This window comes from Cherax quadricarinatus, chromosome 93 (assembly GCF_038502225.1).
Source record: "Cherax quadricarinatus isolate ZL_2023a chromosome 93, ASM3850222v1, whole genome shotgun sequence".
Classification (NCBI taxonomy): Eukaryota; Metazoa; Arthropoda; class Malacostraca; order Decapoda; family Parastacidae; genus Cherax; species Cherax quadricarinatus.
Genome location: NC_091384.1, coordinates 3095086 through 3239264, shown reverse-complemented (window position 1 = coordinate 3239264; position 144179 = coordinate 3095086). Strand labels below are relative to the sequence as shown.

General features: G+C 41.1%; 4 protein-coding genes across 14 annotated transcripts in view; 2 read left to right on the top strand and 2 right to left on the bottom strand.

Annotated features, from left to right (window-relative positions):
* Positions 1 to 1097, bottom strand: part of LOC128703374 (uncharacterized) — a 42204-nt gene extending 41107 nt beyond the window's left edge. For all 5 annotated transcript variants that reach the window (XM_070104635.1, XM_070104631.1, XM_070104634.1 and 2 more), the window contains exon 1: positions 936 to 1097. The gene's annotated coding sequence lies outside the window, so the exon portion shown is untranslated. The remainder of the gene's footprint in view (positions 1 to 935) is intronic.
* Positions 1098 to 3467: 2370 nt separating this feature from the next.
* LOC128703375 (WD repeat domain phosphoinositide-interacting protein 4) lies at positions 3468 to 23567 on the top strand. 3 transcript variants are annotated; one of them, XR_011394649.1, is made up of 10 exons: positions 3468 to 3703; positions 5333 to 5407; positions 7671 to 7863; positions 9265 to 9445; positions 9840 to 10048; positions 11111 to 11212; positions 11841 to 11959; positions 15337 to 16280; positions 21243 to 21533; positions 23303 to 23567. XR_011394649.1 is itself a non-coding variant. In XM_053797997.2 (8 exons), the coding sequence occupies exons 1-8, from the start codon at positions 3637 to 3639 to the stop codon at positions 15444 to 15446; spliced, it is 1056 nt and encodes a 351-aa protein (XP_053653972.1). In that variant the 5' UTR covers positions 3468 to 3636; the 3' UTR covers positions 15447 to 20097. The 3 variants fall into 3 exon arrangements, 1 of the variants encoding a protein (XP_053653972.1); XR_008409239.2 differs by lacking the exon at positions 21243 to 21533; XM_053797997.2 differs by lacking the exons at positions 21243 to 21533; positions 23303 to 23567 and having other exon boundaries at positions 15337 to 20097.
* Positions 23568 to 38719: 15152 nt separating this feature from the next.
* LOC128703376 (alpha-1,6-mannosyl-glycoprotein 2-beta-N-acetylglucosaminyltransferase) lies at positions 38720 to 65000 on the bottom strand. 2 transcript variants are annotated; one of them, XM_053798000.2, is made up of 10 exons: positions 64927 to 65000; positions 58934 to 59142; positions 55483 to 55644; positions 52185 to 52328; positions 50268 to 50365; positions 48455 to 48556; positions 47212 to 47410; positions 45424 to 45638; positions 44055 to 44184; positions 38720 to 42671 (listed from the first exon to the last, which is right to left on the bottom strand). In XM_053798000.2, exons 2-10 carry the CDS (start codon positions 59126 to 59128, stop codon positions 42495 to 42497), a joined length of 1422 nt encoding a protein of 473 aa, XP_053653975.1. In that variant the 5' UTR covers positions 59129 to 59142; positions 64927 to 65000; the 3' UTR covers positions 38720 to 42494. The 2 variants fall into 2 exon arrangements, with proteins under 2 accessions (XP_053653975.1, XP_053653974.1); XM_053797999.2 differs by lacking the exon at positions 64927 to 65000 and adding an exon at positions 63519 to 63727.
* A 7445-nt stretch (positions 65001 to 72445) lies between these two features.
* On the top strand, positions 72446 to 128913 carry LOC128703378 (T-cell immunomodulatory protein). Of its 4 annotated transcripts, none has more exons than XM_070104627.1 (16): positions 72446 to 72755; positions 73556 to 73697; positions 79399 to 79440; positions 91724 to 91820; positions 92005 to 92218; positions 93172 to 93371; positions 96670 to 96870; positions 99917 to 100028; positions 101745 to 101908; positions 105637 to 105829; positions 111291 to 111437; positions 116367 to 116520; positions 118307 to 118480; positions 121851 to 121950; positions 124481 to 124576; positions 125516 to 128913. In XM_070104627.1, the coding sequence occupies exons 2-16, from the start codon at positions 73563 to 73565 to the stop codon at positions 125602 to 125604; spliced, it is 2118 nt and encodes a 705-aa protein (XP_069960728.1). In that variant the 5' UTR covers positions 72446 to 72755; positions 73556 to 73562; the 3' UTR covers positions 125605 to 128913. The 4 variants fall into 4 exon arrangements, with proteins under 4 accessions (XP_069960728.1, XP_069960727.1, XP_069960730.1 ...); XM_070104626.1 differs by having other exon boundaries at positions 72450 to 72764; XM_070104629.1 differs by lacking the exon at positions 79399 to 79440 and having other exon boundaries at positions 72453 to 72764.
* Positions 128914 to 144179: the final 15266 nt, after the last annotated feature.

The following is a 144179-nucleotide window of genomic DNA, read 5'->3' as shown; positions in this document are numbered from 1 at the left end:
AACCCACTTAGCTTACTAACCCACCTGGCTTACTAACCCACCTAGCTTACTAACCCACCTGCCTTACTAACCCACCTGGCTTACTAACCCACCTAGCTTACTAACCCTCCTGGCTTACTAACCCACCTAGCTTACTAACCCACCTGGCTTACTAACCCACCTGGCTTACTAACCCACCTAGCTTACTAACCCACCTAGCTTAGTAACCCACCTGGCTTACTAACCCACCTGGCTTACTAACCCACCTAGCTTACTAACCCTCCTGGCTTACTAACCCACCTAGCTTACTAACCCACCTAGCTTACTAACCCACCTAGCTTACTAACCCACCTAGCTTAGTAACCCACCTAGCTTACTAACCCACCTAGCTTACTAACCCACCTAGCTTAGTAACCCACCTAGCTTACTAACCCACCTAGCTTACTAACCCACCTAGCTTAGTAACCCACCTAGCTTACTAACCCGCCTGGCTTACTAAGCCCAATTAAGCTTAGATTATTGCAACAGAACAAACCACCATAGCACACGACATTTCGCTACTTTTAAGAGCTCTATATAGAGCGAAACATCAGCTATAATTAACGTTTCGCTCAGTTGTAAGTAACCATCTTCACGCTGTTAAGTCTTGATAGTCGATGGTAAGGTCTAAATCTGTCTAACTCGGTCTAATTCTGTCTAACACGGTTTAAATGTATCTAAATCGGTCTAACTCGTTCTAAATTGGTCTAAATCGGTCTAACTCGGTCTAAATCGGTCTAATTCGGTTTAGCTCAGTTTAAATCTGTCTAACTCGGTCTAACTCTATCTAAATCGGACTAACTCGTTTTAAATCGCTCAATATCGGTCTAATTAGGTTTAAAACAGTTTCACTCGTTCTAAATCGGTTTATATCGGTCCAACTCGCTTTAAATCGGTCTAAGACAAATATCACCAACCTTAGTGTAGGGCTGAAGGTCTTGAAGACCAGCCAGAAGACCACAGAGCCAAGCAGCCGAAAAATTCGGTCTAACTCGTTCTAAATCGGTCTAGTTTGTTCTTGGACCAAGGAGAGGGAGCTGGCACTACTAGTGGCACTCGCTGTCTCCCCATCAAGCCTGGCACTAAAGGTTATTCTTGATTTCTAAGCTTATTTAAGCTGCGTCGACAACATCCGCTCTTTACTCAGTTCGTTTTGGCCGGAAATTTGTGATATAGATATATTTACATGTATATATATATATATATATATATATATATATATATATATATATATATATATATATATATATATATATATATATATACCTGGAGAGGGTTTCGGGGGTCAACTCCCCCTTGGCCCGGTCTGAGACCAGGCTTCCTGGTGTATGGAAACACACCCAATGTTTGTGCCCTTGCCGGGTATCGAACCCGGACCTCAGCGTGTGAAGCGAGAGCTTTTCCTACCAGGCCACGGGCCACTGTTTATTCTACGTAATATATCATATAATCATTGTTTATAGGTTCTAAAAAATACTAATTATGACTATAATAAAAATTAATGACATATTTTTTTATGTATAATAGGAAACTGAGTATTTATGAATTATGCTCAATATATCACCCTAAATGCAGAAAATAAACAGCAGAATGTAAAAATAAATGTGTATTTAACTTAAATACAAATTTTTAATTGAATTAATTGATTTAAAGACCAATAATAAATTTTTTACGACATTTATGAATGCCATTTGTTTTGTCAACACAGCTTGTTCTATTCACTTGACCGATTTCTCTGAAGATATCTTTTAACATGATTAATAGTAGAATTAGTCTATAAATAATGAAATTTTATATTGCTTAAATATGAAAAATGAAAGTTACATTCACTTTTTGTCCAAATAATAAATTTAATTGTAAAATATTTGGAAACGAAATTCGAAGGTAGTCAAATTTATAGTAATCGGAGGAAACTTTCGTGACAATACGCCAGCACCTTATAGGCCACCATGAAGCCTGTTGCTGTTGACTCAGATAGAGACACATTATTCCACTTACTGATATTGATGTACCTCAGAGACACGTGGCAACACTAGGTTGCAACAGTACTCTCATCTAATTGTGGTTGCAGGAGTCATAGCTCCTGGCCCCTCCGATGCCCACCTTCTCACCTCCAAAAACTCACACATCTGCACCTGAAATTAGGAACACGTGGTTCCTAGAAATTAGGAACACGTGGTTCCTAGAATTTTTTTTTAAGTCAGTAACACTCAATATTTGATTGTGGAGTTTATATATATTTATCAGCATCAATTACTTGACCTGAGTAATTTGAGTGATTACGTATATTACCTGGAGTTTACCTGGAGAGAGTTCCGGGGGTCAACGCCCCCGAGGCTCGGTCTGTGACCAGGCCTCCTTTTGGATCAGAGCCTGATCAACGAGGCTGTTACTGCTGACTGCACGCAATCCAACGTACGAGCCACAGACCGACTGGTCAGGTACCGATATTAGGTGCTTGTCCAGTGCCTGCTTGAAGACAGCCAGGGGTCTATTGGTAATCCCAGACTGTCTGACTGACTGACTGACTGACTGACTGACTGACTGACTGACTGACTGACTGACTGACTGACTGACTGACTGACTAACTGACTGACTATTATTATTATAATCAAGGGGGAAGCACTAAACCCGTAGGATTATACAGCGCCTATGGGGGGATGGAAGGCATTCAGGCTTAATTCAGGGAACTGGAGCACAGATCCAACTGGAGCACAGATCCAATTCCCTAGATCAAGAGCCCCTCACCAGCGTCAAGGAGCCTTCCTTGAGGGGAACTGACTGACTAACTAACCAACTAACAAACAAACCAACTAACTAGTTAACCAACTAACTGACTAACTAAATAAGCAGCTAACTAAATAACCAACTAACTAAATACCCAACTAACAAACCAACTAACCAAATAAGCAACTAACTAACTAAATAACCAGCTAACTAACAAACCAACTAACTAAATAACAACTAACAAACCAACTAACTAAATAACCAACTAACAAACCAACTAACTAAATAACCATCTAACAAACCAACTAACTAAATAACCAGCTAACTAACTAAATAACTAACTACCAAACCAACTAACTAAATAACCAACTAACAAACCAACTAACTAAATAACCAACTAACAAACCAACTAACTAAATAACCAACTACTAAATAACCAGATAACTAACAAACCAACTAACTAAATAACTAACTAAATAACCAACTAATTAACTAAATAACCAACTAACAAACCAACTAAGTAACCAACTAACTAACAAACCAACTAACTAAATAACCAACTAACTAACAAACCAACTAACTAAATAACCAACTAACTAACAAAAATGAACTAACTAAATAACCAACTAACTAACTAAATAACCAACTAACCAGCTAACTAACTAACAAAATAACAAAGTTACTGGAATAAAGTTAAATAAGGTAAGTTTTAGCGACCCTTAACAACAACAACAACAACAACAAGAGATCATTGCGACGCAGAGAGAAGCTTCATTACACTATTTTAAACCACGGGTTTATTTACATAAACCAGGGCTGGTTTAAGGTTAAACCGGCTGTTTTAAGTTAAAGTGGATGTTATAAACCGGCACTGGAGTATTATATGAGCTGATGCAGTTGAAAAATAATATGGCGACGAGGGAGAAGGTTCACAGTCTGAGGTTCAACCAGGATCAAGGTGAGTCTTGATCCAAGGTATTGGAGCTGCTCTTTTTCATCCCCTCTTCCTTGGATCAAACCTGATTGTCCCCGTTAGCCCCTGGTCGGCATTCCCCCCTTGTGGGTTTAGCTTTCCCCGTGATTATTATTATTATGATTATGGATTGTGATGCTGGGGAAGGGCTCTTGATTCAAGGAATTGGAGCTATCCTCTTCCTCGGATCAAGCCTCATTGCTTCCCATTCCTGCTTTATTGCTTCTCCCTGAATAATAATAATAATAATAGTGATAATAATAATAATAATAATAATTAGTACTACATAATAGTAATAATAATTATAAATACATAAATAGTAAATAATAATAATAATAATGATAATAGATTTGTAGTAATAATATAATAATAAGAGATTTGTAATAATAATAATAATAATAATAATAATAATTATTATTATTATTTATAATATTCCTTTAATTATCTCACTTGTGTCAGTTTATATTCCCAAGGAATTGGAGCTATCCTCCCCTTCCTTGGATCAAACCTTATTAACCTTCTTCCATCCCCCAGGTGTCATATGACCCTTTGGGTTTAGAGTTTTTCTATGAATGCACAATACTAGGTGTAAAGTCGCACCATCAGTTCACTTATAAAAATAAGATCAGTATCTTTATTGTACATTTTTTTTGCTAATAAAATTGATAAAATGCATTAAAAAATAAATAGGTCTTTTAAAGCGGCATTCATCTTTTGATGTATTTTTTTAATTGTGTTGACGTGCAAATCGTGGTATGTAGAGGAGCTTTATAAGAGAGTTGACTGTATCTCCATATACCGCCTCTTGTAGGTCATTTTAACTCTCTTTGGCATACGGCAGATTCTCCTTGATTTTACCGACGTCAGTTTAGCAGACTTCAGAATTACAGGAGAAAATGGTTCAGAAACGGCAGAGTCCGTTGGTTGCAGATTTATCTGTTGTTACAATTGTGGCTAAGCAATTTCATCCTTATCAACCACCACAGTTGCTGTTGACTCACGAAATCGTAATGACACGATTGCAAACAAACCATAGTTGCTAACTAACTGTTGCTGTTACTGACCACTTGATCCCCCAATTACTTACATCGACAGTTTACTGTATTATGTAACCTGTGTTATACTGACCACTTGATTCTCTTATTAGTTAAAATGACAGTTTACTGCGTTATGTAACTTGTGTTATACTGACCACTTGATTCTCTTATTAGTTAAAACGACAGTTTACTGTATTGTGTAACCTGTGTTATACCGACCACTTGATTCTCTTATTAGTTAAAACGACAGTTTACTGTATTGTGTAACCTGTGTTATACCGACCACTTGATTCCCTTATTAGTTAAAACGACAGTTTACTGTATTGTGTAACCTGTGTTATACCGACCACTTGATTCTCTTATTAGTTAAAACGACAGTTTACTGTATTATGTAACTTGTGTTATACCGACCACTTGATTCCCTTATTAGTTAAAACGACAGTTTACTGTATTATGTAACCTGTGTTATACCGTCCACTTGATTCTCTTATTAGTTAAAACGGCAGTTTACTGTATTGTGTAACTTGTGGTCTCTAAGTGAAATCTGTTAATGATTTTTATTTACATTCATTTACAGATTGTTTTATATGCTGTATGGACTCGGGTGTTCGAATATACAATGTGGAACCTCTCGCCGAGAAGGCGCATTTACGTAAGTTAAGGCTGGAGTAAATTTTTCAGAAAAATTTTGTTAAATATTTACCATTCATAACAGTGGTAGAGCAACCCAAAAAAAGGATTAAAAGTTTTTATAAATACTGTTCAAATTGTACTATTTTTTAATTAATTACCTCTCTTTAGTGTGCATATAATTGTATATATAGGAGGACCCCACTTATACAGCAGGTGGGGTTGTAGGTGGCCCGGTGGCCTGGTGGCCCGGTGGCCTGGTGGTTAAAGCTCCCGCTTCACACACGGAGGTCCCGGGTTCGATTCCCGGCGGGTGGAAACATTTCGACACGTTTCCTTACACCTGTTGTCCTGTTCACCTAGCAGCAAATAGGTACCTGGGTGTTAGTCGACTGGTGTGGGTCGCATCCTGGGGGACAAGATTAAGGACCCCAATGGAAATAAGTTAGACAGTCCTCGATGACGCACTGACTTTCTTGGGTTATCCTGGGTGGCTAACCCTCCGGGGTTAAAAATCCGAACGAAATCTTATCTCTTATCTTATCTTAGGCTATTGCTAACCATACCATACCCCCGGCCGGGATTGAACCCGCGGTCATAGAGTCTCAAAACTCCAGCCCGTCGCGTTAGTTAGTTAGTTAGGTTATTGCTGTAAAGTGAAAATTGCTGTAAAGTGAAAATTGCTGTGAAGTGAAAATTGCTGTAAAGTGAAAATTGCTGTAAAGTGAAAATTGCTGTAAAGTGAAAATTGCTGTAAAGTGAAAATTGCTGTGAAGTGAAAATTGCTGTAAAGTGAAAATTGCTGTAAAGTGAAAATTGCTGTAAAGTGAAAATTGCTGTAAAGTGAAAATTGCTGTAAAATGAAAATTGCTGTAAAGTGAAAATTGCTGTAAAGTGAAACACATCCTTTTTTTATCACTTTCAGATACATATAAAAACCTGATAACATGTTTATAGTATCATATATTAAAGTCTACAATACAGCTAGGCCTACAAAATGCACCTACAATATATACATTACGTACCACAAAGTATTTTCAACCTCAGTTTATAGTGAATAGTGATTATATTTATTGTAGGAAGTCTGAAGAAATGAAGAATAGGTATAAACTGGATAAGAAATCCTATTTAATAGTCAGTGTCTAATTCTTAAGTAGTCTTCGAGCATTAGGACTAGTTTGCCCAATATAAACTGCATGTTATTGGCTTTATTTTGTGTCTAACAATGTTTTATTACAAGTAAACTACATTATTCTTGTACCACGTGAAAAGAAATAGAAATTTGACTTTGAATTTTGAAACTGAATTGTTATATTTATTGTCTTAAGGTTAATCTGCTTATAGAGTTCTCTCTCCGTGTTTTCCGCCGTTTTGTTTTTCCACTGTAAATTTTATGTTAGAGGCGCTATAAGTTAGTTTATGTAGACACAGGTACACATAAATACAGTTATGATATACAGTATAGAGTATCTAGGATAAACTATTGTAGTTTTCTTTAGAGGTAAAAATTTAGTGCATCCTCTTCGGGGCTGGATCACCTGCCATGGTGGCGGGGGACCAACAGCTGTATCTGGTTAAGAATCCAGCAGTCGCAGGTCGGTGCATCATGCCTCTCATATATTACAGTTTTTAAATTACAGCCTCTCCTCACTTAGCGACGTACTCGTTTTCCGGCGCCTCAGACTTACGACAGGCTCTCTGACCAGTATTCATACCTAAATAATGTATATTAGAGCTGATTTTCTCTATTCTGTTTATTCCAATATACAGTACACTACTGTATAAACATTTAAAAATGTACCAGAAATGTTACAAATGGTGCAAAAGTGACATTAAAATATCAAAGATTGTTGACACAAACCCACTACCAGTATAGTGTGCTCCTCGGTTACCGACCTACGCTTAGGAACGGAACCCCACTGTTAAGTGAGGAGAGGCTGTATACAGTGGACCCCCGCATAACGATTACCTCCAAATGCGACCAATTATGTAAGTGTATTTATGTAAGTGCGTTTGTACGTGTATGTTTGGGGGTCTGAAATGGACTAATCTACTTCACAATATTTCTTATGGGAACAAATTCGGTCAGTACTGGCACCTGAACATACTTCTGGAGTGAAAAAATATTGTTAACCGGGGGTCCACTGTATATTGTTTTCACTGATGTATCTGTTGAAGAGGATCCCAGAAGGGGTTCAAAATATACAGATCAGTTAATCTTCTGACTTTCTGTCTTCATGTTGGTTATTATTGAGTATTGATTTAAATGTTTTTTGTCATGATAGGTGAGAGTCTGTTTGGCAGCGTTGGACATGGAGAGATGCTACACCGAACCAATTTGCTGGCGCTGGTGGGCGGAGGGGCAGTGCCAAAGTACGCTGACAACACTGTTCTGATTTATGATGATTGCACGTCAAAGCTGGTCCTTGAGTTTACATTCTCGACCCCAGTATTAGCTGTCCGATTCAGGAAAGACAGGTGAGGTCCTCAGCGACGCGCTAATACTCTAGGGTTAGCCTGGGTGACTAACCCTCCAGGTTAAAAATCCAAACAAATATTATCTTATGCTGGATTTGAGTTTAATTAATTACCTGGACATACATAATAATATATTGTATTTCAAATTTATTATACAGTATGCTCTTTTAAAGCTCATTCATATACAGTAAGCTTTCCTATAGTCTCAAAAGTGCAATTTTTTGTAAATGCGACTGAAGAAGTACTTCCAAAATTAAAGTGTGGTGAAAGGCCTTCATTCTATGTTCTATTAAATTTTGGTTGAACATTTTCAATCTCATTTTACAAAAAAAACTTACAGTATATAGAAGCTTTATAACAGAGATGACTTTATTACTCTAATCTGAATGTTACCTGGTAATGTTACCTGGTAACAGTACCTGGTAATGTTACCTGGTAACAGTACCTGGTAATGTTACCTGGTAACAGTACCTGGTAATGCTACCTGGTAACAGTACCTAGTAATGTTACCTGGTAACAGTACCTGGTAATATTACCTGGTAACAGTACCTGGTAATATTACCTGGTAACAGTACCTGGTAATGTTACCTGGTAACAGTACCTGGTAATATTACCTGGTAACAGTACCTGGTAATGTTACCTGGTAACAGTACCTGGTAATGTTTCCTGGTAACATTACCTGGTAATATTACCTGGTAACATTGCCTGGTAATATTACCTGGTAACAGTACCTGGTAATGTTACCTGGTAACAGCACCTGGTAATGTTACACAAATAACCTGCACGTAGAAGAGAGGAGCATACGACGACGTTTCGGTCCGACTTGGACCATTTACAAAGTCACACTAACGAAAAGGAGAGGAGGGGTATACAGTATATAGGCAGGAGGTGGTAGTAGTAGTAGTGGAGGTAGAGGGTAGTAGTAGTGGGGAAGGTAGTAAGGAGGAGGAGGAGCCAGTCAAATACAGTGGACCCCCAGTTTACGATCAGCTCCCAATGCGACCAATTATGTAAGTGCGTTTGTATGTGTATGTTTGGGGGTCTGAAATGGACTAATCTAATTTACAATATTCCTTATGGGAACAAATTCGGTCAGTACTGGCACCTGAACATACTTCTGGAATGAAATAATATCGTAAACCGGGGGTCCACTGTACTAAGAAAGGGGAGTACTCCAATGGAGCTGAGGAAAATAGGAGAGATTTAATTTTTTTTTTTTTTTGAGTGAAATCATGTAAATACTAAAAAAAAATTCAAATGCTTGTGTAAATTTTTAAGTAATGTGTCAGCACCAGGAGTCTGTCAAAAATTCACTTCTTGTTGGTGGCTTTCTTTTGTCCTTAACAGTATTTTATAGACTGCAGAAAAGATATAAAATTGTATTGTATTGTATTCCGCCAGATTAGTGGTCGTTTGCCGGCAGCAGATACACGTCTTCTCGTTCCCACACTCGCCTCGGCGACTGTTTACCTGTGAGACACGGGATAATCCCTTGGGATTGTGTGAGGTGTCCCCACTCCCTTCCGCTGACAGACATATACTCTGCTTTCCCGCCCACAAGCTTGGTGCTGCGCAACTTGTGGTGAGTAGTGAAAGAGTGAAGGTGCTCTAAGGTGCTTGTCTGAGCTTATGTGAGTGGAGGCAGGTGGTTTTTATGATTTGATGTGCTGTTGGAGCGTGAGCAGGGTGATATTTATGAGGGGGTTCAGGGAAACTGGTTAGCTGGACTTGAGTCCTGGAGATGGGATGTACAGTGCCTGTACTCTGAAGGATGAGTGATGTTGCAGAACACAGGGTTATTTGAATGGCAGTATCTGTGTACTACTAATGGCAAGACAGCTATTGAATATTTTTTCTTTTTTTTGGAAACCCTAACTTGGCAGTAGTCATCCATTAAAAAAAAAAAAACAGCAGTATTAATAGTACATATACTTTTGACTAAACTTGTTGGCATTCATGTATCCATCATTTTTCAGGATCTTCTAACAACAGAATCAACGGTCTCACAAGCACCACTTACTGTACAAGCGCATCAGAGTGAACTAGCTTGCCTTAGTGTCAACAGCGAAGGCACGCTATTGGCCACAGCATCACACAAAGGTACACTTATTCGAGTGTGGGACACTGCTCGGAGGGTGCTGCTAGCCGAGCTTAGGAGAGGCTCCGACCCAGCTACAGTATACTGGTAAATCATACACAAATGCTCCTTGATTTATGATGGTTCAACTTATTTATTTAATTATTTATTTATTAATTTGAACATGATACAGAGAAGTACAAAAGAATACAGTTAAATGCAGCATGTGAAAGCCACTTATATGCATAGCATTACTGGCAGACTTAAAATTAACTTAAGATTAACTAAGCAATGAAGTATTCAGTGGTAAAACATTATTGTAAACAGATAACAATTAAGCACAAATGAGTATTACAAAAACAGGTCGTATGGTTGCTTGCATTGCTCTACAATCAGTATTTATTTATTTATTTATTTAATTTGAACATGATACAGAGATAAATAACAAAAAAGGCACAATACCGTGACTGGAACGATACACAAATAACCTGCACATAAAAGAGAGAAGCTTACGACGACGTTTCGGTCCGACTTGGACCATTGACAAAGTCACTGTAAGTGTGACTTTGTCAATGGTCCAAGTCGGACCGAAACGTCGTCGTAAGCTTCTCTCTTTTATGTGCGGGTTATTTGTGTATGATACAGAGAAGTACAAGGAATACAATTTTTGAAGTGCAACATTGCAAAAGCAATTACTTAGGAAGTGACACTCAAGATAATTACCCAGCATGCAGCCAGCATAACTTGAATTCAAGTCCTTTCTTGGTTAAATTGATTCTTATTTCAAAAGATGCCATACAGGATAGAGAATTATTATTATTATTACTACTATTAACATTCCTATTATTATTATTACTATTATTATATTATCATCATTATTATTATTATCACCATTAATATTATCATCATTATTATTATTATCACCATTAATATTATCACCATTACTATTGCTATTATTATTACTGTTACTAATACTTTTACTGATATTATTATTACATAATTATTATCACCGTTAATATTAATATTATTATATTATTATTATTATTATTATTATTGTTATTATTATATCATTATAAAGGGAGGTTAAACACACAATCTTGATAAAATACATGATAGGCCATAGAAGTGTGTGTAGAAATATTGAACATTGCTTTTGTTTCCTGGTTACAGCATCAACTTCAGTGGTGACAGCGAATTCTTGTGTTGCTCCAGTGACAAGGGAACCATCCATATCTTCGCCCTCAAGGACACGCGGTTGAATCGACGCTCAACGTAAGGCATTCCTCCGTGTCGTTTATGTTGATGAATAAGACACGTGTATGACACTTGGGTATACCTGGAGGGGATTTCGTGGGTCGGTGGCCCAGTCTATAACCAGGCCTCGGGTATCTTCATTGTTGAAATGTTTCACAAGCAAGGGTGTAGCGTAAGTGTCTTGTTCATCAGTAAAGATACTCCGGGTGTTACATATGTCTTGTTCATAAACTTGTTGGTATTGTATTATATTAATTATTACATGCAGCAGGCATGTGTGAGTGTATTAGAGAGGAGTGAGTGGATGCAAGTGGTTTTTATGACTTGCTGTGCTGTTGGAGTGCGAGCAAGATGACACTTATGAAGGGATTCAGGGAAACTGGTTGGCTGGACTTGAGTCCTGGAGATGGGAAGTACAGTGCCTCCACTCTGACGGATGGGTGAGGATGTTACAGTGCTGGAGGTGGGAAGTACAGTACCTGTACTCTGATGGATGAGTGGGAACATTACAGTTAGAGAATAATCTGTATTGTGATGTCAGCACACTTTGACAAGACAGCAACAGACTGAATGCTGGTAGATGTGTTTCCTTCCTTGGCTCACCTCATTGAGGTAAAGAAAATAATTCCTTGCTTTTCTTTTTCAGATTTTCCCGTATGGGCTTCCTGGGAGGGTACATGGAGTCACAGTGGGCACTGGCCAACTTTACAGTGCCACCGGAGTGTGCCTGTGTCTGCGCCTTTGGTGCCAACTCTACTGTCTATGGTAAACACTAATTCTTGGGATGTATATGGTTTTGAAAACCCCTAAGTTGAAGAATGAGACACTTGTTCAACATCTGGGAACCTTTATTGTGGAAATGTTTCTCCAGTCAGTGGCTTCTTCAGTCCAATACAGAGTAGAACTGTGGAAGATGAGGAGTGTGAGGTAATCAGTCCCTCAGTCTGGGATTGATGGACCGAACACATTGACTCCAGGCTGAGGAACCGATTACCTCAAACTCCTCCTCATTTTCTTCCGTTGTTCTCTATATTGGACTGAAGAAGCCACTGACTGGTAATCTGTATCCTCAGTTAAGATTCCAATATGTTGCACAAATCTCTCATTCTCCAAATTTAATTATTGTTAGAAATTCTCAAGGGGATTTAACCCTTAAACGGTCCAAATAGATCGACGTTCAAATCCGTAGTGCTCCAAAAGTAGATCTATGTTTTTTTTACATATTTTCAAATATAACAAAAAGAAAATGTAGATAAAAGTTTTTTTTACACATTTTCAAATGCAAAAAAAAAAAAAAGATGATGTACACTTTTTTACGTACTTTCAAATGTTGAAAAAACGTATATATACGTTTGGACCGTTTAAGGGTTAAAAGTCAATTTTCATTGATAATTTTTTATTCCCTATTTTGCCAACAATAGATTTTCAAAATGGGAACCATTTACTTGAGGAGAATTTGCAGTTCATCACACAAATAATCTGCTTGTAGGATAACAATGATTTTTGAGGAGGTGGAGGGGTAAGCCAGTGGAAGGCCTCGGTCAGATGACCAAAAGTTCCAGCTGTGGGTCACCATATATGAGTAAGACCCACATCAGGAAGCACTTGTCCTGTTTCCTGACAAACTTTATACCTACCTGCACTAACTTATGTTGACTCTATGTTCGAATTTGAACCATTAATCATCCACACTGTTAATTTCCGTGTTGATTATGTGTGTATTCTTCCTGTTGTGATATGTTGCCTTTTTGTTTACCTTGCAATTCATTGTTTTTAAATTATCTAGAATGTTTCCATCAAATCTTTGACTGGGCTGTTTGGATCCTGTGCTGGAACATATGATAGCTAACCCTTAAACTCTCCAAACGTAGATTTACGTTGATGTGCGCACAGCTCCGAACGTTGATATACAGTAGGGCCCCACTTATATGGCAGGTTAGATTCCAGGCTACCGCCGTAAAGCGGAAATCGCCGTAAAGTGGAAATTGCTGTAAAGTGGAACACCCTTTTTTTTCCCTTATAAATGCATATAAATACTAGATAACAAGACACTAACATATATTAAGTTAGCAATAGAACCAGGCATCAAAAAATATAAAAAGTGCAATACACACATAGTGCACTCATTACTTACCTTAAAATATTTATAGTCTTAATCTAGGGTGAGATGAGTAGTATTTACTGTAAAAAATCAGTGTGGTATGTATGGTAGTCAGCTGGGCTACCATACCAGGCCATTCCACCCACATATATATTCTATGATATTTAAGCATCCCAGGGCGATAAAATGCATATACAGTTCACTCATTACTTACCTTAAAATATTTGTAATCTTAATGCAGGGTCAGGAGTTATTAAACAAGATAAAACGAATAAATGAGAGAGAGAGAGAGAGAGAATGAGTACATGAGGGAGGACAGGCGCAGAGTTATGTAAACAAAACAGGCGAACACAAGTTTTGTAAACAAAGTGTACACGTCTGGTTTGTGTACAAGTTACATTGTGTACAAGTTGTCTCTACATTGATACGATAGAATAAATAAAGAAGAACACTCCCATTCTCATGTAACACCATTTTTAGAAGAAATGACGCTCTGAGTGAAGGCAATAGAAATAAGTCACTCTGACTTTTTTGGGTTATCCCAGGTTCTGTACACATATGCTGTTATGTATGATAATCTATGTAACTGTATTTGTGTATACCTGAATAAACTTATATACATATGAAAGGAATAATTTTCTACAGTTACCCCCAGTAACACATTTTCTCTTATGTTAAACTAGAGAAAATGTTATTCTTGGCATCACTTGTACAAGTTATCTAGCTACCACATCTCATATTTATGTTTATTTATTCTATTGTTGGGTGTATTTATCATCTTTATATTTATGTATCGTGTTTATTATATAATTTTGAAAAAAAGTATCATGAATGGATTAATGAAAATGTGTATATTAACATAATATACGACATTTAATGAGACTCGGTGATTATTATTATTATTATTATCATTTCTAATATGGCATCATTTGTACAAGTTATCTGGCTGCCACATCTCATATTTATGTTTATTTATTCTATTGTGGGGTGTATTTATCGTCTTTATATGTTATGTATTGTGTTTATTATATAATTTTGAAAAAATATCATAGATGGATTAATGAAAATGTGTATATTAACGTAATATACGACATTTATATGAGACTCGGTGATTATTATTATCATTACTAATATGACGTATCGAGACAAGACACTCTTACTGATTTTAATGTGTACCTGCATGCCAGCTCAGTATGTAAGTTTATTTAGGTACAGGTATACATAAGTATAATTATCAGAGTATATATAAAATATGAAATAACTTTTAAAAACACCTGAAATTTTGGAATTTCCAGACATAATGGAGAGACTTAGTGCTTACGGATCTCACACAGAATGTAAACAAACCAAGGTGGGGCATGGTGACCATATTAGAAAGTCAGGTGGGGGGAGCCGTATAGCGAGTTTTAGTCATAATTTGAAATGACCTTATTAGCGGAACGCCGTAAAGCAAAACGCCATAAAGCGGGGCCCTACTGTACGTCCAATTTTACATGCTTTCAAATGGTGAAAATCAAGGTTGGAGTGCTACGCACATCAACGTAGATCTACGTTTGGACAGCTAAAGGATTAAGAACAAATAACAAAATAACAAAAAAAGGCACAATACCGTGACTGGAACGATACACAAATAACCCGCACATAAAAGAGAGAAGCTTACGACGACGTTTTGGTCCGACTTGGACCGAACAAAGATTATTTATCTAACAAAACATTTCATTTACAAAATAAAACAAGCAGAATGATCATCTCAACCTCTAGTTGCACTACTAGTTTTAGAGAGGCTTAAGTTTGGCCAAAATGTTCTAAGAGGCTTTCTGCATGTTCTAAGAGGCTTTCTGCATGTTCTAAGAGGCTTTCTGCATGTTCTAAGAGGCTTTCTGCATGTTCTAAGGCTTTCTGCATGTTCTAAGAGGCTTTCTGCATGTTCTAAGAGGCTTTCTGCATGTTCTAAGAGGCTTTCTGCATGTACACCTAAATTTCACCCACCTCTGTACAAGCATTGTACCATGCTGAATAAAAAAATTATTCATCTTCTCAGCTATCTGCGTGGACGGCACATTCCACAAGTACGTCTTCAAGGCCGATGGCTGCTGCAACCGTGAGTCCTTTGACGTGTACCTGGACCTGGTCACTGATGAGGAGTTCTGAGTGCTGAGATACCTTGAGTTGCACAGCAGATACCAGCACTTTGCAGGGTTATTAGAGATATACCATGACACAGATATACACAGATATACCAAGACTTACAATACACAGCAAATATACCAAGACTTACTATACACTGCAGATACACAAAGACTTACTATACACAGCAGATATACCAAGACTTACTATACACAACAGATATACCAAGACTTACTATACACAACAGATATACCAAGATTTACTATACACAACAGATATACCAAGATTTACTAAACACAACAGATATACCAAGACTTACTATACACAGCAGATATACCAAGACTTACTATACACAGCAGATATACCAAGACTTACTATACACAACAGATATACCAAGACTTACTATACACAACAGATATACCAAGACTTACTATACACAGCAGATATAAACATTTTTGTGCAGAATTCAGCATTATTTACAGTTTATTATTTAGCATCTTATCACAAGTATATATCGCCATACAAATTGGTGCATGACCCCCAAGGTTTGGTGCTTTCCCGTAAATGTGTGTTATACACACATCATTCTTCGCCAAGAAACACTAAAGCCGTAGGGGTCGTCTAGCATGGCGTTAATGGGAGGTATTCTGGTTTGATCTGAGGAATGGGAAGGTGATCATTAACTAGACTGTTGTACGCTTTTTTTTTCATCCATATTTGAGATAATCACATCTGATCCAAGGAAGAGGAGGCAAGATCAGAGTCCTTGGAACCAGAGCTCTCTCACTGACATCAAGATGTCTCACTTGCAGGAAGCATCAAGTTTAAATTAATGTCTCTCAGACTTAAAACTTAAAGGTAATTAATGTCACTGACTTAAAACTCTTAAATTTAAGGGCAATTAATGTCATTGGCATTATTATTGATGTTATCATCATTGTTAATATTGTTAATAGTAATAATATTTTATTTCAGTTTTTGCATTAATCATCCTTGAAATTAAGGGTAATTAATATGTCTCTGCCTTAAAACTCTTAAAATTGAAAGTTCAACATAACTTTTTTTTTCAGTGAATATAAATTTTTTTCTCTTTTTGGCCATAAAAAGTATTGATCAATATACTGTGAAGTTTTATTGCTAACTTTCATAATACAACATAAACAACACTTACAATGTCTGTACAGTGGAACCCGGGTTTTCGTACGCCCTAGTTTGTATGTAAAACTACAGTGGACCCCCGGTTAACGATATTTTTTCACTCCAGAAGTATGTTCAGGTGCCAGTACTGACCGAATTTGTTCCCATAAGAAATATTGTGAAGTAGATTAGTCCATTTCAGACCCCCAAACATACACGTACAAACGCACTTACATAAATACACTTACATAATTGGTCGCATTCGGAGGTAATCGTTATGCGGGGGTCCACTGTATAGTTATTCTCTATAAAATGTATTTTTTTTTTTAATATTTTTGGGTGTCTGGAATGGATTAATTGGATTTACGTTATTTCTTATGGGAAATATTAACAAAAAATACATTTTATAGAGAATAACTATAGTTTTGCATACAAACTAGGGTGTACGAAAACCCAGGTTCCACTGTACAGACGTTGTAAGTGTTGTTTAGAGCAGAGGTCGGGGAACGGGGATAAATTACCTCAAATGGGGTAAAAATGAAAATCTGTGGGGTAACAAAGCTCAATAAACATAATTAAAACTGCACAAAAAATTATTATTTAACCCCTTCAGGGTCCAAGGCCCAAATCTGAAGTGGTGCCCCAGTGTCCAAGAATTTTCAAAAAAAAAAAATTTGTTATTTTTTCTTATGAAATGGTAGAGAATTTTTTTGTGAAGGTAATAAAACAAAAAGTACGAAATTTGATGGAAAATTGATGAAATTATGCTCTCGCGAATTTTGATGTGTCAGCGATATTTACGAATCGGCGATTTTGCCGACTTTGACTCCCATTTTAGGCCAATTACATTATTCCAGTCAACCAAATTCTTAGCTATTTCACTAGTATTACTTCTATTCTATCGATTGAGCACAAGAAATCGCCAAGTCAACTGTTTCAACTACAAATTAAAGTGATCGGAAATTGTTAATTTGGCCAATTTAACACAAAGTTCAAAATACATGTATTCCAATTTCAAAATAGGGTCCAGAATAAACAATGTAGGTATTCCTGGAACTAAACTAACATTTCCTCTGTTCATTAGTTATGTTTTGAGGCTTTACAAATAAATTCCATTTTGATTTTTTATTCACATAATGAATTTTTATTCACACCAAAAAATAGAAGATTTACTGTTATGCAATACTGTAATAATTGTATAGATATCATCACCATATTTGTGAATGCATATTAGACCCACCAGCTGGCGTGTATTAGACGTGTGAGGTCGTTTGTTTACTCTTGAATATCGGCAAAAATTTAACATTTCTGCTACTTTGAGCTCAGTTTCAAGCCATTTCCAGTGCTAAAACCAATCAAAATCATCTCTATTCCTGTAATATGTCTTCCATTCTATCAAATGAGACCAAGAAATCGCGAATAGAACTATAAAAAACATAGGAAAAACACTGCAAAGTCGCTCTTTTAATCGAAAAATCATGATTTCAGTTTTTTCTCTCATTATACACAGCGTGCTGCAGGATCTGTTTTATGTGGTGCACACATACCACATAGATGTATTCTCTCATATCTAGGCCCAAATGTACCACTCACAGTTTATCAGAGTGAGCTGAGCTCATGATGTAGATCTACGGTTTGGACCTTGAACGTAAAGCCGTAGATCTACGGGACGGACCCTCAAAGGGTTAATAAGCAAGGCAAATTATGGTGCTTTAAGGCAAGTGGCAGCTGGGCCACAGGAGCTGCAGTCCCCCACAGATGCTCACTGCCAGACGTTTGACTTCAACCTTATGCTAAAATAATTTGCAACTGACAGGCCGGACTCGAGTCCTGGAGATGGGAAGTACAGTGCCTGCACTCTGAAGGACGGGTGTTAATGTTGCAGTTTAAAAACTGTAGTGTAAAGCACCCTTCTGGCAAGACAGTGATGGAGTGAATGATGGTGAAAGTTTTTCTTTTTCGGGCCACCCTGCCTTGGTGGGAATCGGCCAGTGTGATAATAAAAAAAAATAAAAAATATTACAGAAAATATCTGTTGTATATTGTTTTCAATGTATTTATAAGCAAATTTTTAATTTTTCTGTTGAAATGAGATAATAATTAAAAATAGAATAAGTTTGTTGCTATACAATAGTATAGGTATTATTGGTACTACGAAACACCACTGTTTATGGTATACTATACACACTCTTCAGCTTGTATGGCTGTATTCTCCATACAGATAGATTCCATAAACTATTCCCACAAGCAGTGGTATTCATTGCGCGGCTCGCAAGCCGCCAATAACAAGATATGCAGGCTAATATTACCATATCTAATTTTTCTCATTTACTATATTGCACTAGCAGCTCAGTACTACTTAATTTAGTTGAGTTACGCTAACTTGCAGTAGCTGCGGCTCTCTCAATCAATGTGTTTAACCGAAGTGGCTCTCTTGCAAAAATTAGTGAATAACATGGCCCACAAGGAAGGTTCCTTGACGCTGGTGAGGGGCTCTTGCTCTAGGGAATTGGATCTGTGCTCCAGTTCCCTGAATTAAGCCTTAATACCTTCCATTCTTCCCCCCCAGGTGCTGTATAATCCTATGGGTTAAGCACTCCCCTTTCATTATATTATTATAATCAAGGGGTAGCACTAATCCCGTAGGATTATACAGCACCTGTGGGGGGATGGAAGGTCTCCAGGCTTAATTCAGGGAACTGGAGCACAGATCCAGTTCCCTAGATCAAGAGCCCCTCACCAGCATCAGGGAACCTTCCTTAAGTAATTGGCAAAGGTGAAGTATTTGAAGATCAGAGACCAGCGAGTGTCAGGAGCATCAGAGGCAGAGTCAGTAAGGCTGATGGGAAGACCAGCGAGTGTCAGGAGCATCAGAGGCAGAGTCAGTAAGGCTGATGGGAAGACCAGCGAGTGTCAGGAGCATCAGAGGCAGAGTCAGTAAGGCTGATGGGAAGACCAGCGAGTGTCAGGAGCATCAGAGGCAGAGTCAGTAAGGCTGATGGGAAGACCAGCGAGTGTCAGGAGCATCAGAGGCAGTCAGTAAGGCTGATGGGAAGACCAGCAAGTGTCAGGAGCATCAGAGGCAGTCAGTAAGGCTGATGGGAAGACCAGCGAGTATCAGGAGCATCAGAGGCAGTCAGTAAGGCTGATGGGAAGACCAGCAAGTGTCAGGAGCATCAGAGGCAGTCAGTAAGGCTGATGGGAAGACCAGCGAGTATCAGGAGTGTCAGAGGGAGGCAGAGTCAGTAAGGCTGATGGGAAGACCAGCGAGTATCAGGAGCATCAGAGGCAGAGTCAGTAAGGCTGATGGGAAGACCAGCGAGTGTCAGGAGCATCAGAGGCAGAGTCAGTAAGGCTGATGGGAAGACCAGCGAGTATCAGGAGCATCAGAGGCAGAGTCAGTAAGGCTGATGGGAAGACCAGCGAGTGTCAGGAGCATCAGAGGCAGTCAGTAAGGCTGATGGGAAGACCAGCGAGTGTCAGGAGCATCAGAGGCAGAGTCAGTAAGGCTGATGGGAAGACCAGCGAGTGTCAGGAGCGTCAGAGGCAGTCAGTAAGGCTGATGGGAAGACCAGCGAGTATCAGGAGCATCAGAGGCAGAGTCAGTAAGGCTGATGGGAAGACCAGCGAGTGTCAGGAGCGTCAGAGGCAGTCAGTAAGGCTGATGGGAAGACCAGCGAGTGTCAGGAGCATCAGAGGCAGTCAGTAAGGCTGATGGGAAGACCAGCGAGTGTCAGGAGCATCAGAGGCAGAGTCAGTAAGGTTGATGGGAAGTGCCCAAAGGAAAATATAAAAATTCGTAAGTGCTAAACCCACAGGGGTTATACAGCACCTTGGTGATAAGAGAGAAACAGGTTTGATCTGAGGTAGGGAAGGGTAGCTCCAATTCTTTAAATCAAGAGCCCTTCACTATCATAAATGTAATTGACAACATACATCCAAAATTAAATAGCACATATAAAGGCCTTCTTAGCATGAGAGTTATTTTTCAATACACTTTTTCATTCACATTTATGAAAAATTACATCATATAGAGAAGCTTTATAATAATAAAATACCGAGCACTAAGCCCACTAGGTCATAGAGTAGCGATCCTTGTAGGTTTAGCGCTTCATTTTTGATAATAGAGCAGCGAGGATAACAGAGGTAGAGTTAGAAAGCGCTGTGAGGAGTGCTAAGAGAAGTATTATCAGTCTGTAATAAATCAGTTACTGACAAAAAGTCGCAGAGGAGCTTTGTGAGATGACTAGTTTACCGAGGAATATTTTGCCACAAACATCAGCGCTGTATGACCCTTGAGGGTTTACCTCTTAGTTCTGATTGTGACAGTATTATTAGTATAGATAAGAGGACACAAGTGCAACTAATGCCACAATAAAATGTCTCGTTAGTTGGACTCGTGTCATTTTATCCAATACAGTGGACCCCCGCATAACGATTACCTCCGAATGCGACCAATTATGTAAGTGTATTTATGTAAGTGCGTTTGTACGTGTATGTTTGGGGGTCTGAAATGGACTAATCTACTTCACAATATTCCTTATGGGAACAAATTCGGTCAGTACTGGCACCTGAACATACTTCTGGAGTGAAAAAATATCGTTAACCGGGGGTCCACTGCATATTATTGGTAATTCTACCAACATTATTACAATAATAATTTGCCATAAATCTTTTCTTTAGTTCTACAGGAGTGAAGAAGAAATTCATAGTGAAACATTATTATTATAATGGGGGAGCGCTAAACCCATAGGGATTATACAGCGCCTGGGGGGGATGGAAGGTATTCACTCCATTCGGAGAACTGGAGCACAGATCCAATTCCCTAATCAAGAGCCCCTCACCAGCAACAAGGAACCTTCCCTGAGGGGTTATAGTGAAACATTACCTCAATGAATTATCCTGATACTGAGCACATGAGTTATCTTGCAGCTGTGTCCACGTCAGGTTTCATACAGCTGGACTACAACACTGGTAATGTTGTTGTGTACATTAACTAGTGTTGCTGTTTGTTAACCAGTATTGCTGTCTTTGGTAACCAGTGTTGCCATGTTTGTCTCCTAACACGGATCTTTGTCACCAGTTACTTTTATTTTTTTTATTAACACCGACCATTTCCCACCAAGGCAGAGTGGCCCAAAAGAGAAAAACTTTCACCATCATTCACTCCACTGTCTAGCCAGATGTGCACTTACACTACAGTTACAAAACTGCAACATTAACACCCCTCCTTCAGAGTGCAGACACTGTACTTCCCATCTCCAGGACTCGAGTCCGGCCTGCCGGTTTCCCTGAACCCCTTCATAAATGTTACCTTACTTACACTCCAACAGCACATCGAGTCCTAAAAACCATTCTTCTCCATTTGCTCCTGTCTAACACACTCGCCCATACTTGCTGAACTCCAAGCCCCTCACACAACAGTAGTCTTGGAAATTAAAAAACTATTACGTAGTTACCATTATTTTTATTATGACGATGATAACCTGTTCGATGGTTCAACATTCACTGGCCTACTGCACCAAAGTTTTCACCCCATTAAAAAACAAAACATTTATAATGCCCTAAGTTGGTTTGCTACACAGGAGCATAACTCTCAAAAAAAAAAATCCCAGACTACAGTAACTGCATTACCAAACATAAATGTGAAACAACCACACAACAAACTATTACATTTTAGGTGAATATGGCACAACAGAGATCACAATAGAGTGAGGCAGTCAAAACATACTGTGGGAGGGACAGCCTAAAAGAATGCTGTATAATGCAAACTGTTGCAGTGAAAAACATGGCATGTTTAACCCTTAAATGTTCCAAACGTATGTATACGTTTTTTCAACATCTGAAAGTATGTAAAAAAATGTAGATCTTTTTTGTTTTACATTTGAAAATGTGTAAAAAAAACTTTTATCTACTTTTTTTTTATATTTGGAAATATGTAAAAAAAAGTAGACCTACTTTTGTAGCTACGAATTTGAACGTTGATTTGTTTGGACCGTTTAAGGTTTAACACACAGGATGTAAAAAATAAAACTCCGCAGTGTCGTGGGGAAGTTTCCGACTTACAGAGGAGTTACATTCTGGGGTTCAAGATGCACGAGCAAACAGAAGTCTAGCAGGCAAACATTTTGAACCTGGGACCTTGTTCATTCCAGGAACAAAATGTTTGCTTACTAAAATAACCCAAATGTTTGCTCATGAGTCTGTAACCACAACTTGAGGTGTCTGATGTATCAACTTACAAAGTCGGTGTCTTGTATAAACAACAGTACAAACTATGGTCACACACACTGGTACTTCAACTCAGAGTTGTACTGGTTTGTGAGTGTGGACGTGTAACTGATCCTTTGTATGTTTAAAACCTCTATTGTATATTACAAGACATACACACACTTGAATTATGCTCTTTTCATACAGAAATCTTAACCAGCTGCACTGTAGTGATCAAAAGTGCTTTTAGAACAAACGCTACATAAACAAAATAACATATAATACCTAAAAGTTTGATCTCACCAGAAAACCTGTATTGTATACAAGACTATATATACTATGTAATACATGGATTAAGTGCTATATGTTTTCACTGATGAATCTTTGCCTTGGCTATACAGTATTTTAACTGGAGTTTATCTGGCGCCTTTATATACAATATTCAAACAGTATATTATTATTCATTACCAGTGAGCAGTTTGTAAAGCTTTCCTACTCTCTCAGAACTGACCTAAAGTCAAGCTTACTTGCAGGTACAAGTCAACCAGGTTATTACAAGCTGAAGGTCATAACACTGGCAGGCAAGTGGACAAAACACATTAAAACACTTTCACCAAAAACCTACACTTGTAAGAGGAACTTTATAATGATGTTCTGAACCATCCTGGACCGTTGTGGGGATTAAAGTGGCAATACACCTACCATCCGACTTACGACCTGCTCGACATACGGCTACTCGACTTACGACCATGTTTTATATGCCAAATTTCTGGGAAATAAACAAGTGTTTGTGTTGTACACAGTGTTTATCCTAAACCTTACAGTATAAAATACAGTATTAACAGCATAAAAAGTAAAGCAAAATATGAAATACCCAAATAAAATAATAAAATAAAATCATTACAAAAATATGATGTTGATATTCAGTAGTAATATTCGACTTACGTCCATTCTGACTTACGACCAGTTGGTCGGAACTGAGCTCGGTTGTAAGTCGGATGGTACCTTTACAAGGTTTCTCTTCTAAGTGCGGGTAATTGCTGAATTATTCTGGCCATGTTATTGTGACTAAGTCTTTACAGTAAACCCTTGATTTAACACTAAATGATGATTACAGTGGACAGAGGTGAGGTTGTGTTGTCGTAACTGCAGCAATAACAGACAATTTTAAAGCCAACGCACTTTGTTTATAGCTTCCAAATAGACCCATTGGATTCTGTCCCACATTGCCACACTCCATTTAATCAAAATCCTTCACATCAAAACTTACTGTATACACAACAAGCTGTCATCTTGAATATTTCACCAGTGAGTAAAATGTTCAAAATATGTGAAGACTTTGTGCAGGCAATTGTCTTTGTCTGCAGGTTAGTGCAGCTCACAGGCTGCAAATGACCCATTTTTTGAGATTATTCTTAAAGCCCAGCCTCCTGGAGCCACACTTCATCACTATCTGGTCAACCAGGCTGTTCCTGCCTGGTCAAGGTGCACACACTTCCCATACAACTTTCTGGAAATAGTAGCCCAGTAAGGTACGAAGTTATAAGCCACAATACTGAGCAACAGTGAGGAGGATACAGGCTGTTTGATCTCTTAGCTTTAAGCTTAATACGCTTGGCCTGTCAATTCATGAACCATAGTTTGAACCCCTCATCCTTCTGTTTATTCGTTGACACAGTCGCTTATTATGACTTAGTTCTATGATTTAGTGATGTATTGGTTCAGAAAACCGACAAGTTGAAGAACAACACACTCGTGCAACATTTAACAAACTTTATTGAGGAAATGTTTCTCAATAAACTTTCCCAAATACAGTGGTACCTCGGGATACGAGCTTAATTCATTCCAGAAGGCTGTTTGAGTGCCGATACCGAACGAATTTGTTCCCATAAGGAATAATGTAAATTAGATTAATCTGTTTCAGACCCCCAAAAATACACTTACAAAAGCACTTATATAAATACACTTACGTAACTTAGAGTTTTGAGCTGTTCGTATCCCGAGGTACCACTGTATTGCACAAGTGTCTCAGTCCTTGACTTTTACGATTTAATTGAGTGCATACGTGTCGCACGTACACCTCCAGTCAAGAATACTTTACTTAAAGTAAACTGTATGTATATAGACATACACATACCTCTGTGCAATAAGATCACAGTAAACAGGTGATTTCAGAATATGCAAAACAACCACTCTGAAAGAATAGAGAAATTCCAAGCGCTTTCGTGACTACTCACATTATCGTGAGTAGTCACAAAAGCGCTTGGAATTTCTCTATTCTTTCAGAGTGGTTGTTTTGCACATAGCTCTGTATATACATGTACACTATACACCCTTGTGAGGACACACGTATATAAATACCCATTTAAGTGAAGCAACAGCTACACTTAAATGGTAACCTCCAAATCATCTGAAAAATATTATATTAAGGAATGCTAACCGAAGACAGACACAATACCCAAACACATTAACAATTTAAGTAAAAAACATCATTGTATTCAAATCATAGTGAAGAAAATGGGGGGTAATTGTGATCCAAGGAGGAGAGCAGTTCCAATTGCTTGGATCAAGAGCCCTTCACTGGAATGAAGGTATCTCCTTTGAAGGCAAAAACTATAATATATTTGCCTGACTCAATACTTTAAAGCATACACTCTTAAATAATGCAATATATACAAATTTAATATATGGGGAGATCATAATACAATACAGCTATAACTTCCCATACTATATAATGATTCCTATGACTCGATAAATACCCAAAGAGATCCAATCTTTGTAATTAAAACCATGTGTGTTTGCGCACATGTGCGTGCCTGTGTGTGCGTGCCTGTGTGTGCATACCTGCGTGTGCGTGCCTGTGTGTACGTGCAAGTGAGACTGTCACACACTCAAAGAATTGTGCAAGACTGTGGGAAAAATTATTGTTATTATTATGTATGAGAGGGGGTAAAATCCAATTCCTTGGATCTAGAGCATTTCACGAGCTTCAAGAAAGCTTCCTTCAGGAACTATCAGTGTAAATGTAAATGGAAGTGCCAGTCACAGCCTGTGACCTGTAGTGTACTGTAGTGCCAGTCACAGCCTGTGACCTGTAGTGTACTGTAGTGCCAGTCACAGCCTGTGACCTGTAGTGTACTGTAGTGCCAGTCCCAGCCTGTAACCTGTAGTGTACTGTAGTGCCAGCCACAGCCTGTAACCTGTAGTGTACTGTAGTGCCAGCCACAGCCTGTAACCTGTAGTGTACTGTGATGCCAGCCACAGCCTGTAACCTGTAGTGTACTGTAGTGCCAGCCACAGCCTGTAACCTGTAGTGTACTGTAGTGCCAGCCACAGTCTGTAACCTGTAGTGTACTGTAGTGCCAGCCACAGCCTGTAACCTGTAGTGTACTATAGTGCCAGCCACAGCCTGTAACCTGTAGTGTACTGTAGTGCCAGCCACAGCCTGTAACCTGTAGGGTACTGTAGTGCCAGTCACAGCCTGTAACCTGTAGTGTACTGTAGTGCCAGCCACAGCCTGTAACCTGTAGGGTACTGTAGTGCCAGCCACAGCCTGTAACCTGTAGTGTACTGTAGTGCCAGCCACAGCCTGTAACCTGTAGTGTACTGAAGTGCCAGCCACTGCCTGTAACCTGTAGTGATCTGTAATGCTAGCCACAGCCTGTAACCTGTAGTGTACTGTAGTGCCAGTCACAGGCTGTAACCTGTAGTGTACTGTAGTGCCAGCCACAGCCTGTAACCTGTAGTGTACTGTAGTGCCAGCCACAGCCTGTAACCTGTAGTGTACTGTAGTGCCAGCCACAACCTGTAACCTGTAGTGTACTGTAGTGCCAGCCACAACCTGTAACCTGTAGTGTACTGTAATGCCAGCCACAGCCTGTAACCTGTAGTGAATTTATAATTAATTTGTAGGTGCAGTATACTGTAGGATAGATTATTATAATCATAACCAAGTGGTAAAAATATAAGAAACTGTAGGATAGAGGTGTTTTGGTTGTAACTCGTCATCGTGGATTACTTTGTAGTGTAGGTGCGTCTCTGGCAAGACAGTGATGGAGTGAGTGATGATGAAGGTGTTTCTTCTTTTTCGGGTCACCCGGCCTCAGTGGGAAACAGTTGATGTGTTAGTAAATAATAAAATAAAAAAGTGAGCTGTCATAACACTCCTCTAAGTACAGCGGGGGCGTTGACCCCCGAAACTCTCTCCAGGTAAACTCCAGGTAAACTCCAGGACCCCCGGTTAACGATATTTTTTCACTCCAGAAGTATGTTCAGGTGCCAGTACTGACCGAATTTGTTCCCATAAGGAATATTGTGAAGTAGATTAGTCCATTTCAGACCCCCAAACATACACGTACAAACGCACTTACATAAATACACTTACATAATTGGTCGCATTCGGAGGTGATCGTTATGCGGGGGTCCACTGTAATGTGATTTTTTTGTGGATGTAACTTTTCAGTTTGTCCCAAATTTAATAGCCCATACCATGAAGGCGTTTCCGAGTGCTATGTGAATTTGGATGTACCGTCTCAGTTACAAAAATAATATATAGCAAGAGCTTTATGAGAGAGATTACTTTAAAATCAATTTTATTAAATACTTGTATGATTTCATATGGGTTATCATGTCTCCATTTCTCCTATCAGTTAAAAAGGGTGTTTTCAAGAGTATACGTACGATGCAAACTTGGTCGTATAATCAGCATAAAATCATCTCATATCTAAGTGATGACAGGAGAGTAAAAAGAAATTTATAACCATCAAACCTTCCAACTACAGTGGACCCCCGGTTTACGATCAGCTCCCAATGCGACCAATTATATTTTTTTTATTTTTATTATCACACCGGCCGATTCCCACCAAGGCAGGGTGGCCCGAAAAAGAAAAACTTTCACCATCATTCACTCCATCACTGTCTTGCCAGAAGGGTGCTTTACACTACAGTTTTTAAACTGCAACATTAACACCCCTCCTTCAGAGTGCAGGCACTGTACTTCCCATCTCCAGGACTCAAGTCCGGCCTGCCGGTTTCCCTGAATCCCTTCATAAATGTTACTTTGCTCACACTCCAACAGCACGTCAAGTATTAAAAACCATTTGTCTCCATTCACTCCTATCAAACACGCTCACGCATGCCTGCTGGAAGTCCAAGCCCCTCGCACACAAAACCTCCTTTACCCCCTCCCTCCAACCCTTCCTAGGCCGACCCCTACCCCGCCTTCCTTCCACTACAGACTGATACACTCTTGAAGTCATTCTGTTTCGCTCCATTCTCTCTACATGTCCGAACCACCTCAACAACCCTTCCTCAGCCCTCTGGACAACAGTTTTGGTAATCCCGCACCTCCTCCTAACTTCCAAACTACGAATTCTCTGCATTATATTCACACCACACATTGCCCTCAGACATGACATCTCCACTGCCTCCAGCCTTCTCCTCGCTGCAACATTCATCACCCACGCTTCACACCCATATAAGAGCGTTGGTAAAACTATACTCTCATACATTCCCCTCTTTGCCTCCAAGGACAAAGTTCTTTGTCTCCACAGACTCCTAAGTGCACCACTCGCTCTTTTTCCCTCATCAATTCTATGATTCACCTCATCTTTCATAGACCCATCCGCTGACACGTCCACTCCCAAATATCTGAATACGTTCACCTCCTCCATACTCTCTCCCTCCAATCTGATATTCAATCTTTCATCACCTAATCTTTTTGTTATCCTCATAACCTTACTCTTTCCTGTATTCACCTTTAATTTTCTTCTTTTGCACACCCTACCAAATTCATCCACCAATCTCTATGTAAGTGCGTTTGTATGTGTATGTTTGGGGGTCTGAAATGGACTAATCTAATTCACAATATTCCTTATGGGAACAAATTCGTTCAGTACTGGCACCTGAACATACTTCTGGAATGAAATAATATCGTAAACCGGGGGTCCACTGTACTACAGTGGAATCTCGGTACTCTAACAAAGCTCAGTACTCGACCAAACAAACAAAACCTGCCAAAACTTCGCTGTTAACTATCTCATGTTTCTTCACATTTTTTGATGTTTTGTATATTATTTGTATAAACAAGTCACCATGGGGCCTACGAACATTAGTGATAACAGCTAACTAAAAATAAAATTGGTTGGGAAGAATTTGTTCAATACTCAAATGGATCAGCACTCGAACAGCTTTCTGGAATGAATTAAGTTCGAGTACCGAGATTCCACTGTGTATTCAACTCAAGTATAAAAAAATAAGTCTCCCAGTAGAAGGTAGACTACCAGAAATGTGACTCAGTGAGAGAACTTTTTGCGCAAATGTTCGTAGACTTTTGGAGGGAGGGAGTGGTGTTAGTACTGAAGTGACTAAGGTAGTAGAATTTCAAAGAGGCAAGAGATATACAGGGAACAGTTATCATCAATCTTCAGAATAAAGTGACTTACAGGACTGACGACACCATACAAATTGCAATATACCTGGAGGGTGTTACGGGGATCAACGCCCCCACGGCCCAGTCCATGACCAGGCTGCGTAGTACAGGCCAGGTAGTACACAAATCCATTTTACATAACTATTGGTTCCCAGATACAAAAAGTAAGTAAAAAATCGCTCAAGCAGACACTTTTTCTTCAATAAAAGTATAGTTTAAATTTATGACTTAAAAGAAAGTGGTGTGATAGAGAATTTTGTTCATAGCGAGTGTCTCATTCAACATGTGTTGCAACAGTTCCATTCCCAGTGCAGTACCGCATGTATTGGAACATTCTTACTCCTAGTATTGTGCGTACCGTGACAGTTTTGTTGTGAATGCTGTGTGCGTGGTGACCTTTTTACTCCCCGTATGTTCTGCAATCGTTTGGTTGAATTACTAGTAGAAATAGAGCACTGAACCAAAATGAACTCAAATATAGTGAACCTGCATGACGTGAGAGATTACTGGGATATATTACAAAGATGGATCAACAATTACAATTAATGGAATGTACAAAAACAACAAAACTATGAACTTATACCTAAGATAAAAGGAGAAATAAATCTATTCAAAGTTACAACAGTTATATAACAAAATTAAAATATATTAGAAATGTGACTTTGTAACAACATTGGCAGAATTACCGAAGTAGAAGTGCACATGCACGTAATGAGGTTTTTTACCGACATAATACACAAACTTCCCACACACAGATTGAAATTTATGACGACGTTTTGGTCCAACCTGGACCATTACTGGCTAATGACCAGTTACACTAATTGGTGACACTTGGACCATTAACTAGTAATGCTGGCTAACGGTACAAGTCGGACCGAGATGTTGCCTTAAGTCTCAGTCTATGTGCGGGTTGTGTGTTGTTCCAGTCATGGTATCGTGCCTTTTTTATTCTTTACTGCAACAATGTTTCACTCTCCAGGAGCCGGACAAAGCTCCTGGAGAGTGAAATGTTGCCACAATAAAATATCTCGTCACTTACACATGACCCCTTTTTACCTAACAAAGTGTTGCTTTATGAACATCTGACCAACTAATTAGAAAATCAAGAAAACGGTTTAGTATTAATGAATATATAGAATTATATACTGACCATAAGGGTAATCTGCAAGAATAATCCACATTAAGCAGTATGAAAACAAGTATTTGCAGCCTAGCTACAGACCCTCGTCACCTCTAGTTAGACCGGAAATACGTCTATTGTTTTTATATTGCTGAATGTTGCTTATCATTATAGATTACTGTACATTGGTATCATTTTCAAATACTGACTCTCATTTATAAATAATAAATTACATAATAGGTCAATACCCACATGTTCACGGAAATGAGTGATAGGTTGTCCGTATAGGTCGACTTTCAACTGAGGTCCTCTTAAGCAGATCTGCTGACGAGGACCTCAGGTGGGGGTCAAAATATTCAAACCTAAAACTGTTTTTTCCGTCTCACTGACACGTGTTCATTACACTTTGATGCACCAAAAATAAATTACATGATAAAGCACAAGTAACATGAAGACAGACGTAAGGCGTAGAACAAACTGTTACTGGGAGAACATTTTCCTCTGCGGAGAACTTCATTTTTTCACGACAAATTGCTTGCAAATAGTACGGTGATAATGACAAACTTTGTAAAAGAACAACTGTGTACAGTCGAGGTCATTTATTACAGGCAACATTTCACCACAAGTAGCTTCACTGGTCCTAGTTACTTGGACTTTACACAAGTATTCTTTTCCACAAAGTAAAATGCTGTCCCAAGAAGAGTATGCATTACAATCTACACCTCTTCCTCCATACACATCGAACCTATGCCATTTTATTCATCAAAAAAACAAAGGATGTTTAATATGGGATGCACCAAGAATATTTTGATACAAATTACTGAGAGGCCTATGTTAAATACACCTACCATCCAACTTACGACCTGCTCGACTTTTGACCACTCGACTTTTGACCACTCGACTTATGACCACTCGACTTATGACCGTGTTTTTTATTCCAAATTTCTGGGAAATAAACAAGTATTTGTGTTGTACACAGTGTTTATCCTAAACCTTACAGTATAAAATACAGTACTAACAACATAAAAAGTAAAGTAAAACATGAAATACCAAAATAAAACAATAAAATAAAGTCATTACAAAAATGTTTTGTTGATATTCAGTAGTAAAGTTCGACTTACGACCATTTTCTCGGAACCGGACTTGGTCGTAAGTCAGATGGTACGTGTATTCCATGAGGATAATATAATGTTGGGTGGCAAGACTTCTTAATAAATATGGTAGGAAGAGCAAACATTTCTCTGACTCAGTGTACAGCTGTATCAAATGAAGACAAGGAGTAACTTATAATAAATGATATATAACACTAAGCCTCCATGGGGAAGCGGAACAGAATTCTTCCTCCATAAGCCATGCGTATTGTAAGAGGCGACTAAAATGCTGGGATTAAGGGGATAGTAACCCCTTTTCGTTTACAATTACTTAATTTAAAGAGAAACGCAGGGGTCGCCCTGCCTTGGTGGGATATGGCCGGTTCGTCGAAGAAAAAAAACTGGTTCAGAGAACCGACAAGTTGATGACCGAGACTCTTGTGCAACACTTGGGTATCTTTACTGTGGAAATGGTTTGCCAATAAGCGGCTTCCTCAGTCTGGTGCCAAGATGAATGGTGGAAGATGAGGAGTTTGGGGTAATCATTCCCTCAGCCTGAACACATCGGCTCAAGGCTGAAGGACTGATTACCTCAAACTCCTTCTCATCTTCCATCATTCATCTCTGTGCCAGACTGAGGAAGCCACTTGTTGAAATGTTTCCACAACAAAGGTACCCAAGTGTTGAACAAGTATCTCAATCATCAGTATCTTCATTGGTGAAATAGGTACCTACTGTTGTACATGTGTCTTACTCATCGCATGGAGTGGCACTACCTGACATTATGTACAGAAACAGGTGAGGTAACAAAAGAGGTTAGCTTTCATGTGTAGCTGTCAGGTGTGTGGAGACCAGTGCCACCTGTATGGCACTCCACTCCACACACCCCACAACTACAGATGGTGCAATCTATCCTCTCCTCTTGTCAGCCCACCAATGTTTGTATACAGATGTTCTTCATTTTATGCTGGTTTGACTTACACTATATTTCGAATTTACAATGATACAATAGCGACACACATTCAGTGGCACTACTCCCATGTATTAAGGAGATAAAGCTCTACACTGAGCAAAACAATGTTATCAATAAATAAGGATCTGCTCTAAATGATGTCTTTTTAAGCTCATATAATATAATGACAACAGGCGATGGTTTACCACCATATCATTGTGTACTGGCACTCGGTATTTGCCTTATAATTAAATTGGTTTCAAGTGTATCAATATGTTTTTTCACTTCACACTTTAAATAACAAAAAAAGGCACAATACCGTGACTGGAACGATACACAAATAACCCGCACATAAAAGAGAGAAGCTTACGACGACGTTTTGGTCCAACTTGGACCATTTACAAAGTCGGACCGAAACGTCGTCGTAAGCTTCTCTCTTTTATGTGAGGGTTATTTGTGTTTCACACTTTAAAACATCACAGCTTCAAACATTATCATATTCCAGGAAGGTTAAAGCCCATAAGGGTCATAAAGAGCTTGGGGAATAGGTGGTAATCAGGTTTAATCCGAGGGAAGGGAGGGTAGTTCTGATTCTCTAAATCAAGAACTCTTCATTAGCATCAAGGCATTCTGCCCTTGAAGGGACAGCTTAAAAGAGCATGAACAAAGCTATATTATTTAACAAAGGTTCAGCTATGTTAATTTTCAAGAGCTACAGTGTGAGCACCCATCAATGCATTTTGTGTGTCATAGGACCTAGTGCTGTTATCACAAAGTTACTAAGTACAGGAGGCCTCAAAATTACAAGAACATGTAGCCCCTGGTTTGTGACAGCCCCTACATTATGACAGCCCCTGTTTTATGCTAGCCCTCTGTATTTATGGCTATTTTATACTGGCAAACAGCCCCCAAAATTAAATTCTATGGTAGGAATTGGGTCTTACCATAACTTGTGAGAGAACAGATGGCGATGGCTCTCTCAGAATCAATTAAGTTGCAAGCACATGGAGTTGCATGTAAGCTGCAGTCCTGATTTTGCAACTTGCTAACGAATTGCATTCCTGCTGTTTCAAGTTACAAAACAAAGTTGTTTACATAGAAAACAACAATACAAACAATGGTTGTGTATCAAACATGTTCCTATCAGCAGCTCAGAGGTTGTACAACTAACCAGTTCCTAAACGAGTCGTTTTTAAGTAAAAATACGTGTAAAATAGTTGCCAGGAATAAGGTGCTAGTAACCCCTTCCCCTTTTTACTAAATGTAAAAAGAGAAAAACTATTTTTTCTTTTTTTGGGGGGACACTTGGTCTCGGTGGGAGACGACCGGCATGCAGGAAAAAAAAAAAAGTGTAAATTAGAGCTTTTGTAAATTGAAGACCTCCTGTATTAGCACTTTCATAAATGTATTTATCAAATTCTATAAGATACATACAAATTTTACCATACACATGTATTCTTTGGAGAAGATTTTAAATGCTATTTGTGATTGCATCGTCATGTTTATAAATTCAAGCAGCAGACATTAAAAAAGTTTGTGCATGAGATACACCCGACAATAAATAGAAATATACACATCACAACTCATCCACAATTTCGGAGAAACCTTACAAGACGCTTTAAAATGCCGAAGACAGCTCCCAGTCGAAACTGTGGGTTGTGAATGGTTCCAGCCACGGCACTGTGACTTTTATTCTCCATAAATATACATATTTCTGATACACTTTCTGAAGCATAAACAACAAATAATAATACAATATATGCAAAATAATTCCAAAATATGCACACATGAATTAATACACATTATAAAAATAAAATCAACTAACTTATTTTTGGTGCTCTCAGGCAAAGAATTATTTATAATCTGTATATAAACTCTAGGTTACAAGCCTCACAAAAATACCATAAAGATTGGACCTTACAGTAGATCAGAGTAGGATATCTTAAGGATAACCGGATATCACAAGATGAGCTTTCTATTGCTGCGGTGTCAACTCATTCCAAGGTCTTCAGAAAACTGAGGTATTTTGGCAGCCATTGATATTTTATACTGATCATAATCGACTAGCTTTGTGAACCCCCATGCGAGCTTATGTAAAAGTGTCTACATGACAACATAAGATAACGAGCCATCGAGGGGTGGAGGATAATAGCGTGTTCGGTGAAACAGCAGTACCCAAGTCGATTGTCAAGAATATCTAGTACCACTTCTCTATCACTCGCAACTAATACATTTTAATATGGCAATGTTTCACTCTCCAGGAGCTTTGTCAAGCCATTACAAGGCTCCTGGAGAGTGAAACGTCGCCATATTAAAATACCATATTAGCTGCACATGTCTGCCTTTACCTAACATATTTTTGATAATTCCACTAACATTATTACACTTCTCTATCATTTCTTTAAGGGGATCGTCGATGGGTATTGCAAATTTCAACAGTTATCTGCTAATTTTGCCAACTTTTGTTTTATGTCTCACACAGCACTGAGAGTTAATTTTAAAAACAAAATTTCATTCAAACCTGAGAAATAGTTTAGGCCTTTTTCTCTTATTTTTTAATTTTAGCTTTGTTAAGCGTGTATTTACTTAACCCTCGAATATTTAGGTATGAAAGAAATACTCAACTCACACAGCTCAATGCAAAATATTACTGTAGTAAATAATACTTTAATATATATATAATATATTATAGGTAGTAGGTTGGTAGACAGCAACCGCCCAGGGAGGTACTACCGTCCTGCCAAGTGAGTGTAAAACGAAAGCCTGTAATTGTTTTACATGATGGTAGGATTGCTGGTGTCCTTTTTTCTGTCTCATGAACATGCAAGATTTCAGGTACGTCTTGCTACTTCTACTTACACTTAGGTCACACTACACATACATGTACAAGCACATATATACACACCCCTCTGGGTTTTCTTCTATTTTCTTTCTAGTTCTTATTCTTGTTTATTTCCTCTTATCTCCATGGGGAAGTGGAACAGAATTCTTCCTCCGTAAGCCATGCGTGTTGTAAGAGGCGACTAAAATGCCGGGAGCAAGGGGCTAGTAACCTCTTCTCCTGTATATATTACTAAATGTAAAAGGAGAAACTTTCGTTTTTCCTTTTGGGCCACCCCGCCTTGGTGGGATACAGCCGGTGTGTTGAAAGAAAGAATATATAATATATATATATATACTACCGTCCTGCCAGATGACTGTGAAACAAAAACCTGTAACTGTTTTGCATGATGGTAGGATTGCTGGTTTCTTTTTCTGTCTCATAAACACGCTAAGATAACAGGGATATCTTGCTACTCCTACTTACACTTTGGTCACACTTCACAGACACGCACATGCATATATATATATACATACATCTAGGTTTTTCTCCTTTTTCTAAATAGCTCTTGTTCTTTTTTATTTCTTCTATTGTCCATGGGGAAGTGGAAAAGAATCTTTCCTCCGTAAGCCATGCGTGTCGTATGAGGCGACTAAAATGCCGGGAGCAATGGGCTAGTAACCCCTTCTCCTGTATACAATTACTAAAAAAGAGAAGAAGAAAAACTTTATAAAACTGGGTTGCTTAAATGTGCGTGGATGTAGTGCGGATGACAAGAAACAGATGATTGCTGATGTTATGAATGAAAAGAAGTTGGATGTCCTGGCCCTAAGCGAAACAAAGCTGAAGGGGGTAGGAGAGTTTCAGTGGGGGGAAATAAATGGGATTAAATCTGGAGTATCTGAGAGAGTTAGAGCAAAGGAAGGGGTAGCAGTAATGTTAAATGATCAGTTATGGAAGGAGAAAAGAGAATATGAATGTGTAAATTCAAGAATTATGTGGATTAAAGTCAAGGTTGGATGCGAGAAGTGGGTCATAATAAGCGTGTATGCACCTGGAGAAGAGAGGAATGCAGAGGAGAGAGAGAGATTTTGGGAGATGTTAAGTGAATGTATAGGAGCCTTTGAACCAAGTGAGAGAGTAATTGTGGTAGGGGACTTGAATGCTAAAGTAGGAGAAACTTTTAGAGAGGGTGTGGTAGGTAAGTTTGGGGTGCCAGGTGTAAATGATAATGGGAGCCCTTTGATTGAACTTTGTATAGAAAGGGGTTTAGTTATAGGTAATACATATTTTAAGAAAAAGAGGATAAATAAGTATACACGATATGATGTAGGGCGAAATGACAGTAGTTTGTTGGATTATGTATTGGTAGATAAAAGACTGTTGAGTAGACTTCAGGATGTACATGTTTATAGAGGGGCCACAGATATATCAGATCACTTTCTAGTTGTAGCTACACTGAGAGTAAAAGGTAGATGGGATACAAGGAGAATAGAAGCATCAGGGAAGAGAGAGGTGAAGGTTTATAAACTAAAAGAGGAGGCAGTTAGGGTAAGATATAAACAGCTATTGGAGGATAGATGGGCTAATGAGAGCATAGGCAATGGGGTCGAAGAGGTATGGGGTAGGTTTAAAAATGTAGTGTTAGAGTGTTCAGCAGAAGTTTGTGGTTACAGGAAAGTGGGTGCAGGAGGGAAGAGGAGCGATTGGTGGAATGATGATGTAAAGAGAGTAGTAAGGGAGAAAAAGTTAGCATATGAGAAGTTTTTACAAAGTAGAAGTGATGCAAGGAGGGAAGAGTATATGGAGAAAAAGAGAGAAGTTAAGAGAGTGGTGAAGCAATGTAAAAAGAGAGCAAATGAGAGAGTGGGTGAGATGTTATCAACAAATTTTGTTGAAAATAAGAAAAAGTTTTGGAGTGAGATTAACAAGTTAAGAAAGCCTAGAGAACAAATGGATTTGTCAGTTAAAAATAGGAGAGGAGAGTTATTAAATGGAGAGTTAGAGGTATTGGGAAGATGGAAGGAATATTTTGAGGAATTGTTAAATGTTGATGAAGATAGGGAAGCTGTGATTTCGTGTATAGGGCAAGGAGGAATAACATCTTGTAGGAGTGAGGAAGAGCCAGTTGTGAGTGTGGGGGAAGTTCGTGAGGCAGTAGGCAAAATGAAAGGGGGTAAGGCAGCCGGGATTGATGGGATAAAGATAGAAATGTTAAAAGCAGGTGGGGATATAGTTTTGGAGTGGTTGGTGCAATTATTTAATAAATGTATGGAAGAGGGTAAGGTACCTAGGGATTGGCAGAGAGCATGCATAGTTCCTTTGTATAAAGGCAAAGGGGATAAAAGAGAGTGCAAAAATTATAGGGGGATAAGTCTGTTGAGTGTACCTGGTAAAGTGTATGGTAGAGTTATAATTGAAAGAATTAAGAGTAAGACGGAGAATAGGATAGCAGATGAACAAGGAGGCTTTAGGAAAGGTAGGGGGTGTGTGGACCAGGTGTTTACAGTGAAACATATAAGTGAACAGTATTTAGATAAGGCTAAAGAGGTCTTTGTGGCATTTATGGATTTGGAAAAGGCATATGACAGGGTGGATAGGGGGGCAATGTGGCAGATGTTGCAAGTGTATGGTGTAGGAGGTAGGTTACTGAAAGCAGTGAAGAGTTTTTACGAGGATAGTGAGGCTCAAGTTAGAGTATGTAGGAAAGAAGGAAATTTTTTCCCAGTAAAAGTAGGCCTTAGACAAGGATGTGTGATGTCACCGTGGTTGTTTAATATATTTATAGATGGGGTTGTAAGAGAAGTAAATGCGAGGGTCTTGGCAAGAGGCGTGGAGTTAAAAGATAAAGAATCACACACAAAGTGGGAGTTGTCACAGCTGCTCTTTGCTGATGACACTGTGCTCTTGGGAGATTCTGAAGAGAAGTTGCAGAGATTGGTGGATGAATTTGGTAGGGTGTGCAAAAGAAGAAAATTAAAGGTGAATACAGGAAAGAGTAAGGTTATGAGGATAACAAAAAGATTAGGTGATGAAAGATTGAATATCAGATTGGAGGGAGAGAGTATGGAGGAGGTGAATGTATTCAGATATTTGGGAGTGGACGTGTCAGCGGATGGGTCTATGAAAGATGAGGTGAATCATAGAATTGATGAGGGAAAAAGAGTGAGTGGTGCACTTAGGAGTCTGTGGAGACAAAGAACTTTGTCCTTGGAGGCAAAGAGGGGAATGTATGAGAGTATAGTTTTACCAACGCTCTTATATGGGTGTGAAGCGTGGGTGATGAATGTTGCAGCGAGGAGAAGGCTGGAGGCAGTGGAGATGTCATGTCTGAGGGCAATGTGTGGTGTGAATATAATGCAGAGAATTCGTAGTTTGGAAGTTAGGAGGAGGTGCGGGATTACCAAAACTGTTGTCCAGAGGGCTGAGGAAGGGTTGTTGAGGTGGTTCGGACATGTAGAGAGAATGGAGCGAAACAGAATGACTTCAAGAGTGTATCAGTCTGTAGTGGAAGGAAGGCGGGGTAGGGGTCGGCCTAGGAAGGGTTGGAGGGAGGGGGTAAAGGAGGTTTTGTGTGCGAGGGGCTTGGACTTCCAGCAGGCATGCGTGAGCGTGTTTGATAGGAGTGAATGGAGACAAATGGTTTTTAATACTTGACGTGCTGTTGGAGTGTGAGCAAGGTAACATTTATGAAGGGATTCAGGGAAACCGGCGGGCCGGACTTGAGTCCTGGAGATGGGAAGTACAGTGCCTGCACTCTGAAGGAGGGGTGTTAATGTTGCAGTTTAAAAACTGTAGTGTAAAGCACCCTTCTGGCAAGACAGTGATGGAGTGAATGATGGTGAAAGTTTTTCTTTTTCGGGCCACCCTGCCTTGGTGGGAATCGGCCGGTGTGATAATAAAATAAAATAATAATGTTGGAGTGTGAGCAGGGTAATATTTAGTGAAGGGATTCAGGGAAACCGGTTATTTTCTTATAGTCGGACTTGAGTCCTGGATATGTTGTGTATCTTTATACGTATATGCTTCTAAACTGTTGTATTCTGAGCACCTCTGCAAAAGCAGTGATAATGTGTGAGTGTGGTGAAAGTGTTGAATGATGATGAAAGTATTTTCTTTTTGGGGATTTTCTTTCTTTTTTGGGTCACTCTGCCTCGGTGGGAGACGGCCGACTTGTTGAAAAAAAAAAAAAAAAAAAAAAATTAACCAGAGGCATATTAGCAACCAGCATAAAATATTAAGTGCATCCCTGACAGGAAGAATGAATTCCACAATTTATCACTCCCGTTAAACGTAAATCTTCTGACATTATGTTATGTAGAAATGACTGAAAAATTAGTAGTATAGGAAAATGAAAATTCTCCTCATTAATAATTTAAAAAAAGAAAAATTATGCCCTTATATCAGGAAAACAGTAATTTCTCCCATTTTATTCCATAAAGCAAATTTTTTCTACTGTATCAATGATAGGATATAGCAACAAGTGTTTTAATAAGATAATACACAGTTTATGGCATTTTACTGCAGAGACATTTTATCCAGCAGGAACTACCAGTCGATGAAGTCTCTGGTGGTCAAAACATCTCAATAAACTGGCATAAACCACATGTTGTCTTATTCACATGCCTTAATGTGCCTGGTGCGACTAATATAAGTTTATATTATGTACAGTGGTGCTATTTGGAAATGGGTAAATAAGGTAGCTTGGTCCCTCACCTGAACGACTCTCTACCTCCCTAAGAGGGTGGCAAAGATAAGTCACCAACTGATTCACCTGAACGACTCTCTACCTCCCTAAGAGGGTGGCAAAGGTAAGTCACCAATTGATTCACCTGAACGACTCTCTACCTCCCTAAGAGGGTGGCAAAGATAAGTCACCAACTGATTCACCTGAACGACTCTCTACCTCCCTAAGAGGGTGGCAAAGATAAGTCACCAACTGATTCACCTGAACGACTCTCTACCTCCCTAAGAGGGTGGCAAAGGTAAGTCACCAACTGATTCACCTGAACGACTCTCTACCTCCCTAAGAGGGTGGCAAAGGTAAGTCACCAACTGATTCACCTGAACGACTCTCTACCTCCCTAAGAGGGTGGCAAAGGTAAGTCACCAATTGATTCACCTGAACGACTCTCTACCTCCCTAAGAGGGTGGCAAAGGTAAGTCACCAACTGATTCACCAGAACGACTCTACCTCCCTAAGGTCAGCAATGATACGTTGCCAATTGATTCTGCTTCCTTCTTCACGACGAAACAGTAATGAAAAACTATTCTGATTTGAGCAGTGGTTTTGATTATATATATTTACTCTTGCTTTTGTAATTTTTCAAAAATTGTGTATTATCATAAGAACATAAGAAAGAAGGAACACTGCAGCAGGTCTACTGGCCTATGCGAGGCAGGTCCAAGTTACCTCCCGGCTTAAACCAATGACCCACCTAGCCAGGTCACAGCACATCCACTTAAGGAAGGAGCACAGCATCAGACCTATTATCATAATCCTTGCACGTCCAATCATCAAATACACAACCCGAATATTGATGCTGGTTGAGCCACGGAATGGGTGGAGGGTTGAACCCACAGAAAGACCCACTTGCTGTAGGTTTAAACCGCATCTTTGTTTGCAGTTGCATTAGGATTTTGTGAAGATATTGATGCTGAGTATCATGTAAAATGAGGATAGACTGACAGTGAATGCATTATAATAAATAAAACGTTCGTAAGTAGCAACGTTCAAAATACAAAGTGTATCATACAAGTCATACAACAGGAAACAACAATCAACATCATGCAACTCGTACAACAGGAAACAACATCATCCTTATACAATAGGGAACAACAATCATCCTCATACAATAGGGAACAACTTTCATCCTCATACAAAAGGGAACAACAATCATCCTCATTCAACAGGGAAGACAATCAACCTCATACAAATCATGCAACAGAGAACAATCATCCTCATACAATAGGGAACAACAATCATCCTCATACAACAGGGAAACAATCAACCTTATACAAATCATACAACAGGGAACAACAATCAACCAGTCCTTATGCTGCTCACAGAATAGGTAAAGACATGCACACAGCAAGCTTTTAATAACAACAATGTGTTGTGTAAAACTCAATCACAAAAATTGGCTAAAACTTCACAAAATCAATCGTTGCCATAACAAGGCTCTGTATGTATGCCCTGAGATCCATCCTGTCACCATATTACCCTCGTAACTAATACTCCTGCGTCACACTGTTATGTCCATGACATACTCTTATTTCTTACGGCTGTGAGATCCCGTAAATACTATACAGTACTTACATATCAAATAAATTTTATATACAATATTTTAACAATAATAATACTGAAATGTACGATATTTAAGTTAATCTAGATTAGGTAGATCATGTACTAGCACCAACCAAATTTAGTTAATAATACATGTCAAGATTTTTTTTTTTTTTTGTATATAAAATTCTTTTGATAAAATGTTAGCTCTCAGCTACCTGTAAGTAATATTTCACTTGCCAGACATATGTAACAATGTGCTTAACAATATGCAAACAGACAAAATTATTTACAGACATTATTTCTTAGTCCTCAGCAGGATCTGAACCTGCAAACTTGGCATCAGAGTACGCAGTACTTTATCCACATCTGGAGTCTAGCTTGTGGATAAAGTACTGTGTACTCTGATGCCGAGTTTGCAGGTTCAAATCCTATTGTGGACCGAGAGATAATGTACGTAAACAACATATCTTAGAAGAACAACAATAAGCTCAAATTTTTTTAATACGTATATGAATATTGCCTTTAAGGGGTTAGTAACCCCTCTTCTGTATAAATTATTAAATGTAAAAAGAGGGAAAACTTTTGTCTCTTCTTTTTCAGATCAGCCTGCCTTGGAGGGAGACGGCCAGCGTTTTGAAAAAAAAAATATTGCCTTGCGCCCTTGGGAGAGTCTATGTTTTATAATTCAACATTCACATTTACATTACATCTTTTTACAGGTGTGAATACCTAAACGAAAAAAATAATGCCAGTTTCTACATTTTTCACATTTTCTCGCAAGTGACCAATGGACGACCCCCTTAATGAGGACTATATTCAGTACAAAAAAGCTACCTTGAACCTCTTCCTCGCAGGGTTGAATAATTAAATTTTCACATATACTGTCGTGACTTACATTTGAGTAGAAACAGTTGTTCACAAAGAGCTATGAGTTGTACAATTCTGATGGAGCTTGGCTCAAGGTTAACTTGACTAATAATCTGCCTTGTCTAAGTTAATATACAAAATTTACAATACCACAATCAAGACCCACTTCTGACTAGTGTACTGCTGTTTATTGAGCTATTACTGACCAGTGAACCCGTAACAACGAGGGTATTTATTATGCTAATGTCCAGAGACGTTGACATGCTGAAGGAACGACATAGGGCGTGATCGCGTTTGTCGCCCCAACCACCATTACCTTTATGCTTCTTAACCTGAAAAAAGAAAAGGTGTGTTACCAGCATTCACTTTCCTGCTCATAGCAAAGCATACAAAACAAATATTAGCTAGCAGCAGCCCATACTGTAGAATAAACTTCATTGGAATGTTTTCAGTTAGGAGAGCCCTGCACGTACTGCACCCTCTTTTTGGTGTTACACGTTCTCACTGGTTTCAAACTGAACCATTGTTCATTATCCAGTGGGTGGAATAATGACTCTAATGAGAGTCAAAGAACACATGGAACACCGAAAAGAGGTGCTGTATTTGTGGGGTCCTCCTGTATTAAAAAAAGCCGTTTCCTACCAAAGAAAAATTCCGCCCCTTCACTCATTCAATCACTGTCTTGCCAAAAGCGTGCTGACATCAAGTTCTAAGTGTCCTCCAAAATGCAATATCCTTCGCCTCTCTTAAAAAGGAAATGTCTTAATAAAAGCTTGTTCTGCTACATATTTGAGTTTAGAGGCTTGAGCATCTAGCAGGCTTGTGGGTGAGTTTTAACAGGAGTGAATGGAGACAAGTGGTTTTTAATGGATGTGCTGTTGGAGTGTGAGCAAAGTAACTTATGAAAAGATTCAGGGAAACCAGTCAGCCGAATTTGATCCCTGGAGGTGGAGAGTACAGCACCTGCACCCTGAAGGAAGGATGGGGATGTTGTGGTTGGAGAGTAACATTAATTATGTCAGCACACTTCTGGAAAAACAAAGATAGAATAAATGATGGTGAATAAGCTTTCTTCTTTGGGTTACACTACCCTGGTGGACATGACCACTAGCATAAAAAAAAAAACAATCATAAGAAATATGGAAAGCAAAAGCATGATCACCTGTTGCTTGTCTTCCCACTATTTTCTCTTTCTTTAATTATCACACAGCTCAGCAACCACCAGGCAATAAAACCTGATGGAAGAGTTATGATGCAGAGTAGAAATATTGCCATTATTAGAAGACTGAAATAAATGGGATGAAACAGTGATGTTTAGAAGTGCTTGAGTTATATTAATTGAAAGCCGTGTTGCTGACAAATTGCTACTCAGCCAAAAAATTATGTAAAGTAGCAGGCTGTTGTTGGGGCCCCAGGTGGGATGAAAGCTGGCTATGTTTTCCTTTTTAACACACAGCAGTCTCCCCCCCCAAAAAAAAAAGAAAAAAAATCACCATCATTCATTTATTTGCCAACTCGCCAAAAGTGTGACGACATCACAGTCTGGACGACTCTCCAAGTCCAAGTCGGACCGAAACGTCGTCGTAAGCTTCTCTCTTTTATGTGCAGGTTATTTGTGTATCGTTCCAGTCACGGTATTGTGCCTTTTTGTTATTTAAAAAAAATAACTTACAGCATACAACACTGTTTCACTGTATGAAATTAATAAATGATACCTTCTTTGGAGGAGTGTGCACGACCACAAGTTGCCGTGGAAAGAGTGTACGTTGACCAGCTTGCAATGCTCGATGTACCTTGACGAGAACAGCACGGGAACTGCAATCCTTTTTTTTATGGTGCACACCACTGAGGAAAAAAAAAATCACATTAAAAGCCATTTACTGAAACTACAGCACAAATAATAGCTCTGCTCCTGCAACAAGCAACATGAAATCACATCATCTTCTTTCAAGAAACCGGCCATATCTCACCGAAGCAGGGTGACCCAAAAAGAAAAACAAAAGTTTATCTTTTTAACTTTAGTAACGTATACAGGAGAAGGAGTTACTAGCCCCTTGCTCCCGGTATTTTAGTCGCCCTTACAACATGCATGGCTTACGGAGGAAGAATTCTGTTCCACTTCCCCATGGAGAATAATATTGCATATAGGTAATTTTTTAACACACCAGCCATCTCCCGCTGAAGCAGGGTGACCTGAAAAGAAAAACAAAAGTTTTTCTTCTTACATTCAGTAATTTATACAGGAGAAGGTGTTACTAGCCCCATGCTCTCGGCATTTTAACTGCCTTTTACAACACGTATGGCAATATCTGTAAATTTTTTAACTCTATTCCTTCATTTAGAAGGAATTGATTTGAGTGGGACTTGCACATGAGTTAATAGGGTTGCTAAAGCTTATTCCTTGGGCTGGGCAAATATTTTTGTTAGTCGTTTTGGGTTGAGAAGAACCTTCCTAGTATGGGCCAGTAAGCCTGCTGCAGTGTTCCTCCTTCATGTTTCCACCAATGTAGGGCAACTCAGAGAAAGAAATATATTCAACATCATTCAATTGCTGTCTTCTAAGAGATGTACGTATATCACAACTAAAACAACTGGAATTATTAACTAGCTTTTTCAGGGCTTTATAAAAACGACTTCTAAACTTTAACACGATGACAAGGGTAGGTAAACATTCATGAAGTGATTTTCTTGCTCACAATAATTGACAGATAACCGAGAGTTGCATGGTATGGTTAATTTATTTATACAATAGGAAGGTTAGTATAGGCACCATTGTGACCACAAATGCGAGTTTTTACAGACAAATCTCCCGCCAGAGTAGTAATGAAATGTTATTTAATAAATGCAAAACAAAATACTGAAGAATACAACATAAGGCAACTCACGAAATTGTAAAAACACGATTGCAAGCAAACCAAGGTATGGGTGGGGTTTCGAACCCATGTCCTGAAGTTCTACATCTCACTCACCATGGGTTCACACCCCACCCATTCCGTGGCTCGTCAATACGAGGAAGAACATGAGCTAAGCACACCGTTTTCAATTCGCATAATCAATGACTACATGATACAGTTCTTGGCTTACCATTCTCCAATGTGGAAGACTCGCGGTGCACGGAGTACTAGGGTGTGGAGCTTCTGCGCGAGACAGGCGTTGCTCACATGTAGCAGCGACCAGTCCCAGTTGTAGTCGTCGTGGTCGCAAAACTTCTCACTGCAAGCTTTGATTTGTTGCCACACACTTTGGTTGAAGGCGAACCCCATGTTGTGCTTCGATGACACCCACTGTGTTACCTCAACCTGCAATATTCTTATATTGTGCAACAAGGACACCCACTGATTTACTTCAACCTGCAATATTCTTATACTGTGCAACAAGGACACCCACTGAGTTACTTCAACCTGCAATATTCTTACATTGTGCAACAAGGACACCCACAGAGTTACTTCAACCTGCAATATTCTTACATTGTGCAACAAGGACACCCACAGAGTTACTTCAACCTGCAATATTCTTACATTGTGCAACAAGGACACCCACAGAGTTACTTCAACCTGCAATATTCTTATATTGTGCAACAAGGACACCCACTGAGTTACTTCGACCTGCAATAATTTTTTTTTTTAACACATCGGCCATTTACCACCAAGGCAGGGTGACCCAAAAAGAAAAGCTCAAAAAGAAAGTAAAAAACTCTCATCATCATCTAACACTTTCACCATCACTCACACATAATCACTGTATGCAGCACCAATTTGGAACCCACACCTGGTCAAGCACATCAAGACATTAAAGAAAGCACAAAGGTTTGCAACAAGGCTAGTTCAGGAGCTCAGGGGAATGTTGTATGAAGAAAGGTTGAGGGAAATCGGACTGATGACACTGGAGGACAGGAGGGTCAGGGGAGACATGATAATGACATACAAAATACTGCGTGGAATAGATAAGGTGGACAGAGACAGGATGTTCCAGAGATGGGACACAGAAACAATGGGTCACAATTGGAAGTTGAAGACTCAGATGAGTCACAGGGATGTTAGGAAGTATTTCTTCAGTCATAGGGTTGTCAGGAAGTGGAACAGCCTAGCAAGTGATGTAGTGGAGGCAGGAACCATACATAGCTTTAAGACAAGGTATGACAAAGCTCAGGCAGCAGAGAGAGAGAGAGAGAGAGGACCTAGTAGCAGTCAGCGAAGAGGCGGGACCAGGAGCTGAGTCTTGATCCCTGCAACCACAATTAGGTGAGTACTGTCTTTGCAGAAGTGCTCAGATATGACAGTTTAGAAGTCCCTCCAAACTGCCAATATCCCAAACCCCTCCTTTAAAGTGCAGGCATTGTACCTCCCATTTCCAGGACTCAAGTCCGGCTAACCAGTTTCCATGAATCCCTTCATAAAATATTACCCTTCTCAAGTTATTTGCATATAAAACAACAGTATAATGGATGATTGTTTCACACATTCATAATGCAGCTCAACGATTAAAAAATGACTGCTTAACTTCCCAGTTTGTAAACCTTCACGCATGTAACTTGAGGCGTCTGCAAGCTGGAAACCTCCCACAGAAACCCTAATGGCAATATCTAATTAGATCTTCTTCTCAAAACTCATGAAACTGTAAAAACACGACTGAGAAGGAACCATGCAACGGGTGGGGTTTGAAACCATGGCTAGCGAGTCATAAAATTCATAGGCCAGCCACTGGGCCAGCTGGCTTCAATAAGATTCATCCAACTAGGTATATTTCTATACACCATAGGGAGGTTAGCATGGGCCACCACTGTGACCACAAATGAAAGCTTTTACAAATGAATCTCACTTGCCACGAGTTCAAACCCTACCCATTCCATGGTTTCTGCCTGTCAAACACTACCTTTTTAGCATCAGTGTGGAAGTTGTAATTCTTGAGATAGTTTCCCAACGTAATGAGCGAACACTTGCTGCAGGCGCGAGGGATGGCGGCCGCCAGAAGTCGCAACATGTGCAAGAAGTCCTCAGCAACATAGTGGTCCTCCTCCAAGAACAGAACTAACCCTGTGTGGTTCTTAAGAATCCACACATCATCAAAAATCCTGAAATTTTTATTCAATGTTATTTGTAGGCAACCAGGAATACAAAACAAAAGTAAGACCATTGGGTAAAAGGACACAAGTATAAATAATGTGACATTTTATTGTGGCAATGTTTCGCTCTCCAGGAGTTTTGTCAAGCTTCCCACCGAGGCAAGGTAACCCAAAAAGAAAGAAAAACCCAAAAATAAAGAAAAATCTTTTGTCCTCATTCAACATTTTCACCATCACTCATACATAATCAGTCTTTGCACAGGCACTCAGATATGACAGTTTAGACATCCCTTCAAACTGCCAATATCCTAAACCCCTGCTTCAAAGTGCAGGCACTGTACTTCCCATTTCCAGGACTCAAGTCTGGCTAACTGGTTTCCCTGAATCCCTTCACAAAATATTACCCTGCTCACACTCCAACAGTTTATCAGGTCCCAAAAACCATTTGTCTCCATTCCTTCCTATCTAACAAGCTCATGCATGCTTGCTGTAAGTCCAAGCCCCTCGCCCACAAAACCTCCTTTATCCCCTCCCTCCAACCTTTTCGGGGACAACCCCTACCCCGCTTTTCTTCCCCAATAGATTTACATGCTCTCCAAGTCATTCTACCTTGTTCCATTCTCTCTAAATGACCGAACCATCTCAACAGCCCTCTAATACTTTTAGTAACTCCACACCTCCTAATTTTCTTATTATATTTAGTAATTTATACATTAGAAGGAGTTACTAGCACCTTGCTGCCAGTATTTTAGTAATTTATACAAGATATTCAGGGAAACCAGTTGGCTGGACTTGAATCCTGGAGATGGGAAGTACAGTGCTGGCATTCTGAAGGAGGTGTGGGGATACTTGCAATTTTGAACTGTAGTATCAATGCCCCTCTGGCTAGACAGTGATGGAGTAAGTGATGGCGATGGTGTTTCTTCCTTTTTTTTTGGCTACCCCACCTTGGTTGGAAAATGGTCAGTGTGTTAAAAAATGACATATCCATTATATATATCCGTTAATAGTTGCCAAGATCATGGCCACCACAGACAATAATATTCTACTCACTTGTTGGCTTTCCACCACCAGTGATGTTTAGTTTGTGTGAAGCGAGCCTCTCGGTAATGCTTATACAGGTCTGGCGTACCAACACATTTACTCTCTGCAGCTCTGAAAATAGAGACATAAAAAAAGGTAAATAATCATATTAGAGCAATGAGTAATCCACACTTTAGTCCTATGGGTTAAAATAACGGAATAACCCCATTACAAAGTGATGCAACAAATATTTTCAGTCAAGTCGGAATATGGTTGTGACCCGACAAGTGATTATGAAAGACACGTCTAGCAAATAGAAATCTTCTTTTATTAAAATCCATAAGTATTCCAGGACCCCAATACAGGGGTTCAAGAACCCAATCAGGGCACATAAATTGACATTGCCTCTAGCCAATAAGGGTACTGTCTGTAATCCTCAAGCACCAATCAGAGAGTCCTACTCCTTCCCAAGGGAAGGGAGGAGTCAAGACATGAAGCAGTGTAGTTCAAGACTTACGAGACAGTGGTTTCAATTTTTATACAAACTGCTCATACGTAGGAATAATGACTGGATGCACTTTCAAAAACTCATAAAAATCAATGAAAATTATGACAAAAGTCATAAGAGCAAAATGGTCTTATAAAAGGTTAATTTATAACACAAAAGAAGAGCATCCAAATCCCTCCAGTATTTGGATGACTGAAAACCTCAGTTAACATTTTACCTGAAAGAGATTTTATCAAGTACTATAAGAGAATATATGTCAATACATGAAGCAGTTGGCAGGCAATAGTACTGTCGGGTACACATCCACACTCGCGTCTCCCTTGTCGGAGTTCATAGGTTCCAGCCTGAAGCCTTAAGCCCAATATTGAACTGGTTAGCTAGACTCGAGTCCTGGAAATGGGAGGTACAATGCCTGCACTTTACAGGAGGGGTTTGGGATATTGGCAGTTTGGAGGGACTTCTAAATTGTCGTACCTGAGCGCCTCTGCAAAGACAGTGATTATGTATGAGTGAGGTGAAAGTATTTTTCTTTTTTCGGAATTTCTTTCTTTTTGGGTCACTCTGCCTAGGTGGGAGACGAAGAACATGTTAAAAAAAAAAATATGAAGCAGTGTAGTGTTTTTATTTATTATTATCACACTGGCGGATTCCCACCAAGGCAGGGTGGCCCGAAAAAGAAAAACTTTCACCATCATTCACTCCATCACTGTCTTGCCAGAAGGGTGCTTTACACTACAGTTTTTAAACTGCAACATTAACACCCCTCCTTCAGAGTGCAGGCACTGTACTTCCCATCTCCAGGACTCAAGTCCGGCCTGCCGGTTTCCCTGAATCCCTTCATAAATGTAGTGGCAGTGTAGTGGTAGTGGTCAAACTAGTAATAGTAGTAGTAGTTGTGGTAAGATCCACTTGAGGAAGCAGGTCAACTATGAAGTGGGTTAATGCAGTATTATTACATTCACTGGGCGTTCTAAACCCATAGGGGTCACACAGCACCCAGGAAGAACGGAAGGCATTTAAGCTTGATTGAAGGAATTAGAACACAAGTCCAATTCCTTGGATCAAAAGTCTTATTTCTGGAGGACGTTTTTTTTTTAGTTTTCTTGGTTTTATATGTACTCACCTATTTGTGGTTGCAGGGGTCAAGTCTTAACTCCTGGACCCAAGTTTTAACTTGTATGTTGTGTTGTGTGTACACGTGCATGTGCAGTTTGTGTGAGTTTTGTGTGCACATTTTGTGTGCATGAGTGCACACAAAATGCATGCAGGCATGTTTCGTGTGTATGCATTTTGTGTTCAACTGCCTTACTAGGTTACTGATCCACCATTACTCACTCCTCTGGCTTCGTGTCCCTTGGACAGTCTCCGGGCGATTCTCCAGGGAAGCTGTTTGGGTGCGTCTGCAGAGAATGAGGGTAGAAAATCTGCATAACCTACCGAAAAGAAAATCACGTTTAACATTATGACTCACGAAATCATCATAAAGCGACTGCAAACAGACCAGGAAAAGGGTGGGGTTTCAAACCCATGGCAAGCAAGTCGTGAGTTTTATGACTCACCTGCCATTGGTTCAAACCCCACCCGTTCCCTGGTTTATTTTGAACAATGTTTGAATTATTAAATCTGACAGTACTGCGTCTTTTAAAAATTATATTAATGCTGGTTCTTTCTCTTTTTTTAATACATATGAATTTATAATTTACGTCATAAACACCTGCCAGCAGGTTCCAAAACTGGCCTGTAAGCAATAGAATTAATCTGCCTGAAATGCTTATGACTGTTAGCGGCTTTGTTTGTGCATGACAAACCACTGGACCCCCGGTTTACGATATTATTTCAGCCCAGAAGTATGTTCAGGTGCCAGTACTGAATGAATTTGTTCCCAGAAGGAATACTGTGAATTAGATTAGTCCATTTCAGACCCCCAAACATACACATACAAACGCACTTACAAAAATACACTTACATAACTGGTCGCATTGGGAGCTGATCGTAAAGCAGGGGTCCACTGTACTTTATTACACGTAAACTACACATTGTACTGTGCAAAGCAATAAAGAATTTGATTTGATTTTATAATTGGATAATTCCTAACATATCCAGGATCGTACCTGTGTACATCTAAGTTATACCTAAAGTATACCTAAATTATACCAAAATTATTCCTTAATTATACATGCAGAGAAGATCAGACAAGTCTTAATTCTGTGAATTAACCACTACAGTACAGTATTTTAACTAATGTGTACAGAGGGGATCAGGAGTCTAACCATATAAATTAACCACAATGGTCTAATAATACACAAAGGAACAGACAGAAGCCTAACCACTATAGTGCTATATCTAATGAATACACAAAATTACAGCAAGGAGCCTAGCTCTATTAACTAAGCACTATTGTTATATACACAGAAAGAAATACAGTGGACCCCCGGTTTACGATATTATTTCATTCCAGAAGTATGTTCAGGTGCCATTACTGAACGAATTTGTTCCCATAAGGAACATTGTGAATTAGATTAGTCCATTTCAGACCCCCAAACATACAAGTACAAACGCATTTACATAAATACACTTACATAATTGGTCGCATTGGGAGCTGATCGTAAAGCAGGGGTCCACCGTATACAGTGTGACCCCCATATCAGCTGTTTCAGTTATCCGCAGTTTGCTGTGGCCAGAAAATAACCTTTAATTTTGCTTAATAATGGCACCAAAATGCAAAAGTATCGATGGTGAAAGCTCTTCAAAGCCTAAGAGAAGCCCATCAGTGAAAGTGAGAGAATTGTTTCACTTATTGTGCATAATTTGTCAATTAAACTTTATAATATGTCTACCTGGAGGGCATTCCGGGGATCAACGCCCCCGCGTCCCAGTCCACGACCAGGCCTCCCAGTGGATCAGGGCCTGATCAACGAGGCTGTTACTGCTAGCCGCACGCAATCCAATGTATGAACCACAGCCCGGCTGATCTGGTACCGTCTCATACATAGGATTCGCTACTATCCATGGTTTCGGTATCCACGGCAGGTCGTTGGAATGTATCCCCCAAAGATACAGGGAGGTCCCATTGTATTTAGCTTAAAAGTGATTTCTTAAATACAAACTAAAATTTTTATAAATCTTAAAGGTCTATTCAAGCATCTTCAGCTCGGACAAAATCACTGTCTGATCCTCTGAGTGCACAAAAAATACACAAGGTCAAGAAAAAAGCCACAAAACGAAGATGTACAAATAACACGACCATCTCACCTTACAAAAGTCAATAGTCGTGATCAACTGATTGATGTCCTCATCAAAATAATCATGCGAAAATATCAGAAGCACAGAATCAATGTCTCGGGCCTGGGCAAGAGAGACAATTAAATGCCGTAAATACTCCAGCCTATTGTGCACCTGAAACGGAAAAAATTCCTAAGTACATAAATGAAAAATTAATTAAATTATAGAATAAAACAGGCACAATACTGTGACTGAAACAATACATAAATAATCTTCACATAGCAGACTTGGAACTCATGACGTTTTGGTCCAACTCAGACCATTAACTATTAAAGTAGGTTGGAATAGCTTGCAGCTTCTTAGGGCATTTATAATAATACTAATATTAGAATAATAATCATCTTTATTTCTACAAGCACATGTACATATATATAGAAAACCCCTTGTTATGCAAAGCAAATTGGGCAAATTAGATCAATTTTGTCGCAGGATGCAACCCACACCAGTCAACTAACACCCAGGTATCCATTTTACTGATGGGTGAACACTGGACAGCAGATATCTTAAGGAAACATCCAAATGTTTTCCAGCTGCACTGGGGATCAACCCAGAGACCCCAGTGTGTGAGTTGAGTGCACCAGCGATACCTTATTGATATACAAGGCATTTATTGAATGATGGTGAAAGTGTTTCTTTCTTTTTTGGGTCACCCTACCTCGACAGGAGACAACCAGCATGTTAAAAAAAATTAAAATTTTGGTGAAAAATCAGCCACTATCATCAGGATTCATTTCTGGACTATGATATAACACTGTAAACCCTCCACATAATGGACTAACTGTAAGAGTGAATGGCCAGTAATAGCAATTGTGGTCAATATTCCCTCTCCTAGCACTGGACGGCCAGGCTCGATATGGCGTATGCTGTCAGTGGCCCTGAAACTCCAACAGAAGGAGGAGGAGGAAGAGGAAGAGGAAGAAGAGGAAGAGGAAGAGGAAGAGGAAGAGGAAGAGGAAGAAGAGGAAGAGGAAGAGGAAGAGGAGGAGGAGGAGGAGGAGGAGGAGGAGGAGGAGGAGGAGGAGGAGGAGGAGGAGGAGGAGGAGGAGAGGAGGAGGAGTAGGAGGAGGAGAAGGGGAAGGAGAAGGAGGAGGAGAAGGAGGAGGAGGAGGAGGAGAGGGAGGAGGAGAGGGAGGAGGAGAAGGAGGAGGAGAAGGAGGAGGAGAAGGAGGAGGAGAAGGAGGAGGAGAAGGAGGAGGAGAAGGAGGAGGAAAAGGAGGAGGAAAAGGAGGAGGAAAAGGAGGAGGAAAAGGAGGAGGAAAAGGAGGAGGAGGAGGAGGAGGAGGAGGAGGAGGAGGAGGAGGAGAAGGAGGAGGAGAAGGAGGAGGAGGAGGAGGAGAGGGAGGAGGAGAGGGAGGAGGAGAAGGAGGAGAAGGAGGAGGAGAAGGAGGAGAAGGAGGAGGAGAAGGAGGAGGAGAAGGAGGAGGAGAAGGAGGAGGAGAAGGAGGAGGAGAAGGAGGAGGAGAAGGAGGAGGAGGAGAAGGAGGAGGAGAAGGAGGAGAAGGAGGAGGAGAAGGAGGAGGAGAAGGAGGAGGAGAAGGAGGAGGAGGAGGAGGAGAGGGAGGAGGAGAGGGAGGAGGAGAAGGAGGAGAAGGAGGAGGAGAAGGAGGAGAAGGAGGAGGAGAAGGAGGAGGAGAAGGAGGAGGAGAAGGAGGAGGAGAAGGAGGAGGAGAAGGAGGAGGAGAAGGAGGAGGAGGAGAAGGAGGAGGAAAAGGAGGAGAAGGAGGAGGAAAAGGAGGAGGAAAAGGAGGAGGAAAAGGAGGAGGAAAAGGAGGAGGAAAAGGAGGAGGAGGAGGAGGAGGAGGAGGAGGAGGAGGAGGAGGAGGAGGAGGAGGAGGAGGAGGAGGAGGAGGAGGAGGAGAAGGAGGAGGAGAAGGAGGAGGAGGAGGAGGAGGAGGAGGAGTAGGAGGAGGAGAAGGAGGAGAAGGAGGAGGAGAAGGAGGAGAAGGAGGAGGAGAAGGAGGAGGAGAAGGAGGAGGAGAAGGAGGAGGAGAAGGAGGAGGAGAAGGAGGAGGAGAAGGAGGACGAGGAGAAGGAGGAGGAGAAGGAGGAGAAGGAGGAGGAGAAGGAGGAGGAGAAGGAGGAGGAGAAGGAGGAGGAGAAGGAGGAGGAGAAGGAGGAGAAGGAGAAGGAGGAGAAGGAGAAGGAGGAGAAGGAGAAGAAGAAGATTGTTTTACTCTGACTAACATGCTCACACATGTCTGCTGCATGTCCATTCCCCTTGTACACAATCTCCTTTACCCCCCTCCCTCCATCCCTTCCTAGGATGACCCCTACCCCTCCTCCCCTCCCCACCTTTCGTAAATCTTATGATGGTTGGTAGTAACACATACCTTAAAAGACACCAAAACCATAGTAGCGCATTTTTTTTTTTTTTTGCAGGAGCTATAACCCTTAAACTGTCCAAACGTAGATCTACGTTTTTTCAACATTTGAAACTATGTAAAAAAAGTAATCTACTTTTCTTTTTTTACATTTGAAAAAGTGTAAAAAAAACTTTGATCTACGTTTTTTTTGTTATATTTGAAAATACGTATATGTAAAAAAAACATAAGATCTACTTTTGGAACACTACGCATGTGAATGTAGATCTGCTTGGGCAGTTTAAGGGTTAATATGCATAATATTTACAAGAGCCAGCATGTAAGCTGCTTTCTTTTACATATAGTTAGTAAGAAAGTACAGTGGAACCTCAAAAATCGAACTGCTCCCAACACTACCAATTACGTAACTGTATTTTTGTAAGTGCTTTTATAAGTGTATTTTTAAGGGTCTGAAATGGACTAATCTAATTTACATTATTCCTGATGGGAATAAACTCATTCGGTAAAGGCACTCGAACAGACTTCTGGACCGAAGAAAGTTCGATATTTGAGGTTCCACTGTACATATACACAAATAACCCGCACATAGAAGAGAGGAGCTTACGACGACGTTTCGATCCGACTTGGACCATTTACAAAGTCACACTAACAAGAAGTGTATTTGTGTATCGTTCCAGTCACGGTATTGTGCCTTTTTTTTTGTTATTTAGTAAGCTTATCCAGGTATACATAAATACAGTTACATACATAGATTATCATACATAGCAGCACATATGTAGAGAACCTGGGATAGTCCAAAAAAAGTCAAACAAAGTGACTTATTTCCACTGGGGTTTACATGTTTATTACAGTATATGTTTATTACGTGTTTATTACATGTAAACTACATTTTGTATACTGCAAAAAGAAATAAAGTTGTTTGCTTGTTTGTTTTATATAATACAAACCTGAACAGCTATAACAATAGTATCAGGTTGTACCGGACCAAACAATTCTTCGTTCAAAACAGTTTCGTTGCCACTGCGGAGTTGGATCTGCTCCTGTATCTCCAATATTTGCTCTGGGGTTAGTTTGGGGGCAGTGGAGGAACTAGAGGGTTGTGTCTTGGACTGAAAAAAAAATCAATTTTTATATTTTGATATTGGAAATGGTAATGCATACTTAATTTGCATCAGGTACCTGGAATGTCACTTTTTATGTATGGTGAGGTTCACGTTTCTGAACCCCAGTGAGATTCATGTACAGTGGACCCCCGCATAACGATTACCTCCAAATGCGACCAATTATGTAAGTGTATTTATGTAAGTGCGTTTGTACGTGTATGTTTGGGGGTCTGAAATGGACTAATCTACTTCACAATATTCCTTATGGGAACAAATTCGGTCAGTACTGGCACCTGAACATACTTCTGGAATGAAAAAATATCGTTAACCGGGGGTCCACTGTATTCACCCTAAACTCAGTAATGACATTAATCAACGAAGATTTATGTAGACAGATTAAATTTTAAGTAAGGCAAAGCATTCTCAAAATCCTGATGAAGTTCAACACTAAAATCTCCTCTTCCCCCAAAAAAAAATCAGATTATCAGACTGAATGCACTCTTTCAGGAGAGAAAACAATGGAGTGGAAATTTTAAGGCAGGTACAATACAACATTGAAATAAAAATCTTGTTAGTGAAGCCTTGAGTAAAATGCCGAGCTCAAATTTTTAAGGAGGAAATAATAAATGCATTGTACAATTGTCAAAAACAATTACGGTGGACCCCCGGTTAACGATAATTTTTCACTCCAGAAGTATGTTCAGGTGCCAGTACTGACCGAATTTGTTCCCATAAGAAATATTGTGAAGTAGATTAGTCCATTTCAGACCCCCAAACATACACGTACAAATGCACTTACATAAATACACTTACATAAATGGTCACATGCGAAGGTAATCGTTATGCGGGGGTCCACTGTACAATGATACCCGAGTTTCATACAGCTCCCAACTCGAACAATTATGTAAGTGTATTATTGTAAGTGTTTTTGTAAGTGTACTTTTGGGGGTCTGAAACAGACTGATCTAATTTATATTATTCCTTAGGGGAACAAATCCGTTCAGTAACGGCACTTGAACAGCCTTCTGGAACGAATTATGTACGAAACTCGGGGTACCACTGTACAAGACTTAGCTTCAACACTTGGAGAGTATAACTGGTATACAATACTGACAAGTTGATGTGCAACAATTTGGTATCTTAATGTCAAAACTTTTGCCTGTGTGTCAAACTTCTTCAGACAAACAAAGGTTATTATAACACTGAAGACAGTACAAGTGGAAAGGTAACTTTAAGGTGATTGCTTCCTCTGCCCTCATACAAGGTAGTCAGTCTCTATGCCTAAAAATGAGGCACGAGATTTATGTATTTATTGAGTTAGAAGTGAGATGGAGATGATGCAACTCTTGATAACACAATTGCAAACAAACTTGGCCAGCTGGCCAAGTGGTTAATGTACTGTCCTGGAGTTTCAGAACTAACTTGCCATGAGTTCAAATCCCACCCATTCTGTGATTTTTCCTGGATACGAAACCACAGGTGAGCAGGAACTATTAGTGGATGTCAAAAATACTATACAGTTGTTAGAAATAGAATTTGAAACACAGAAAACAAAAAATCAAGAATAGTCTATATAAAATTGAAGCATTGGTGGTGAATGCTGCAGCAAGGGAAAGGCTGAAGGCAGTGTAGGTGTCATGTCCGAGGGAATAAGCTTATACTTCCAAGGGCCTTTCCTTAGTTACAGTTCACTAGCATTAAAAATTTGAAGCTAATCAGACGAGGTATTCTGAATCTATAAACAAAAACCTTGGGAGAAAAAAATTCTCTTAACCCTTTGACTGTCGCGGCCGTACATATACGTCTTACGAGGTACCATGTTTGACGTATATTTACTTATAAATTCTAGCGGCTTCAAATCAAGCAGGAGAAAGCTGGTAGGCCCACATGTGAGAGAATGAGACTGTGTGGTTAGTGTGCACCATATAAAAAAAATCCTGGAGCACGCAGTGCATAATGAGAAAAAAAACTCCGACCGTTTTTTTTAATTAAAATGCCAATTTTGTGGTCTATTTTCGTATTGTATTTATGGTTGTATTCTCGTTTTCTTGGTCTCATTTGATAGAATGGAAAACATATTATAGAAATAGAGGTGATTTTGATTGATTTTACTATAAAAAGAACCTAGTAATGGAGCTCAAAGTAGGGGAAATGTTTGATTTTTGCCAATGTTCAAAAGTAAACAAATGATGCCATTGTCCAGTAAATGTCCAACTAGCCATTCCAATATGCAGTCATGAATGGGTTATGTTATTTATACAATTATTACAATATTGCAGTAGTCTGCATAATAGTAAGTCTTCTATTTTTTGTTTGAATAAAAATTCAAAATAGAAAGCAAGAGTAATATCAGAGGGGCCTGGAGATGTGACTGATGAGCAAAGAAAATGTTATTTTAGAGCCAGGAATGTCTGCACTGTTCATTCTGGACCTTATTTTGAAATTGTCATATTTTTAATTTTTCGTGAAATTGGCCAAATTGCAAATTTCTGACCACATTATTAGGTAGTTGAAATCGGTAAGTGGGCAGTTTCTTGTACTCAATCGATAGAAAAAATGGAGTTCTAATGAAATAGCTATGAGTTTGGGCGATTGGAACAATGGAATTAGCCGAAAATAGGGCTCAAAGTGGGCGAAATCACCGATTTGTAAACAGCGCCGAGGTCGTTAACTTCGCGAGAGCGTAATTCCGTCAGTTTTCCATCAAATTTCGTTTTTTTGGTGTCATTACAATCGGGAAAAGATTCTCTATCATTTCATAAGAAAAAATTATTATTTTTTTTTTTTTAAATTTTGCGACACCAGGAGACACCTCAGGATTGGGGGTTGCGGCAGTCAAAGGGTTAACCATTTAAAAGTATCCCTTCAGGGATACTTTTAAAGGCTTGGTTATAGATATGTAAAATACATGCAAATCTATCAATTATTATTGCATTCATAGAGGGGAGCCCTAGACACATAGGGGTTACACAGCAACTTAGGGAATGGAAGGTATTCAGGCTTGATTAAAGGAATTGAAGCACAGGTATAATTCCTAAGATCAAGAGCCCCTCACCATTACAAAGGAACCTGGATGGAAAAATTGACACAAGTGCGGCACAAAGCGATTCTTTATTCACAAAAGGATCATATTATACTGCATCTATTTTTCCACAGTCTCGGTATTTTATAAATTTTATCTACCGAGGAACCTTCCTCGAGAGGAGCAGGTCTATTAACAGGGCAGTGATTCTTAGTGCAGGAAAAAGCCATACCTAACCTGGTATTTGAAATGTAATACAAAATCCAGTTGCACCTTTAGGAATTTTGAAGTAGGACTTCGCTGGAAGCTGAGCGCCGGGTCCAGCTCGGGAGTTTCTCGGGCACTACCTCCGAAGGTCGACTGTGGGTCGTGTGGTAGTGGAGGGAGTGCAAGTTGTAGCCAGGCTACACACAGCAGTACTACTACACCCACCACCCGTACTGCTCGGGCCCACCCTCCACCACGCATCACCAACCACACTCCTGAAAATAAATTAGGCATTAATTACAAGTACAGGTGTTTCCTCGCTTTACAACGGTTTGACTTGCCGTATTTCAACTTTACGCTCGTGCAATGTACTGTAAAACAACTTTTTCTGTACAGTACCTTTGCCTTTGATATACCTTTCATGAGTTTCAAGAGTCTTATTACTCCAGGAGCCCAGCCATGGGCCAAGCTCGTCTGGTGTTAGCCTGGTCAAGCAGGCTGTTGCTGCTGGTGGCCCACTGGTGGCTAAAGCTCTCGCTTCACACAGCGAGTGTCCGGGTTCGATTCCCGGTGAGGGTAGAAACATTGAGCGTGTTTCTTTACACCGGCTGTCTACGTTCCCCATCAGTAAGATGCGTACCTGGGAGTTAGTTAGCTGGTGTGAGTTGCATCCTGGGACAAAACTGACATAATTTGCGGGAAATGCTCAGCATAACAAGCGGCTTTCTATGTAGTGGTATGTCACTGATGTCAGCTATGGTCTGTATACATTATCCACTTTCCTCCTGAAGACATCTACACTTGTTCCAGCAGTGTTTCTGATATCTTCTGTTCAGACGCTGAACAATCTGGAGCCACGAATGTTAATACAGAGTTCTGTACATTACCTGATAGGATAACCTTGTATCCAGTTATTAAGTTTTCAATACTTATATTTACTGTAATTATTTAATTATTTCGTGACAATAGTTATTTATTTACCATGTATTCTCAACTTACGATGGGTTCATCGGTTTATGACCCCATCGTAAGTCGAGCAGCACCTACAGTAACACTCCATATAATGAACTATTAAAAGTGTATTATCCAGTGTACATTATATAGGAATAATGTTAAAAACAATAAAACAAAACCATTTAAGTGATTTATAGTAAAAACTTAATATAGCACTGTATACAGTTTACAAATACACTGCAAACAAGCCAGTCACAGCAAACAAGCCAGTCACAGCAAACAAGCCAGTCACTGCAAACAAGCCAGTCACAGCAAACAAGCCAGTCACAGCAAACAAGCCAGTCACAGCAAACAAGCCAGTCACAGCAAACAAGCCAGTCACAGCAAACAAGCCAGTCACAGCAAACAAGCCAGTCACAGCAAACAAGCCAGTCACAGCAAACAAGCCAGTCACAGCAAACAAGAGCCAGTCACTGCAAACAAGAGCCAGTCACAGCAAACAAGAGCCAGTCACAGCAAACAAGAGCCAGTCACAGCAAACAAGAGCCAGTCACTGCAAACAAGAGCCAGTCACTACAAACAAGAGCCAGTCACTGCAAACAATAGCCAGTCACAGCAAACAAGCCAGTCACAGCAAACAAGAGCCAGTCACTGCAAAGAAGAGCCAGTCACAGTAAACAAGCCAGTCACAGCAAACAAGAGCCAGTCACTGCAAACAAGAGCCAGTCACTGCAAACAAGAGCCAGTCACAGCAAACAAGAGCCAGTCACAGCAAACAATCCAGTCACAGCAAACAAGCCAGTCACAGCAAACAAGAGCCAGACACAACAAGAGCCAGACACAACAAACAAGAGCCAGACACAACAAGAGCCAGACACAACAAACAAGAGCCAGACACAACAAGAGCCAGACACAACAAGAGCCAGACACAACAAACAAGAACCAGACACAACAAGAGCCAGACACAACAAGAGCCAGATACAAGAGCCAGACACAACAAACAAGAGCCAGACACAACAAACAAGAGCCAGACACAACAAACAAGAGCCAGACACAACAAACAAGAGCCAGACAACAAACAAGAGCCAGACACAACAAACAAGAGCCAGACACAACAAACAAGAACCAGACACAACAAGAGCCAGACACAACAAGAGCCAGATACAAGAGCCAGACACAACAAACAAGAGCCAGACACAACAAACAAGAGCCAGACACAACAAACAAGAGCCAGACACAACAAACAAGAGCCAGACAACAAACAAGAGCCAGACAACAAACAAGAGCCAGACACAACAAACAAGAGCCAGACACAACAAACAAGAGCCAGACACAACAAACAAGAGCCAGACACAACAAACAAAAGCCAGACACAACAAGAGCCAGACACAACAAGAGCCAGACACAACAAACAAGAACCAGACACAACAAGAACCAGACACAACAAACAAGAACCAGACACAACAAACAAGAGCCAGACACAACAAACAAGAGCCGGACACAACAAACAAGAGCCAGACACAACAAACAAGAGCCAGACACAACAAACAAGAGCCAGACACAACAAACAAGAGCCAAACACAACAAACAAGAGCCAGACACAACAAACAAGAGCCAGACACAAACAAGAACCAGACACAACAAGAGCCAGACACAACAAACAAGAGCCAGACACAACAAGAGCCAGACACAACAAACAAGAGCCAGACACAACAAACAAGAACCAGACAACAAACAAGAGCCAGACACAACAAACAAGAGCCAGACACAACAAACAAGAGCCAGACACAACAAACAAGAGCCAGACACAACAAGAGCCAGACACAACAAACAAGAGCCAGACACAACAAGAGCCAGACACGACAAACAAGAGCCAGACACAACAAACAAGAACCAGACACAACAAACAAGAGCCAGACACAACAAACAAGAGCCAGACACAACAAGAGCCAGACACAACAAACAAGAGCCAGACACAACAAACAAGAGCCAGACACAACAAGAGCCAGACACAACAAACAAGAGCCAGACACAACAAGAGCCAGACACAAACAAGAGCCAGACACAACAAACAAGAGCCAGACACAACAAACAAGAGCCAGACACAACAAGAGCCAGACACAACAAACAAGAGACAGACACAACAAGAGCCAGACACAACAAACAAGAGCCAGACACAACAAACAAGAGCCAGACACAACAAGAGCCAGACACAACAAACAAGAGCCAGACACAACAAGAGCCAGACACAACAAACAAGAGCCAGACACAACAAACAAGAGCCAGACACAACAAACAAGAGCCAGACACAAACAAGAGCCAGACACAACAAACAAGAGCCAGACACAACAAACAAGAGCCAGACACAACAAACAAGAGCCAGACACAACAAACAAGAGCCAGACACAACAAACAAGAGCCAGACACAAGAGCCAGACACAACAAACAAGAGCCAGACACAAGAGCCAGACACAACAAGAGCCAGACACAACAAACAAGAGCCAGACACAAGAGCCAGACATAACAAGAGCCAGACACAACAAGAGCCAGACACAACAAGAGCCAGACACAACAAACAAGAGCCAGACACAACAAACAAGAGCCAGACACAACAAGAGCCAGACACAACAAGAGCCAGACACAACAAACAAGAGCCAGACACAAGAGCCAGACATAACAAGAGCCAGACACAACAAGAGCCAGACACAACAAACAAGAGCCAGACACAACAAACAAGAGCCAGACACAAGAGCCAGACATAACAAGAGCCAGACACAACAAGAGCCAGACACAACAAGAGCCAGACACAACAAACAAGAGCCAGACACAACAAACAAGAGCCAGACACAACAAACAAGAGCCAGACACAACAAACAAGAGCCAGACACAACAAACAAGAGCCAGACACAACAAGAGCCAGACACAACAAGAGCCAGACACAACAAACAAGAGCCAGACACAAGAGCCAGACATAACAAGAGCCAGACACAACAAGAGCCAGACACAACAAGAGCCAGACACAACAAACAAGAGCCAGACACAACAAACAAGAGCCAGACACAAGAGCCAGACATAACAAGAGCCAGACACAACAAGAGCCAGACACAACAAGAGCCAGACACAACAAACAAGAGCCAGACACAACAAACAAGAGCCAGACACAACAAACAAGAGCCAGACACAACAAACAAGAGCCAGACACAACAAGAGCCAGACACAACAAGAGCCAGACACAACAAACAAGAGCCAGACACAAGAGCCAGACATAACAAGAGCCAGACACAACAAGAGCCAGACACAACAAGAGCCAGACACAACAAACAAGAGCCAGACACAACAAACAAGAGCCAGACACAAGAGCCAGACATAACAAGAGCCAGACACAACAAGAGCCAGACACAACAAGAGCCAGACACAACAAGAGCCAGATACAAGAGCCAGACACAACAAACAAGAGCCAGACACAACAAACAAGAGCCAGACACAACAAACAAGAGCCAGACACAACAAGAGCCAGACATAACAAGAGCCAGACACAACAAGAGCCAGACACAACAAGAGCCAGACACAACAAACAAGAGCCAGACACAACAAGAGCCAGACACAACAAGAGCCAGACACAACAAACAAGAGCCAGACACAACAAGAGCCAGACACAACAAACAAGAGCCAGACACAACAAGAGCCAGACACCCACCTCAGTACACATGTGAAGACACACACACACAAGTGGTACACATGTGTACACGCTCCAGGTGTACATGACTGGCGTGTGTACCACTCATCACCACTGATATTACTACGTGGGGGATAATATTAGTACGTGGGGGGTAATATTAGTGCCGCTGGTGGGGTAATATCAGGTTAAATAAGGTGTAATAACCAGGGCGACCCTCCCTCTCCCCCCTCAACGTAAACAACACTAATAATATCTCTAATTTATTTAGCTCTATTTCTACTTATTTATCCTTGTTAATACATAAATTATTTACTGATAATTTGTGTTGGTATTTTTGTGTAAAGCGCTAAAGCTTTATGGGTTGTAATTAATATTTTAGGCTCGATCCTCTTTTTTTTTACTCTCTCTTTCTCTCTCTCCTTTTCTTTATTTACCATTATTAATAGATAAATTATTTACTCTTAAATAGTGTCAGTATTTTATATAAAGCACTAAACCCCTATGGGTCACTGAAGAATATTTTAGGCTCGATACCCCGGCCTCTATATATCTTCATTTAATCTCATTAATACATAAATTATTTACTGTTCATTAGCATTGTTATATATAAATGAAGCACTAAACCCCTGTGGGCGATTTAAAAAAATGTTTCAGGCTCGATCCTCCGTCTTCTCTCTCTCTCTCTCTCTCTCTCTCTCTCTCTCTCTCTCTCTCTCTCTCTCTCTCTCTCTCTCTCTCTCTCTCTCTCTCTCTCTCTCTCTCTCTCTCTCTCTCTCTCTCTCTCTCTCTCTCTCTCTCTCTCTCCCTATTTAACCTTATTAACAAGTAAATTCTTTTACTCTTAATTAATATTTTATTTTAAATAAAGCACTAAACTCGTGTGGTCTCCCAGGTCCCGTGGCCTGGTGGCAAAAGCTCTCCCTGCACACGGTGAGTGTCTGGGTTCGATTCCCGGCGAGGGTATCGGCAGTCTTAGCAAGAAATGCTTCTCCCTGTGCAATAACACACACACACACACACACACACACACACACACACACACACACACACACACAAGAGCGGGGCCAGGAGCTAAGACTCGACCCCTGCAACCACAAATAGGTGAGTACAAATAGGTGAGCACACACACACACACACACACACACACACACACATACACACACACGCTCAGGAAGCATAGAGAGGGAGAGGACCTAGTAGCGATCAGTGAAGAGGCGGGGCCAGGAGCTGAGTCTCGACCTATGCAACCACAATTAGGTGAGTACACACAATTCCAATATACCTTTCGTCCCCTTCGTCAGCTGCAAGTAAGTCCCCTTGTCTGGCTTTTTATGGGTTATTATACATAAGCAGTACATGTCTATACATATGTTGCTATGTATGATAATCTATGTAACTGTATTTGTGTATACCTGAATAAACTTACTGTATGGCAGTTGTAGTTAAAGAGAGGCGTAGAGAGAGAGAGAGAGAGAGTATGCTAATGTAAGGAAGCTGTGGGATGATATCTGCTGGCATCCTTGTGTTCACACCACTATCATCACTTATCTTGTTACTATTTCAGGGGGAAACTGGTTCATTCTTGAACCCGTTATTGTGACTACTGAGGTTCATTCTTGTGTCTCTGTGACTGCTGAGGTTAATGTGTCTCTGTGACTGCTGAGGTTAATGTGTCTCTGTGACTGCTGAGGTTAATGTGTCTGTGTGACAGCTGAGGTTAATGTGTCTCTGTGACTGCTGAGGTTAATGTGTCTCTGTGACTGCTGAGGTTAATGTGTCTCTGTGACTGCTGAGGTTAATGTGTCTCTGTGACTGCTGAGGTTAATGTGTCTCTGTGACTGCTGAGGTTAATGTGTCTCTGTGACTGCTGAGGTTAATGTGTCTCTGTGACTGCTGAGGTTAATGTGTCTCTGTGACTGCTGAGGTTAATGTGTCTCTGTGACTGCTGAGGTTAATGTGTCTCTGTGACTGCTGAGGCTAATGTGTCTCTGTGACTGCTGAGGTTAATGTGTCTCTGTGACTGCTGAGGCTAATGTGTCTATGTGACTTCTTGGGGTCCATCCATGAATTCATTATGTACCTCTGTAATAGTCTGACTACTAAGGCCCAGTCCCTGAACCCATTATGTACCTCTGTAATTGTCTGACTACCGCAGACTATTCTTGGGAACGGTTGACGTCCCTTGACCTGTACTTCCTGGAACGTAGGCGAGAAAGGTACATGACAATATCCACTTGGAAAATCCTAGAGGGGCAAGTTCCAAGCCTACACATGGAAATCACTCCCTACGAAAGCAAAAGACTCGGCAGGTGGTGCAACATTCCCTCAATGAAAAGCAGGGGCCCCACGAGTACACTAAGAGATAACACAACAAGTGCCGGGGACCCAAGACTGTTCAACTGCCTCCCAGCATACATAAGGGGGATTACCAATAGACCCCTGACTATCTTCAAGACCCCTGGTGGTCTTTAAGACCAATGGCTGTCTTCAAGCCCCCTGGTTGTCTTCAAGACCCCTGGTTGTCTTCAAGCCCCCTTGCTGTCTTCAAGACCCCTGGCTGTCTTCAAGACCCCTGGCTGTCTTCAAGACCCTTGGCTGTCTTCAAAAACCCTGGCTGTCTTCAAGACCCCTGACTGTCTTCAAGACCCCTGGGTGTCTTCAAAACCCCTGGCTGTCTTCAAGAACCCTGGCTGTCTTCAAGACCCCTGGTTGTCTTCAAGACCCCTGGTTGTCTTCAAGACCCCTGGTTGTCTTCAAGCCCCCTTGCTGTCTTCAAGACCCCTGGCTGTCTTCAAGAACCCTGGCTGTCTTCAAGACCCTTGGCTGTCTTCAAGAACCCTGGCTGTCTTCAAGACCCCTGACTGTCTTCAAGACCCCTGGGTGTCTTCAAAACCCCTGGCTGTCTTCAAGAACCCTGGCTGTCTTCAAGACCCCTGGTTGTCTTCAAGACCCCTGGTTGTCTTCAAGACCACTGGCTGTCTTCAAGACTCCTGACTGTCTTCAAGACCCCTGGCTGTCTTCAAGATCCTTGACTGTCTTCAAGACCCCTGGCTGTCTTCAAGACTCCTGACTGTCTTCAAGACCCCTGGCTGTCTTCAAGACCCCTGGTTGTCTTCAAGACCCCTGACTGTCTTCAAGACCCCTGGCTGTCTTCAAGACCTCTGGCTGTCCTCAAGACCCCTGGCTGTCTTCAAGACCTCTGGCTGTCCTCAAGACCCCTGGCTGTCTTCAAGACCCCTGGCTGTCTTCAAGATCCCTGACTGTCTTCAAGACCCCTGGCTGTCTTCAAGACCCCTGACTGTCTTCAAGAGGGAGCTGGACAGACACCTAAAGTCAGCACATGACCAGCCGGGTTGGTTAGTTGGTACGTTGGTTAACTTGCAAACATCAGTAACAGCCTGCTTGACCAGGTCCTGATCCACCGCGAGGCCTGGTCATGGACCGGGTCGCGGGGGCGCTGACCCCCAGAACAACCTCCAGGTATAACAACAAGAACAAGACAAGAGCTGAAAACCGGCTCCATTTTGACACTCCGCGGACAATTCTTTAACGGCTGTAGTTGGAAACCGGTTACTGAACTCAGTAATTAAGTAAGTAAGTTTATTTAGATATAGGTACACATAAATAAAGGTACATAATTATCATACATATCAGCATGTGTAGATTACCTAAGATACACATAAGTACAATTATTGCACATAGTAATATATGTAAATTACCTAAGATAATAAAAAAATTAAAGTAATTGATTTCCATTGAGGTTATTGTAGATCGATACCATGCCTAACCCTACTAGGGTAGGGTAGGTGCCTGAGCCCGAGGCTTTAGCTCATAAGACTGTCATTCCCATTTGCCCCCTTGTGGCGGGGATGGCAGACCAGAGAGGCCTAGCTTGTGGCTAGGCCTGGGGACAGTTGGTCCCAAAGATGAGGAGGTACTTGTGCCTCCTCCCATGGGAGACTTAGGTCTCAGACACTCCCTAAAGAGGGAGCCAAGGCCGGGCCACCACTTGGAAAAGGCCCGGGCCGGGAGAATACCGGCTAATATTTAATAATAATAATAAGGCCATTGTAATATCTTGCTATTTAAATCCTAGCTGTAAGATACAGTAGAAATGTCAAGATAATAAACTTGAAACTAGGTAAGGCAATGGTATGACAATCACTTGTAATATAATGACGCCATAAAAGATATTCATTGGAGAAGCCAAGTTCAGTGTCTCAAAAATCAAAGATTCAGATGTTAATTTTGACATGATATATAATTATACAGAGGAATATAATAGTTGAGTGTACATGTCAAAAACCCCTTTGTATGCAGGGTATTTTGGGCAAACTTAGAGATTAACTTAAGATTAGGAAGGCAATAATAGTTTATGTGGTCATTAGACCCCTCAGGGAAGGTTCCTTGATGTTGGTGAGGGGCTCTTGATTTAGGGAATTGGATCTGTGCTCCAGTTCCCCGAATTAAGCCTGAATGCCTTCCACATCCCCCCCCCTAGGTGCTGTATAATCCTCCGGGTTTAGCGCTTCCCCCTTGATTATAATAATAATATGGTCATTAGTTGAGTTACAGTAAGGACAAGAAACTTCAATATTCTATTATGTAATAGATAAGTAGAGAATTATTACACTACTTAATTATTGTATAAAGATTATATAATTACAATGGAACAAGTTCAAAGAATTTACAATATGGCGTATTACATAAGATAAGATAAGATTTCGTTCTGATTTTTAACCCCGGAGGGTTAGCCACCCAGGATAAGACAAGAAAGTCAGTGCGTCATCGAGGACTGTCTAACTTATTTCCATTGTTGTCCTTAATCTGATGTCCCCCAGGATGCCACCCACACCAGTCGACTAACACCCAGGTACCTATTTGCTGCTAGGTGAACAGGTGTAAGGAAACGTGTCGAAATGTTTCCACCCGCCGGGAATCGAACCCGGGCCCTCCGTGTGTGAAGCGGGAGCTTTAGCCACCAGGCCACCGGGCCACACTACATCTTATTATTATTATTATTATTATTATTATAATCAAGGGGGAAGTGCTAAACCCGGAGGATTATACAGCGCCTTGGGGGGGGGATGTGGAAGGCATTCAGGCTTAATTCGGGGAACTGGAGCACAGATCCAATTCCCTAAATCAAGAGCCCCTCAGCAATATCAAGGAACCTTCCTTGAGGGGACAATATTGAGTAACTTTTGAGGAACTGGTAGTGATCAGGTACGGTGTGTCTGGTTAATTTTGGGTGATGAGGTGATTTCTTATCAGGGGCTCTGGAGTTTACCTGGAGTTCCGGGGGTCAACGCCCCCGCGGCTCGGTCTGTGACCAGGCCTCCTGGTGGATCAGAGCCTGATCAACCAGGCTGTTGCTGCTGGCTGCACGCAAACCAACGTACGAGCCACAGCCCGGCTGGTCAGGAACCGACTTTAGGTGCTTGTCCAGTGCCAGCTTGAAGACTGCCAGGGGTCTGTTGGTAATCCCCCTGTTGGTAATCCTCTGGTGGTCTGGGTGCTGTATAGCCCTTGTGGTTTAGCGCTTCTTTTTTTATTATAATAATAATCTGGTGGGTAAAGGTCTGGTTTCACACGGCGAGGGTCCAGGTTCGATTCCCAGCCAGGGTAGATACATTGGACGTGTTACTTTCCACCTGTTGTCTATATTCACCTAGCAGTAAAATAGGTACCTGGGTGTTAATCGACTAGTGTGGGTCGCATCCTGGGACACTGACCTAATTTGCCAGAAAGGTTCAGCATAACAAGGGGGCTTTCATGTGCATAGAATTTTTGTATACAGAGATGAACACTGTCTCGTATTATAGTTGTGTTCTGTTATAGTTATTAAGGAGGAGTTTGCGAGGAGGGTTTACATTAGAGTATAGTGTTCTGTGTATGTAGTAACCACAATGATAAGTGTGGATGTTCTGTATACATATTTAGCAAGTTAAGACTATTGAAAAGAGGTGGAGTGTGTTGCCTAATGCAGGAGTTAGTAATCAATCGCACTGCAGCCTTTTGTTGGGTTATTAAAGGTTTAAGGTGATTTGCTGTGGGTCAGCCCCATGCACAAGTACCATAGGTGAGGTACAAAGCTAGAAGACCCCAGTGGAAATAAGTAACTGTGTCTGACTTTTTTGGGTTATCCCAGGTTCTCTACACATATGCTGCTATGTAGGATAATTCTATGTAACTGTATTTGTGTATACCTGAATAAACTTACTTACTTACTTACTTAAGAGCTGATTGGGGTACATAGTACCGTATCTTTGAAAGGTTGCCTTCTGTTTTGGAGACTTTCCTGGAAATTTATTGCATTTCTGTCTGAAATTTGAGATTGCAGTCAAGGGGGAGACCTAGAAATTTGCTCTCTGTCTCTCTCGAGATAGGTGAACCATTTAAAGCTGTTTCTAAAAAGTATGAAGCAGGTTTTGTCTTTATTGAGAGTAAGTTTGTTGGTAATCATCCAAGCAGATATTTTTAGCAGTTTAGTATTTACTGTGTCTGTTGTGACCGGGTGTGGAAGTGTGAATTGCTCATTACTCTATTATTTGTTCATGATCGTAGCCATGTATAAACGTAAGTAACGATACTTACAGGATTCATTACTTTTGTAACCTGTGAGTTCATTACCTCTGTAACTTGCTCAGCTATCAGAACTTTGGGGGCCCAGTCCCTGGACGCATTATGTACCTCTGTAATCTGTAAATACCTTTGTAACTAGTCATGATTGTGACCAGACCTATCTGGAGTTCATTACCTTTGTAAATTGTGAGTTCATTACCTTTGTAAATTGTGAGTTCATTACCTCTGTAACTTGCTCAGCTATCAAAACTTTGGAGTCCAGTTCCTGGACCCATTATGTACCTCTGTAATCTTTTGACTACCGCCCACAGGATGGGTCTGGGGTGACTACCGCCCACAGGATGGATCTGGGGTGACTACCGTCCACAGGATGGGTCTGGGGTGACTACCGCCCACAGGATGGATCTGGGGTGACTACCGCCCACAGGATGGGTCTGGGGTGACTACCGCCCACAGGATGGATCTGGGGTGACTACCGCCCACAGGATGGGTCTGGGGTGACTACCGCCCACAGGATGGATCTGGGGTGACTACCGCCCACAGGATGGGTCTGGGGTGACTACCGCCCACAGGATGGATCTGGGGTGACTACCGCCCACAGGATGGGTCTGGGGTGACTACCGCCCACAGGATGGATCTGGGGTGACTACCGCCCACAGGATGGGTCTGGGGTGACTACCGCCCACAGGATGGGTCTGGGGTGACCACCGCCCACAGGATGGGTCTGGGGTGCATAATAAACATATTAAACTAACTGTGTCTGTTAATATGGTTGAGTTTGGGTGAGAGAAGACATAAGTTGTGTCATCTGCAAATAAAATGTGTTTAAGGAGATTAGATGCGTTTGGTACCTGGAGTTTACCTGGAGAGAGAGTTCTGGGGGTCAACGCCCCCGCGGCCCGTGACGAGGCCTCGTGGTGGATCAGGGCCTGATCAACCAGACTATTACTGCTGGTTACACGCAATCCAACGTACGCACCACAGCCCGGCTGGTCAGGTCATTGATATAAATGAGAAACAGAAGTGGGCCAAAGACACTCCCCTGAGGGACTCCAACAAGAACAGGTTGTGTAGTGAAACAGACTCCATTTATGTATACATACTGAGTTCCACACATGTGCAACATCTGGGTATCTTTATTGTAGACGTTTCGCCAACCAGTGGCTTTATCAATACAAATTCTATGTCCTAGAATTTGTATTGATAAAGCCACTGGTTGGCGAAACGTCTACAATAAAGATACCCAGATGTTGCACATGTGTCTTACTCTCATCTTGTCGGTATTATATACCATTCGTACACATACTGAGTTCCATTGCTAAGATAAGATTTTAGATAATCGAGAGAGTGTCTTCTGACCCCACAATGTTCAAGTTTTTGGTGAAAAAGGTCATAGTCAACGTATCAAAAGCTTTACATGAGTCTATAAACAGTCCCAGGGGAAATTAATTTTTCTCGAGTGCAGAGTATATTAGTTCAAGCATATATATAATAGCATCATAAGTATATTTCTTTTCGGTCTGAACCCAAACTGACAAAGGTTAAGTATTTTGTGGGTTACTAAGTAGGAGTAGACTTGTTTGTGTAGTAATTTTTCGAAGATTTTAGATAAGTAAGTAAGTAAGTAGGGGCAGGTTTGACATAGGTCTATAATTGTTCAGTTCAGCTGGATCACCTCCTTTGAGGAACAGGGTGACTTGCTTGCTTGCTTACTTGCTTATTAAGTAACTAGCTTACTTATTAAGTAACTAGCTTACTTATTAAGTAACTAGCTTACTTATTAAGTAACTAAGTTAATTATTAAGTAACTAGCTTACTTATTAAGTAACTAGGTTACTTTTTAAGTAACTAAGTTACTTATTAAGTAACTAGCTTACTTATTAAGTAACTAAGTTACTTATTAAGTAACTAGCTTACTTATTAAGTAACTAGGTTACTTATTAAGTAACTAGGTTACTTATTAAGTAACTAGCTTACTTATTAAGTAACTAGCTTACTTATTAAGTAACTAGGTTACTTATTAAGTAACTATGTTACTTATTAAGTAACTATGTTACTTATTAAGTAACTAGGTTACTTATTAAGTAACTGGTTACTTATTAAGTAACTAGGTTACTTATTAAGTAACTGGTTACTTATTAAGTAACTAGCTTACTTATTAAGTAACTAGGTTACTTATTAAATAACTGGTTACTTATTAAGTAGCTAGGTTACTTATTAAGTAACTGGTTACTTATTAAGTAACTGGTTACTTATTAAGTAACTAGCTTACTTATTAAGTAACTGGTTACTTATTAAGTAACTAGGTTACTTATTAAGTAACTAGCTTACTTATTAAGTAGCAATGTATAATAAGTAAGTAAGTAAGTAAGTAAGTCAGTCAGTCAGTAAGTAAGTAAGTAAGTAAGTAAGTAAGTAAGTAAGTAAGTAAGTAAGTAAGTAAGTAAGTAAGTAAGTAAGTAAGTAAGTAAGTAAGTAAGTAAGTAAGTAAGTAAGTAAGTAAGTAAGTAAGTAAGTAAATAAGTAAGTAAGTAAGCCGTCACTGGTCCTTATAAACCAACAACAGAAACTTACTAATACGTCACTACTCACTTATTTACTCGCTTATTTGTGGCTGCTGGGGTTGATTTACAGCTCCTGGTCCCTCCTCTTCAGTTGAAGTTGTTCGTTGTATGTCGGGTGTGTTGTATTTTTTATTATCTTCTGTTGTATTTTATCATTTATGTTGTATTTTATCACATGTATTTTATCACATGTTGTATTTTATCACATGTTGTATTTTATCACATGTTGTATTTCATCACATATTGTATTTTATCACATATTGTATATCACATGTTGTATTTTATCACATGTATTTTATCACATGTATTTCATCACATATTGTATTTTATCACATATTGTATTTTATCACATATTGTATTTTATCACATATTGTATTTTATCACATATTGTATTTTATCACATATTGTATTTTATCACATATTGTATTTTATCACATATTGTATTTTATCACATATTGTATTTTATCACATGTTGTATTTTATCACATATTGTATTTTATCACATATTGTATTTTATCACATATTGTATTTTATCACATATTGTATTTCATCACATATTGTATTTTATCACATATTGTATTTTATCACATATTGTATTTTATCACATATTGTATTTTATCACATATTGTATTTTATGGCATATTGTATTTCATCACATATTGTATTTCATCACATATTGTATTTTATCGCATATTGTATTTTATCGCATATTGTATTTTATCACATATTGTATTTTATCACATATTGTATTTTATCACATATTGTATTTTATCACATGTTGTATTTTATCACATATTGTATTTTATCACATATTGTATTTTATCACATATTGTATTTTATCACATGTTGTATTCCATCACATGTTGTATTTTCATGACCTTCCGTTGTTTTCCGTTGTTGTTCCAGGTACAATATGCTGGAGAAAATAGAAAAACGACAACTGGTTCAAGGTATTCCCATCGCCATCTCGATCCTGGTGCGATCTCCGATAAGTTGGTCGGAGGACAACAAAATTGCCGTCATAACACAGCTCGGCACATACGTCTTCGTGAGTACTGTTGTGGCACTTTGTCTTTAATCGTCGTTATGCGATACTGTACTTGTGTACTACCCGGAGTCGTTAGTCGACTGGTGTGGGTCGACTGGGTGTTAGTCGACTGGTGTGGGTTGCATCCTGGGTGTTAGTTGACTGGTGTGGGTTGCATCCTGGGTGTTAGTTGACTGGTGTGGGTTGCATCCTGGGTGTTAGTTGACTGGTGTGGGTCGCATCCTGGGTGTTAGTGGACTGGTGTGGGTTGCATCCTGGGTGTTAGTTGACTGGTGTGGGTGGCATCCTGGGTGTTAGTTGACTGGTGTGGGTTGCATCCTGGGTGTTAGATGACTGGTGTGGGTGGCATCCTGGGTGTTAGTCGACTGGTGTGGGTCGCATCCTGGGGGACAAGATTGAGGACCCAATGGAAATAAGTTAGACAGTCCTCGATGACGCACTGACTTTCTTGGGTTATCCTGGGTGGCTAACCCTCCGGGGTTAAAAATCCAAAGAAAATCTTATCTTATGTGTTAGCAGTGGTTGTAGTAAGGGTGGTACATCAGTCGTATAAGATTGATGGACTGAACACATTGACTCAGGCTGAGGGACTGATTACCCCAAACTCCTCCTCATCTTCCACCATTTCTCTGCATTGGACTGAAGAAGCTGCTGGCTGATGAAACGTAACCAGAATAAAGGTTCCCGAGTGTTACACAAGTGTCTTATTTATCATCTTTTCGTTTTTCTAAACCGTTTATTCCGGACAATTTTTTATCCCAGGAAGGTATGTTCAGATTACATTACTAATCATAACCTTATTTATAAAATTAAATTGTCTGGGAAAAAAATAGAAGACAAAGATGGGCAAAATGCAGCAGTAAATAACGTTCTCTTTGGCCTTTCATCTTTCTCATTATATATTACACCTACCATCCGACTTACGACCGAGTTCGGTTCTGAGAAACCGGTCGTAAGTCGAAATGGTCGTAAGTTGAACTTTACTAGTGAATATCAACAAAGCATTTTTGTAATGACTTTATTTTATTGTTTTATTTTGGTATTTCATGTTTTACTTTACTTTTTATGCTGTTAATACTGTATTTTGTACTGTAAGGTTTAGGATAAACACTGTGTACAAGACAAATACTTGTTTATTTCCCAGAAATTTGGCATAAAAAACACGGTTGTAAGTCGAGTGGTCGTAAGTCGAGCAGGTCGTAAGTTGGATGGTAGGTGTATTTAATTCCCTTTTTATCTCTTGGTTAACCCTTAAGCTGTCCAAACGTAAATCTACGTTCGTTTGTGTAGCGCTCCGAACGTAGATCTACTTTTTTTTTTTACATTCTCTCTTATGGGGAAAATCAAAGTCGGAGCGCTACGCGTGAAAGCGTAGATCTACGTTTGGATAGTTTAAGGGTTAAGATTTGAGAGCGAAATCTTCAGGTGTTGAGTGCTCAATACGTACTTTCAAACCAAGGACCCTAACGGAAATACGTCAGTTTGTCTTGACTTTTTTTGGATTATCGTAGGTAATTGATACTGTGTATGATAATTTTACTTGTGTGTACCTGTACCTAATCTTAGAAGTAAAATCTTAGAAGTAAATCATAGAAGTAAATCTTAGAAGTAAATCGTCGAAGTAAATCTTAGAAGTAAATCGTAGAAGTAAATCTTAGAAGTAAATCTTCAGTTTAACTGACTAATGGGGCTGGGGAGGGGATTATTGTCCAAATATCCACTAAATCAGATTAATGTTAAAAAAAATCAGAAAATGTGCTAAAGCAGTACTCTACTGTACACCTAATATAGTACTGTACAAACAGTTTACAGATGTGTTGCAATGAACATTAAAATTAAATTTGTTAAAAGTACAGTTTACCCGGTGGATTTTGTCTTGTTTGAGAAGTTCATTATATCGAGGTCCGTTATATCGAGGGTTCATTGTATTAATAAATTTATTTACATTTTTTGAAAATGCTTAAAAAACCCTCAAGCAATGTAAAAAGTATGACAAAAATTAATGTTTTTTTCAGGCTGTAATTTGTCTCTGTTTTGATAGGATATTGTAAGTGGATCCAAATGTTGTACTGTTGATGACAGTGAAGAAAAGGCACTTGTAGAAAAAACTTATATTGCTAAAGATTTTGCTCTGTGTACAGCATTATCACGACTTGATAAAGCTCTATACGTAACAAATTGTTGTGTCGTTTTTCTTCACCGCTCTAAATGTTGATGGAAAACATCGTTCTCAAATATATTATGTAACTGTAACTGTTGCATTTCTTATATTGTTACAATACACTGTCACTGCTGAAGAATGTTAGCATTCATACTTAAACAAAAAAATAAGAATGGAGGAACACTGCATCAGGCCTACTGGCCCATACTAGGCATGTCTCACTCAGAACCAACCATTTCTACCCATCCACTTGTTCAGCCTTTTCCCAAAGGTTCCCAAGAATTAGCTTCAGTATCTCAGATACTAATCAAACCCAGCAGTCCTTCTAACTCATATATTTGTCCAATCTCTCTTTAAAGCTACCCAAGGTCTTAGCTTCTCTTAGCCTACTTGGCACATTGTTCCACTGTATTAAGAAAGCTTATTGTGGCTTGATGTGGTATTTCTTTCATGCAGTGTTTCTTTCACAGGCAAGCTGAGCAGACAAAGATCTCTGCTTCATCAGCAGACATTGCTTCCTTCACAACTGTTATTGACTGAGAAGTTTTAGTGAGACAATACAAAGGCTGGTGTACCTTGTATTGGATGACTCATTCTTGGTGAAGTTGTACATTTAACCTTGAACAAAGTTGAAGTGCACTCATGGGAAGATGAATTTGATCAAAATGGATGACTATAAATTGAAATTAAGTCATTTTATATTATTCTTTATGATTGTGTCATCAGTTTCGGGTGACAACATAACTGATCTGGTTTTTGGGGGCACTGCCAAGTACTTGCCCGCAGCCTTCGGTGACTTCAACTCGGATAAGTTAACAGACTTGTTCGTGATCACGGAAGATGGGAAAACCATGAAGGTGCTCATCTCTCATAATGAGAGGCCTCTTCTACGTGAGCTAGAGTCTGGCACTGCGCCAGCATGTACCTACGAATCACTCAACATCAAGAGCCTAGTGCCTGGTGATTTTGATGGAAATGGCGAAATGGATGTGCTCCTTGTGTCGTTCAACAAGAGTGTATCGCCGCTTTACCAGGTGTTTGTTCTCTGGGGAAACACACGTAATCTGACACTAGAGTGTGGCTCAGAACTGGAGCCATTGCTGAACGTGTCGGGACAACCGCTAGTCATGGACGTTAATGGAGATATGATTCCAGATTTGTTTGGGGAAGATGAGACATACAACAGAACATTTTGGATATTTGGCCCCGACAGACTGCCGCCGAAGGCTGAACCAATGATAGGACGTAATGGTACTCTTCCTAGGCTTAAACAACCCAGTTCGCACGCATTTGTTGATCTTGACAGTGACCTAGCTTCTGACCTCTGGGTCACTGCTAAGGACCACTTCGAGATCTGGAGTGTTTCAGACGGTATTTACGTTCTTGATAAGACTATTAGTCCATTGAAAGAAATGGAAATTATTGGCCAAGCATCATTTGCAGATGTGGACTTAAATGGAGATATTGAAGTGATAGTTCCAGTTTGCAAAGATAAACAGTGCAAAAGCAGTACTGTGTTTGTTTATGACTTTGAAACGGGTTGGGTGGAGCTAGACCTTAATTTTATGGACCCAAAAGGAAAAACGTGGGGTTATCCTCCAGAGGCGGACAAATCCTACAGGTACACCGACACAATCACTCTGCGTCTTGGTGATTTTAATCTGGATGGTTACCCTGACTTCCTCGTTACTCTTCGTGATTCAGATAAACTGGACAAGAAAGTTCAGGTGGTTCTGATGGAAAATGTCGAGTGTCAGGACTCCAAGTGCAAGCACAGTCGGAAGTTCGTGCCCAAGTGGGACGTGTTCAAGGACTTTGGTAGCACTGTGTTGGGCACATTCTGTGACTTCGAGGAGGATGGCACACTGGACGTCCTTCTAGTTTGTAAGGCAGAGGATGGAACATATCACCTTAGCGTCTACAAGGATGCTCTCCAGTATGATGCTGTTTTTGTCAAAGTGAGTATCCTAAAAGTTTTAACCTTAGGCTTAACATAATAAGATTCGTATTTACCTTCAAATTTGATAGATAAAGAAAGGCTAATAAGGGCAGGAAATGGTCAGAAGATTAAATTCATGAGGCAAGAGAATGAAAATATGATTATTTTGCTAATTCCTAGAGGAGAACTTTTATAAATTTATGTAAATTTATTATATTGTAAGGAATTGTATGTTGTGTTGATTTTCCTTTACAATCATACATAATCATACTGTATTAAGAGGCATTTACAGTGACATATTTGTTAAATGTTTCTTGCATCTTAGGTACTGATCCCTACTGGTAGATGTTATGGTAGTGACTGTCAGCTGCTAAAAATACCCTATGGCACTAACCAACCCGGCCCTTCCATCACGTACTCCATAACTACTGCGGCAGGAGGCACTCAGCGCTCCAGAGCCACTCAACTCTCTCAGAGTGCCCACTATGCTCTTCAGCTCCCATACACCGTGTTTGGTTTAGGGCGCAACTGGAATTTTGTAGAGGTGATGGAAGTTGGGATCCCGAAAGGAAACATATCCCGGACGCTGACCAGCAGCTTCACACAGATCATCCCAAACTCCCAGTTGATTGTGATCCCATATCCTATGGAATATCCTGACCGCTGGGTGAGCAAGCTCTTCATAACCCCCAGCAAGGCCATGCTCATGACTGCCGGGGCACTCGTCGGCACCTGCCTCTTCGTGGCTGCCATCATCGGCATTCTTCACCACCGAGAGAAGCAGCAAGATAAGAGAGAAAAGCAACAGGATGCCCACAAGTTCCACTTTGATGCCATGTAATTGTGAACTCGTGACCACAGAAGATAAAGTTAAACCATACCACGGGCGGGGATAGAACCCGTGATCAGAGAGTCGTAAAACTCCAGACCAACATGCTAGCTACTGGGCCAGCTGGCTAGCCGCCCATGGTATGTTTTTTGCAATCGTGTCACTACGATTTCATGAGTCATGAAGATAAAAGTTAGTCAGGCAGTGTAAATCTTCTAGGAAAATCTTAAACAGACATGAACTTGTGGTGAGGAAAAGTGACATGTTGTAGAACAAGGTTATGTGGAAAAAAGACATCACCGTTCAGGACATTTATTAGAGAAAGCATTTTGCCACAAACGACTTCTTTAATCCATTATTAAGGTTATATTTGTTTACTCTGTGTAGAGCTTGACAAAGCTTGACAAAGCTCTACACAGAGTGAAATGTGTCATCAAAAGCAGCATTCAACATCTTTACTGTTGTTGATGGTATGCCATTTGGATCCAACTTATGATTGAACATTAATTTTAAATTAAGACACACGTGGAATACTTGGGAATCATTATTTTCAAAATGTTTCACCCGCCCATCAGGCTCCTTCAGACGAATACATGCTGCGGACACATCGATAGTGAAGATACTCAGGTGTTGCACGTGTGTCTTATTCGTCAACTTGTTGGTGTTGTGTAACATCAATAATATATTAATTTGTAAACCTTAACAGGAGATAGTATGAGAATATTGATAAATTGTAGAAGATAAACACATACTTTTTTTTCTAACACAACAGCCGTCTCCCACTGCGGCAGGGCGACCCGAAAATGAAGATACAGTATGTAGTTTTCTTCTATCTTTTACATTTATTGATAAGATAAACACACAGTCATTAATTGGAAAAGTTATGCAGATATTTTACTTGTATGATGGATAAGGAGGGAATATATAGGCCTCTGCCATTCTATATAACTTTTCTCTAGGTATTTTTCGTTGACTTGTACAGGCGAATTATTGTCTGAATAAGATTACCAATTAATATCTTTGTGTCTTTCTCATCTGGATTAATTTGAAAGATGAGCTGCACAAGCCAGAGATGTGTAATGTTGCACCATTATTATAGTGTATGTTTTTGTAGTCATTACAGTGTAGTATCCAGTAACTATACAGGAGAGAGCTATGTATTCTTAACGACTCTTGTTTAGTTGATATGCCTTAAACCTCATTAACCCGTAAACAGTCCAAGCAGATCTACGTTCACATGTGTAGCGCTACACAAGCAGATCTACGTTCACATGTAGCGCTACACAAGAAGATCTACGTTCACGTGTAGAACTACACAAGCAGATCTACGTTCACGTGTAGCGCTACACAAGCAGATCTACGTTCACATGTGTAGCGCTACACAAGCAGATCTATGTTCACGTGTAGCGCTACACAAGCAGATCTACGTTCACGTGTAGCGCTACACAAGCAGATGTACGTTCACGTGTAGCGCTACGCAAGTAGATCTTTGTTCACGTGTAGCGCTACACAAGCAGATGTACGTTCACGTGTAGCGCTACGCAAGTAGATCTACGTTCACATGTGTAGCGCTACACAAGCAGATCATCTAAGTTTTTTTACATATTTTCAAATATAAAAAAAAAAAAAGTTGATAAAAGTTTTTTTTACAAATTTTCAAATGTAGAAAAACAAAAAGAAGATCTACTTTTTTTACATACCTTCAAATGTTGAAAAAACGTATATATACGTTTGGACCGTTTACGGGTTAACAAACTGCTATGTATTGTAAACCTGAATCAGCATTAAGAGCAAACTTAGAAATTTTTTTTTGAATCACAGAAATGCTGTTTTTATGAGCCACAGAAAGTTTCACTAAAGCAGAAACCTGGTATGTGGAACTCTTTCACTAAATTAGAAATGCGAAACTTTTTTTTTTTTTGCTTTTGAACACACCGGCCGCCCCCCGCTGAGGCTGGGTGACCTCAAAAGAAAAACGACCGTTTTTCCTTAAATGTGAACCTTGTGTAATGTTAGATCATGGCTGTGAGTGCTGTGAGGAGGGTCGGGAAGTTATTATAGTCATTAAGCATAATAAATAAGAAAGATTAGTTAAAAAATTGAGAGGTCATGTGGAGCATGTTATTAAGATATCCATTTTATTGGTGGATTGAGCCCTCGATGTATCGAATCTTGATTTAATGAACTTTGGAAATACAGTGGAACCTCAAATATCAAACTTTCTTCGGTCCAGAAGTCTGTTCGAGTGCCTTTACTGAATGAATTTATTCCCATCAGTAATGTAAATTAGATTAGTCCATTTCAGACCCTTAACCCTTTCAGGGTCCAAGGCCCAAATCTGGAGTCACGCACCAGTGTCCAAGATATTTCAAAAAAAAAATTTGTTATTTTTTCTTATGAAATCGTAGAGAATCTTTTTGTGAAGGTAATAAAACAAAAAGTACGAAAATTGGTGGAAAATTGACGAAATTATGCTCTCGCGAATTTTGATGTGTCAGCGATATTTACGAATCGGCGATTTTGCCGACTTTGACTCCCATTTTAGGCCAATTACATTATTCCAATCAACCAAATTCTTAGCTATTTCACTAGTATTACTTCTATTCTATCGATTGAGCACAAGAAATCGCCAAGTCAACTGTTTCAACTACAAAATAAAGTGATCGGAAATTGTTAATTTGGCCAATTTAACACAAAGTTCAAAATATTCCAATTTCAAAATAGGGTCCAGAATGAACAATGTAGGCATTCCTGGCACTAAACTAACATTTCCTCTGTTCATTAGTTATGTTTTGAGGCTTTACAAATAAATTCCATTTTGATTTTTTATTCACATAATGAATTTTTATTCACACCAAAAAATAGAAGATTTACTGTTATGCAATACTGTAATAATTGTATAAATATCATCACCATATTTGTGAATGTATATTAGACCCACCAGCTGATGTGTATTAGACGTGTGAGGTCGTTTGTTTACTCTTGAATATCGGCAAAAATTTAACATTTCCGCTACTTTGAGCTCAGTTTCAAGCCATTTCCAATGCTAAAACCAATCAAAATCATCTCTATTTCTGTAATATGTCTTCCATTCTATCAAATGAGACCAAGAAATCGCAAATACAACTATAAAAAACATACGAAAAAACACTGCAAAGTTGCTGTTTTAATCGAAAAATCATGATTTCATTTTTTTTCTCTCATTATGCACAGTGTGCTGCAGGATCTGTTTTATGTGGTGCACACATACCACATAGATGTATTCTCTCATATCTAGGCCCAAATGTACCACTCACAGTTTATCAGAGTGAGCTGAGCTCATGGCGTAGATCTACGGTTTGGACCCTGAACGTAAAGCCGTAGATCTACGGGACGGACCCTGAAAGGGTTAAAAATACACTTATAAAAGCACTTACAAAAATACACTTACATAATTGGTTGTGTTGGGAGCAGTTCGATTTTTGAGGTTCAACTGTACAGGGTAAAATCTGCTGGGTCAGTTGATTCAGAAACAACAAAGTCCATTGTGCAACATGTGCAACATGTGTCACATGTGCAACATGTGCAACGTGTGTCACATGTGCAACGTGTGTCACATGTGCAACGTGTGTCACATGTGCAACATCTGGGTATCTTTACTTTGCAGATGTTTTTCCCACAGTGGCTTTATTAATGCAATACAAAGACATAATGTGAAGACTGTAGAACTATACACAGCAGACAGTGGAAGATGAAGTAATCAGTTTCTCAGCCTAGGAGCAGGTGAAGAGCACCCTAGTTTTGAAGACTCAAGCGCAGGCAGGAAGATTGATGTTTTGTAAACGGGAGTCAGAGAATGTGCAGCAGATGAGGACATTGTTACTGGTAGGCAGGATGCCCCAGTGGAAGTAGGTGATTCCCAAAAGTTGCACCGGGAATAGGTAAGTAGGTTGTGGTGATGTCCTCTGTATCAAGATGCCAGTTGACGTCACCACAACCTACTTACCTATTCCTCTTGGGCATGATCTACTTCCACTGGGGCATCCTGCCTACCAGTAACAATATCTTTGTCTGCTGCACATCCTCTGACATCAGTATATAAACATAAATCTTCCTGCTTATGCTTCAGAGTCTTCAAGACTACTGTGCTCTTCACCTGCTCATAGCCTGAGGGACTGAAACACTGTCTGCTGTATGTATATAATTCTACAGTCTTCATATTATGTCCTTGTATTGTATTAAAAAAGCCACTGGATGATGAAACATCTACAAAGTAAAGATACCCGGCTGTTGCACATGTGTCTAAGTCATCACGTTGGTATTGTATACCATTGATATACAGTTGATCCCCACATAACGATCAGCTCTCAACTCGACCAATTATGTAAGTGTATTTTTGTAAGTGCTTTTTGTAGGTGTATTTTTGGGGGCTGGAAACGGACTAATCTAATTCACAATATTTCTTAAGGGAACAAATTCGGTCTATAACGGCACCCAAACAGACTTCTGGATTGAAATAATATCGTTATGCGGGGGTCCACTGTACAAAACAATCTTACCTCTATTCACACAATTGCCATTACTGACCATCTGCTTTGCCCTGTTAGTCTGCTAAACCGAGGGTTCATGTTTCAACCCAGTCATGGCTGCATAACAGTGATAATAATAATAATAATAATAATAATAATAATAATAATAATAATAATAATAATATCTTTATTTCTACAAGTACATGTACAAGGTATACAGACCATAGCTGACATCAATGACATACTACTATATAGAAAGCCACTTGTTATGCAGAGCATTTCCCGCAAATTAGGTCAATTTGGTCCCAGGATGCGACCCACACCAGTCGACTAACACCCAGGTACCTATTTTATACTGATGGGTGAACAGGGATAGCAGGTGTCTTATGGAAACACGTCCTAATGTTATCTATCCGTACCGGGGATTCAAACTCCGGACCTCAGTGTGTGAGCTGAGTGTGCTAGCGATCGAGCTACGGGACACCTGTTTATTTGTTTATCTGTTTATTTGATGCTGGTGGACCCCCATGTGGGTTTAGTGCTTGATAGACTAGCCAAAAAAAAAAAAGTATTACAGTGGACCCCCGGTTAACGATATTTTTTCACTCCAGAAGTATGTTCAGGTGCCAGTACTGACCGAATTTGTTCCCATAAGAAATATTGTGAAGTAGATTAGTCCATTTCAGACCCCCAAACATACACGTACAAACGCACTTACATAAATACATTTACATAATTGGTCGCATTCGGAGGTAATCGTTATGCGGGGGTCCACTGTATTGGAGTCAAATCGACTTCTTTATTATGTATATAAGTTAGAAATGTACGCTTTTGCATAGCATAATATTGTTTATTGAGAGAATTTAAAAACTGATTATGATAATTATAGATTATTTTGATAAGCTAATTTATACGATCTCTTCGTAGTCTATAGAATTAATACCGAGGCCAAAGAAAAAAACATTTGCAGATAATCACAAAAGGACAAGATTTATTGTAAAGATTTTGCTCTGGACAGCCTTTGTAATTTCTAAACTTAACAAGGTTTGTCCTGGGTGAGACGATTTATATATCAAGAAATGAACTTGGGTTAAGTTGTAATGAGCAGCTGTCAATGAATGAAAAGGATTCTTCTGTTTATTCATCGACTTGTATATTACAACTTAACCCTTTAACTGTTGAAACGTAGATCTACGTTCATGTGCGTAGCGCTCCAACCTTTATTTTCTCCATTTGAAAGCATGTAAAAAATGTAGATCTATGTTCGGAGCGGTACGCGCGTGAACATAGATCTACGTTTGAACAGTTTAAGGGTTGTTTTGAGTTTATAGATGATGTGGCCTTGAGGGGGCAAGAATTGATCTACTGCTAAAGCTCCTGGGCTGAAAAGCAGATTTCATTTGGGTTACAGTTGGTGCCGCCGACAATGTAATACAGTAATTCCTCGACTTACAAACATATTGAGAATCTTCTATATTGTGTATAATATCATAATTATAACATTATTGCATATACAGGTACCATCCGACTTACAACCGAGCTCGGTTCCGACCAACTGGTCGTAAGTCAAAATGGACGTAAGTCGAATATTACTACTGAATATCAACATCATATTTTTGTAATGATTTTATTTTATTGTTTTATTTGGGTATTTCATATTTTGCTTTACTTTTTATACTGTTAGTACTGTATTTTATACTTTAAGGTTTAGGATAAACACTGTGTACAACACAAACACTTGCTTATTTCCCAAAAATTTGGCATAGAAAACATGGTCGTAAGTCGAATGGTCATATGTCGAGCAGGTCGTAAGTCGGATGGTGGGTGTATGTATCATTATAATACAGTGGGACCTCGGAATTGGAATTTTTTTTTGTTCCAGAAGGCTGTTCATGTGCCGATACCGAACGAATTTGTTCCCATAAGGAATAATGCAAATCAGATTAATCCATTTCAAACCCCCAAAAATACACTGACAGAGGCACTTACATAAATACACTTACATAATTGTTCGAGTTTTGAGCTGTTCATATCCCGCGGTACCACTGCATCATCATTATTATACACAATTCAGGAGGTCCCCAACGTGTTAGTCAGTCGACGACTCGCTGTACAGTAAGTATTAGTTCTGATGCCTCTCTGTTAGAAGCCCAGTGGCTGAGACAGCACAGCATCGGACTATTGATTTACAGACTGCGGATTAAACCCCTTGTCCATCCTTATGTTTATTCATATTAAAAAATGTTTATCTGTCATTGTGTATACAGTCAGCACTTAGTAAACGCCTCTATTTGGTAAAATTTTTCATAAATGCAATTGAAATCTTGCATTATAAATTGAATAGCACATATATGAAGGCCTTTCCACACGTTAATTAATTTTACGTTTACAGTGGACCCCCGCTTAACGATCACCTCCCAATGTGACCAATTATGTAAGTGTATTTATGTAAATGCGTTTGTACGTGTATGTTTGGGGGTCTGAAATGGACTAATCTACTTCACAATATTCCTTATGGGAATAAATTCGGTCAGTACTGGCACCTGAACATACTTCTGGAATGAAAAAATATCGTTAACCAGGGGTCCACTGTACTTTTTCAAATCGCATTTACAAAAAATTATATTGTACGGAGGAACTTCACATGAGAGCTGACTGAAGACTGAGTCATATATCTGTGTGTATACATTACAGGTGCCCCTCAACTAACGATGGGTTATATTTTGACGAACCCGTCCTAAGTCGAAAATATCGTTAGTCGAATATGAATATGACATGCTAAATAAATAAATAGCTACTGTCACTGTATAATTAAACAAATAATTTCTGTAATTAACCAAATAGCAATATTGAAAACTAAATAAATAAATACAAGGTTGGGACTTGCCGCCTTCATGCTGGGTAATTATCTTAAGTTTCATCTCCAAAGTACAGTGGACCCCCGCATAACGATCACCTCCGAATGTGACCAATTATGTAAGTGTATTTATGTAAGTGCGTTTGTACGTGTATGTTTGGGGGTCTGAAATGGACTAATCTACTTCACAATATTCCTTATGGGAACAAATTCGGTCAGTACTGGCACCTGAACATACTTCTGGAGTGAAAAAATATCGTTAACCGGGGGTCCACTGTAATTGTTTTTGCACCATCGTAAAGTCAAAATATCTTAAGTCAAACCATTGTAAGTTGAGGAGGACCTGTAGTACACTGCTTTAGTGATTAAAATATTCCTGATATGTACAGGTGATGTGCAGCCTAAATAACCCTTGTGCTTGCTGTTCATAGTTTGTTCTCTGGATGATTTATAAAGATTTTTTCCCATTTTTTAAGGCACCTTTATTTAGTTTTGTGTTGATATAATTGCACCATTTTGCTACAATTTATGTACAGTGTACCCTGGATAAAACAGATGTTTATATAATGTACTTCGAAAATACGGAACAAAATCCACTGGGTCATTTGATTCAAAAACAGACAAATCCATTGGCTACAGAATTGACTGTTATTGTTATAATTAGTTGTTATAATTAAGATAAAATAATTACTTCACCACGGTCATATTCACCAGTTGTCGGCTTCTCCTTATAAGTCCATTATATCGAAGGTTTATTGTAATATATTCTCTCTCTCCTCGTGTTTTAGGTTCTGTAGAAGAAAACGATAAATTTGCTAATTTTTCAAGCAACTTCAATTATTGTTGATTGAAAATCAAGCTGCATTTTTTACAGTCAGTCCAGAACTGCGAATGGTTAACCATGCATTTTTTCCTCATCATCTGTCTCCCACCAAGTTGAGGTGACTCCCCCCCCCCCCCCCAAAAAAAAGAAAGAAATACATTCACCATCATTTGTGCAAGAATTAGATTCGGAACTTTTAAATTAGCCAAGCTTGTTTTGATGTTTGCATTGAGAGTGTGTGTGTTAGAGGAAGTAAAGGGTGAGATACTTTTGTCTGTGTAGTGCTTAATGAAGCTGTAAACAGTGAGGCATTGTTGCAAACAATTTTGTTTGTAGAGCTTAATGAAGCTCTGAACAGAATGAAACATTGCCATATATAATTTTGTCTGTGTAGAGCTTGATGAAGCTCGAAACAGAGTGAAATAGTGTTGCAAATAATTTTCTCCTTGTAGGACATCCACAACCCCAGAAGCTGACATCAGGGGTGCACAGTTTTTTTTTTTTTTGTGGCCATAGACATCAGGGGTGCACAGTGTTTTTTTGTGGCTATAGACATCAGGGGTGCACAGTGGTTTTTTTGTGGCTATAGACATCAGGGGTGCACAGTGGTTTTTTTGTGGCCGTAGACATCAGGGGTGCACAGTGGTTTTTTTTGTGGCTATAGACATCAGGGGTGCACAGTGGTTGTTTTGTGGCTATAGACATCAGGGGTGCACAGTGGTTTTTTGTGGCTATAGACATCAGGGGTGCACAGTGGTTTTTTTGTGGCTATAGACATCAGGGGTGCACAGTGGTTTTTTTGTGGCCATAGACATCAGGGGTGCACAGTGGACCATACCCCCGGCCGGGATTGAACCCGCGGTCATAGAGTCTCAAAACTCCAGCCCGTCGCGTTAGCCACTATGACCGCGGGTTCAATCCCGGCCGGGGGTATGGTTTATTTGCAATCGTGTCATTACGATTTCTTGAGTCGTGCACAGTGGTTTTTTTGTGGCTATAGACATCAGGGGTGCACAGTGCACCTTTAGCACTCATTCCAACAAGGTTAACCCTTAAATGGTCCAAACGTATATATACGTTTTTTTCAACATCTGAAAGTACGTAAAAAATGTAGATCTTTTTTTTTTGTTTTACATGTGAAAACGTGTAAAAAAACTTTTATCTACATTTTTTTTGTTATATTTGAAAATATGTAAAAAAAAGTAGATCTACTTTTGTAGCTACGAATTTGAACATCGATCTGTTTGGACCGTTTAAGGGTTAAATCAAGGCATAAATATTTGCAAAGTAGAAATTGTAAGGAGCACCTCCTACCACCATGCAATACCGCATCGTTTATTGTCGTGCATTTGTGTGATTATCATATTCTTTACAAATTTTTATTTTACCATCTCTACATAGACAGTGACTCTGGCCGAGATTGATTTTGTTTCCCGTCGTTATAACAAAACGATGATAAGCGAGGACTTACTGTACACCATTTCGATTCGTGTATTGTGCACTCAACCACTCTGCAAGGGAATGTGCCTTGATGTTGGTGAAGGTCTCTTGATTCATGGAATTATAGCTGCCTTTCCCTTGGATCAAATCTGATTATTTCCTGTTCCTCCAGGAGATGTATTGCCCCTGTGGTTTTAGTGCTTCCTCATGAATACAATAATGTTTTGTGTAAGTATATATGGAGAGATATATGGACAGTAGGTACAGTACAGTAACCTTTCTTTATGAAACCCCTTTACATAGTGTTATTTTTTTAATTGCGATTGAAAAAGTACGTATATCCAAAATTGATTAGCGCCTGTAAAAAAGTTTATAATACACACTATTCAGTTTTGGATCCGCTTTTTTCAGTCGCATTAACATAAATGTCACACTATTCTATAAAGAAAGCTTTTTAAAAGGCCTTACTGAAAAGTTTTTTTCTCCCTCTTGTGTCCTAAATTCTCTTTTCAGAATTTGGTCTTATGAAAATGTAAAATAAATTGACCAACTCAGTCTTTTAATTTGTATTCTCATTTGCAAATAAAATTATTATTGGCATTTTTAATAGTATTATTTATTATTAAGATTGTGAGACAACAGTATTGTACTGGCACACCTCACTGATACCGCTAGTTAGGTTCCAGACCTTTGCCGTAAAGCCGGTATCGCCTTAAAGTGAATCACAAAACAAGACAAAAAACAAAAGTTTATTTCTCTGCAGAAGTTACAATGTATGTTTACATAATTTGATTGGTACAAAGAAAACCACTATCATACTCTATTGTTAATACGAGTCAGCCAATTTTTTTAGTAGGCATAGAAAAGCCTAAAAACATTTACACTATTATTTATTAAGTGTGCAGTAGCACTAGGCTTTAAAACAATGCAAAGGTAAAATTTAATGTAGTATTTTGAAAATTGGCAAAAACCATCTTGGAAGCAAGGCGAGTACTAAAAAAATAACATGATTATAATTGAAGAGTGCCGTATGAATGAAGCATTCTAAATCGAGTGCTATATTGACGAGTATGTTAGCTCAACAGCCTTATGCTGTGTGACCCTTATGGGTATAGTTCTTAGGTTTAATTGTAATAATAATCAACAGCCTAGTACCAGAGATGGGATCTCCATTGATTTGTCCAAGATTAAGATTATCTCAGCATGATACAATGTTTGTACAGAGGTGAATGACATTTAGGCATTCATGCAAGAAAGACCCTTAACCCAACTGTCCAAATGTAGATCTATGTTTTATTTTTCCTGCCTCCAAATTTGGCATGATTGGCCAGAGATGCCTGGTCAGTATAGAATGGGTCTTAACACTCATTGTGTGCAGTATTAAAAAAATTTGGGACCACTTAGTACCTTGTGGGAGCACCAGTTCAATTGAGCGCCAGCTAGAGCAAATAGCGTGGCAAACACCAGGGACTCACTGATGTCATGTCACATTAACACTTTCCTTTTAAGAGGAAAGTGATGGATGTGGCCACAAGTGGTTGAGGAAATATCAAAAACCTCGATAATAACCCATGTGTAACATTTGTGCAACATCCTTTCATTTTTGATACCACTGGTAGTGTCATCCTGCCAGAATATCCTATAACCTATGCCCTAAGCAAAGGGAAACAATTCTGGAGCGTGTAATACATATTTGGCAGGCTGGCTGGCTGGCTGGCTGGCTGGCTGGCTGGCTGGCTGGCTGGCTGGCTGGCTGGCTGGCTGGCCAGCTGGCTGGTTGGCTGGCTGGCTGGCTGGCTGACTGACTTCGGCTGTCTGTGCATCTGTCTCTGTATCTCTGTCTATATCTCTGTCTATACCTCTGTCTATCTCTATGTTTGTCTCTATCTCTGTCTCTCTATCTACATGTACACATAAGTACAGTTATTATAGAGGGTGTCCACAAAAACACTCCCTGACTTCAAACGGTTATAATATGTAACTTTACTGTAATAATCTTTCACAGTTAGTAGCTTCAGATGCAAGATTTCATTCAGTTTCATGTGGTATAGGGTAGCATTAAAGGCACTTAATGTGCACCCCTCTGGTTGCTTAGCAAACATCGATGTGATAGTCCAGTTCGGTCCAGATGCTCTGCAGCATATCTGGAGTTATCATGCGAACTGCTTCAGTGATCAAAATTTTCAGCTCCTCCAGGGTTGCAGGTGGTGGTGGTACATAAACTGTGCTCTTCACGTACCTGCAAAGAAAGAAGTCACAAACAGTTAGGTCCGGTGACCTTGCAGGCCACGTGTTTTCTTAAACACAAAGAAAGCCACTAACATGCATGAGTATTTCAGACAGACTAATACTGATGCTTACACACTGAAAACTATACATGGCATATTAACATAATGTGAGCACATTCCATGTTTTAATGACTGTGAGGATTACAGATGCAGTGGAATCTCGGCACTTTAACAATTCGGTATTCGAACGCTTTGGTAAAAAAATTGCTTGGTAATCGACATTTGCTCGGTAGTCGTGTTTGCTTGGCACTCAGCCAAACAAACACGACCTGCCAGAACCTTGCTGTAAACTATTTTGTGTTTCTTTGCATTTTTTGGTGTTTTTTATATTGTATAAATAACTCAACATGGAGCCTACGAAGATTAGTGATAAATCAACCAAAAAGAAAACTGGTTGGGAAAAATTCGTACAGTACTTGGACAACCTTCTGGAAAGAATTAAGTTCGAGGGCCGAGGTTCCACTGTATTAAGAATAAGATTATATTGTTTTCGATATGGTAGTGACAGCGAAAATATGGATATATAGTTTTCACGTTTTTCTAGGTGAATTCTAGCTACAGGAATGTGGAAACATGCCCTATGGTTCCACTCGCCTAAAGTCAGTCAAATTCAGATTTTATGTGGTACAAAAATAATATAGTTTATGAAGAACAAAAACACAGTACCATGACTAGAATAATGCATAAATAACCCACGCATAGGAGAAAGAAACTTGTGACGACATTTCGGTCTGACTTGGACCATTAACCCTTAAACTGTCCAAACGTAGATCTACGTTCACGTGTGTAGCACTCCAACCTTGATTTTCCCCATTTGAAAGCATGTAAAAAATGTAGATCTACGTTCGGAGCCTCCTGCATGTGGACGTAGATCTATGTTTGGACAGTTTAAGGGCTAGCTAGTCACACTAACTAGTTACACTAACTAGTAACACTAGTCATGCTAACAACTAATATAATCGTATTTTTCTCCTATGTGTGGGTTATTTGCATAATGTACCTTACGTGTAACAAATTAGTGTTAGGCACAAAAGAAAGCCAAAAGCATGCATATATTGATCCTAGGGATCAAACCCTGGTCCTCCGAGTTACTGCTTTCCCAGGTGAGTCTTGTCGGGCATCTGGTGCCCTCGTACCTTCCTCTTTGGGTATTATGTGTGTATGTATATTGGTATCCCCAGGAGCTGATACTGTGCCCGGAGGAATGTAGCCCAGCAGTGATGTTCAGTCGATCCTTCATCCCTCCACCCAGTGAGCCATCCCCCTACAGTGATACAGGTATTGTACTGTGTAGTGCTGTATAACCCTTGTAGGTTTAATGCTTCTTTTTGATTATAATAATAATATACCCTGTGTAACTGCAGTGATACAGGTATTGATGTATCCTTCAGCAGGTATTGATGTATCCTTCAGCAGGTATTGATGTATCTTGAGCTGGTATTCACACGTTTCCCCTGAGCAGGTATTGACGTCAAGAACCTGGTGATACACGTGGAGCGCACCAGTGGCCATGCATTGATGCTTGACAACATACTGTCATCGACACAGCGCATCAGGGCGGAGCAGGATCCTCGCAACATGCGCAACACTTCACCCGCTATGCCTGGAGGGGATACCAATCACCTGGGATACCGTCGGGGAGAGTGGTCTCCCTGCGGTGTTGGTTTACAGGGAAGGTAAGTTGCCTGGTCTAGGACCAGGTTATGGGGAGGAGAATGGTCACTATATGACAGTATACTAAACTACCTGGTCTGGGACCAGATTATGAAGAAGTGAATTGTCTCCATATAAAAATAATAATAATAATAATAATAATAATAATAATAATAATAATAATAATAATAAATGTTTATTTTCTTTCAAAGCTTACAATGTGTTGTTTATGTATTTTAAAATGTTAATTACGAGGATGGCCTCTAGCATGTCTAGGCATTTCAGGCAGACTAATCCGTAATTGCTACTCATAATTGGCACAGGTTATGAAGCAGTACATTTTAATATATCTAACAGTGTACTACATAAACTACCTGGTCTGGGACCAGATTGTGGGGCCATTGACCCCTTAAAACATCCTTTAGGTATCCTTCAAGTACCTAGTCTACCTATAGTCTTGTAGTCTACCTGTAGTCTACGTACAGTCTAATTACCTCTCATTCTCTGTGTGCTAAATAACATCTATTGGTTTATTGACGTGAAGAAATATAGGGCTCAAACTGTGGTGCTGAGAGGTAGCAGTCCGACGACTGTATCAATGAGCCATGAAGCTTACAATAAGAAGCTCTTTGGCACAGTGTCGAGCCTGCTACTTGAGGAATTAGACACGTGCAGCATCTGGTTATCTTTGTAGGTGTTTTGCCAACCAGTGGCTTTATCAGTACACGGACATAATGTGAAGAAATATATACAAAAGATGGAGTAATCAGTCCCTCAGCCATGGAGTTGGTGAAGATCACCGTAGTCTTGGAAGATACCCAGATGTTGCACATGTGTCTAATTCCTCATCTTGCTGGTATTGTATACCATTTATGTGCAGCCTGCTACATGCTAGGACCATGTTTTGAGTCTCCATCCATTTTTTCTTTTATTCACTGACATGTGTTTACTATTACTTACCTGAGTTTATCCGCAGGTGTCTGCTGACCCTGGCAACCCATGACCAGAGAGTGTTCATCGTTGGCTTAAATGGCCGACATTGGGAGATTTTGTGGGATGTCTCTGCTCGGTGGCACCAACATGTCTCCTTCAACAACTGGGCGGCTGTTTCGTCAGTACCAGGCGCCTCCCAGCTGGAGAAATACACGGCTCGCATGCACATGTTGGCTACTGCTGGTCAGTGTTCACTTTCCCTGTGTTGTTACACAAGAAAGATATCAGTGTTCTTCTTCCAGTCTTCCTCCAACTCCCTTAAAAAATAATTACTCATCTTTTAGGTAGAGGTCATTTTGATAAGGGCCTGACTTGTATCGACCAGTAGGCCTTCTGCAGTGTTCCTCCATTCTTATGTTCTTATGTTGTCCCATTATATTGTTACTGTAGCTAAGGTAACATTTATGAGGGAATTCATGGAAACCTGTTTGCCAGACTTAAGTCTTGGAGGTGGGAAGTACAGTGCCTGCATTCTGAAGGGTAGACATGTGTTGCAGTTTTTAAGCTAGTGTCAGAATGCCTCTGGCAAGACAGTGATGTAGTGAGTGATGGTGAAAGCGTTTCTTCTTCGAGTCGCCCTGCCTCTGTGGGAAACGGCTGATGTGTCAACAAACCTAAGTAATTTGCCATATCTTCACCATCTCTAGTCAATCACCGAACAAAACTGAATGAATATCATTGAATCAGCTTGAAATAATAAATCATACTTTTAAAATTGTACCAATAGTTCATTAGCTACCTTATTGTACATGTAACTCTATTTAACTGCATAAGAAATCCTACTTAATAGGGTTTAGGCATCAACAAACTTGTGTGGGCATGTTAGATCAGAGTGAATGGAGACAAACCACAGAATGGGTGGTGTTTGAAACTGTGGCATGCAAAGAGTACGTAACCTTTATTCGGCGCATGTACACACCCTCATTTACAGGCTATCTCCCCCAACCAGCGAACCAGGTTGCTAAGAGTTGATGATGGGGCCCCGTCGTTCAACTAGTGACCAGGTTCTAGCCAATAAGAAGATGGTTTTGGCAATCGCAGAGGTTATGTGGGTACCGCTCTCCTGTCTGCCCTTGTCATTCCCATTCTAGAGCTGGTTGAAGCACGGTCTGCTATCTTGTGGCTTCTATTTCTGCCTTGCTTACCGTGGAGTGCACTATACTTATCACTGTACATAGTGTACATATTGCTGTTCTAAATTGGTGAAGGATAATATAAGTCTAAACTTTTTCTGCTGTGTTTATTTTGCTCCCATTACACCCGGGATAACAGGCCATTTGGATTCCTGGGTTGTAATAGAAACCATGGCAAGTGGGTGGTAAAACTCCAGCAGTGCATGAACCACTGGGCCAGATGGCTACAGTAAGAGTCATCCAACTAGGTATATTTATACACCATAGGGAGGTTAGCATGGGCCACCACTGTGACCACAAATGCAAGTTTTAACAGATGAATCTTCCACCAGCGTGGCTATGACAGACTCCAGTTCAAGTCCTCTCAAAGCTGTCATCATGACTTACGAAATCGTAATAACACACTGCAAATGAACCATGGTTCTAACCTCACCCGTACCATGATTTGTTTACAGTCATGTTATTACGATTTCATGAATCGTGACAAATGGAGACTAGCTTTATTTTGTTGGTTTAATGTGCTGTTGAAGTGCAAGCAAGGTAACATTCATGAAAGGATGCAGGGGTACCCATTTAGCTGGACTTACACACAGCCTACACAGAAGAAAGAAACATATGGTAACGTTTTGGTCTGACTTGGACCATTAATTAGACTGAAATGTCATCAGAAGTTTTTTTCTCCTGTGTGCAGATTATTTGTGTAACATTCCAGTCACGGTATTGTGACTATTCTTTCCAGCTGGACTTAGTCCTGGAGGCAGGAAATGCCCGGGCATTATAGTGGCTTTCTCTGCACTTAACAAATCAAAATTGTAATTACACATTGTAACCTTTGCAAAGAAATAAACTCTTTATTCTATATTTATTCTTTATACAGTACCTGAAGTATAAAGGAGGATTGAGTATATTGCAGTGTGGAATAGTGATACCTTCACTCTTCTGGCAAGACGGATGCTGACTGAATGATGGTGGAAATACAGTGGTCCCCCCGGTTAACAATATTTTTTCATTCCAGAAGTATGTTCAGGTGCCAGTACTGACCAAATTTGTTCCCATAAGGAATATTGTGAAGTAGATTAGTCCATTTCAGACCCCCAAACATGCACATACAAATGCACTTACATAAATACACTTAAATAATTGGTCGCATTGGGAGGTGATTGTTAAGCGGGAGTCCACTGTACATGTATTTCCTTTTTTTCGGTCACTCTGCTTTGGTGGGAGATGGCTGGCATGGTGAAAAGAAATTAATATTAATTGCATTTACGTACATAGGTTTCAGTCTAACTGAAAAATTAGATTTATATGTTTGCATTCCTGTGATATTTTGTGGCCAATTTTGAGGATTCTGCAGTAACAGCCCAGTGTGAAGCCACAGCTAAAAAACGATACGCCTAATAATAATAATCATAATAATAATAAAAATAATAATAGTACAGCCTCTCCTTACTTAACAACGGAGTTCTGTTCCTAAGACCACATCAGTAAACGAATTCGTCACTAAGTGAGAAGCACATTATAATAGTGGGTTTGTGTCAACAATCTTTGATATTGTCTTAATGTCACCTTTGCACCATTTATAACATTTCTAGTATATTTTTAAATGTTTATACAGTAGTATACTGTATATTGTAATAAACAGAATTGAGGAAATCAGCTCTAATATACATTATTTAGGTATGCATATTGGTCAGAGAGCCCATTGCAAGTCCAAGTCGTCGGTAAACGAGTACGCCGCTAAGTGAGGAGAAGCTGTATTAATAATAATCATCTTTATTTCTACAGGTACATGATACAACTTATACAGTACTAGCTGATGTCAGTGACATACTATATAGAAAGCCTCTGGTTACGCAGAGCATTTTCTGCAATTTAGGTTAATTTTGTCCTCCAGGATGTGACCCACACCAGTCAACTAACACATAGGTACCTACTTACTTCTAGGTGAACAGTGACAGCAGGTGTCTTAAAGAAATACGCCCCCAGTGTTTCCACCCATGCTGTGGATTGAACCACGGACCTCATTATGTGAGCTGAGTGTTCTACCAACCCAGTTACAGGATGTATTTTATATTACTACGTTGCATGACAACTTGTAACAGGACGCGTATCACACAAGAAGCCTTTCTTGGTCTAGATAAAGATCTACACACAGCAAAACTTGAGATAAAATTGTACACAGCAAAACTTGACTTAATAAAGCAGTACACAGAGCAAAACTTGACTTGATAAAACTGTGCACAGAGAAATTTTTCCCCCATAAACTTTTACTCCGAGGATTTTCTTCATTTATGCCGGTAATACGCCACATAAACCCAGCTAAGAGTCACTACTTTATACATTACCAGAGTTTCAGTGGACCCCTGTGCACGAAGATGAGGACGGCAAGTGTAGCATGTTAATCGTGATGACGGTAGGCGGCCACGCAGTCTTCTGGCGAATACCAGCAAATTTCACTGGTGCAGAGGATGTCAGAATCATGGCAGTCAAGGAGACTGATATGCACCATATTTCAGCACTACACTGGTGTGTTGTCACCGACAAAACTGGTAGGTGAAGATGCTTGTCTCGTTTTATTACAGTAAACTGTCATAAATCTATTAAATGCGATATTTTTTGTAGTTGCAATTGAAGAAGTGCTTTCTAAAATAATTAAGATCTACTATGAACACCCTTTCTCATACTAATCAGTTTTGGATGTTTTCAATGAACCAGCCACATCCCACCGAGGCAGGGTGACCCAAAAAGAAAAACAAAAGTGTCTCTTTTTAAATTTAGTAATGCATACAGGAGAAGGTGTTACAAGCGCCTAGCTCCCGGCATTTTGGTTGCCTCTTACAACACTCATGGCTTATGGAGGAAGAATTCTGTTCTACTTCCCCATGGAGAGAAAGCAGAAATGTCAAAGTTTCTTTCAAGTATAATGCAATATCTTTATTTACTACCAGTACATGTCCAGACCATAGCTGACATCAATGACATACTACCATATAGAAAGCCGCTTGTTATGCTGAGCATTTCCCGCAAATTAGATCAGTTTTGTCTCGGGATGCGACCCACACCAGTCCACTAACACCCAGGTACCCATTTTAAACTGATGGGTGAACAGGGACAGGGAGAGCAGGTGTCTTACGGACACACGTCCCTAATGTTTTTCAGCCGTACCAGAGGAGATTCGAACCCCGGACCTCAGTGTGTGAGCTGAGTGCGCTAGCATTTCAGGCAGCCATAAGACTACCTTAAGACTACTGACAGCATTTAGTTACTTTTTTTATTTGCATATTCTGATATACTCTTTATAACATTTAATTTTTTTTTAACACAGTGTGACATAAGCAATAGTTAATATTGAAATGGAATTATTTATTCACAAAGGTAGAGTGAATTGTAGAATAAAATGCACGTATTGTCTCTAGCTGTGCACTCTTTAGAGTGCAGATATTACAGTCTAATGGAGACACAGTGCGGTATATAGTTAGGTCTTGATTTGTGCTAGTTGATGTAGTGCGAATTTCGTATCAATGCAAAATTAATTAATGCTAGTTTTTTCCAAAACTCTTCAAAACGTGCACAAAAATTGCATATAATTTGAATGATACGACCACTCCACAGGATTCATTATTCGCACTAATCGAACCCTAGCTGTAATACATTTTTTATTGACTGTTTTACCCTTATTAACTACATTTTACCCCCACAGTTGGCTTAATCAGGTCAGAAACAAATCTTTTTGAAACTTGATGATGCCCACTGTGTGGGTGAAATGTAGTCAATAAAGAATCACATTATACAGCCTCTCCGTAGTCAATAAAGAATCACATTATACAGCCTCTCCATAGTCAATAAAGAATCACATTACACAGCCTCTCCGTAGTCAATAAAGAATCACATTATACAGCCTCTCCGTAGTCAATAAAGAATCACATTATACAGCCTCTCCATAGTCAATAAAGAATCACATTATACAGCCTCTCTGTAGTCAGTAAAGAATTACATTATAGAGCCTCTCCGTAGTCAATAAAGAATCACATTATACAGCCTCTCTGTAGTCAATAAAGAATCACATTATACAGCCTCTCCATAGTCAATAAAGAATCACATTATACAGCCTCTCCTCTCTTAGTGACATACTACTTGTTTACTGACGACTCGGACTTACGACGGGCTCTCTGACCAGTGTGCATACCTGAATAATGTATATTAGAGCTGCTTTCCTTTATTCTGTTTATTACAATATACAGTACACTACTGTAAGTGAGGAGAGGCTGTATACAAAACATAGGTACCTACTTAGTGCTCAGTGAACAAGGGTGTCAGGTGTAACGAAAGTCGCTCAGTATTTCCACTTGTCCTTGGTTCAAGCCCTGGTCCTTTGCTTGTGCATAAGATAAAGCTGCTGTATGACTGAATAAATCTGATTAGTGTTTTAGAGGAGCAAGAAACTTGTAGTCGAGATGATCGTCTGAACTGTGGTGTCAACACACTTCCGGCAAGACGGTGACAGAGTAAATGTGGTTCCTTTTTTGGGGGACCACCTTCCCTTCATGGGAGACGTCTGGTCTATTAAAAAAATGTGACTGTTGTTACTGAGAGTTATACTGAATGTCATCTGATGTACAAAATAGTACCTATAATATATAATGTACAGAATAGTACCTATAATATATAATGTACAGAATAGTACCTATAATATATAATGTACAGAATAGTACCTATAATATATAATGTACAGAATAGTACCTATAATATATAATGTACAGAATAGTACCTATAATATATAATGTACAGAATAGTACCTATAATATATAATGTACAGAATAGTACCTATAATATATAATGTACAGAATAGTACCTATAATATATAATGTACAGAATAGTACCTATAATATATAATGTACAGAATAGTACCTATAATATATAATGTACAGAATAGTACCTATAATATATAATGTACAGAATAGTACCTATAATATATAATGTACAGAATAGTACCTATAATATATAATGTACAGAATAGTACCTATAATATATAATGTACAGAATAGTACCTATAATATATAATGTACAGAATAGTACCTATAAACTTACTAGACTATAACTCAACTAAATTCTTCTTATGATCACATATAATGATATGACATTGTAGTCTTAAGTTAGACTTAAATTTGTATGTAATGATCTACATAACTTGCCACTTTCAACATGCATTTAGAATATACTCAGTAGTTATAATCATAACCATAATTTTAAAAGTGTTGGAGGAGTAAGCCAGTGGAAGGCCTCAGTCAGATGACTAAAAGCTCCAGCTGTGGGTCATCATATGACTAAGACCCGCATCAGGAAATACTTGTCCTATTTCCTGACTAACCTTACCTTACCTGATCAATCTGATGTTACCTTACCTTACCTTACCTTACCTAACCTTGCCTAACCTTACCTTACCTTACCTTAACTAACCTAACCTAACCTAACCTAACCTAACCTAACCTAACCTAACCTAACCTAACCTAACCTAACATGCACTCAACTGTCATACATTACTGCATAAACAGTGTATCATATTCATCTGAACTTGTATTGTATTGTATATTTTAGGGTACCTGACCACGGGCACTACTAGTGGACTGGTGAAAATATTTTATTGTCAGTTCAAGGAAGACGATGTTCTTCTGACGGACTTGGGTCTTGTTTATGATACCAAAGACAGGTAAGTTTGGTGTATCTTCTGTTTTCCTCATTTTCATTTGTATCAAGATAGGAAATGAATGTGTAGGAATTTAAAATGTGTTGTATTTTCTTTGCCAGTTATAATACTCTGTGTTTACTGGTGTTAAATTAGACAGGAGTGCAGGCAAGTGGTTTTTGTGATTTGATGTGCTGTTGGAGTGTGAGCAAGGTAATGTTTATGAAGGGATTCAGGGATACCAATTAGCTGGACTTGAGTTTTGGAGATGGGAAGTACAGTGTCTGCACTCTGAAGGAGGGGTAGAGGTGGGAAGTATAGTGTCTGCACTCTGAAGGAGGGGTAGAGGTGGGAAGTACAGTGTCTGCACTCTGAAGGAGGGGTAGAGGTGGGAAGTATAGTGTCTGCACTCTGAAGGAGGGGTTGAGGTGGGAAGTACAGTGTCTGCACTCTGAAGGAGGGGTAGAGGTGGGAAGTACAGTGTCTGCACTCTGAAGGAGGGGTAGAGGTAGGAAGTATAGTGTCTGCACTCTGAAGGAGGGGTAGAGGTGGGAAGTACAGTGTCTGCACTCTGAAGGAGGGGTAGAGGTGGGAAGTATAGTGTCTGCACTCTGAAGGAGGGGTAGAGGTGGGAAGTATAGTGTCTGCACTCTGAAGGAGGGGTAGAGGTGGGAAGTACAGTGTCTGCACTCTGAAGGAGGGGTTGAGGTGGGAAGTACAGTGTCTGCACTCTGAAGGAGGGGTGGAGGTGGGAAGTACAGTGTCTGCACTCTGAAGGAGTGGTAGAGGTGGGAAGTACAGCATCTGCACTCTGAAGGAGGGGTAGAGGTGGGAAGTACAGTGTCTGCACTCTGAAGGAGGGGTTGAGGTGGGAAGTACAGTGTCTGCACTCTGAAGGAGTGGTAGAGGTGGGAAGTATAGTGTCTGCACTCTGAAGGAGGGGTTGAGGTGGGAATTACAGTGTCTGCACTCTGAAGGAGGGGTTGAGGTGGGAAGTACAGTGTCTGCACTCTGAAGGAGGGGTTGAGATGGGAAGTACAGCGTCTGCACTCTGAAGGAGGGGTTGAGGTGGGAAGTATAGTGTCTGCACTCTGAAGGAGTGGTAGAGGTGGGAAGTATAGTGTCTGCACTCTGAAGGAGGGGTTGAGGTGGGAATTACAGTGTCTGCACTCTGATGGAGGGGTAGAGGTGGGAAGTATAGTGTCTGCACTCTGAAGGAGGGGTAGAGGTGGGAAGTACAGTGTCTGCACTCTGAAGGAGGGGTGGAAATATTTTCAGTTTTGAACTGTAGTGTATGCATGCCTCTGGCAAGACAATGGCAGAGTGAGTGATGGTGAAAGTGTTTCTTTTTTTTTTAGGGTCACTCTGTTTTGGTGGGAAATGGCCAATGTGTTAAAAATAATAATACGTAATCATGAGACGTTTCTGGCAAGAGTGATAGAATGAATGATGGTGAATGTGTTTCCTCTTTTTGGGGTCATCCTATCTCAGTGGGAGATGACTGGAGTGTTAAAAATTTTTGTATACCCATCTTTACACAATAAACTAATATTTTTTTCAACACACTGGCTGCATCCCACCAAGGCAGGGTGACCTGAAAAGAAAAACGTAAGGTTTTTCTTTTTACATTTAGTAATTTATACAGAAGATGTTACTAGCCCCTTGCTTCCTGCATTTTAGTCGCTTCTCTTCCACTTCCTCATGGATAATACACTTATCTTCATTTTGATATTTGTACAGAATGCACATCAACCATATGCGTTTATCCTGCGTGACGAGTGACCAATACCTTCTACTGGTCGCTAAACATAACATGTTGCTGGCATTCACCCTCACCCTGATGCCAGACCACCTTGCTGTCAACAACACCTGCTTTAGCTACGCCGGAAAGTTGGCAATTTCAGGTATGTTGTGGCAGACGCTGTTACAGGACAGCCTCACGTATAAAACACTTTTCTGTGTTTAATGTTTTTTTGGTTTCAAATTGAGCCATTATTCATTGTGTGCCACGTGCTGGCGATTGTCTCTGGCACGTGGAACAACGACTCAATTGAAAGCCAAAGAAAACGTGGCTCTCTAAATGTGGGGACCTTCCTGTTCTTCATATTCTTACCTTGAGAGTGTTATCCACCAAGGCAAGGTGACCCAAGGTCTTACCTTGATGGCTGTCATCCACCATGGCAGGGTGGCATGAGGTCTTACCTTGATGACTGTCATCCACCAAAGCAGGGTGACCCAAGGTCTTACCTTGATGGCTGTCATCCACCAAGGAAGGGTGACCCAAAGTTGTACCTTGAAGGTGTCATCCACCAAGGCAGGATGACCCAAGGTTGTACCTTGAGGGTGTCATCCACCAAGGCAGGGTGACCCAAGATTGTATCTTGAGGGTGTCATCCACCAAGGCAGGATGACCCGAGGTTGTACCTTGAGGGTGTCATCCACCAAGGCAGGATGACCCGAGGTTGTACCTTGAGGGTGTCATCCACCAAGGCAGGATGACCCAAGGTTGTACCTTGAGGGTGTCATCCACCAAGGCAGGATGACCCGAGGTTGTACCTTGAGGGTGTCATCCACCAAGGCAGGATGACCCGAGGTTGTACCTTGAGGGTGTCATCCACCAAGGCAGGATGACCCAAGGTTGTACCTTGAGGGTGTCATCCACCAAGGCAGGATGACCCGAGGTTGTACCTTGAGGGTGTCATCCACCAATTCAGGGTGACACAAGGAGGAGATCACACTAAACATCATTCTTTCACTGTCTTACAGTTATGTATAATTTTCTGGAATTGGAGAAACCCATCTGGAGACAAAATAAATATGCACAGCAGGATTATTTATGATAGAGATTATTATATTAAGTAATACAGAGGGGATTATTTATGAAGTAAATAGAGGGATTATTTATGAAGTGAATAGAGGGATTATTTATGAAGTGAATAGAGGGATTATTTATGAAGTAAATAGAGGGATTATTTATGAAGTAAATAGAGGGATTATTTATGAAGTGAATAGAGGGATTATTTATGAAGTAAATAGAGGGATTATTTATGAAGTGAATAGAGGGATTATTTATGAAGTAAATAGAGGGATTATTTATGAAGTGAATAGAGGGATTATTTATGAAGTGAATAGAGGATTATTTTATTACATCAATATAATAAAGTTGGTAGAATTACCGACAATATGTAAAGTAAAAGGACACAAGTGCAACTAATGTGACATTTTATTGTGGCAACGTTTCGCTCTCCAGGAGCTTTATCAAGCCGTTACAAACAATACATGGACACAGAGGGTATATATAGGCTCAGAGTGAGGTGCAATACTAGTGGTAGTAGTAGTAGTAGTAGTGATATAAGTAGTAGTAGTAGTAACACAATATGTTAGAACAATTAACTTGCACATGAGTAAAAGGATATAAAAGCTATTACTTGGGAAACATAAAAATAGGTTAGACAAATATTTCTATTGGAGGCTGGATAGAGGCAGCTTGTTTCAGTGTTCATTCTCTGTAATGTGCTTGTGTAGTATTAAGAGGAGAGACTATGTGATGGCAGGGTTTACTGTTTTCAGGAGGATTCTTGCTAAGACTTCAGAGATGGTAAAGCTGCCTTTGTTTTGTTTAATTGTATTAGAAACAGCTATTAGTGAAGATTCAAGGCACTTGTGTCTGCGGAAATTAGTTTCTTTGATCACTAGTCGGGCGTCCCTGAACTTCGTGAAATGATTGGTGTAATTTCGGTGTTGTATACAGGCGTTGTTCAAGTTATCGTTCCTACATGCGTAAATGTGTTCGTTGAGGTAGGTGTCGAGATTTCTTGCTGTTTCACCTACATAAATCTTATCGCAGCCTCCACAGGGTATAGTGTAAATCCCTGCGTTGACTGGTTCGTGGTGCTTGGATTTTGTTCTGCAAGAAAAGAGCCCTTCAGATCATTAATTCTCCATGCACCAACACCACTCCCAACAAAGTTAGAATTCTTCCCAACAGCCAGGTTGCACTGAACGTTTCTAAAGTACTTTCACAAGCTAACACCAGAGTCGCCATCGCTTCCAGCACTTTGATAAAGGATCTAACCAGAACAAAATCCAAGCACCACGAACCAGTCAACGCAGGGGTTTACACTATACCCTGTGGAGGCTGCAACAAGATTTATATAGGTTAAACAGCAAGAAACCACGACACTTGCCTCAATGAACACATTTACGCATGTAGGAATGATAACTTGAACAACGTCTGTGTACAACACCAAAATTCCACCAATCATCTCATGAAGTTCAGGGACGCCCAACTAGTGATCAAAGAAACTAATTTCCGCAGACGCAAGTGCCTTGAATCTTCACTAATAGCTGTTTCTAATACAATTAAACAAAACAAAGGCAGCTTTACCATCTCTGAAGTCTTAGTAAGAATCCTCCTGAAAACAGTAAACCCTGCCATCACATAGTCTCTCCTGTTAATACTACACAAAGCACATTACAGAGAATGAACACTGAAACAAGCTGCCTCTATCCAGCCTCCAATAGAAATATTTGTCTAACCTATTTTTATGTTTCCCAAGTAATAGCTTTTATATCCTTTTACTCATGTGCAAGTTAATTGTTCTAACATATTGTGTTACCACTACTACTACTTATATCACTACTACTACTACTACTACCACTAGTATTGCACCTCACTCTGAGCCTATATATACCCTCTGTGTCCATGTATTGTTTGTAATGGCTTGATAAAGCTCCTGGAGAGCGAAACGTTGCCACAATAAAATGTCACATTAGTTGCACTTGTGTCCTTTTACTTTATTACATCAGTAATAGAGGATTATTTTATAAATAAGAGATTATTTTTGTCACATTATTGAGGAAAGCTCTAAACTCACAGCAGTGACTTAGCTCCTGGGGAGTGGTAGGTAGTCGAGTTTGATCCAGGGATGGGAAGAATAGCTCCAATTCTCTGGATTAAGAGTCCTTCACCAGCATCAGTCATCAGAGAAATGACTGTTAAATGTTTTTTGGCGCATCCGCAAGGAAGAAACTTTCACATTGTTTCGAGAGTTTTACTACTACCGAACCCCGGCCATGTTTGTATACAAAGGAATATAATAGCTGAGTGTACATACCACAAGCTCGTTTAACCCTTAAACGGTCCAAAGAGAATAACGTTCAAATTCGTAGCTACAAAAGTAGATCTACTTTTTTTTACATATTTTCAAATATAACAAAAAAAAAAGTAGATAATAGTTTTTTTACACGTTTTCAAATGTAAAACAAAAAAGAAGATCTACATTTTATTACATACTTTCAGATGTTGAAAAAACGTATATATACGTTTGGACCATTTAAGGGTTAAGTGCCCCTTTATATATATGTTTTTGATATCTTCTTGTACGATGTTTTGAGTGATCTGTGGCCCTAGATGTTGATATAGTGTTCCCTTATTGTGCCCGCTGCACTCTTCCTCTTCACTGGGGATGGAGACGTTTTGCACTTTTTGAACTGTAGTGTCAGCTCGCCTTTGGCAAGACAGTGATGGAGTGAGTGATGATGAAAGTGTTTCTTTTTTTTCAGGTCACTTTGCCTCGATGGGAAAAGACCAGCGTGTTTAAAAATAATAATAACGATAACTGTGTTGCAGGTTTTGTGCTCTTGAAAACCAAGAACGTGTACATGGCAGTGAAAGACGGCACTGTACAACATGTCTCGTTAAACATTTCCCAGGATGGCTCACTCTCCATGGAGGAGCACGGCGCTGTCTTCCGCTCGGAGGGCGTCTCGTACAATGGACTCATGACATCCCCCAATAAGACACTTTGGGGTATTTTGGAATCGTTAGTATTACATGGTACCTGTTTTTTTTAGTAACTCAATAGTTAATCCTTGATACGAGGGACTAACATTGTAACCCATTACAGCCTCGCCTCACAACTACTGGTCTTTTGGAAGCTTTTTTCCTCAGCAAAGTCGTTTAAAAATACCGCCATTCTTTGGCAGACTGATCCCGGGAACTATCAACAAGTTGATAATGTGTTAAGGTTGAAAGTCCTGGACTGCCTGAGGGGCTTTAAGGATGTATGTCTACCTTTAGACCACCAGGCAAGACTAATACTCAAAATGTACTTGTTTACTGACAACTTGGACTTACGACGAGCTCTCTGACCAGTATGCATACCTAAATAATGTATATTAGAGCTGATTTCCTCTATTCTGTTTATTACAATATACAGTACACTACTGTATAAACATTTAAAAATATACTAAAAATATTATACATGGTGCAAAGGTGACATTAAAACATTATCAAAGATGGATGACACAAACCCACTACCATTATAGTATGCTCCTTGCTTAGCAACGAATTCGTTTACCAATGTGGTCTTAGGAACGGAACTCCATCGTTAAGTGAGGAGAGGCTGTACTTAGAGTTACGCCTTGTTATAAGGGACTAATAGGAATTCTCTGAGTGTCAGTTAAATCAGACTAATTTATTGTGACTTTGTAAATTGTCCATGATGGACTAAAACATTATCGTATGTTTCTCTCATGTGGATTAAAGTAAAGGTTGGATGCGAGAAGTGGGTCGTAATAAGCGTGTATGCACCTGGAGAAGAGAGGAATGCAGAGGAGAGAGAGAGATTTTGGGAGATGTTAAGTGAATGTATAGGAGCCTTTGAACCAAGTGAGAGAGTAATTGTGGTAGGGGACTTGAATGCTAAAGTAGGAGAAACTTTTAGAGAGGGTGTGGTAGGTAAGTTTGGGGTGCCAGGTGTAAATGATAATGGGAGCCCTTTGATTGAACTTTGTATAGAAAGGGGTTTAGTTATAGGTAATACATATTTTAAGAAAAAGAGGATAAATAAGTATACACGATATGATGTAGGGCGAAATGACAGTAGTTTGTTGGATTATGTATTGGTAGATAAAAGACTGTTGAGTAGACTTCAGGATGTACAGGTTTATAGAGGGGCCACAGATATATCAGATCACTTTCTAGTTGTAGCTACACTGAGAGTAAAAGGTAGATGGGATACAAGGAGAATAGAAGCATCAGGGAAGAGAGAGGTGAAGGTTTATAAACTAAAAGAGGAGGCAGTTAGGGTAAGATATAAACAGCTATTGGAGGATAGATGGGCTAATGAGAGCATAGGCAATGGGGTCGAAGAGGTATGGGGTAGGTTTAAAAATGTAGTGTTAGAGTGTTCAGCAGAAGTTTGTGGTTACAGGAAAGTGGGTGCAGGAGGGAAGAGGAGCGATTGGTGGAATGATGATGTAAAGAGAGTAGTAAGGGAGAAAAAGTTAGCATATGAGAAGTTTTTACAAAGTAGAAGTGATGCAAGGAGGGAAGAGTATATGGAGAAAAAGAGAGAAGTTAAGAGAGTGGTGAAGCAATGTAAAAAGAGAGCAAATGAGAGAGTGGGTGAGATGTTATCAACAAATTTTGTTGAAAATAAGAAAAAGTTTTGGAGTGAGATTAACAAGTTAAGAAAGCCTAGAGAACAAATGGATTTGTCAGTTAAAAATAGGAGAGGAGAGTTATTAAATGGAGAGTTAGAGGTATTGGGAAGATGGAAGGAATATTTTGAGGAATTGTTAAATGTTGATGAAGATAGGGAAGCTGTGATTTCGTGTATAGGGCAAGGAGGAATAACATCTTGTAGGAGTGAGGAAGAGCCAGTTGTGAGTGTGGGGGAAGTTCGTGAGGCAGTAGGTAAAATGAAAGGGGGTAAGGCAGCCGGGATTGATGGGATAAAGATAGAAATGTTAAAAGCAGGTGGGGATATAGTTTTGGAGTGGTTGGTGCAATTATTTAATAAATGTATGGAAGAGGGTAAGGTACCTAGGGATTGGCAGAGAGCATGCATAGTTCCTTTGTATAAAGGCAAAGGGGATAAAAGAGAGTGCAAAAATTATAGGGGGATAAGTCTGTTGAGTGTACCTGGTAAAGTGTATGGTAGAGTTATAATTGAAAGAATTAAGAGTAAGACGGAGAATAGGATAGCAGATGAACAAGGAGGCTTTAGGAAAGGTAGGGGGTGTGTGGACCAGGTGTTTACAGTGAAACATATAAGTGAACAGTATTTAGATAAGGCTAAAGAGGTCTTTGTGGCATTTATGGATTTGGAAAAGGCGTATGACAGGGTGGATAGGGGGGCAATGTGGCAGATGTTGCAAGTGTATGGTGTAGGAGGTAGGTTACTGAAAGCAGTGAAGAGTTTTTACGAGGATAGTGAGGCTCAAGTTAGAGTATGTAGGAAAGAGGGAAATTTTTTCCCAGTAAAAGTAGGCCTTAGACAAGGATGTGTGATGTCACCGTGGTTGTTTAATATATTTATAGATGGGGTTGTAAGAGAAGTAAATGCGAGGGTCTTGGCAAGAGGCGTGGAGTTAAAAGATAAAGAATCACACACAAAGTGGGAGTTGTCACAGCTGCTCTTTGCTGATGACACTGTGCTCTTGGGAGATTCTGAAGAGAAGTTGCAGAGATTGGTGGATGAATTTGGTAGGGTGTGCAAAAGAAGAAAATTAAAGGTGAATACAGGAAAGAGTAAGGTTATGAGGATAACAAAAAGATTAGGTGATGAAAGATTGAATATCAGATTGGAAGGAGAGAGTATGGAGGAGGTGAACGTATTCAGATATTTGGGAGTGGACGTGTCAGCGGATGGGTCTATGAAAGATGAGGTGAATCATAGAATTGATGAGGGAAAAAGAGTGAGTGGTGCACTTAGGAGTCTGTGGAGACAAAGAACTTTGTCCTTGGAGGCAAAGAGGGGAATGTATGAGAGTATAGTTTTACCAACGCTCTTATATGGGTGTGAAGCGTGGGTGATGAATGTTGCAGCGAGGAGAAGGCTGGAGGCAGTGGAGATGTCATGTCTGAGGGCAATGTGTGGTGTGAATATAATGCAGAGAATTCGTAGTTTGGAAGTTAGGAGGAGGTGCGGGATTACCAAAACTGTTGTCCAGAGGGCTGAGGAAGGGTTGTTGAGGTGGTTCGGACATGTAGAGAGAATGGAGCGAAACAGAATGACTTCAAGAGTGTATCAGTCTGTAGTGGAAGGAAGGCGGGGTAGGGGTCGGCCTAGGAAGGGTTGGAGGGAGGGGGTAAAGGAGGTTTTGTGTGCGAGGGGCTTGGACTTCCAGCAGGCATGCGTGAGCGTGTTTGATAGGAGTGAATGGAGACAAATGGTTTTTAATACTTGACGTGCTGTTGGAGTGTGAGCAAAGTAACATTTATGAAGGGATTCAGGGAAACCGGCAGGCCGGACTTGAGTCCTGGAGATGGGAAGTACAGTGCCTGCACTCTGAAGGAGGGGTGTTAATGTTGCAGTTTAAAAACTGTAGTGTAAAGCACCCTTCTCGCAAGACAGTGATGGAGTGAATGATGGTGAAAGTTTTTCTTTTTCGGGCCACCCTGCCTTGGTGGGAATCGGCCGGTGTGATAATAAAAAAAAAAAAAAATTCTCTCATGTATAAGTTATTTGTGTATTTAGCAGTTTTATTGGTAACCTGTTTCTTACGGTTAATCCTCGATATTAGTGACTAATGGGATTTCTCTGATGTCAGTTAAATCAGAATAATATTGAAAATTGCAGACAGAGTACTAAAGTATAGTACTCCACTTATATTACTGTTCACGCAATTTACAGATCGATACACTATGACAAACATTGAAAAATAAAAGCATTAAAACTACAATTTGCACAGTGGATTTTGTGAAATTAATTTGTTTTATTTATCATGAGCCAAACAAATAAGTTACAGTAGATATTCATTATTTTATATACAGTGGACCCCCGGTTAATGAACTTTTTTCATTCCAGTAGTATGTTCAGGTGCCAGTACTGACCGAATTTTTTCCCATAAGGAATATTGTGAAGTAGATTAGTCCATTTCAGACCCCCAAACATACACGTACAAACGCACTTACATAAATACACTTACATAATTGGACGCATTTGGAGGTGATCGTTAAGCGGGGGTCCACTGTATTATGTTACTATATGAAATGTTATACAAATGTATAACAATAATTATGCAATGCATTCTGCTTTTCTGAAGTTCGTTACAGCAGTGTCCTTTATATCAAGGATTTACTGTATTTCTGTATCAATTTTATTCTGTATTTTATGGATATAGTTTTTTTTTTTTAGATTTTTAATTGTAATGGTTTGTGAATCCTGACAACTTGGAATATATTAATTATTTGCAGTGTAGGAAACTACGTAAATATTATGACTGTTTTTGAGGGAAGGTTCTCTAGGGCTGGTGAGAGGCTTTTGCTCCATGAACTGTAAACAATAATTTACACGGTTTAGAAACTTGTCATCCTTGTAAATTTTTATTGATAAGGTTCTAAATACTGCAATAAAGTGGTTTATTTAATCTATGTTGGTCTAGGGCAGGGTTATTCACTAATTTTTGCAAGAGAGCCACTTCGGTTAAACACATTGATTGAGAGAGCCGCAGCTTCTGCAAGTTAGTGTAACTCAACTAAATTAAGTAGTACTGAGCTGCTAGTGCAATATAGTTAATGAGAAAAAGTAGACATGAGCCGTGAATTGAGTCATCGCGAGCCTCTGGCGGCTCGCAAGCCACACAATGAATACCACTGGTCTAGGGGAAAGCAGTGTTTTGTGTGTTTTCAGAGTACAGCCAGGTCTTGATTACTACGAGAATCCCTTGAAGTGATCACACAACAGTAAGACCCCCATATCTGCGGGAGATACGCTCCAAGACCTACCACAGATACCCAAAACTGTGGATAGTAGCGAACCCAATATTTAAGAAATTTTTTACATACATACATACCTATGATAAAGTTTAATTGATAAATTATACACAGTAAGTTGAGAATTAGCACTTTTTCACTGTTGGGAAGCACTTCCTGAGTTAAGCTTTGAAGAACTGTCACCATCACTACTTTTGCACTTTGGTGTCATTATTAAACAAAGTTAAGGGTTATTTCCAGGTCAGGGTAAACCGCGTATAACAGAAACCGCGGTAACTGGATCTGCAGATACGGCGGTCCTAATGTATTTGAATTACGTATGTGTAATTTTTGCACTAAATAAAAATTTGCAATATTGGAACTCAGACTAATCGAGACCTGACTGTAATGCTGTCTATTTTAAATAATGCTCTCTGCATTTTTCTCATTGTCTCTTTCTCTTTTCTTAAGTAATATTTTCTGCTTGTAGAAAGTCTGCACAAATCAAAGAAAACGATTATGGTTTACAGAGTGTCGTACATCCTTTCTATTGCAACTCTTGCTATGTTGTTTCTGGTCAGAGTGAGTGTGGCGTACGATCACCTGGTGGTGCGGGAGCCCACACAGATCAGTATATACCAAGTGGACTGCTCCTCAAAGATGTACCAATATGTCCTCGAGAGTGAGAAGGCGCTTTATACCAATGCTGATGTGCTGGAGAGTTTGAGGTTAGTGCTGAAGATGCGCACTTTCTATAAGTTTTTCAGATGATAATAATAATAATAATAATGATAATAATAATAATAATACCTAGGTAGTAGGCTGGTAGACAACAACCACCCAGGGAGGTACTACTGTCCTGTGGTAGTAGGTTGGTTGACAACAACCACCCAGGGAGGTACTACCGTCCTGTGGTAGTAGGTTGGTTGACAACAACCACCCAGGGAGGTACTACTGTCCTGTGGTAGTAGGTTGGTAGACAACAACCACTCAGGAAGGTACTACTGTCCTGTGGTAGTAGGTTGGTAGACAACAACCACCCAGGGAGGTACTACCGTCCTGTGGTAGTAGGTTGGTAGACAGCAACCGCCCAGGGAGGTACTACCGTCCTGTGGTAGTAGGTTGGTAGACAACAACCACCCAGGGAGGTACTACCATCCTGTGGTAGTAGGTTGGTAGACAACAACCACCCAGGGAGGTACTACCGTCCTGTGGTAGTAGGTTGGTAGACAACAACCACCCAGGGAGGTACTACCGTCCTGCCAAGTGAGTGTAAAATGAAAGCCTGTAATTGTTTTACATGATGGTAGGATTGCTGGTGTCCATTTTTCTGTCTCATAAACATGCAAGGTTTCAGGTACGTCTTGCTACTTCTACTTACACTTAGGTCACACTACACATACATGTACAAGCATATATATACACACCCCTCTGGGTTTTCTTCTATTTTCTTTCTAGTTCTTATTCTTGTTTATTTCCTCTTACCTCCATGGGGAAGTGGAACAGAATTCTTCCTCCGTAAGTCATGCGTGTTGTAAGAGGTGACTAAAATGCTGGGAGCAAGGGGCTAGTAACCCCTTCTCCTGTATGTATTACTAAATGTAAAAGGAGAAACTTTCGTTTTTCCTTTTGGGCCACCCCGCCTCGGTGGGATACGGCCGGTGTGTTGAAAGAATAATAATAATAATAATAATAATAATAATAATAATAATAATAATAATAATAATATTTCTTTTATTCATCATATATTCCACATCCTTTTTCTTTTGTATCCATTTCAAATAAACCGTATTTATTTCATAATTTATTAATTTTCTAACATATTAACTACCTCTCACCAAGGTAGAGTGACTCAAAGAAGGTAACACATCGACCATTATTCACTCTATAGCTGTCTTGCCATAAGTGTGCAGATATTGCATTTCAGATGCCCCTCTTGAGTTCATCGTGCCCCTGTCAAGTTCATCGTGCCCCTGTCGAGTTCATCGTGCCCCTGTCGAGTTCATCGTGCCCCTCTCGAGTTCATTGTGCCCCTCTCGAGTTTGTCGTGCCCCTCTTGAGTTCATCGTGCCCCTCTCGAGTTCATCGTGCCCATCTTGAGTTCATCGTGCCCCTCTTGAGTTCATCGTGCCCCTCTCGAGTTCATCGTGCCCCTCTTGAGTTTATTGTGCCCCTCTCAAGTTCATCATGCCCCTCTCGAGTTCATTGTGCCCACCCTGCATCTTGCAGAGTGCAGACACTGCAGTTCCACCTTCAAGACTCGAGCCTGGCTAAGCGGTATATCCGAATCCTTCATAAATATTGCACTGCAATAGCACGTCAAATCCTCTGAACCACTTGTCTACACTTACTCCAATCTATTATACTTGCATGCCAGAGGCTAAAATTTTGTACAGCATATAAAATTAAAAATATTAGACTATTTATTTATTTATTTAGTAATTTGAGCATACATACAGAGGTACAAAAAAATACAGGTAAGAGCAGCATGCCAAAGCCACTTGTATGCATAGCATTACGGGCTGGCTTAAAATTAACTTAAGATTAACTAAGCAATGATGTAATCAGTGATAAAACATTATTGTAAACAGATAACAATAAAGCACAAATGAGTATTACAAAGACAGGTCATATGGTTGCTTGCATTGCTGTACATTCAGTAGAATGGAGTATTCTGTTAGGTAGTGTATTTAAAAAAATAACAAAGTTAGATTGAGTCTTAGGTTCAACATTTATGTGATATAATTGTGAGAAACGTTTAAGATATACAATTTATAAGGTTCAGTTATTTAGTATTTATTTGGTTTTGAGTGAGTAAGTGAACTTTGAGAAGAGACTTGAATTTATAAACAGGTAGTGTTTCTTTTATATTTACAGGTAATGAATTCCAGATTTTAGGGCCTTTTATGTGCATTGAGTTTTTGTATAGCGTGAGATGGACACGAGGAACATCAAAGAGTGATCTGTGCCTTTTGTTATGGTCATGTGTTCTGTTGAGGTTGGCAAGGAGATGTTTGAGGGGAGGGTTAATATCAGAGTTAAGTGTTCTATGTATGTAATAGGTGCAGTAATAAGTATGGATGTTTTGTATGGTGAGTAGGTTTAGAGTTTTGAATATTGGTGGAGTGTGCTGCCTGTAGTGGGAATTTGTTATCATTCTGACTGCAGCCTTTTGTTGGGTAATTAGTGGTCTGAGATGGTTAATTGTTGTTGAGCCCCATGCACAAATTCCATAGGTGAGATAGGGGTAAATAAGAGAGTGATATAGGGCCAGGAGGGCTGACTGTGGAACATAGTACCGTATCTTCGATAGTATGCCCACGGTCTTGGAAATTTTCTTAGAAATTTGTTGTATATGTGTATGAAATTTGAGTCTATTATCAAGGTGGATTCCTAAGAATTTTCCCTCTGTTAGCTTTGTGATAGGTGATCCGTTTATCATTATGTTAAGAGGGACATCTGTAGCTCTGTTACCAAACTGAATGAAGTAGGTTTTGTCAATGTTTAGTGTAAGTTTGTTAGTCCTCATCCAGGTAGATATTTTCTGTAATTCGGTATTTACAGTATTGGCTAGCATGACTGGGCTCGGGTGAGAGAAGACGTATGTAGTGTCATCTGCAAATAGTGTGGGTTTGAGTAATTGCGAAGCATTTGGTAGGTCATTTATGTATAGGAGAAAGAGAAGAGGGCCAAGGACACTTCCCTGTGGGACACCAACTGTAATTGGTTGTGCGGAAAAGTTTGCCCCATTTGCGTACACATATTGGCTTCTGTTGCTGAGGTATGACTTGAGGTAGTTGAGGGAGTGCCCTCTTATACCATAGTGTGACAATTTTACGTGGAGCAAGTCATGGTCAACTGTATCAAAAGGTTTACGTAAGTCAATGAAGATCCCCAGTGGGACTTCTTTTTTCTCTATTGCAGTGTATATATGTTCTAGCATGTGTATAATAGCATCATTAGTATTTTTAATAGGCCTGAATCCAAATTGGCAGGGGTTGAGTATGTTTTGGGAGATGAGGTAGGAGTAGATTCATTTATGAATTAATTTTTCGAAGATTTTTGAGAGAGGGTGTAAGTTGGATATTGGCCTATAGTTATTCAACTTTGTTTGGTCTCCTCCTTTATGGATCGGGGTGACCCTTGCTATTTTGAGTACTGTAGGGAAGGTAGAGGATTCAATGGATTTGTTAAAGAGTGTTGCAATGATTGGTGACAGCACTTGTGACACTTTTTTGTATATAAAGGGTGGTAAGGTATTTAAATCTCCTGCCTTGTTTTTTAGTGCGTTTATAATAAGGGAGACTTCGTATGGGTTAGTCGGAGCTAGGAACAGTGTGTTCGGGTAGTTGCCGGTGAGGTAGTCATTTGGTGGGGTATCTGAGCTTGGGATTTTATTGGCAAGGTTTTGTCCTATAGTGGAGAAGAAATCATTGAGTCTGTTTGCTGTTTCTGTTGGTGGGAGTTGGGGTTCATCTGATTTTGCTAATTTTATTTCGCTATTTCGTGACATCTTTTTTGTTCCTAGAATTTCTGATAGGGTTTTCCAGGTCTTTTTTATATCACCTCATAAGTTGGATAATCTGTTCTCATAATACAATTTTTTTGCCCTTCTTATCAGGCTGGTTAGGACTGACGAGTAACGTTTTGTTTGGTCTCTGGTTATGTGGCCCATTCTGTACTGTTTTTCATATCGGTGTTTTGTATTTATGGATTTGAGGATGCTGGGTGTTAGCCAGGGACTGTTCAGTCTCTTAGCTGTCATCTGTTTAGTTTTTTTAGGGCAGTGCTTGTTATAGAGGTATTGGGTCTTTTTTAGAAAATTATTAATACATTCGTCAATATCTGTATAGATTTCTAGCTCAGTGTGCCAGTCAATGTTTGTTACAGCTGCTGTGAAGTTATTAATGCTTGAAATTTTTTTGCATCATCTTAATAATTTAATAGACAATTGTACTGTAAATTCTCAATTTAAGAGACCTCAGTTGTTTTTAACACATTGGCCATTTTCCACCAAGGTAGGGTGGCCCAAAAAAGAAGAAACACTTTCACCATCACTCACTCTATCACTGTTTTGCCAGAGGGGCACAGATACTACAGTCGAAAACTGCAAATATCCCCACCTCTCCTTCATGATACAATCCTCAGGGTCAGTTGATTTGGAAGCAATGGACAGAGCTCATCATTTACCCAAGTTTCTGTTATTGTTACAATCACGGCAAAAAATTCCATCTTTCTCCACCACAATCACCATTATTGGCCGCTCGCTTTCAACTCCCATTAGTCTTATAAATCAAGCGTTTATTGTACAGGTGTTCCTTGACTTACATTGGTTCGACTCATGATATTTTGCCTTTATGATGGTGCAAAAGCAATTATTTTGAAGATGGAACTTGAGATAATTTACCCAGTATGAAGGCGGCAAGTCCCTAACTTGTATTCATTTATTTACTTTTCAGTAGTGGTATTTAGTTACAGTAATTATTTGATTACTTATTTAGTGACAGTAGTTACTTATTTACTTATATACATGTATTTGTCGCATCATATTCATATTTGACTTATGATGTTTTTGACTTACGATGGGTTCATTAGAAAGTAACCCCATTGTAAGTCAAAGAACACCTGTATGTCTAAACTATGTTTTCATTTGATAGAATTTTATCATGCAAGGAGGGATGGTCACCTATGACCCCAGTACAAGTCAACGAAATTCCTGAGTTTCCTCTGCGACTGCTCAAAGTGCACTACTGGCTGACCAAGATCTTCAGGAGCACCAACATAACAGAACACAGAACGCTGGAATTAACGGTAAACTGTCTGCCGTTTCTCTCACTAATGTTGGGACACAAAATAAAACGGCACAATACCATGACTGGAGCAATACACAAATAACGCCTGCATATGAGAAAGTAATTATGTCGATGTTTCGGTCTGATATGGACGAGTTACTTGTTCATGTTGGACCAAAAAGTCGTCATAAGTTTCATTCTCCTATGTGCGGGCTATTTGTGCAATATTGAGATATGATGGTGGAATATACTGACGGTATGTAAACAAGATACAGTATGTGGCTTATGGCATTTTAGTTTATGAAGACTTTTGCAAATTCAACCTGTATTGTATTGAGCCTTTTTTTTTCAACGCACTGACTGTCTCCCAAGACAGGGTGACCTGATAAAGAAGTAATGGTTTCATAAAGTTTTTCTCCTTTTTATATTTAGTAATTTATACAGGAGAATGGGTGGACAGGAGAGCAATGTGACAGATGTTGCAAATGTACGGAATAGGTGATAAGTTACTGAAAGCAGTGAAGAGTTTTTATGAGGATAGTGAGATTCAGGGTAGGAGAGAGAGAGATTATTTTCCAGTAAAAGTAGGCCTTAGACAGGAATGTGTGATGTCACCATGGTTGTTCAATATATATACAGTGGACCCCCGGTTTACGATCAGCTCCCAATGCGACCAATTATGTAAGTGTATTTATGTAAGTGCGTTTGTATGTGTATGTTTGGGGGTCTGAAATGGACTAATCTAATTCACAATATTCCTTATGGGAACAAATTCGGTCAGTACTGGCACCTGAACATACTTCTGGAATGAAATAATATCGTAAACTGGGGGTCCACTGTATAGATGGAGTTGTAAGAGAATTAAATGCTCGGGTGTTGGCATGAAGTGTGGGATTAAAAGTTAAAGAATCTAACACAAAGTGGGAGTTGTTGCAGTTGCTTTTTGCGGATGACACTGTGCTTTTGGGAGATTACTGAAGACACGTTGCAGAGTGGTAGGGTGTGTAAAAGAAGGAAATTAAAAGTGAACATAGGAAAGAATAGGTGATGAGGGGTAGCAAAATATTTATGTAATGAAAGATTGGATATCAGATTGGAGGGAGAGAGTATGGAGAGTGAAACATTGCCACAATAAAATGTCACATTAGTTGCACTTGTGTCCTTTTACTTTATATTGACTATGACCAGGACTCTGCTGCCTTGACTATGACCAGGACTCTGCTACCCTGACTATGACCAGGACTCTGCTACCCTGACTATGACCAGGACTCTGCTACCCTGACTATGACCAGGACTCTACTATCTTGACTATGACCAGGACTCTGCTGCCTTGACTATGACCAGGGCTCTGTTGCCTTGACTATGACCAGGACTCTGCTGCCTTGACTATGACCAGAACTCTGCTACCCTGACTATGACCAGGACTCTGCTACTTTGACTATATATAGCCAGGACTCTGCTACCTTGACTATGACCAGGACTCTGCTACCCGGACTATGACCAGGACTCTGCTACCCAGACTATGACCAGGACTCTGCTACCCTGACTATGACCAGGACTCTACTATCTTGACTATGACCAGGACTCTGCTGCCTTGACTATGACCAGGGCTCTGTTGCCTTGACTATGACCAGGACTCTGCTGCCTTGACTATGACCAGAACTCTGCTGCCTTGACTATGACCAGGACTCTGCTACCCGGACTATGACCAGGACTCTGCTACCCAGACTATGACCAGGGTTATTACCCTGACTATAATCAGGACTCTTACCTTGATGCTATAACCAAGACCATTACCTTGGCAGAATGAGGTGGAGCACAATTTGCAGACAGCCATACTGGAGCACTGGATCATCGATACCCTCAGCCGATTCATTACCACTGATGTGTCATCGCAGCCGCTCATGTTGCTGTCGCTCTCTCTCATGTGCGAGTGGATCATGAAGAATGGCAGTGAGAACGACAAAGACATGGCCGAGGTTAGTGTCGAGAACATTTTAAACGAAGGTTTGAGGCATTTTAAGACATATTTGAAATTTGAAGCAATGATATTCATATGATTAAGAGCTATTTCCCTTATTTTTTGAAAAATAGTTTTTTAAAATTAAAAAAAAAAGATTAGTCAGCCATGTTATTGTTTTGTAAACATTGTTTTCATGGTGATGAGCTCTTGATCTAAGGGAATGAAGCAAGCCTTTCCTTCCCAAGACCAGACTTAATTGCCTCTCATTTCCTGGGCACCTCTGTGACCTCTCTGGGTTTAATTGCTTACATGTTTAAGCAATTATTCTGTAATTTGCTCCTTCAAGGGGGTACAGCCCTGATGTGTATACATGTAAATTGGGTCATTTCTAAGCTGGGCGACGCTCAGCTTAATGACTGGTCTCTGTTGTTGGCAACATGAGGCTCAGGATGACCATTATCATATCTTTTGAAACATTTGGGTTTTTTAATCCTTTGACTGTTTCGGTCATATATATATGTCTTCTTAGGTACCATGTTTGACATATATATACAGTGGACCCCCGCTTAACGATCACCTCCAAATGCGACCAATTATGTAAGTGTATTTATGTAAGTGCGTTTGTACGTGTATGTTTGGGGGTCTGAAATGGACTAATCTACTTCACAATATTCCTTATGGGAAAAAATTCGGTCAGTACTGGCACCTGAACATACTACTGGAATGAAAAAAGTTCGTTAACCGGGGGTCCACTGTACTCATAAATTCTAGCGGCTTCAAATCAAGCAGGAGAAAGCTGGTAGGCCCACATGTGAGAGAATGGGTCTGTGTGGTCAGTGTGCACCATATAAAAAAAATCCTGGAGCATGCAGTGCATAATGAGAAAAAAAAAAACTCTGACTTTTTTTTTTAATTAAAATGCCAACTTTGTGGTCTATTTTCATATAGTATTTATGGTTGTATTCTCGTTTTTTTGGTCTCATTTGATAGAATGTAAAACATATTATAGAAATAGAGGTGATTTTGATTGATTTTACTATAAAAAGAACCTAGAAATGGAGCTCAAAGTAGGGGAAATGTTTGATTTTTGCCAATGTTCAAAAGTAAACAAATGATGCCATTGTCCAATATATGTCCAGCTAGCCATTCCAATATGCAGTCATGAATGGGTTGACATTATTTATGCAATTATTACAGTATTGCAGTAGTCTGCATAACAGTAAATCTTCTATTTTTTGTTTGAATAAAAATTCAAAATAGAAAGCAAGAGTAACATCAGAGGGGCCTGGAGATGTGACTGATGAGCAAAGAAAATGTTATTTTAGAGCCAGGAATGTCTGCATTGTTCATTCTGGACCTTATTTTGAAATTGTCATATTTTTTAATTTTTCATGAAATTGGCCAAATTGCAAATTTCTGACCATGTTATTGGGTAGTTGAAATCGGTAAATGGGCAGTTTCTTGTACTCAATTAATAGAAAAAATGGAGTTCTAAAGAAATAGCTATGAGTTTGGTCGACTGGAAGAATGGAATTAGCCGAAAATAGGGCTCAAAGTGGGTGAAATTGCCGATTTGTGAATATCGCTGAAGTTGCTAACTTCGCGAGAGCGTAATTCCATCAGTTTTCCATCAAATTTCATTTTTTTGGTATCCATTCTCTAAATGACCAAACCACCTCAACAACCCCTCTTCAGCCCTCTGACTAATACTTTTATTAACTCCACACCTTCTCCTAATTTCCACACTCCGAATTTTCTGCATAATATTTACACCACACATTGCCCTTAGACAGGACATCTCCAACCGCGAGGAGGCGGTTGGAGGCAGTGGAGATGTCCTATCTAAGGGCAATGTGTGGTGTAAATATTATGCAGAAAATTCGGAGTGTGGAAATTAGGAGAAGGTGTGGAGTTAATAAAAGTATTAGTCAGAGGGCTGAAGAGGGGTTGTTGAGGTGGTTTGGTCATTTAGAGAGAATGGATCAAAGTAGAATGACATGGAGAGCATTTAAATCTGTAGGGGAAGGAAGGCAGGGTAGGGGTTGTCCTTGAAAAGGTTGGAAGGAAGGGGTAAGGGAGGTTTTGTGGGTGAGGGGCTTGGACTTCCAGCAGGCGTGCATGAGCGTGTTCTATAGGAGTGAATGGAGACCAATGGTATTTGGGACCTGACGATCTGTTGGAGTGTGAGCAGGGTAATATTTAGTGAAGGGATTCAGGGAAACCGGTTATTTTCATATAGCCGGACTTGAGTCCTGGAAATGGGAAGTACAATGCCTGCACTCTAAAGGAGGGGTTTGGGATATTGGCAGTTTAAAGGGATATGTTGTGTATCTTTATACGTATATGCTTCTAAACTGTTGTATTCTGAGCACCTCTGCAAAAACAGTGATTATGTGTGAGTGTGGTGAAAGTGTTGAATGATGATGAAAGTATTTTCTTTTTGGGGATTTTCTTTTTGGGTCACCCTGCCTCGGTGGGAGACGGCCGACTTGTTAAAAAAAAAAAATAGTAGTAATAATAATGCATAATAGTGAGGGTAACATAATCAAGTACAGACTCACGAAATCATAATGACACGAATGCAAACAAACTATACCAGGATTTACAAACTTGTATATTAGTTGTTGTTATAATTATTTTTAGCATGAATGGGTCTTTGATGCTCGTAGCTCAGTGGTAGAGCATTTTATTTACAAACAAAAGACTAGGGGAACAGTATGGGTAAATCAGGTTACATATAACAGTAATTAGTTACCTGGGTGTTAGTCAGGTGCTGTGAGTTATGTCCTGGGTAAGGTGAGATATATGGAGAAGTCTTCTCATTCTCTAGGCACTGTCTGTCCCATGAGAGTTTAGCAGTTCCCCATAAATGTAATAATAATGTACTGGTAATAACAGATGAGGATGAGAAAGGTAACATGAAGGAATTCAGGGAAACCAGTTAGGTGGAATTGAGTCCTGGAGGTGGGAAGTACAGTGCCTGTACTCTGAAGGATGAGTGAGGATGTTATAGTCCTGGAGGTAGGAAGCAGTGTCTGCACTCTGAAGGATGAGTGAGGATGTTACAGTTCTGGAGGTGGGAAGTACAGTGCCTGCATTCTGGAGGGGGAGGGGAGATTTTACAGTTCTGGAGGTGGGAAGTACAGTGGCTGCACTCTGAAGGATGGGTGGTGAAGTTAAAGTTGAAGGATGGGTGGTGAAGTTAAAGTTGAAGGATAGGTGGTGAAGTTAAAGTTCAGAAAGTCATCTGAACTGTGATGTCAGCACACCTCTAGCAAGACAGCAGTTGCCTGAATGATTACTAAAGTGTTTCCACTTTTTGGGGTAACTCTACCTCAGAAAACTATCAGAGTGTTACAAAATACAGTTGATGTGTGTTATTGCAGATATTCTCAAGCAAACTGGGACACGTGAAGCAGGAGATGTGTTTGGTGTGTCATGAATCCGTCCAGCTGAGCTTCCTCACACATGGCAGGTGCAAGAATGGTAAGACTATTTCAAGTTCTTTTGATATTTTCCTCGTTTTCTGTTTCACGACTCACACTTGTGAAGTAGTCATGGGGTCAATGGGCCACCAGGAGCAACAGCCGGGTTGACCAGGCAAGTACCAGATGAGCCTGGCTCACTGCCAGGCATTGGGAGTAGAAACACTCTGGGAACTCATCAGAGGTGTATCAAAGATGTGGGTCGTCATAAATATTTGGGATGAGCCTGATATTCACCTCACTAATTTTTTTCAACACATCGCCCATATCCCACCAAGGCAGGGTGACCACCAGGGCAGGGTGACCACCAGGGCAGGGTGACTGCCAAGGCAGGGTGACCACCAAGGTAGGGTGACCACCAAGGTAGGGTGACCACCAAGGTAGGGTGACCACCAGGGCAGGGTGACCACCAAGGCAGGGTGACCACCAAGGCAGGGTGACCACCAGGGCAGGGTGACCACCAGGGCAGGGTGACTGCCAAGGCAGGGTGACCACCAGGGCAGGGTGACCACCAAGGCAGGGTGACCACCAAGGCAGGGTGACCACCAGGGCAGGGTGACCACCAAGGCAGGGTGACCACCGAGGCAGGGTGACCAACAAGGCAGGGTGACCACCAAGGCAGGGTGACCAACAAGGCAGGGTGACCAACAAGGCAGGGTGACCACCAAGGCAGGGTGACCAACAAGGCAGGGTGACCAACAACGCAGGGTGACCACCAAGGCAGGGTGACTGCCAAGGCAGGGTGACCACCAAGGCAGGGTGACCAACAAGGCAGGGTGACCAACAAGGCAGGGTGACTGCCAAGGCAGGGTGACCACCAAGGCAGGGTAACCACCAAGGCAGGGTGACCACCAAGGCAGGCTGACCACCAAGGCAGGGTGACTGCCAAGGCAGGGTGACCACCAAGGCAGGGTGACCAACAAGGCAGGGTGACCAACAAGGCAGGGTGACTGCCAAGGCAGGGTGACCACCAAGGCAGGGTAACCACCAAGGCAGGGTGACCACCAAGGCAGGGTGACCACCAAGGCAGGGTGACCACCAAGGCAGGGTGACCACCAAGGCAGGGTGACCACCAAGGCAGGGTGACTGCCAAGGCAGGGTGACCACCAAGGCAGGGTGACCACCAAGGCAGGGTGACTGCCAAGGCAGGGTGACCACCAAGGCAGGGTGACCACCAAGGCAGGGTGACCACCAAGGCAGGGTGATCGCCAAGGCAGGGTGACCACCAAGGCAGGGTGACCACCAAGGCAGGGTGACCACCAAGGCAGGGTGACCACCAAGGCAGGGTGACCACCAAGGCAGGGTGACCACCAAGGCAGGGTGACCACCAAGGCAGGGTGACCACCAAGGCAGGGTGACCACCAAGGCAGGGTGACCACCAAGGCAGGGTGACTGCCAAGGCAGGGTGTCCACGTAGGCAGGGTAACCACCTAGGCAGGGTGACCACCAAGGCAGGGTGACCACCAAGGCAGGGTGACCACCAAGGCAGGGTGACCACCAAGGCAGGGTGACCACCAAGGCAGGGTGACCACCAAGGCAGGGTGACCACCAAAGCAGGGTGACCACCAAGGCAGGGTGACCACCAAGGCAGGGTGACTACCAAGGCAGGGTGACCACCAAGGCAGGGTGACCACCAAGGCAGGGTGACCACCAAGGCAGGGTGACCACCAGGGCAGGGTGACCACCAAGAGAGGGTGACCACCAAGGCAGGGTGACCACTAAGGCAGGGTGACCACCAAGGCAGGGTGACCACCAAGGCAGGGTGACCCAGAAAAGGAAGAAACACTTGCACCATCTCTCACTCCTTCACTGTTTTCCCAGGGATGTGCTGATACTGCAGTTCAAAATTGCAAATATCCCTTGTTCCCAGTATTTTAGTAATTTATGCAAGAGAAAATATTACCAGCATCTTGCTCCCAGCATTTTAGTCGCCTTTTCCAACACATGTGGCTTACAGAAGAATTGTTTTCCACTTCCCCATAGAGAACAATTGCAGTGGTACCCCGAGTTTCGGCCATAATTCGTTCCAGAAGGCTGTTCGAGTGCTGTTACTGAACGAATTTGTTCCCATAAGGATTAATGTAAATTAGATTAGTCTATTTCAGACCCCCAAAAATACACTTACAAAAAGCACTAACAATAATACACTTACGTAATTGTTTGAGTTGGGAGGTGTATGAAACTCGGGGTACCACTGTATATACACCACATTATAAAACTTTATAGAAGGGATAAGGCTGTGGCAATTAGGAGGGTCATCTATGCTGTGATTGGAGCACACTTCTAGCAAGACAGCAATTAAATGAATGATGGTGAATGCATTTCCTTTTTTTTCTGTGGGTAACCCTAACTCAGTGAGAGATAGCCACTGCATTAATTTTGATAAAACTGTCTTTCATTCAGAGAATACACAAATAACCCGTCGTAAGCTTCTCTCTTTTATGTGCGGGTTATTTGTGTATCGTTCCAGTCACGGTATTGTGCCTTTTTTTGTTATTCAGAGAATAATATGCGTTTGCTTCCTCCTGCAGGTCACACACTGCCACGTTGTTGCCGTAGTCTGCTGCTGACGCCACCAACACTGCTCTGTCCCAACTGCCGAGTGTTTGCACATAAAGATGCAGTCTGTAAGACTATTGATAATTTTTTGCAAACTTTGTAGTAGGGCTTGATTCATGGAGGTTGGAAATATGGTGCCTGTAGTGTGAAGGATGAGTGGGAATGTTATAGTTCTGGAGGTGGGAAGTACAGTGTCTGTACTCTGAAGGATGAGGGAGGATGTTACAGTACTGGAGGTGGGAAGTACAGTGTCTGTACTCTGAAGGATAAGTGAGGATGTTACAGTACTGGAGGTGGGAAGTACAGTGCCTGTACTCTGAAGGATGAGGGAGGATGTTACAGTACTGGAGGTGGGAAGTACAGTGTCTGCACTCTGAAGGATGAGGGAGGATGTTACAGTTCTGGAGGTGGGAAGCACAGTGTCTGTACTCTGAAGGATAAGTGAGGATGTTACAGTACTGGAGGTGGGAAGTACAGTGTCTGTACTCTGAAGGATAAGTGAGGATGTTACAGTACTGGAGGTGGGAAGTACAGTGTCTGTACTCTGAAGGATAAGTGAGGATGTTACAGTACTGGAGGTGGGAAGTACAGTGCCTGTACTCTGAAGGATGAGTGAGGATGTTACAGTACTGGAGGTGGGAAGTACAGTGTCTGTACTCTGAAGGATGAGAGAGGATGTTACAGTTCTGGAGGTGGGAAGTACAATGGCTTCACTCTGAAGGATGGGTGAAAATATTACAATCCTGGAGGTGAGAAGTACAGTGCCTGCACTCTGAAGGATGAGTGAGGATGTAGCAATTCAGAGGATCATTTGAGTTGTAATGTCTGAGTACCTCTGGCAAGACTTCTGTTGAATGAGTGATGATTAATGTGTTTCCTTTACTGGGGTCTCCCTACCTTGGTGGGAGATGGCTAGTGTGTTAAAAAATATGTATTTAAAAACTAAAGTGGGTGTATTTCCTATGTTATGATTATTAATTTCAATATCTTTCCTCTATCTTCTGCAGATTTTGAGTTTGGAGAATGGTTGACCTGCACTTACTGTGATGGATTCATGGTTGAGGAACTGGGGAGAGAGCGGCAACTGCGGAAATAATAGCAACAGCAGAAGTAATACAACAGCGGAAGTAATACATCAGCGGAAGTAATAGCAACAGCGGAAGTAATAGCAACAGCAGAAGTAATACAACAGCAGAAGTAATACAACAGCGGAAGTAATAGCAACAGCGAAAGTAATAGCAACAGTGGAAGTAATAGCAACAGCAGAAGTAATACAACAGCGGAAGTAATAGCAACAGCAGAAGTAATACAACAGCGGAAGTAATAGCAACAGTGGAAGTAATAGCAACAGCAGAAGTAATACAACAGCGGAAGTAATAAACAGCAGAAGTAATACAACAGCGGAAGTAATAGCAACAGCAGAAGTAATACAACAGCGGAAGTAATAGCAACAGCGGAAGTAATAGCAACAGCAGAAGTAATACAACAGCAGAAGTAATAGCAACAGCGGAAGTAATAGCAACAGTGGAAGTAATAGCAACAGCAGAAGTAATAGCAACAGCGGAAGTAATAGCAACAGCAGAAGTAATAGCAACAGCAGAAGTAATAGCAACAGCGGAAGTAATAGCAACAGCAGAAGTAATAGCAACAGTGGAAGTAATAGCAACAGCAGAAGTAATAGCAACAGCGGAAGTAATAGCAACAGCGGAAGTAATAGCAACAGCAGAAGTAATACAACAGCAGAAGTAATAGCAACAGCGGAAGTAATAGCAACAGTGGAAGTAATAGCAACAGCAGAAGTAATACAACAGCAGAAGTAATAGCAACAGCAGAAGTAATAGCAACAGCAGAAGTAATAGCAACAGCAGAAGTAATAGCAACAGCAGAAGTAATAGCAACAGCCTAAGTAATAGCAACAGCAGAAGCAATGGTAATAGAAGTAATAGGAACAGCTGAAGTAATAGCAACAGCGGAAGTAATAGCAACAGCAGAAGTAATAGCAACAGCGGAAGTAATAGCAACAGCAGAAGCAATGGTAATAGAAGTAATAGGAACAGCTGAAGTAATAGCAACAGCGGAAGTAATAGCAACAGCCTAAGTAATAGCAACAGCAGAAGCAATGGTAATAGAAGTAATAGCAACAGCAGAAGTAATAGCAACAGCAGAAGTAATAGCAAGAGCAGAAGTAATAGCAACAGCAGAAGTAATAGCAACAACAGAAGTAATAGCAACAGCAGAAGTAATAGCAACAGCCTAAGTAATAGCAACAGCAGAAGTAATAGCAAAATAATAACCAAGAAGCACATCCACCATCATCCCTTGAATACTATCATGTCAGAAATATGGAAACAAAACAGTTAATGTGACTAGCTGCTACCTCGCCACCATTCTTTCAGAGTACAGGTACTGAAGGAGAGCTGACAGTCTTCACTGTGTGAACATCGCCAACCCAATAAATGAGAATACAGTGGACCCCCGGTTAACGATATTTTTTCACTCCAGAAGTATGTTCAGGTGCCAGTACTGACCGAATTTGTTCCCATAAGGAATATTGTGAAGTAGATTAGTCCATTTCAGACCCCCGGTTAACGATATTTTTTCACTCCAGAAGTATGTTCAGGTGCCAGTACTGAGCGAATTTGTTCCCATAAGGAATATTGTGAAGTGGATTAGTCCATTTCAGACCCCCGGTTAACGATATTTTTTCACTCCAGAAGTATGTTCAGGTGCCAGTACTGAGCGAATTTGTTCCCATAAGGAATATTGTGAAGTAGATTAGTCCATTTCAGACCCCCGGTTAACGATATTTTTTCACTCCAGAAGTATGTTCAGGTGCCAGTACTGAGCGAATTTGTTCCCATAAGGAATATTGTGAAGTGGATTAGTCCATTTCAGACCCCCGGTTAACGATATTTTTTCACTCCAGAAGTATGTTCAGGTGCCAGTACTGACCGAATTTGTTCCCATAAGGAATATTGTGAAGTAGATTAGTCCATTTCAGACCCCCAAACATACACGTACAAACGCACTTACATAAATACACTTACATAATTGGTCGCATTCGGAGGTGATCGTTATGCGGGGGTCCACTGTATTTTCTAGCTTAGTTCTGATTTATTTAAGATTTTCTAAGTTTGTGTATTAAAGTTAGGAGGTTTGTATTTTTAACCCATAAACAGTCGAAGCAGATCTACGTTCACATGTGTAGCGCTACAAAAGTGGATCTACGTTTTTTTATATATTTTCAAATATAACAAAAAAAAAGTAGATCAAAGTTTTTTTTACACATTTTCAAATGTAAAAAAACAAAAAGAAGATCTACTTTTTTTACATACTTTCAAATGTTGAAAAAACGTATATATACGTTTGGACCGTTTACGGGTTAAATGCAGTGTTGTCTGGCCCTGGTGGGTTTAGCAATTAGTTTTGGTTTTAATAATAATGGATTTTTAGACCTCTTGCTATGAGTACATCCACAAAGTCTCATTATAGCACAAAATATATACAGTGGACCCCCGCATAACGATCACCTCTGAATGCGACCAATTATGTAAGTGTATTTATGTAAGTGCGTTTGTACGTGTATGTTTGGGGGTCTGAAATGGACTAATCTACTTCACAATATTTCTTATGGGAACAAATTCGGTCAGTACTGGCACCTGAACATACTTCTGGAGTGAAAAAATATCGTTAACTGGGGGTCCACTGTATTACTGTCAGTATATACAGTCTCCATTATATGTACAGTGGTACCCCGAGTTTCGGCCGCCTCCCAACTTTAACAGTTATGTAACTGTATTATTATTAGTGTTTTGTAAGTGTATTTTTGAGGGTCTGAAATAGACTGATCTAATTTATATTATTCCTTACGGGAACAAATTCGTTCAGTAACGGCACTCGAACAGCCTTCTGGAACAAATTATGGCCAAAACTCTGGGTTCCATTGTATCTCAAAATGTATAATAGCACTGAGTACAGTGAACCCCCGCCTAACGATATTATTTCAATCCAGAAGTCTGTTTGGGTGCCGTTATAGACCGAATTTGTTCCCATAAGAAATATTGTGAATTAGATTAGTCCGTTTCCAGCCCCCCAAAAATACACCTACAAAAGCACTTACAAAAATACACTTACATAATTGGTCGAGTTGGGAGCTGATTGTTAGACGGGGGTCCACTGTATATCCACCAGGTTTTGATATACAACAAAAAATGTATTGTTGCTACAAGTGATGTATTATTGTATATTTTTTTTTTCAAGGAACTTTCTTTATCCCACCGAGGCAGAGTGACTTAAAAAAAACTAAAGTTTCTCTTATATTTTGTAATTTATACAGGAAAAGGTATAATTTTTGTATACGTATATAATATGTAAATAATTGATGATCATTAAATATTTCAAGTAGTGTATTTGTTTGAATTTTGACGACCTATTATATAAACTGTACAATATACGCTTGGTATAGACACTTACAATACACTCGTATATACTTGATGTAGTCCCAAATACAAGACAATCATATACTCTTGTAGTCCCACTTATAAAACAATCTTATATTCTTGATATAGGAGAGGAGAGTTATTAGATGGAGAATTAGAGGTATTGGGAGGTTGGAAGGAATGTTGTGAGGAACTGTTAAATGATGATGAAGATAGGGAATCTGTGATTTCATGTATTGGCCAGGGAGGTTTAACATTTTGTAGGAGTGAGGAAAAGCCAGTTGTGAGTGTGGGGGAAGTTCATGAGGCAGTGGGTAGAATGAAAGTGGGTGAAGCAGCTGGAGTTGATGGGATAAAGACAGAAATGTTAAAAGCAGGTAGGGATATAGTTCTGGAGTGGTTACTGCTTTTATTTAATAAATGTATGGAAGAGGGTAAGGTACCTAGGGATTGGCAGAGAGCGTGCATAGTTCCTTTGTATGAAGGCAAAGGGGACAAAAGAGTGTGTAAAAATTATAGGGGAATAAGTCTGTTGAGTATACCTGGTAAAGTGTATGGTAGAGTTATTATTGAAAGAATTAAGAGTGAGGCAGATGTGTAGGCCAAGTGTACAGTGAAACATAGGTGAACAGTATTTAGATAAGGATAAAGATGTTTTTATGGCATTTATGGATTTGGAAAAGGCGTATGACAGGGTGGATAGGGAGGCAATGTGACAGATGTTGCAGGTGTATGGTGTAGGAGGTAGGTTACTGAAAGCAGTGAAGAGTTTTTATGAGGATAGTGAGGCTCAAGTTAGAGTATGTAGGAAAGAGGGAGATTATTTCCCAGTAAAAGTAGGCCTTAGACAAGGATGTGTGATGTCACCGTGGTTGTTTAATATATTTATAGACGGGGTTGTAAGAGAAGTAAATGCGAGGGTCTTGACAAGAGGCGTGGGGTTAAAAGATAAAGAATCACACATAAAGTGGGAATTGTCACAGTTGCTCTTTGCTGATGACACTGTGCTCTTGGGAGATTCTGAAGAGAAGTTGCAGAGATTGGTGGATGAATTTGGTAGGGTGTGCAAAAGAAGAAAATTAAAGGTGAATACAGGAAAGAGTAAGGTTATGAGGATAACAAAAAGATTAGGTGATGAAAGATTGGATATCAGATTGGAGGGAGAGAGTATGGAGGAGGTGAATGTATTCAGATATTTGGGAGTGGACTCCCCTCAAGGGAGGTTCCTTGATGCTGGTGAGGGGCTCTTGATCTTGGGAATTGAATCTGTGTTCCAATTCCCTGAAATGAGCCCGAATGCCTTCTATCCTCTCCCCTTACAGGCACTGTATAACTCCCATGGGTTTAGTGCTTCCCCATGATTCTAATAATCATTGGGAGTGGACATGTCAGCAGATGAGTTTAAGAAAGATGAGGTGAATCATAGAACTGACGAGGGGAAAAAGGCGAGTGTTGCACTGAGGAGTCTGTGGAGACAAAGAACTTTGTCCTTGGAGGCAAAGATGGGAATGTATGAGAGTATAGTTATACCAACGTTCTTATATGAGTGCGAAGCATGGGTAGTGAATCTGGCAAGTCAGTGGTGGAGTGAATGATGATGAAAGTGTTTTTTTTTTTGGGTCACTGTACCTTGGTGGGAAACGGCCATTGTGTTAGTAATGTAATAAAAAATATTCTTGATATAGTCCCATTTATAAAACAATTATATATTCTTGACATCATTATAACCTTCTAGTGAGGGACTTTAATCCTGGTGAAGGGCTCGTGATTCGAGGAACCAGACCTTCCCTTCCATCAGATCGAACCTGATTTAAGCCCATTGCTGTAAAATAACCAAAACAATAACTTAACCTCGCAAAGTTGTGAAAAAAATACCTGTCACAGGAGAGGTCATAAAAGAGATCCCAAAGAGATTACAGGAGAGGTATCAGAAGAGGTCACAAGGGATGTCCCAGGAGAGAGCACAAAAGATCGAAAGAGACATCACAGATCACACGAGAGGTCACAGGAAAAGTCAGCAGGGAGTAAGTTTGGAAATAAATGGTATAAAATACCGACACAATGGCAATATAAACACAAATGCAGTATAATGTGATCCTTTATTGACTACGTTTCGCCCACACAGTGGGCTTTTTCAAGTCACAAACTGTTTGTGACTTGAAAAAGCCCACTGTGTGGGCGAAACGTAGTCAATAAAGGATCACATTATACTGCATTTGTGTTTATATTGCCAGGGAGTAAGTTTATTCAGATATACACAAATACAGTTACATAGAATTATCATACATAGCAGCATATGCGTAGATTATCTAGGATAACCCCAAAAAAGTCAAAGTGGCCACAAAGAGGCCACAGTAAAGGTTATGAGAGATCACAGCAGAGGTCACAGCAGACATCAACCAAATCTTCAAATGGGCCACAGAACACAATACGAAGTTCAATGAAGACAAATTTCAATTACTCCGCTAAGGAAAACTTTAGGAAATAAAAAATATCTCAGAGTATAAAACAGATTTCAACCACACAACAGAGTGAGACATAATGTGAAGGACCTGGGAGTGACAATGTCAGAGGATTTCACTTTCAGAGATCACAACAATGTATCTACCACATCTGCTACAAAAATTATAGAATGGATAATGAGAAATTTCAAAACTAGGGATGGATAATGAGAACCTTCAAAACTTGGGATGGATAATGAGAACCTTCAAAACTAGGGATGGATAATGAGAACCTTCAAAACTAGGGATGCCAAGCCCACAATGATTCTCTTCAAATTGCTTGTTCTCTCTAGGCTGGAATATTGCTGTATACTAACTGCTCCCTTCGAGGCAGGCATAATTGCAGACCTGGAGAATGTACAGAGAGCTTTCACAGCACACATAAGTACGATAAGGCACCTAAATTACTGGGAACAGCTGAAGTCCCTTGATTTGTACTCCCTGGAATGCAGGCGAGAGAGATACATAATAATATACACTTGGAAAACCCCAGAGTTATTAGTACCAAACTTGCACACTGAAATCACTCCCTACGAAAGCAAAAGACTCGGCAGGTGATGCAACATTCCCCTTATAGAGAATAAACTTTGAATTTGAATTTGAATTTGAATGACAAGCAGGGGCTCCACGAGCACACTAAGAGACAAACCATTAAGTGTCAAGGGACCAAGACTGTTCAACTGCCTCCCAGCATACATAGGGAGATTACCAATAGACCCCTGGCTGTCTTCAAGACCCCTGGTTGTCTTCAAGACCCCCAGCTGTCTTCAAGACCCCTGGTTGTCTTCAAGACCCCCAGCTGTCTTCAAGACCCCTGGCTGTCTTCAAGACCCCTGGCTGTCTTCAAGACCCCTGGCTGCCTTCAAGACCCCTGGTTGTCTTCAAGACCCCTGGCTGTCTTCAAGACCCCTGGTTATCTTCAAGACCCCTGGCTGTCTTCAAGACCCCTGGTTGTCTTCAAGAACCCTGGCTGTCTTCAAGACCCCTGGTTGTCTTCAAGACCCCTGGCTGTCTTTAAGACCCCTGGTTGTCTTCAAGACCCCTAGCTGTCTTCAAGACGTCTGGTTGTCTTCAAGACCCCCAGCTGTCTTCAAGACCCCTGGTTGTCTTCAAGACCCCTGGCTGTCTTTAAGACCCCTGGCTGTCTTCAAGACCCCTGGCTGTCTTCAAGACCCCTGGTTGTCTTCAAGACCCCTGGCTGTCTTTAAGACCCCTGGCTGTCTTCAAGACCCTGGTTGTCTTCAAGACCCCTGGTTGTCATCAAGACTCCTGACTGTCTTCAAGACCCCTGGTTGTCATCAAGACTCCTGGCTGTCTTCAAGACCCCTGACTGTCTTCAAGACCACTGGTTGTCATCAAGACCCCTGACTGTCTTCAAGACTCCTGGCTGTCTTCAAGACCCCTGACTGTCTTCAAGACCACTGGTTGTCTTCAAGACCCCTGACTGTCGTCAAGACCCCTGACTGTCTTCAAGACCCCTGACTGTCTTCAAGACCCCTGACTGTCTTCAAGACCACTGGTTGTCTTCAAGACCCCTGACTGTCATCAAGACCCCTGACTGTCTTCAAGACTCCTGGCTGTCTTCAAGACCCCTGACTGTCTTCAAGACCACTGGTTGTCATCAAGACCCCTGACTGTCTTCAAGACTCCTGGCTGTCTTCAAGACCCCTGACTGTCTTCAAGACCACTGGTTGTCTTCAAGACCCCTGACTGTCTTCAAGACGGAGCTGAACAGACACGTAAAGTCAGTACCTGACCAACCGGGCTGTGGTTCCTACATTGATTTACGTGTAGCCAGCAGTAACAACCTGGTTGATTAGACCTTAATCCACCGCAAGGCCTGGTCTCAGACCGGGCACTGGGGGCCATTAACCCCACAAATCCTTTCCAGGTATCGATGTCAGAATGATTTATTCACACTTGGGTCTCTGGCACTGTCTGACTCATACGGTTTTAGCGCTTCTTTGCTGATTATTGTAATTAAGGACGAGGTGAAGTCTGACAGAAAGTAGGTCAGTAAGAAGTTTAATTAAAAGAAGTTAATTTCTCTGAGGACATGAGAGAGAGAGAGAGAGAGAGAGAGAGAGAGAGAGAGAGAGAGAGAGAGAGAGAGAGAGAGAGAGAGAGAGAGAGAGAGAGAGAGAGAGAGAGAGAGAGTGAGTGAGAGAGAGAGAAATTTTTTTAGACTCTACCACCAAAGTTGCTAGTTTACTGTGTACCCCATATCCATCCTGTGGATGGTAGCACAAGAACATACACAATAGGCCTAGGAACTAGGCCTCAAAAGGGTTAGCAGAAGAATATCTGGATTTACATCTGCAGTTCACTTTATCTGTTACAAGCAAATTTAGGAAATATACTTAATATATCTGGTATCTTACCAAGCCTGGCTACTACAACATCAGTCAGTCTGTGTCTGTCAGACTGTCAGATTCATAACATCATAGTGGGTTATAGATAAGATAAGATAAGATTTTCGTTCGGATTTTTAACCCCGGAGGGTTAGCCACCCAGGATAACCCAAGAAAGTCAGTGCGTCATCGAGGACTGTCTAACTTATTTCCATTGTGGTCCTTAATCTTGTCCCCCAGGATGCGACCCACACCAGTCGACTAACACCCAGGTACCTATTTGCTGCTAGGTGAACAGGACAACAGGTGTACGGAAACGTGTCGATATGTTTCCACCCGCCGGGGATCGAACCCGGGCCCTCCGTGTGTGAAGCGGGAGCTTTAGCCACCAGGCCACTCAGACTTCTAACTACATTCCTACAACAATCACCTTCATTATTCACTTCTCTCCTAATATTATTCCTAATGCTAGACACAGATATACCAAAGTTATATTCCACATTCTCCTTCTGGGTACTCTTCCTGGCTAACATATCAACTTTATCATGAACGAGTAATCCAATGTGTGATGGCATCCGTAATTTTAATTTAATATGTTTATTATGCATCCCAGACCCATCCTGTGGGCGGTAGTCACCCCAGACCCATCCTGTGGGCGGTAGTCACCCCAGACCCATCCTGTGGGTGGTAGTCACCCCAGACCCATCCTGTGGGTGGTAGTCATCCCAGACCCATCCTGTGGGCGGTAGTCACCCCAGACCCATCCTGTGGGTGGTAGTCACCCCAGACCCATCCTGTGGGCGGTAGTCATCCCAGACCCATCCTGTGGGCGGTAGTCATCCCAGACCCATCCTGTGGGCGGTAGTCACCCCAGACCCATCCTGTGGGCGGTAGTCATCCCAGACCCATCCTGTGGGCGGTAGTCACCCCAGACCCATCCTGTGGGTGGTAGTCACCCCAGACCCATCCTGTGGGTGGTAGTCACCCCAGACCCATCCTGTGGGCGGTAGTCACCCCAGACCCATCCTGTGGGCGGTAGTCACCCCAGACCCATCCTGTGGGTGGTAGTCACCCCAGACCCATCCTGTGGGTGGTAGTCACCCCAGACCCATCCTGTGGGCGGTAGTCACCCCAGACCCATCCTGTGGGTGGTAGTCACCACAGACCCATCCTGTGGGCGGTAGTCACCCCAGACCCATCCTGTGGGTGGTAGTCACCCCAGACCCATCCTGTGGGCGGTAGTCACCCCAGACCCATCCTGTGGGCGGTAGTCACCCCAGACCCATCCTGTGGGTGGTAGTCACCCCAGACCCATCCTGTGGGCGGTAGTCACCCCAGACCCATCCTGTGGGTGGTAGTCACCCCAGACCCATCCTGTGGGCGGTAGTCACCCCAGACCCATCCTGTGGGTGGTAGTCACCCCAGACCCATCCTGTGGGTGGTAGCCACCCCAGACCCATCCTGTGGGCGGTAGTCACCCCAGACCCATCCTGTGGGCGGTAGTCACCCCAGACCCATCCTGTGGGCGGTAGTCACCCCAGACCCATCCTGTGGGTGGTAGTCACCCCAGACCCATCCTGTGGGTGGTAGTCACCCCAGACCCATCCTGTGGCTGGTAGTCACCCCAGACCCATCCTGTGGGTGGTAGTCACCCCAGACCCATCCTGTGGGCAGTAGCCACCACAGACCCATCCTGTGGGTGGTAGTCACCCCAGACCCATCCTGTGGGCGGTAGTCACCCCAGACCCATCCTGTGGGTGGTAGTCAAAAGATTACAGAGGTACGTAATGGGTCCAGGGACTGGGCCCCCAAAGTTTTGGTAGCTGAGCAAGTTACAAAGGTAATGAACTCACAAGTTACAAAGGTAATGAATCCAGTAAGAATGGTTACTTACGTCTATACAAGGGTACAATCATGAACAAATTATAGAGTAATGAGCAATTCACACTTCCACACCCGGTCACAACTGTAGTGAGTTATTGGTGCAAATATTGATTGTTGAGACACACCCATAGCAATTGTATATTAAATTGCCTATTCCCTGTTTTTTGAGTGTCTGTACCTGGCTTCTCCAATGAGCATGTTATTGGAGTCATTATGTGAGTCAAGAGCCTTCAGTGATGATTAGAATGTTAAGCTCAGTATCAGGGTATATAACAAATTTCAACCACACAGTAGAGCTAGAAATAATGTGAAGGACCTGGGAGTGATAATGTCAGAGGATCTCACTTTCAAAGATCACAATAATGTATCTACCATATCTGCTAGGAAAATGAAAGGATGGATAATGAGAACCTTCAAAACAAGGGATGGATAATGAGAACCTTCAAAACAAGGGATGGATAATGAGAACCTTCAAAACAAGGGACGCCAAGCTCATTACGATTCTTTTTAAATCGCTTGTTCACTCTAGTCTGGAATGCTGCTGTACACTAACGGCCCCCTTCAAGGCTGGTGACATTGCTGACCTGGAGAATGCACAGAGAATTTTCACAGCACACATAAGTACGATAAAGCACCTAAATTACTGGGAACAGTTGTACTCTCTGGAACGCAATTAAGAAAGATACATGATAATATACTTTGAAAATCCTAGAGGGAATAAACCCTAATCTGCACACGAGAATCACTCCCTGCGAAAGCAAAAGGCTCGACAGGAGATGCAACGTCCTCCCAAAATGAAAAGAGACAACACAATAAGTGTCAGGGGCCCAAGATTGTTTAACTGCCTCCCAGCATACATAAGGGGGATTACCAATAGACCCCTGGCTGTCTTCAAGACCCCTGGCTGTCTTCAAGACCCCTGGTTGTCTTCAAGACCCCTGGTTGTCTTCAAGACCCCTGGTTGTCTTCAAGACCCCTGGTTGTCTTCAAGACCCCTGGCTGTCTTCAAGACCCCTGGTTGTCTTCAAGACCCCTGGTTGTCTTCAAGACCCCTGGCTGTCTTCAAGATCCCTGGTTGTCTTCAAGACCCCTGGTTGTCTTCAAGACCCCTGGTTGTCTTCAAGACCCCTGGTTGTTTTCAAGACCCCTGGTTGTCTTCAAGACCCCTGGCTGTCTTTAAGACCCCTGGCTGTCTTCAAGACCCCTGGCTGTCTTCAAGACCCCTGGTTGTCTTCAAGACCCCTGGCTGTCTTTAAGACCCCTGGCTGTCTTCAAGACCCTGGTTGTCTTCAAGACCCCTGGTTGTCATCAAGACTCCTGACTGTCTTCAAGACCCCTGGTTGTCATCAAGACTCCTGGCTGTCTTCAAGACCCCTGACTGTCTTCAAGACCACTGGTTGTCATCAAGACCCCTGACTGTCTTCAAGACTCCTGGCTGTCTTCAAGACCCCTGACTGTCTTCAAGACCACTGGTTGTCTTCAAGACCCCTGACTGTCGTCAAGACCCCTGACTGTCTTCAAGACCCCTGACTGTCTTCAAGACCCCTGACTGTCTTCAAGACCACTGGTTGTCTTCAAGACCCCTGACTGTCATCAAGACCCCTGACTGTCTTCAAGACTCCTGGCTGTCTTCAAGACCCCTGACTGTCTTCAAGACCACTGGTTGTCATCAAGACCCCTGACTGTCTTCAAGACTCCTGGCTGTCTTCAAGACCCCTGACTGTCTTCAAGACCACTGGTTGTCTTCAAGACCCCTGACTGTCTTCAAGACGGAGCTGAACAGACACGTAAAGTCAGTACCTGACCAACCGGGCTGTGGTTCCTACATTGATTTACGTGTAGCCAGCAGTAACAACCTGGTTGATTAGACCTTAATCCACCGCAAGGCCTGGTCTCAGACCGGGCACTGGGGGCCATTAACCCCACAAAATCCTTTCCAGGTATCGATGTCAGAATGATTTATTCACACTTGGGTCTCTGGCACTGTCTGACTCATACGGTTTTAGCGCTTCTTTGCTGATTATTGTAATTAAGGACGAGGTGAAGTCTGACAGAAAGTAGGTCAGTAAGAAGTTTAATTAAAAGAAGTTAATTTCTCTGAGGACATGAGAGAGAGAGAGTGAGAGAGAGAGGAGAGAGAGAGAGAGAGAGAGAGAGAGAGAGAGAGAGAGAGAGAGAGAGGAGAGAGAGAGGAGGAGAGAGAGAGAGAGTGAGTGAGAGAGAGAGGAAATTTTTTTAGACTCTACCACAAAAGTTGCTAGTTTACTGTGTACCCCATATCCATCCTGTGGATGGTAGCACAAGAACATACACAATAGGCCTAGGAACTAGGCCTCAAAAGGGTTAGCAGAAGAATATCTGGATTTACATCTGCAGTTCACTTTATCTGTTACAAGCAAATTTAGGAAATATACTTAATATATCTGGTATCTTACCAAGCCTGGCTACTACAACATCAGTCAGTCTGTGTCTGTCAGACTGTCAGATTCATAACATCATAGTGGGTTATAGATAAGATAAGATAAGATTTTCGTTCGGATTTTTAACCCCGGAGGGTTAGCCACCCAGGATAACCCAAGAAAGTCAGTGCGTCATCGAGGACTGTCTAACTTATTTCCATTGTGGTCCTTAATCTTGTCCCCCAGGATGCGACCCACACCAGTCGACTAACACCCAGGTACCTATTTGCTGCTAGGTGAACAGGACAACAGGTGTACGGAAACGTGTCGATATGTTTCCACCCTGCCGGGGATCGAACCCGGGCCCTCCGTGTGTGAAGCGGGAGCTTTAGCCACCAGGCCACTCAGACTTCTAACTACATTCCTACAACAATCACCTTCATTATTCACTTCTCTCCTAATATTATTCCTAATGCTAGACACAGATATACCAAAGTTATATTCCACATTCTCCTTCTGGGTACTCTTCCTGGCTAACATATCAACTTTATCATGAACGAGTAATCCAATGTGTGATGGCATCCGTAATTTTAATTTAATATGTTTATTATGCATCCCAGACCCATCCTGTGGGCGGTAGTCACCCCAGACCCATCCTGTGGGCGGTAGTCACCCCAGACCCATCCTGTGGGTGGTAGTCACCCCAGACCCATCCTGTGGGTGGTAGTCATCCCAGACCCATCCTGTGGGCGGTAGTCACCCCAGACCCATCCTGTGGGTGGTAGTCACCCCAGACCCATCCTGTGGGCGGTAGTCATCCCAGACCCATCCTGTGGGCGGTAGTCATCCCAGACCCATCCTGTGGGCGGTAGTCACCCCAGACCCATCCTGTGGGCGGTAGTCATCCCAGACCCATCCTGTGGGCGGTAGTCACCCCAGACCCATCCTGTGGGTGGTAGTCACCCCAGACCCATCCTGTGGGTGGTAGTCACCCCAGACCCATCCTGTGGGCGGTAGTCACCCCAGACCCATCCTGTGGGCGGTAGTCACCCCAGACCCATCCTGTGGGTGGTAGTCACCCCAGACCCATCCTGTGGGTGGTAGTCACCCCAGACCCATCCTGTGGGCGGTAGTCACCCCAGACCCATCCTGTGGGTGGTAGTCACCACAGACCCATCCTGTGGGCGGTAGTCACCCCAGACCCATCCTGTGGGTGGTAGTCACCCCAGACCCATCCTGTGGGCGGTAGTCACCCCAGACCCATCCTGTGGGCGGTAGTCACCCCAGACCCATCCTGTGGGTGGTAGTCACCCCAGACCCATCCTGTGGGCGGTAGTCACCCCAGACCCATCCTGTGGGTGGTAGTCACCCCAGACCCATCCTGTGGGCGGTAGTCACCCCAGACCCATCCTGTGGGTGGTAGTCACCCCAGACCCATCCTGTGGGTGGTAGCCACCCCAGACCCATCCTGTGGGCGGTAGTCACCCCAGACCCATCCTGTGGGCGGTAGTCACCCCAGACCCATCCTGTGGGCGGTAGTCACCCCAGACCCATCCTGTGGGTGGTAGTCACCCCAGACCCATCCTGTGGGTGGTAGTCACCCCAGACCCATCCTGTGGCTGGTAGTCACCCCAGACCCATCCTGTGGGTGGTAGTCACCCCAGACCCATCCTGTGGGCAGTAGCCACCACAGACCCATCCTGTGGGTGGTAGTCACCCCAGACCCATCCTGTGGGCGGTAGTCACCCCAGACCCATCCTGTGGGTGGTAGTCAAAAGATTACAGAGGTACGTAATGGGTCCAGGGACTGGGCCCCCAAAGTTTTGGTAGCTGAGCAAGTTACAAAGGTAATGAACTCACAAGTTACAAAGGTAATGAATCCAGTAAGAATGGTTACTTACGTCTATACAAGGGTACAATCATGAACAAATTATAGAGTAATGAGCAATTCACACTTCCACACCCGGTCACAACTGTAGTGAGTTATTGGTGCAAATATTGATTGTTGAGACACACCCATAGCAATTGTATATTAAATTGCCTATTCCCCTGTTTTTTGAGTGTCTGTACTGGCTTCTCCAATGAGCATGTTATTGGAGTCATTATGTGAGTCAAGAGCCTTCAGTGATGATTAGAATGTTAAGCTCAGTATCAGGGTATATAACAAATTTCAACCACACAGTAGAGCTAGAAATAATGTGAAGGACCTGGGAGTGATAATGTCAGAGGATCTCACTTTCAAAGATCACAATAATGTATCTACCATATCTGCTAGGAAAATGAAAGGATGGATAATGAGAACCTTCAAAACAAGGGATGGATAATGAGAACCTTCAAAACAAGGGATGGATAATGAGAACCTTCAAAACAAGGGACGCCAAGCTCATTACGATTCTTTTAAATCGCTTGTTCACTCTAGTCTGGAATGCTGCTGTACACTAACGGCCCCCTTCAAGGCTGGTGACATTGCTGACCTGGAGAATGCACAGAGAATTTTCACAGCACATAAGTACGATAAAGCACCTAAATTACTGGGAACAGTTGTACTCTCTGGAACGCAATTAAGAAAGATACATGATAATATACTTTGAAAATCCTAGAGGAATAAACCTAATCTGCACACGAGAATCACTCCTGCGAAAGCAAAAGGCTCGACAGGAGATGCAACGTCCTCCCAAAATGAAAAGAGACAACACAATAAGTGTCAGGGGCCCAAGATTGTTTAACTGCCTCCCAGCATACATGAAGGATTACCAATAGACCCTGGCTGTCTTCAAGACCCCTGGCTGTCTTCAAGACCCCTGGTTGTCTTCAAGACCCCTGGTTGTCTTCAAGACCCCTGGTTGTCTTCAAGACCCCTGGTTGTCTTCAAGACCCTGGCTGTCTTCAAGACCCCTGGTTGTCTTCAAGACCCCTTGGCTTGTCTTCAAGACCCCTGGCTGTCTTCAAGATCCCTGGTTGTCTTCAAGACCCTGGTTGTCTTCAAGACCCTGGCGTCTTCAAGACCCTGGTTGTTTTCAAGACCCCTGGCTTGTCTTCAAGACCCCCTGGCTGTCTTTAAGACCCTGGCTGCTTCAAGACCCTGGCTGTCTTCAAGACCCTGGTTGTCTTCAAGACCCTCCGGCTGTCTTTAAGACCCTGGCTGTCTTCAAGACCCTGGGTTGTCTTCAAGACCCCTGGTTGTCATCAAGACTCCTGACTGTCTTCAAGACCCTGGTTGTCAATCAAGACTGGCTGTCTTCAAGACCCCTGACTGTCTTCAAGACCACTGGTTGTCATCAAGACCCCTGACCTGTCTTCAAGACTCCTGGCTGTCTTCAAGACCCTGACTGTCTTCAAGACCACTGGTTGTCTTCAAGACCCCTGACTGTCGTCAAGACCCCTGACTGTCTTCAAGACCCCTGACTGTCTTCAAGACCCCTGACTGTCTTCAAGACCACTGGTTGTCTTCAAGACCCCTGACTGTCATCAAGACCCCTGACTGTCTTCAAGACTCCTGGCTGTCTTCAAGACCCCTGACTGTCTTCAAGACCACTGGTTGTCATCAAGACCCCTGACTGTCTTCAAGACTCCTGGCTGTCTTCAAGACCCCTGACTGTCTTCAAGACCACTGGTTGTCTTCAAGACCCCTGACTGTCTTCAAGACGGAGCTGAACAGACACGTAAAGTCAGTACCTGACCAACCGGGCTGTGGTTCCTACATTGATTTACGTGTAGCCAGCAGTAACAACCTGGTTGATTAGACCTTAATCCACCGCAAGGCCTGGTCTCAGACCGGGCACTGGGGAACCATTAACCCCACAAATCCTTTCCAGGTATCGATGTCAGAATGATTTATTCACACTTGGGTCTCTGGCACTGTCTGACTCATACGGTTTTAGCGCTTCTTTGCTGATTATTGTAATTAAGGACGAGGTGAAGTCTGACAGAAAGTAGGTCAGTAAGAAGTTTAATTAAAAGAAGTTAATTTCTCTGAGGACATGAGAGAGAGAGAGAGAGAGAGAGAGAGAGAGAGAGAGAGAGAGAGAGAGAGAGAGAGAGAGAGAGAGAGAGAGAGAAGAGAGAGAGTGAGTGAGAGAGAGAGAAATTTTTTTAGACTCTACCACCAAAGTTGCTAGTTTACTGTGTACATATCCATCCTGTGGATGGTAGCACAGAACATACACAATAGGCCTAGGAACTAGGCCTCAAAAGGGTTAGATTGAAGAATATCTGGATTTACATCTGCAGTTCACTTTATCTGTTACAAGCAAATTTAGGAAATATACTTAATATATCTGGTATCTTACCAAGCCTGGCTACTACAACATCAGTCAGTCTGTGTCTGTCAGACTGTCAGATTCATAACATCATAGTGGGTTATAGATAAGATAAGATAAGATTTTCGTTCGGATTTTTAACCCCGGAGGGTTAGCCACCCAGGATAACCCAAGAAAGTCAGTGCGTCATCGAGGACTGTCTAACTTATTTCCATTGTGGTCCTTAATCTTGTCCCCCAGGATGCGACCCACACCAGTCGACTAACACCCAGGTACCTATTTGCTGCTAGGTGAACAGGACAACAGGTGTACGGAAACGTGTCGATATGTTTCCACCCGCCGGGGATCGAACCCGGGCCCTCCGTGTGTGAAGCGGGAGCTTTAGCCACCAGGCCACTCAGACTTCTAACTACATTCCTACAACAATCACCTTCATTATTCACTTCTCTCCTAATATTATTCCTAATGCTAGACACAGATATACCAAAGTTATATTCCACATTCTCCTTCTGGGTACTCTTCCTGGCTAACATATCAACTTTATCATGAACGAGTAATCCAATGTGTGATGGCATCCGTAATTTTAATTTAATATGTTTATTATGCATCCCAGACCCATCCTGTGGGCGGTAGTCACCCCAGACCCATCCTGTGGGCGGTGAGTCACCCCAGACCCATCCTGTGGGTGGTAGTCACCCAGACCCATCCTGTGGGTGGTAGTCATCCCAGACCCATCCTGTGGGCGGTAGTCACCCCAGACCCATCCTGTGGGTGGTAGTCACCCCAGACCCATCCTGTGGGCGGTAGTCATCCCAGACCCATCCTGTGGGCGGTAGTCATCCCAGACCCATCCTGTGGGCGGTAGTCACCCCAGACCCATCCTGTGGGCGGTAGTCATCCCAGACCCATCCTATGGGTGGTAGTCACCCCAGACCCCTCCTATGGGTGGTAGTCACTCCAGACCCATCCTTTGGGTGGTAGTCACCCCATACATAGCCTGTGGGCGGTAGTCACCCCTAGACCCATCCTGGGGTGGGTGGAGTCACCCCAGACCCATCCTGTGGGCGGTAGTCACCCCAGACCCATCCGTGGGTGGTAGTCACCCCTCCCAGACCCATCCTGTGGGCGGTAGTCACCCCAGACCCATCCTGTGGGTGGTAGTCACCACAGACCCATCCTGTGTGCGGTAGTCACCCCAGACCCATCCTGTGGGTGGTAGTCACCCCAGACCCATCCTGTGGGCGGTAGTCACCCCAGACCCATCCTGTGGGCGGTAGTCACCCCAGACCCATCCTGTGGGTGGTAGTCACCCCAGACCCATCCTGTGGGCGGTAGTCCCCCCAGACCCATCCTGTGGTGGTAGTCACCCCAGACCCATCCTGTGGGCGGTAGTCACCCCAGACCCATCCTGTGGGTGGTAGTCACCCCAGACCCATCCTGTGGGTGGTAGCCACCCCAGACCCATCCTGTGGGCGGTAGTCACCCCAGACCCATCCTGTGGGCGGTAGTCACCCCAGACCCATCCTGTGGGCGGTAGTCACCCCAGACCCATCCTGTGGGTGGTAGTCACCCCAGACCCTCATCCTGTGGGTGGTGGAAGTCCCACCCCAGACCCATCCTGTGGCTGGTAGTCACCCCAGACCCCATCCTGTGGGTGGTAGTCACCCCAGACCCATCCTGTAAGGGTAGTCACCCCAGACCCATCCTGTGGGCAGTAGCCACCACAGACCCATCCTGTGGGCGGTAGTCACCCCAGACCCATCCTGTGGGTGGTAGTCAAAAGATTACAGAGGTACGTAATGGGTCCAGGGACTGGGCCCCCAAAGTTTTGGTAGCTG

Bases quoted from the DNA above. Each gene is read 5' to 3' on its own strand.
- LOC128703378 (XM_070104627.1), top strand. From the start codon at position 73,563: ATGCTGGAGAAAATAGAAAAACGACAACTGGTTCAAGGTATTCCCATC. The intron at 79,441-91,723 runs GTATGTAGTTTT...TGGTATCCCCAG, and splicing joins GACCCGAAAATGAAGATACA to GAGCTGATACTGTGCCCGGA. The intron at 91,821-92,004 runs GTATTGTACTGT...TCCCCTGAGCAG, and splicing joins ATCCCCCTACAGTGATACAG to GTATTGACGTCAAGAACCTG.
- LOC128703375 (XM_053797997.2), top strand. From the start codon at position 3,637: ATGCAGTTGAAAAATAATATGGCGACGAGGGAGAAGGTTCACAGTCTG. The intron at 3,704-5,332 runs GTGAGTCTTGAT...ATTCATTTACAG, and splicing joins GAGGTTCAACCAGGATCAAG to ATTGTTTTATATGCTGTATG. The intron at 10,049-11,110 runs GTAAATCATACA...TCCTGGTTACAG, and splicing joins GACCCAGCTACAGTATACTG to CATCAACTTCAGTGGTGACA.
- LOC128703376 (XM_053798000.2), bottom strand. From the start codon at position 59,128: ATGCGTGGTGGAGGGTGGGCCCGAGCAGTACGGGTGGTGGGTGTAGTA. The intron at 52,329-55,482 runs GTTTGTATTATA...TTTCCGTTTCAG, and splicing joins CTATTGTTATAGCTGTTCAG to GTGCACAATAGGCTGGAGTA. The intron at 45,639-47,211 runs GTAGTGTTTGAC...AGAATATTGCAG, and splicing joins TCCACACTGATGCTAAAAAG to GTTGAGGTAACACAGTGGGT.